Consider the following 134627-nt stretch of genomic DNA (forward strand, 5'->3'; position numbering starts at 1 on the left):
AATAGTTATTCAGCATTTTGTTAAGAAACATGTTTTTACTGGGTATTTTTATACTCTTTTTTTTTTTTTTTTCCTTTTTATCAGTACCGGGCATTGAACTCATGACCACCACCTGCTTGCAAGACAGGCGCTTATGCCGCTGAGCTAAATCCCCAGCCCCTTACTGGGTATTTTTAAAGAGCATCACCAGGCTGGGCTACAAAGTGAACTCAAAGCCAACCTGAACTGCATAGCAAGACCACATCCCAAACAGACAAAAGGGTCAGGGATTTGGCCCAGCAGCATAAGCACCTGCCTGGTAAATTTGAGGTCATGTTTGATCCCCAGTACCAAAAAATAAATAAATAACATAAATTTTTAAAAAAATGTTCAACATTGAATTTTTTTTTTTGTCTTTCTGAGACAGGGTCTCACTGCGCAGTTCAGGCTGGGCTTGAGCTCACTGTGTAGCCCCAGGCTGGTCTGGAACTCACAGTGATCCTCCTGCTTCAGCCTCCTGAGTGCTGGGATTATTGATGTGCACCACTGTGCTCCGCTCTTATCTGTGATGTTTTGTGCTTGACATTTTCTATGTAAACTGTCAAACTATTTATGCCACATATATTTAGAATGAAGTAAAATCCAACCTCTGGCCAGTGCTTTGGATCTCAAGTGTTGCCACATAAGTGACTATTTCCATTTTGCCTTTGGTGTGTTGGCAGGCTTCCATCTCAGGCTTCCATTTTCTCGAGGTTTCCCTAACAATATTTCCATCATGGTGAAATGTTGACATCAGCCAGCGGTACCCACCTGCTTTTCTTTGCCATCTATGAGACCAGCGGTATAGCTTTCTGAAATCCTAAGATTGCACTGAACAATTCGCTGTTCAGAAGTTACAACATTTTATCTGGAATTTCTGCTCTGTTCCCACACTGTCAACTTGTACTCTGTTAGCATCAGTTGGAAGCTGGTAAAACCAACTGTCAAATGTCACACACCACCTCAGGATTCCTTAAAAACAGTTTTCTAGTAGTAGTAGTAAAAAAAAGTTTTCTTTTTGATTTTTCTAGCAGTTTTCTAGTAGAAGTATCTCAGTTCAGTACAACAGCACATGAAAAACCAGATTTGCAAGTTTTGGAAGAGGTCAAAAGTGAATCATCAGAGGACTCATGTGTGGATGATGCAGATGCTCCAAGATGATAAAATACTTTCATAGAAGAGCGATGTGGGTGGATGTGGTGACGATCTTGAGGACGAATTTGACATTGGCCACGCGAGCCGACTTTCTGTGACAGTGAAATGAAGCACGAATCAACAAATACAGACACAAGAAATGCAGGGCTCCTTCCTTCAGATGACGAGGAAAGTGGAAATGTGAGTGTATATTTGACTAAACAGTAACAGAACAGATGAATTGGTCCAAGATGCCATGAAATACACAAAGGATGACATGCAGGTAAAGTATTCTGTGTGCCCCTGGAGCCTTATTTAAAAATGTCTGTATTGTGACCCCTCACCATCTGAAGCAAAAGCATTCTCAGGTCTTCTGTGTTCAGCAGGGATTTCTCATGGTGATTGCAGGAATGCAAGAGATGTTTAAAACAAACAAACAAAAACACAATGGGTCAAAATATGGCATTAAAAGCCCAGTGTGGTGGCACACATCTGTCATCCCAGCACTCAGGAGGCTGAGGCAGGAGGATCATTGCAAATTTGTGACCAGCTTGGGCTACAAAGTTAGCCCAAGGCCAGCTGAACTGCACAGCAAGACCCTGTCTCCAAAAGACACACACACACACACACAAATATAGCTCTAAAAAACTATGCCCTTGTAAATGCAAACATTTATTATGCTTTCAACTTAGAAATTTATCCTGGAACTCAGCCATCAGACCCTTATTCATATAGTAATAGACTGATGAGGCTCCAAACAGATTTGCTGCTCCCGTCTCCCAAAATAATCGGAGTGTGACATTTGACAATCAGTTTTAGCAGCTTCTAATTGGTTACTGGTTACGTTTGCTACCGGAGCATGAGCTGACCAGTGCAGGAACTGTACGCAGGGACAAAACAGAAATTCCCAATGAAACGTTGCAATTTCAAAACAGAGACCCAAAAGTGCAATCTTTGGATTTCAGGAAGATACGATGTCATCCTCACAGATGGCAAAGCAAAGCAAACGGGTACTGCCAGTGTCAAGATATTGAGTGGGAAACCTGGAGAGAAAGGAAACCTGAGATGGGGGCATCTTACAACCAAACCACAGGTGGAGTGGATGTTGTCATGAGCTAAGTGGCAACTGTGGTGTCACTCGAGTCGCAGAGCGGTGGCTGATGGCTGGATTTTACTTGGTCCTAAACATGCATGGCAGAAACAGTTTGGTAGATTCCAAAGAAAACATCAGATGCAAAATAGCACAGAGAGAGTTCCTCAGAGGACTGGGACTGGAGTTCCTAAGAGATCATTTACAGCAGAGGACAAATAAAATGTTTCTGCTCAGGGAACTGTGAGAAAAAAACTGTAGAGCCCGCTGGCGAGCGGACAGGAGAACAAGAAGGCACAGCCTCACAAGGACCACCGCGATCACAGGAAGGCAAAGCTTAAATCTGCCTTCCGTGTGCTGGCCGTGTACTCAAATAGGGGACACACAGTGGTCACGTGTGCAGACTGCCTTGGGCGTGACAGTGGAAGCAAATATTACTTCTGTGGTACGTTTCTATTGGTATTTTCATGATTTTGTTTTGTTTGTTTGAGAGAAGTTCTCTCTAGGCAGCTCAGCCAGCCTTGAGCTCACTTTGTAGCCCAGGCTGGTCTGGAATTTGCAAAGATCCTCCTGCCTCAGCCTCCTGAGTGCTGGGATGACGGGCAAGAGCCACCATGCCCAGCCTACCACTGTTGTTTTCATTGTAGTTCATATGGAAACCTATTTCTGATGTTCAGTTTTTATATACACCAAACACCAGTAGGTGCTGAAAATTCTGATGCTTTTTAAAATGCTAAGCAAATATTACAAATTGAACATTTTTGTGATTTTTTGTTGAGTAGTCATCATTTAATATAAAGCTCATAAAATTAAAATTAATAATTCATCAATAGAAATATTCTAAGGGATAAACGTGAGTCTGACCAACCTATGCTTCTTTGGCTTGATGACAAAATTAGTCTTAAAAACATTAGTCACGGGGCTGGGGACTTAGCTCAGCGGCATAAGCGCCTGCCTTGCAAGTGCGCAGTCCTGAGTTCAATCCCTGGTACCGATTAAAAAAAAAAGTAGCAAAAACATTAGCCATGCTCTAAATAAAAGTGTGATTTGTGGGCCAGTGTCACGGCACCTGGTTGGCAAGTGAGAGGTTGTGAGTTTGATTCCTGGTACCAGGATGAAAAAAGAGGCCAGGAGTTGTGGTGCACACCTGTCATCCCAGCACTCAGGAGGCTGAGGCAGGAGGATCTTTGCAAATTCCAGAGCAGCCTGGGCTACACAGTGAACTCAAGGCCGGCCTGAGCTGCATAGCTAGATGCTGTCTCAAAAAGATAGAAAAAGAAAAAGGAAAAAGAAAGAAAAAAAACTGTGGTTGGTGAGCTGGGTGTGGTGGCACATGCCTGTAATTCCATTTGGGGTGCAGAGCCAAGAGGATCACCGCGAACTCACGGCCAGCCTGGGCTACACACTGAGACCCTGTCCCAAGGGGGAAAAATTCAGTAAACAATAAACAAACAAAACCCACGGCTCTCGGAGATGCCGGCTGTACGCCGTCAGCACCACGGACAGCTCCCAGCTGCCCAGGCCGGGCGCCCAGAGCCTGCTGGACTCTCAGGAGGCGTTTTTCGCCTGCTTCGCTTGGTGGATCCCACCGCCGGCCTACTGAGACCTCCGTATGTTGCTTGGAAAGCGTGGCCACTTCTTCCCTTTCCAGGTAAACTGAGAGACACCACTGAGGCTCCTCAGAACCCTGGGCCGTAAGTCTTCATGCTGTCTTTGTTACTTAAAAAATTTCCACTGCCAGCCAGGCATGGTGGCCCATGCCTGTAATCTCACCACGTAGGAGACTGAGGCAGGAGGGTCTCCTGACTTCGACAGCCTTTTATTTCTCCCTGTTGCTTTTGCTATATTGCACATGGAATGCAGGGATTATTTTACCACTGAATTGGAACCCTGGGCATTTTTATGCTTCAACTACTTTATGCTTTAACTGTTATTTTTACTGATTTTATTTCATTTATTTATTTATTTATTTGGCGCGTTGGTGTCACCCGACACCCCTTTGCCTAGCAACCTGCCTGTCTGGTTTGTCAGGACTGGGTGTTTTCTGGACAGGAGCAGTTGCTCACGTGGCTCAGTCGCGCTTTGGTCTCAGGACCAGCCTCGCTCCGGCCTCATGTGTATGTATGTGTGATCTGTCTACAGCTTCAGCCACTCTCCAGAGATCCTCCTGCCTCAGCCTCCCCACTGCTGGGATCACAGGCCTGTACCTAATCGCACTCTGTTCCCGAAATACACTCTCCGCCTCTTGCTGCTCTAGCGGCCTCTTGCTGGCTAAGCGCCCGGAGCTAAGGTCTCTGGGAACAAAGATGATGGATGGCCTGAGGATTGCCAGCCGCGATGAACCCCCTAATTGTTCCCATCCCCACGCACCACGCCAGGCACTGCGGCAGGACTCCTCTCCCATCCAAGCTACCGACCCGTGAACTCAGGAGCCTATGAAATGGTCTTTTAAACCACTAAACGTTCAGAAAATTAAATAAAAATGTTTGGGCCATTTGTTACACAGCAATGGATGAGCCGCACATGCCATTAGGCCTGGCTTCCACAGGGACCGATGTGTATTTTGCCGTCTTCCCTGGCTTCCGTGGAACGATCACGAAGGGAAGACTGTGGATATGTCCTGTTGCAGGGAGGGGCGTGAATTTCAGGAAGCCGCCACCCCTCTCCTCCAGCTGGAACTGCTCTTCTGACTTTTTGGTCTCACAGAAAGTGCCTGGTCCGTCACACAGCAGCGTGTTCATGTGTATGTGCTGCGTATTTCTCTGTCTTCATCTCTCTGAGACAGTGTTTCACGATGCAGTTCAAGCTGGCCTTGAACTTACTTCGTAGTCCGAGACGTCCTCCAACTTGCAGTGATCTTCCTGCATCTGCATTCAGTGTGCGGATAGTACAGGCATGCGTCACCACGCCTGGCTTTGGTATATGCATATTTAGAGAAAAATATCACCGAATACACTGAATACAGTGGCATCTGCCTGTCATCTCAGCACCCGGGAGGCTGAGGCGGGAGGATCATCACAATTTCAAGGCCGACCTGGGCTACATAGCGAGTTCAAGGGCAGCCTGAACTATGTAGTGTATGCTGTCTCAAAACACCAAAAAAAGACAAAAAGCTAGAAACATCAGCAACTTCTCCATCGCCATCTCCCCTTTCTTATCCTCTCTTTCTCTCCCCCCATGTTGGGGATTGGATGCAGGGCTCTTGCAGTGAGCTACATCCTCAGGACTTTCTTATTATTATGTTTTGATTTTGAGACAGGCTCTAGCTAAGTCACGAAGTTGTGCCAATTCTTAAGTTTCCTGCTTCAGCCTCGTGAGTCACTGAGGTGGCAGGCATGTACCCTGTCACCCAGCTTTTCCTTTATGGATACACGCACGCATGTATTTATTTATTACTTTGTTGAGACAAAGCGACCCTCCTGCCTCAGCTTCCTGAGTGCTAAGAAGGCCCTTGTTGTGAGCTACAGGTGCATGCTGCCACACCTGGGTTCACTTGTCCTTCCTACTGATTTATTTTTGTTTTTTTGAGACAGTGTTTCACTGTGCAGTTCAGGCTGGCCGTGAACTCACTTCCCAGTCAATTTGTCTCTGGTGGTGAAACTCACATAGCATAAAAATTATCATCCATTTGAGGAACTATTTTCAAGAAGATAGTGTGTAATCTACTAGCAGGTGATTTCTTACTGTTATGTTTTTTTGTTTTGTTTTGTTTTGTTTTGTTTTGTTTTGTTTTGTAGTTCTGTATTGCGTGTACCCTTACGCCGCTTTGGTTTGTTTTGTGTTTTTCTCTTTTTCCTCTTAAATAAAAAAAAAATTATCATCCGATTCACCCTTTTTGTTGTGTGGTACTGGGCATCAGATCCAGTGGCTCAACCATGCTAGAAAATCTCTATTCTACTGTGCACCACTGCTAGCCTTTTCTGTGTGATGTTTGCCTCTGATCCCTGCATTCAGGAGGCTGAGGCAGGAGGACTGCTATGAGTTTGAGGCCCACCTGAGCTATATACTGAGCTCAAGTTCAGGCTCAATTACAGAATGAGATCCCATCTCTAGGAGAGAGGAGGAGGAGGAGGAGGAGGAGGAGAAAGAGAGAGAGAAATTTTGCTAAGTTGTTCCAATTTGAGATCCTCCTGCCTCAGCTTCCCAGAGTGCCAGAATAAATTTTGTTTTGGTTTGGTTTTTGTTATTCTTGTTTTGAGACAGAACCTTCCTATGCAGTTTAGACTGGCCTTCAACTCATAGAAAGCCTCCCGCCTCAGCCTCCTGAGTGGTGCAAATACAGGTGTGTGCCACCATAGCTGTTTTTTTTTTTTTTTTTTTTTTGTCTTTTTCCTTTTTATCAGTACCAGGGATCGAACTCACGACTGCCTGCTTGCAAGGCAGGAGCTTATGCCGCTGAGCTAAATACCCAGCCCCTCACCATACCTGTTTTAACCTTTACTTTGTCCCAGTGTCTGTCTGGCATACTTTTCCAAAAACCTGGCCTGATCAGGACTTGTCCTTCATCTCTGAAGGACACCTATCACTGAAATTGGCACACAGGGAATACTCAGTATACTGATATGGAATGGATGGATAGATGGCTGGGGTGGGGGTGGGGCAGATGAGGGGACTGATTCAGGGCGGGAGGTGGGATTGGCACCAGATGGCCAAAGTCCAGGCTGGTGCTGCAGCTCTTGGCTGAAGGTCAGGCTCCTTTCTGAGGCTGCTCCTTTATCCCAGCCTGCCTACCACTGCTCTCTGCTGGTCACTTCGGGAGTTGCAGGAAGCCCCCCTGCTCTCAGGGGGTGTGAAAAGGGCTCAGACAAGGTTGGTCAAAACAATTGTTCAGTCTTCATTAACTCAAACTTTAAAATAAAAGAAAGACACAAGTTTATTTGGTTTAGTTTAAATATTTCTTCCAGGCGTGGTGGTACACACCTGTAATCCTTAGCACCCAGGAGGAGGCTGAGGCAGGAGGATCACTGCAAATTCGAGGCCAGCCTGGGCACACAGTGAATTCAAGGCCAGGCTGAGCTGTATGTGGAGACCCTGTCTAAAAAAAGAAAAGAAATTGAGAATATAGTTAGTATGAAGGTTCTGGGTTAAATCTCCAGTAATGAAAAAAAAAAAAAAAAAAACAAATCACAAAACCAAACCAACACATGCACACACCAAACACAAACTCTAAGTATTTTATTTTTTATTTCACTTTTTGTCCTTTTGAGACAGGGTCTTGCTATACGGCTCAGGCTGGCCTTGAGCTCACTTTGTAGCCCAGGCTGGTCTCCAGCTCGCAATGATCCTCCTGCCTCAGCCTCCCGAGTGCTGGGATGACAGGGACCCCCACACCCAGTCCCCAGAAGCTAATGAGAATTATTTGACTGGATGTATATGGTCCTGGGATGGAACTGAGAGCCAGAGTACTGAGCTACATCCCAACTGTTTTGCAGCTGCAGGGTCTTGCTAATTTGAGACAGGGTCTTGCTAATTTGCCTAAGCAAGCTTTAATGTGCAGTCCTTCTGCCTCAGACCCCCGACTGGATGAGATGCCAGGCCTGCACCACCTTGTCTGGGTCAATACAGTCCCACCCACCTTGTCTCACCATAAATTAGTTTGCATTTTTTTAAAAAGATTGGCTCTCAGTGTGTGTCCCAGGCCAGCCTTGAACTCACAGTAATCCTCCTGCCTCTGCCTCCCCAGTACTCGGGATTATAAGCATGCACCATCAAATCTGACCGCTTTTCTAATCTCTCCAGGAGGGCGGATGCCTGGAGTATCTTATTCACATCTCCATGCCCTAGTGCCTTCTTTTGCTTGCCAAATAATAGTCTCGAAGTAAAGATTTACATATTTATTTATGTTTGAGGCAGGGTCTCCCTATGTAGTTCCAACCGGCCTTGAACTCACTGTGTAGCCCTACTTGGCCTCGAACTCGCTGGATCCTCCTGCCTGAGCTTTCCCAGTGCTGGGATGACAGGCGTGCGCCACCACGACCGGCGGGCAAGTCGCTTCTTATCCTGTCACATCACACGGTTTTGTGTGACTGCAGCGTTGGCGTAGCCTGCGATTTGGAGGTTCTCAAGCAGCGTCACCTTTTAGATTTGCAAAAGGCGGAGCTGGACTCTTCCTCGGGAACTGCAGGGAGAGTTCCACGTGGGCGCCCCGCCTACCTCGGACCCCGCCCACAAAGGGCACGCCCATATCTGTCATTTAGCCGAGGGGCGTTGTTAGAATGCGAAGGAGGAAGTGGGCGGAGTCTCTGAGGTTTCTGACCAAAGAGACCGCAGAGCCTTGAGGCGGAAGGGGCGGGACGGAACGACCGAAAAGGGCGGTGTTCGCGTCGCCATTGGGTTGCCGGTGGTCGTCAGGGAAACGGAGGCAGCGGGGCGTGGTTTCCAGGGGGCGGGGCTTCCGGGAGCCGAGTATCTGGAGCCCGGCGGCCGCCGTCAGCTGACCTGCGGCCATCTTGTCCGCCATTTGCCAGCGGCGGGGCGCGGGAGCGCGGGCGCTTGTCTGGCGGATCGCCGCCGCCTTCGCCGCCGTTTTGGGCTCCTGCCGCCGCCCTGGCCTGGACGCCCTCCCCGCCGAGGCGGCCGGCAGCGCAGCGCTCTGAGGCCGGCAGGTGCGGCCCCGAGGGTCCCCATACGGCGCCCGGCCGCGGTCCTCCGGGGACCCGAGCCCGTGGGCCGCCGCGATGGCCCTCAAGATGGTCAAGGGCAGCATAGACCGCATGTTCGACAAGAACCTGCAGGACCTGGTGCGCGGCATCCGCAATCACAAGGAGGACGAGGTGAGGCGGCGTGGAGCGGGGCTGCCCCGCCCGTTCACCGTCCGGGGCGTCCGCCCTGCCTGGCGGGCCCGCTCGGCCTCCTGCCCGCCCGGGGGTCGCCCCCGGCCCTGCCCCTCGCTCCGACTCCACCGATCCCGGGGCGCCCACCTCGCACATTCTCTGTGTCCCCCTGCCTCAGTTTACCCTCATCAGCTGTTCTCCGTTCGCCCCAGGGAAAGCGCTGTCAAAAATGCCACGCCCGGGACCGTGCTGCTTCCGGGGCGGCCTCCTTCCCCGAGCCTCAGTTTACCGCCTCCTCCCTCCCCGCGCGTGTCCGTGCCCGACTGTGGCTGTGCCACCTGAGCGGGTTTCTGGATCACCGGCTGAAGGTGCAGGATCTTTGTCCCAGCGCTCTGAACCCCTTAGGAGCTTTCTGGGGGAGACCTAGACAGGCGGGTCTCCCCCCGCCCCCCGGGAGAAAAATGGGGAAACCTGAGGCCCTAGCTGAACTGTGTGGTCTGAGGCGGTGGCCTCTGCGCCCTAACTGGAGCAGCCTGTGCTCCTTAAGGGAAGGGCCAGGGGTCCTGGAATGGGGAAGCGCGTTGCAAGCAGGAACCTGAAAGCCAGCGTGTGGAAACGGTTTTCCAGAAGTAAAATTGTAACTGTGGGCATCGTTTCCTTCCCTTCCCTTCCCTTCCCCCAAGCAGTGACCTAGATTAATAAAGAACGGAGACAGTTAGTGGCTACCAAGTGCCCAGCTTCTTCCAAGGGTGCCCGAGCTGGAGACGGGCCGTGGAAGCCTCACAAGGTCTCCCCGCTGGAGGGCCACCCTGAAGGAGGACAGCTGTGCCAGGTGCCAAGCAGTGCAGCGCTCAGTGAGGGCACTAGAGGGGCAGGGAGTCAGGAATTTGCCCCTTGGCTGGGAAGCTGAGTCCTTGCATGGTTCTCTCCCTTCCTTCTGACAGACCTGGCACTGCCATGTTACAATCGCCTTGTTGCCTTTTGAGTTGGAAGAGTGGGCTTGCGACTTTGAAATGTGTTTGCACCCTAGCCCATAGGGTCTCTTGGCTGCCCTCCACCACATGCAGTGGGAGCCCCTGAGTACCCGCCACACACATTCTTCTTAGGGTGCCCGGTTTTGAGGGCCCTGTGCTGTGCCCACTTTTGCCCAGCGATGGAGGCTAGGACCTTGCAGAGGCAAAGCTCCCAGTCTCCTGCTGAGCCGCATCCTAAACCTAGCACCCTGGGGCTCTTCCAATTCCTATGGAATTGCTGTCGATTATAACACAGTCTCAGTGTGCAGTCTAGTCTGGTCTTGAACTCACTGTGTTGCCCAGGCTGGTGTCAAAACTCAAAGTGATCCTCCTGCCTCAGCCTCCTGAGTGTGGGGGTCACAGCCCCAGATTTCTGTGTGACTCTGGCCATCCATCAGTTGGCAGCTCTTAGCAGGCCACGTCAAGACCACAGGTGCTGGTCTCTCTCAGCAGCTGGTCTGTGTGGTCTTCGGCTTTGGTGAGCTTCTTGCCTCCAATGCCAGGCTCCTGTCTGGCTGCTGTTGGGGTCTTGAGCTATGCAGTGACCACTCTGTCTCCACCTATATATTTATTTTGGTGGCACTGGGGCTTGAACCTGGGCCTTTGCACTGAACTATATCCCAGCACCTCCCTCCTCCTCTTTTTTTTTTTTTGACAAGGTCTCCCTCTAGCCCAGGCTGACCTAGAACTCAGGGTGATCCTCCTGTCTCAGCCTCCTGAGTGGTGGAATTACCGGTGTGTGCCATCACGCCTGGATTTCCCACCTTTTTAAAAAGCAGCTTCCTTGTCAACTCTGGCCTGTGTTTCCTCCCACCCCAACACCTGAAGGAAGACTTCCCACAGTGGGCTTTTCCTGTAAGCTGAAGTTTTCCAAAGAATGCTTCCTTTCCATTGTGGGTTTTGTTTAAACTCTGCCCAGCATCTCCTGGAGGAGGCTGAGTGGGGGTTCCGTGTGTGGTGCGTGATCTTCTTGTCCCCACTTAGCTGGGCAGCCTTGGGGGTGCCCCAGTCTGCTGCTCTGTGTGGACAGCGGGGGAGATGCGCGTGGTCCCCTCCTGTTGCTAAGTGGTTTTGAGGCAGCACCAGTACCAGGCTTCTGCTGGGTGCCCTGAGGAAGGTACATGTCCCAGTGGTGTTCGATCATTTTGTTTTTTTGAGAAAGGGTCCCGCAGTGTAACCCAGGCTGGCCTGAGTAGAAGGATTAGAGGTGGGTGCCACCACACCTGCCTCCTGTTTTCTGTCACTCTTCGACTTCTCAGGTGCTATGTGTAGTTCATTTTAAAGTCACATTAAGAAGAAAGGGAAAAAAAGGAAAAAGGCCAGGTGTGGTGGCTTAGCCTTGTAATCCCAGCACTCGGGAGGCTGAGGCAGGAGAATTGCCACACATCGAGGCCAGTCTGGACTGCGTAGCGAGACCGTCTCACCAAAAAAGAAAAGGAAAAAAACCAGAAAAGACTGGCGTGTGGGCATCGTGCAGAGGTCTTTTTCTGGACCATCTAGCTCTCTGTGTAATGGCTGCGTGTGTATTGCGTTACCATGCATAATGCATAAGTAAAACATATGTATTTGGTTTTGCAGTGCCGAAGATGGGTCCTTGGGCATTGGGGATATGAGGCAAATTCTCAGCACTGAGCCATGGCCCCAGCCCCTAGTGACTTTAGTGAGGTTCCCTCGCCCCACCCTGGGCACTTTCCATAATTTGGAGAAAACTTACCTGTGGTGGGGGTGGGAATTTTCTTTCTTCTTTTTTTTTTTTTTGATTTGGGGGCAAGTTTCTTCATGTGTGGTCCAGGCTGGTCTTCTGCGCACCATGTAACCCAGGTTGGCTCCAGGCTCTAGGGCTCCTACTGCCTCCGGCTTCTGAGTACTGGGATCATACATCTGTGTCATTCCTAATGTTTGTTTATTTATTTACTTTTTGAGACGGGGTCTTGCTATGCAGTTTAGGGTGTCCTCAAACTCAGAGACCCTCCTGCTTCAGCCTCCTGAGTGTTAGGATTACAGGGGTACACTACCATCACCTGGCTTTCTTTTGGTGTTTTCACACAGGGTCTTGCGGTATAGCCCATCCTGGTTCCCAGCATGCTGTGTAGCCCAGGCTGGTCTCAGACCTGAGGGAGGAGTCCTCCTGCCTCAGCCTTGGAGGGCTGGAATATAGTTGTGCACCATCCTTGCTGTTTGTGTTTTTGAGACTGTGTCTCACTGAGTAGCCCAGGCTGGCCTCGAGCTCAGTGTGATGCTCCTGCCTCAGCGTCCGCAGTGTTAGGGTGCAGGTGTGCATCATCACACCCCGTGTTTGCGTCTCTATTTATAAAATACCTTTTTTCACCCTTGCTCCAGTACTGGGGTGGAAGCCAGGGATTGGCTCATGCTTGGTCACTGAAAACACCACAACACTTACGCTTTTTTAAAAAAGACATTTAGTGTTATTAATGTTGTTACACAAGTAGTGAAAATGTCTCTCTTTAAGCATATTGTCACTGCTGCTGTGGCCCAGGCGTGTCATCCCACAGTCTGGGAGGCCCAGGCTGAGGGTCCCTAAGTTTGAATTCAGCCATGGCGACTTAGTGACTAGTGAAAGCTTGTCTCAAAATAAGAAAGAAAACTCGCTGGGGTGTCGGTACTTAAGGTGGGGTTCCATCTTAAGTACTGGCAGGAAAAAAAACCAACCCAGGCCCCCACCCCACCCCCTCAGCTCCGTTGCAAGCGGTCACCCCAAGTGTGCCGGGGCGGTCAGAGTCCTGCCTCCAATCTTGTGCCCTGCACCGTGCGCTTGGGGAGGCCCAGCCACCTCCTCGCTGAGCCTCCCTGAGGGGCCTTGTCTCTTTGATGGGTACCCAGGGCTGCATTTGGTCTGTGTGACATTGGCAGATCTGGGGGTCAGGGTCCTCAGGCAGCCTTGCTGCCTGGCAAGCACCCCTCTTTCTGTTGGTCTTTTTTGAGGCCGGGTCCCACTCTGTAGCCCAGGCTGGCCTTGAGCTTGCTGTGTGGCCCGGGCTGCTCTCGAACTCGTGGCAATCTTTCTGGCTCTGCCTCCCAAGTGCTGGGTTGCAGGGGTGTGCTACTCTGCCATGCTGCATGTCCCCTGGAAGCAGTGTCCCAGGAGGGGCGTGGTGTCCCCACAGGGACCTCCCTGTGCCCTGTGGTGGCTCTGAGCCTGGCCCATTGGAAGCCTCTCCACAAACCTGAGCCTCGCTGCCCAGTGACTGAGCACAGGGAGACCGAGGTGCCCGTGTCACCTTTGCCTCGCTGGCCCTCAGCAGCGGTCCCAGGGGATGTGCTCATCCAATCCCCCTGGTGCCATCTGGACAGTCCGCCATGCTCAGCCTGCTGGGGGTCAGTGCCACTCGGGGCCTTGGAGTGAGTGAGTGCTTGCTACCTTTGGTGGCTCTGCTCCCCAGTCCACTGGCAGTGACTGTCGCCCAGGGCTGGGGCTGCACAGCTGCTCCTGCAGTGGGGGCCTTTGGGTCGGCCTGGGCCCCCTGGTGACCTGTGCCAGCGCTGTCTGCATGCTGGGCCCTTCCCTGCCCCCCTCACCGTCATCACGAAGCCCTCCTCTGGTGACATCACTCTGTCCGTCTTACCCCAGCCCTCCAGCCAGGGCTTCCCTCTCCAGCCACGCTCCAGGTGTCGCATTGTCGCTCCATCCGGGATGGCACCGCCTCTCCTGGCTTTTCTGCCTCCTGGGCTCAGGGCTCCTCTAGGCCCCAGGTAACTTGGGTGCCTCCCAGGTGGGTACCTGGGTACCTGTCCTGAGCGCACAGCTGAATGTTGACCTCCAGCAATGCCAGTGTTAATCCTGGGACCTGTGGGCATGGTACGTTGTATGGCTGAAGAAACCCTAGGGGCGCTCGCGCAGGACCACTTGAGGCCGAGTGCCCCCCAGAGTCCCCCTGAGCAGGGACAGCAGAGAGAGCAGAGAGAGAGGCTGAGACAGGCTGAGATGTGGCGCCGCCTGTTCTGCCGATGGAGGAGGAACGGGGCTGCGAGCCGAGGGCTGCGGGCGCCTCTGGGAGCCGGGACAGGAAATAGCGCAGTGAGCCTGGGCTCTCTGGTGCTGCTGGCTACTGCATTTCTGGTGGTTGTCGTATACTGACTAGCCCCTGCTCTCATGGCCTCCCCTTGTCTCCTCGCAGTCCCCACATGGCCTTCCCATGACCTGCTTCCTGTCACCTTTCCCCTGCCCCAGCCAAGGCCCCCACTGCTCAAGAGCCCGAGCCATGCTCCCTGTGCCCACTCTGCTGGGCTGCGTTCCTCTGTGACATCGTCCCCAGGCCTCCAGTCCGGGCCAGGAAATGCAGGGTGGCACGTCACCTGCCCTGAGGAGGGTGTCCCAGCGCCACTGTGTACCCTGTGCCAGAGTCCCTCACAGGAGGGACAGCAGAGGATGGGAGCTGGCAGGAGAGGGGACATTCTGTCACCTGCATTGTTCTTTATGGGTGCCCTGTCCCCAGGAGAGGAGCTCATGGGGAGCTCCCGGAGTGGGGCTGTGGGGCAGGACTTGGGGAGTGCTGGCACTACCAGCCTGGGGGGTGTCGGTCGGGTGTTCAGTGCTGCACCAGCTGCCCGCAGATGGCCGCTCCATCCACTGGCAGTATAAAACTTTCCTGGAGTCACTCGATGTTTTGGGGTGCTGGGGATGGACCCAGGGCCTCCATCCCGAGCCACAGCCCCCATATTTTTATTCTGTGTTTTGTGGCAGGGTGTCAGGAAATCATGAAGGGGCCAGGCCAGGCTGGAACTTGGTGATCTTCCCGAGCGGCTTCCCTGAGCGCTAGGGTGGCCGGCATGCGCTGGGGCGCCTGGCTGCTGGTCTTTCCTGTTCCCCTTGTGTCCCTGCAGTAGCGTTTGGTCAGGGGAGCTCTCCGGCAGGTCCTGACTGTGGCTGGCCCGGTTCTCCTTCCTAGCCCCTGCTCGGTCCTGGCTGCCCTCAGCCTGGGCTCTGGTGACCCTTCTTCCTGCCACGTGTTGCAGTGTGGTTCTGACCTGGGCCTTTGCACACCTCACTTTCGTGCTCTCGTGCCCAGCAGGGCGCCTGGTGACGGAATGCTGCGAGATCAGTGGTGGGAGTCTCCCTACTCGCCTGCACCATGTCACCTGTCCCCCGGGATGGCCACAGGGGCAGGGCTGAGTGCCACAGGCACGGGAATGAGCAAACACACCAAGGACCTTTGGGCCTTGGCGACCTGGCAAAGGGATCACGTCCCCGGAGCTTTCCAGCCCTAACCGAGTGGCCAGGAATTTCTGCTTAGGTACAAGGCTTCCCAGCCTGTCAGCCCGGTGCTCCAGGACATTTGTCTGCTCTGCTGTTGTTTATTTCTGCGCTGGGAACAGAGCCCCGGGCCTCGAACCTGCTCGGCGAGCACTCAACTGCTGAGCTCAGGCAGAACAGCATTTTGAGGCTGGCACGAGCCGTGATTAGGATGGACACCGAGACGGTGCTGGGACTCCAGCCTCCGGCCTCAAGTGCGGCGCCTTCGGCTGGGCCTCGTGGCACGAGCCTGCCTGAAGCAGCGCTCTGCGAGGCTGAGGCAGGAGGGTGGCAAGTTGGAGCCCAGCCTGGACAGGTTAGGGGTTGCGAGAGACCCTGTCTTAAAATAAAAAGGGCTGGAAGTGTGGCTTGGTACAGAGGGCTCAGTGCGCCCAGGGCAGCCCTTTCCGTGGCCTTGGTGTTCAGGGTGCCGGCGCAGAAACCCTGCCGGAAGCTTCAGCTGGTCCCGCATGGGAGCAGGCAGTGCTCACTGGCTCGCATCCGTGTGAGATTTCACAACTCCTTCAGTGTTTTGAAACAGTCTCAGTATTCAGAACAGGGTGGCTTTGCACTCCACTGTACAGTACAGGATGGGCACAGTCTAATAATCCTCCTACCTCAGCCTCCTGAGGTGCACCCCGCACCCAGCTAAGATTTCACAGTTTGCGTCCGAGCTGAGTGTTCATCCATTCATATTTTTGGTACTGGAATTGCACCAAGGGCCTTTGCACAGCGAGATAGTGTCTTTTTTTTTTATTGTACCAGGATTTAAACTCAGGACCTTGCACCTGCCAGGCAGGCCCTAGCCCTGAGATAGTGTCTTGCTAAGTTGTTAAATTGCCTGGGCTGGACTTGCATTTGTGACCCTCCTGCCTTAGCGTCCCCAAGTGCTGGGATGATAGTGTGCACTCCCACGACTACGATGCCATCTTCTTTCTTTTTTTTTTGTGCCAGGAATCGAACTTGTGACCTCGCGCTTGCCAGGCAGGCGCTTATGCCACTGAGCTAAATCCCGGCCTCTTTTTTTTCGGTACCATCACTCGTTGCCCTGAGGGTCCCCGTCACTGCAGCCTGGGGCCAGAGTGTTCCCTGGGTGGGCGTCCTGGGCACTATAGGGGGCCGAGCAGCATCCTTGGCCTCTATCTGCCCCGTGCCAGGGACACCTCCATCCTGACAGCCTCCAGTGGGCCCCGGCATTGCTCAGTGTCCCCTGTGGTTGGGGTCACCCCTTGCAGAGCCATTGCTTAACCAGGCTGGCTGGGGTCCTGGTTGGCAGGTTGGGGGCAGGCAGTGGAAGGTCGGGGTCCTGGGGTTGCTGTCTTGCTCACCCATCATGTGGCTGCTCTGCTCAGTTGTTCTTGAGGCTTGTTTATGTCTCCTCTTGTCCCCACTTATTCTTTTGTTTGTCCCAAGACAGTCTCCCTGTGTAGTCCAAGCTGGCCTTGGATTCATGGTGTAGCTGGCCTTAAACACCAGTGGATCCTCCTGCCTCAGCCTCCTTAGTGCTGGAGTATGGGAATGCACCAGCATGCCCTGCTTCTGCCTGGTCCCGGACAGGGAGCTGAGGACCCTGTGCTTTGCCTGGGCCTACAGCAGATATAGACAGGACCATTTCCTTCCAGGCTTGGCACCATGCAGTCCCTTCCTCGTCTTTGGTCCCAGAACCAGCTGAGAGTGGCCTGTCGGGTGGCCTGTGTTGGGAGGCCTGGGTACAGAGGGCCAGCCCTGCCTGCCTCTCAGGGAAGGAGTTGAAGGCCACAAGATGCATCCCTACCTGTGTGCAGAAAAGACCCAAAGTCCCTGTGCTTGGTAATGGGGCAGTTTTAGAATTGCTGACTGTACACCTGTCATCCAAGCACTCAAGAGGCTGAGGCAGGAGAGTGGTGAGTTTGAGGCTGCCTAAGCCACGTAGTAAGACCCTTGTCCCCTCACAAAATTTATTAAAAAAAAAAAAAAAACCTGGCTGGATTCATGTAATTTGGGAGGCACCCTGAGAATGTGGATATGTATTTAATTATTCAGTTAGTTTTTGAGGCAGGGTCTCACCACACAGTTCATGCTGACCTTGGATTCACCATACAGTCCAGGCTGGCCTCGAACTCGCAGCAGTCCTCCTGCCTCAGCCTCCTGAGTGTTGGGATTACAGATAGGCACTATCACACCGACCACGATCTGAATTTTTATTTTGTTGTTGTTGTTGTTGTTGGTACCGGAGATCAAACTCATGACCTTGCGCTTTCCAGGCGAGTGCTTGAGCCGCTCAGCTGAGCCCCGGCCCCCAGATCTGGGGTTTTAGGAAGGAGCACACCGGGGAATTCTGGTGTGCAGCCCAGGTTTTAATGGCCCGTTTTCCTGTCCCCTGAGATTTTCCGTAAAGGAAGTGTGTCTCGGGCTGCAGCTGGAGTCACCGTCACCGGAGAGAAGTTGATTCCACATGGAGCCGTCGGCTCAGCGCCCGGGAACTCTCCTGAGGTCACACCTCTGGTTTTTTAGAAGCGCCACGTCTACGTCACGCCTCAGGGTGTCTCTAGTTTGGGGTCTCAGTGTGCGGCCGTCCCTCGAGGTCCCTGGGGCCCCCACGGGTGCTGGAATCTGCAGATGTTCAAGTCCTTTCAGTACAATAGGTAGAGCTGGCGGCATGGTGGCCCAGGGCTATAATCCCAGAACTTGGAGAGGCTGAGGCAGGAGAATTACAAGTTCAAATCTGACTTAGCAAGACCTAATGTCAGAATATGAAAAATACGTAAAAGAGGGCTGGGGGGTGTAGTTCAGTATTGGGACCTTAGGTTCAGTCCCTAGTACCATCCATCAGTCAGTCAACGAATCAAGCAATCAGTGGCTAGTTTTTGCACTACAGCCATTGGCGTCCTCCCCAGATGGCTTGTGAGACCTGATGCAGTGTGAACGTTGTGACAGTTGTGCCAGTGTGTCATTTAGGGGATGGTGACACACAGGCTGCTATGTGTTCAGGATGCGCAAAACTGCAGTTTTTTCTCTTCAGCAGTACAGGAAGTGGAACGCGCCCTGTTGGTTTAACCTGGGCACACAGACTCATTTTTCATTGTTTTTTTTGTTTTTGTTGTGTTTCTGAGGCAGCATCTCACTATGCCATCCAGGCTGGCCCTGACTTCAGTTCATAGCCCCGGCTGGCCTTGAACTCCAGGTGGTCCTCCTGCCTCGGCCTCCTGGGCTGCCGGCACTGTTGGTGTGCCCGATCATACCTGGCCGGGCTTGGCTCTTCTTTGGAGTAATTTTGGGCTGCATTCTCTTTTTTTTTTCTTTAGACAGGAGCTCACTGTGTAGCCCAGGCTGCCCTTGAACACACAGCGATCTTCCTGCCTCAACCTCCTGAGTGCTGGGATGACAGGCGTGCGCCACCACGCGGCTTCCGGGAGCTTTCCCAAGGAGGTCATGCACCGGGAGCTGAGTTGCCCGTTAGGTGCCAGCATTCTCCTTACAGCGGCCATTGCCCCATCCACCCCCACCCGCCAAACGTTGGGTCCAGCTCCGCAACTCCCATGACCGCACCTCCGTTCTTTCCCTTTTAAATCGAAAGCAGTTGATGCCATGGGGGTGACACGCTTCTGTCATCCCAGCACTCGGGAGCTGAAGCAGGAGGATCTTTGTGACTTTGAGACCAGCTGGGCTACAAAGGGAGTTCAGGGCCAGCTGAGCTGTGTGGCAAGCAGGCTGGACTCAGGGCAGGCACCAAGGACCCCAGAGCAGGACTTCGTAACTTGAAGCGTGTTGACCAGATACATGATGCTCATTCCATTCTCCTGAGTTGTCATAAAATATTTACCACCATGCGTCCTACGGAACAGTGGCCTCTCCCAGGTCCCTGTGCAGTTGGCAGGCTTGGGGTGACAGGAGGGGCACAGGGGCACAGGTTCTGTCTCTGGGGGATGAGGTCAGCTGCTTGGGGACAGGGATGGGCCTGCAGTGCAGTGCTGAGCTGGCCCCGGGAGATGCCTGGGCTGTGCACCACCCACAGCACCGGGCCCGTTGTCGGGGACAGGCCGGGGCCCACAGTGTGGCTCTTGGCCCTGTGGTGAGAGGGCAGCAGTGAGGGTGAGCAGCACCCCTGCGTCAGCCCAGCAGGTGGCCCTGATCCTGAGGCAGCCACAGCCGCCCTGGTGGGCAGTCAGAGCTCCCCTGGGACTGATAGCAGTTGCACAGGCCGCCGGGTCTGTGCAAAATAGCCATGGCCCAGGATACGCCATCGTCTCCACGAGCAGTCCCCTGCGCCCTCTTTGGCCTCAGAAACCCATGAGTCCATTCCCTGTCTCATAGTCCGCCTGTCCATGGGGCTGGCCTGGAGCTCCCTTTCTAGCCCAGGCTGGCCTCAAATGTGCATCGATCCTTCTGCCTCGGCCTCCTGAGTGCTGGGATGTTGGGATGACAGGCGTGCGCCACCACGCTGGGTGGCTGGCTGCGGCATTCTGGGGCAGCAGTCTGCACCGTGCCAGCTGGATGTCTGTGGCTCATGCCGGCGCTGCTGTGCTCTTCCGTCCCAGGCGAAGTACATCTCTCAGTGCATCGATGAAATCAAGCAGGAGCTGAAGCAGGACAACATCGCTGTGAAGGCCAATGCGGTCTGCAAGCTGACGTATGTAAGTGGCCCTCGCCGCTCTGGGGCGGTGCCCACCACAGCCAGCCGCCCTTCCCGTCTCCAAGTCCACTCCACCACCTGGTGTCTGTCCATCAGCCCCTCCACAACCATCCCTGCCACCCGCCATGCAGGGCTGATCAGAGTGGCACCCTGAGGACCACGGGCACGGCCAGCCTGGAGGGAGCACCCGCCCTTCAGCTCCTCAGCCTCGGGCAGCAAAGGGGCTGTTCCCGTGGGTCCCTGCTGCAGGCCTGTGTCACCCCAGACTGTGACGAGGAGCCTCTTTGCCAGTTCCTGGTGGGGAACGTTAGCCTGCGGAAGCAGGGCCCAGCCTTCCGATGGCAGGAGCTGAGCGTTTGTCTTTTTCTCCCTTTCGTGGTACTGGGGTGACTGAGGGTCTTCCTGCTGAGCTGAGTTCTCAGCCCTTTTTTGTTTTGAGATGGTCCTGGTAAGTTACTGACTTAAGCTGGACTTGAACTTTCTTTTCATAGTAGAAATCAAGCTCAGGTCCATGTGCTTTCCTGGCAGGCACTGTGCCACTGAGCTATGTCCCTGCCCCCGCCTTTTTCTCCCAAAAGAAAACAACATGGTCTGGCTACATTGTTCAGGCTGGCCTTGAACTCACTTTGTAGCTACACTGGCCTCAGACTCAGTGATTCTCCTGCCTCAGCCTCCTGAGCTTGGGGATTACAGGTGTGCGTCACCACATCCAGCCTAAACTTTTTTGTGTGTGTGTGGTGGAAACAGGGTCTTGCTGTGAGTTCAGTCTGGCCTTAAACTCACTAGGTGACCTCAAACTCGCAGGGATCTTCCTGCCTCAGCTTTCCAGAGCGTTGAGGTGATGGATCCATGTCCCCAGACCTGGTTCTGAGGACTTTCTGTGTTTGTTGTTAGTCGACCCGTGAGACTGCAAATGTAGGGTCCTTTGTCAGGAGAAGGGAGGGGACACGTTGGGCAGGTCGGGCTGTGAGCGGGGCGTTTCTCCGTCTGCGTGGAGTGAGCGCCCAGCCTCAGCCTGGGCTTCGGGTAACCTTCTGTGCCTTCACAGTTACAGATGCTGGGCTATGACATCAGCTGGGCAGCCTTCAACATCATCGAGGTGATGAGCGCCTCCAAGTTCACGTTCAAGGCGAGTGGTGGGCTGGGGCAGGGCGGGCAGGAGCTGTCTGGGGGCGAGGCCCTTCCCACACACCTGCAGGTCCACCTGTGGCCGCCCTGCCCGGCAGCTGTGAGGCCAGTGGTGTGCTATCTCCCAGCTCCTGCGAGTTCTCCCGCAGCGCACTTGTGGCCTTTTCCGGGTGGTGAGCTCAGGTCCAGGAGGAGACAGGGTTTTTGCTATGCAGTTCAGGCTGGCCTTGAACTCACTTGGTAACCCAGGTTGGCCCCAACTCATAGCAATCTTCCTGCCTCGGCCTCCTGAGTGCTGGGATTACAGGTGTGCACCACCATTTCCAGCTTGTTTTAAAGAAATTCTCTGAGCTGGGGCTTGTTTAGTGGTGAGTGCTTGGCTAGCATGCATGAGCCCCTAACTTGTATTACCAACACTTTTGGGGAAAAACAAAAAGACAAACATGGTAGCACATAGCTGGTGTTCCAGTAATCTTGAAGGCTGAGGCAGGAGGATCTCAAATTCAAGGCCAGAGTTTTTCTCAAAATAAGAAGGGGCTGGGTATAACAGCTCAGTGCCAAGGCCCTCAGTTCAATCCCCAGTACAAAGGTAAACAAATCAATCCTTTTATATGTCAGTATTCATTCAAGAAAGCTTGAGTTATAAATAAAAGCAACGCCGGCATGACACAGGAACTTAGGAGCCTCCTGGCACGTGCACTGGCAATGCCTGTAATTTGGTCACCTAGGAGGCTGAGGCAGGGGAGTCACCCGGAGTGCATGGCCACTCTGAGCTGCATAGGGAGACCGTGTCTCAACCAAACCTAATACTGTCTCCAAATTAAAAAAAAATGTAAAAAGGGTGGGATGTAGGTTAGCAGAAAGGCCTGCGCTCCATCCCTCGCACCTCAAAACAAAACAACAAACAGAAAAAACCAAACGCTAGTGGACCGGAAGCACAAACCTGCTCATGAGCTCACGCTGTCCCGGGCTGTCCCCCGCTGCGCAGCTCAGCGGGTCTTGCCCGCTTACTTATCATGGTAGTTATCACTGTAGTCATGCTACTGTCGGTACTGGGGACTGGACCCCGGGCGCTTGCACTCAGCCACATCCCAGTTGCCTTTTTTGTGGTTTTGTGATCTCAGTTTTCCATTTTGAGACAGGGTCTCCTTATGTTGCTGCTGCTAAGAGGTCCAAACTAGGGTGAGACTTGCCACCCTCCTGCTTCAGCCTCTGGTAGGTAGGCTCAGAGGTGCAGACCACCACCCTCGGCACTGATGACCTTGTACAGAGGTCCCCTTGTTTCCTGCCCCTTTACCCCCTGCACATTTCTGCCTCAGCCTCCCAGCATGCCAGGATCACAGGCTTGCCTTACCCTGCCTGGCTAGTGGTCTCTTGGAAAGGTTTTATTTCCCTTGGTACCAGGGATCAAACTCACCACCACACGCTTGCCAGGCAAGCCTTGCGCCACTGCACTGCGCTGTACCCCTGGCCCCCAGCGGGCTGGAAGGTTAAAAGCAGCCTGTGCATTTGGGGGTGCAGACCCAGGTGTCCCCTGCAGCCTGGCCTAGGGAGCCCACCCGACGGATGCAGTGCCTCCCGGGCCACGCGCGCCCAGCCTTGAGGGCTCGTCCCCCCAAGGGTTTCGGGGACTGGCGAGGCTGGTGGCCTCTGGGGTGTCCGCTCTGACCCCGTCTGCTGTCGGCTCCACAGCGCATCGGCTACCTCGCTGCCTCCCAGTGCTTCCACGAGGGCACCGACGTCATCATGCTGACCACCAATCAGATCCGCAAGGTAGGCCCCGCCCACAGGCCTGGGTGGCGCTGCAGCCCGCGGGTCCCACCTACCGCTGCAGCTGTTCCCACGTGGCCGTGGCCTTAGTCGTGGCCGTGGTTTCACCTCTGTCTCAGAGGGTGTGAGGCCGAGCGCCCCCTTCTCTTGTGCTCGGGTGGTCCCTCTGCTGTCGACCCCTCCTCGAGGAGCTGCACCTGCCCTGCTGGGTCCTGCACCCTTCCCTGCCCCGGCACCCTCTGTTGTTGGACCTTGGGGTAACATGACATATTTTTTGCGTGTATGTAGGTTTTCTTTAAACTTCATTTTTCGTTGTACTGGGGATTGAACCCAGGATCCTGGGTTTTCAAACAGAGCTATGTTGTCAGTATTTTTTATTTTACTTTATTTTATTTTGTCTTTTTGAGGCAGGGTCTCCCTATGCAGTTCAGGCTGGCCTCGAGCTCACTGTGTAGCCCAGGCTGATTGTGAGCTTGCAACGATCCTCTTGCCTCAGCTTCCCGAGTGCTGGGATGACAGGCATGCGCCACCACGCCCGGCTCTGATTTTTCATTTTGAGTTAGTCACTGATTCTGTCCAGGCTGGACTGAAATTTGTTGTTTTCCTGGTTGGACCCTGAGGGCACTGGGTTACAGATGTGCACAGCCCGACCAGCTCAGGTCTGTCTGCCTTTGAGGTGGCCTTTGAGGCCGTACAGAGGCCCCAGCCCCTCGAGCATCTTTCCTGTGATGGCGTTGTCCTCGGTGTTGGGGTGTTGGTGGTTACCCCTCAGTGGGTGGCTGGCCCTTCTCCAGCCCCAGATTGTGTGCCAGAGGCCCCAGCCCTGGGAGCGGTCACCACCCCTGCAGGTGACCATGGCACGTGGGGAGTGGTGCTCGGCTCAGGAGGCCTGAACCCTGTGTGGCTGCAGGGCGAGGCCCCTGGCTGGGGGGTGGCTTCCTGAGAAGGAGGGTGAGTGGCGGGAAGGGAGGTGGGCTGTGGCCGTGTCTGGCAGCACCTCACTGGGGACCGGACACAGGCCTGTCCCTCTGTCCGAGGTGTGCAGAGGCACAGGTTGGCCCAGGGGATGGGGTGCCTCCTGCCTTCCTTCCCAGTGGAGCACATGAGACCCCAGCCCGTCAGGCATGCTGGGGCTGTCAGTTTTGCAGGTGCCCCCTGGGCTGGGCCCAGACCCGTTGTGTGTGCAGCCCTAGCCTGGCTTCTGATAAACATTCTCTCTGTCGTGGGAGGCCACCACAGATGCACATTTGTGGTCCCTGTGCCTGTGTGTACGAGCCGGGACTCGGGAGACCCAGCTCCCGGGTATGGGGGGGAGGGAAGCCGAGGCAGGGGAAGGGCTGTCCTGGGCTCATGCAGCCTGGTTAGTCTCGAGTGTCCTTGGGCCTGCCCTTGTAGAATGCCACGTCAGAGGCTTCAGGCTGGCCTTGAACTTGTTGTATAGCCCAGGCTGGCCTCTAATTCACAGCAGTCTCCTGCCTCAGCCTCCTGAGTGCTGGGACTGCAGACCTACGCCACTGTGCCTGGCACTGTGCCAGGCTCCTGAGACCTTTCAGCCCTGGGCTGATGGCAGAGGGAGCCCCACCCATGTCTCTTACCACGGAAGTGGCCCTCCTTGGCGCTTAGCTGAGTCCTCAGCTTTTCTTGTCTTACTTGAAGTCAGCCCACGCTGAGTTGCTGACTACAGCTCCAGCTTGTGCCATTCCTGCCCCTGAGTGCTGGCCTGAGAAGTGTACCCACGGGGCCGGGTGGGACTGGCACGGGTGGTGCAGCCCCGTGGCTACGGTCTGCGACTGGAGGCCCCTCCCCTCTGGTCCCTGGAGCAAGCCCATGGGGCTGCACTGCACCAAGCCTAGGGTCGGGAGTGGCCTGTAGCACCTGTGTTCAGGAGCAGATGCCAAGGAGGCTTCTCCTGGGCTCGGGCCTCACTCTCCCCCGCCACCGCTGTGGGAGGGACACATACCTGCCAGGGTAGGTGCAAGGGTCCTGTTACATGGGCAGGGCTCCTGCCCTCCTGGGCTGCAGGGGTTCCTTGCTCTGGTCGCCTCGTGGGCTGCAGGGCAATGCTGGGGCCCAGTAATCCTTACCCAGGCCTTCCCATGACCGCCGAGCCCCTGTCCCCTGGAGCCCACAGAGCTGGTGCTCCAGCCCGAGCTTTGCACTGGTGGCCCCCGTCCTGGCTCCTCTCCTGGTGGCACCGTGGAAACAGCGCTGATTTTCTCCCTCTTACCAAGCCCCAGGCCAGGCCCTGCAGCAGGGGCAGGGGATGGGGCACATCTGTTGCGGTGGACACCTGACCTGGGGCTTCCTGTCACCCTGACCTCTTCCCCACAGGACCTGAGCAGCCCCAGCCAGTACGACACAGGAGTGGCACTGACTGGTCTGTCCTGTTTTGTCACCCCAGATCTTGCCAGAGACCTGGCAAATGACATCATGACACTGGTGAGTTTATGAGCGCCCTGGCCGCCCCCGAGTGGGTTCCAGGCACTGCCCTGAGGAAGCTCAGAAGAGCTGGGGCCCCCGGTACTCTGGGCAGCCTATGTCCCTGCGCTGCCGAGGTGGCCCTTAAAGGCCTTCTGCTGGCAGAGAGAGGGGCACGTCCTCAGCCCATCAGGCCAGCGGAGTGTGTGTTCTTCTTCTGAAGCCATCCTCAGTGCCTGCCGGTTTTGTGGTGGCCCTGTACCCCCTCCCCCCATCCCTCAGGCCCCTGGGCTTGCGCTGTCCGTGGTCTGGCTTCTCGTGGCCGCTCTTCTCCAGAGGGGCCCACTGGTGCTCCCAGGCCCTGGGGTGGGCTGGATACTGCTTAGCCCATGGTGGCAGTGTGGCCTTGTCACAGTGGTAGGGTGGAGGGCAGGCAGCTGTGGGGAGCCTGGTAGGGACGCTGGGTGTCCCACATGTCACTGGGTGAAAGCAGGGTCTGCCTCCTTCCTGTCCCTCTTGGCTACAGTGCTGTCCTAGGGGAAGGAGTGAGGGTCCAGCAAGTGGGGGAGGGACGGCTGGGGCTGGGGGGAGGAGGTGACTGGGGGAGGGGCGTGGAGCCCGCGCACACCCCACCACTGTCCCGCAGATGTCGCACACCAAGCCTTACATCAGGAAGAAGGCCGTGCTCATCATGTACAAGGTGTTCCTCAAGTACCCCGAGTCACTGCGCCCCGCCTTCCCCCGCCTGAAGGAGAAACTAGAGGACCCTGACCCTGGTCAGTGGGTTGCAGGATGCCCCACCCATGCCCTGGGCAGGTGGGAGGACTTGTGGGGAGTAGGGTACTGGGCACCCACTGGACGTCCCTTGTGGAGTGCACAGTGACCACTGGCTGTGGCCTCCCCCATCTGAGTGGCTTTGGGCTCCTCCCTAGCCTGGGTGAACCTGAGGTCCAGTGTTGCCAGCCTTGAGGGACTCTGGGGAGTTGGGATGAGACCCTGGTGCCCTCCCACAGCACAGAGGACATGCACACACAGTGTGAGGACAGAGGTGTAGCTGTGACGAGGAGATGAAAGGGACAGGGGTCCAGACACAGATTCTGGGATGCCCACCACCCAGCACTGCACCCCCAGGTCAGAGAGCCTGGGGCTGGGCCAGGGGTGAGGGATGTGCAGATCTGAGCCTTGTCTGGATAGGGTCTTCCAAGCACCAGTCTCTGGGCTCCAGGGCACGGGCTCAGCGGTCATCTGGCTAGATCATCTGGCCTCGAGTGCACTGTACAGCCCGGCTGGCTCCACCTCCCAGGTACTGGACCACGGGCTGTAGTGCGAGTGGCATGAATGCCCCAGGTCCCCTGAGACTAGAGGGCTCAGCCTGCAGGTCTGCACGGGGCAGGAGGCGGTGGGTGGTCAGTGTCCTACGGGGGGACCCCCAGGAGCAGCTGCAGCCCCGACTGGGCCATGGAGGAGCAGGGGAGTGTGAGCTGGAACCTGGCTGCGTGACTGGTCCCTGCTGCTGAGAAAGTGTCACTGTGTTCCCTGGGGCTGGCAACCCAGGACTAGAGGGCCAGGGCTGTCCTGAGCGTGCACTTGTACCACTGCCATCGCAGGGGGCTGGCCTGCAGTGGCCTGGCCGGCACCAGGCTCCGGGTCCCCTCCAGCATGGTGGAAGCAGGCAGCCTGGTCCCATCATCACGCACTAGCACCCCAGTGCTACCTGCGGTCATGTCATGGCTTTGTGTTCTCATTGGGGTGCCACGGGAGGTCGCTGTGTCCTTACCTTCTGCTGCTGGCACTAGCCGCGGTCACTGTTTCCGGTGGCCCCACCAGGATACTCAGTGTCCAGTTGCTCTTCTGGCCTTGAGCACAGGTGGCCCTCCCTGTTCGGTCCACCCTTGTGGATTCAGCCTTGTATCCGAAACACTTGGAGAAACTGCATTGCTGCTGGCCGTGTGCAGACTTTTGCTGGTCCCCTCCTCCCTCCCTTGTTGAGACAAGGACTTGCTATGGTGCCCAGGCTGGCCTTGAACTTCAGCAGGCCTGCCTCAGCGCCCAGGTGCTGGGATGACAGGCTTGTGCCACTACACCCGGGTTCTCGTCGCTTCTTTGAACACCCAGTGTAAATGTACATGGCACCTCCAGTGTGTTTGGTGTCACAGGTCACTCAGAAATCTGCAGGCTGTGGGGGACCCACATGCACGCTATAGCCTTAGCCAAGGATCTCGGGCAGCCTTCGGGCCTGGGGCCTGGGGCCTGCAGTCCTGGAAGCCACTCCTGTGGGTGCGCGAGCGCGTTCTCAGGCCTCCGGGGCTCGTCCTGTGCCCGGGGTGCTTACCCACCCAGATGGCCCTGCTGATGTTCCCATCCTTGGTCCTCAGGGGTCCAGTCGGCGGCCGTCAATGTCATCTGCGAGCTGGCCCGGCGCAACCCCAAGAACTACCTGTCCCTGGCCCCGCTGTTCTTCAAGCTCATGACGTCCTCTACGAACAACTGGGTCCTTATCAAGATCATCAAACTGGCAAGTGCCGCCCTGGGCCGGGGGCTGCGCTCTGGGCCTGTCTGGTGGGCACCACTGCCGCGGGGGAGAGGCGTGGTCTTGCCTACGTGGCTGCTCCTGTCACCCACCATGATCAAGATCCTCTGTCCCTGCAGTTTGGAGCCCTGACCCCACTGGAGCCCAGGCTGGGCAAGAAGCTGATTGAGCCCCTCACCAACCTCATCCATAGGTAGGGTCTCCTGGGCAGCACCCGGGCTCTCAGGGGGGCCCCACAGGGTTGCCAGCTGGGGTACACCCAACGAAGCAGTGTGGACCCCTTTGATTTTGCTGCAGGCACCAAGCAGCTCTTCTGTGCAGTCCTTACCCCTCCGCGGCCCAGCACAGGGCTTATTTATCCGTGGAAACCCACTTTGTTTTCCCCATACTGGAGGCTGAGCCCAGGGCTTTTGCTCTGAGCTGTGCCTTTTTTTCCGTGTGCGTGTGCATGTGTACGTGTCTGTGTATATGTATTTTTTGGTACTGGGGATCAAACTCATAAACTCACACTCACCATGCAGGCACTTGAGCCACAGAGCTAAATCCCTGGCCTTCCCTTTTATATTTTGAGACAGGCTCTCACTAAGTTCCCCAGGCTGGGCTCTGACTTCTGATCCCCCTTCCTGAGCTTCCCGGAGTGCTGGGATGAGGGTCCACTGCCACACCCCAGTCCCCGGAATTCGCTTTTAAGGCAGCAGCTGCAGAGCCGGGCACGCAGCTCAGTGGAGCAGCACCTGTCTGGCAAATGCAAGGTCTTGAATTCAATTCCTAGTGCCAAAAAGACCCCCAGCACCCACAGGCTGCAGACGGTGGGCGTCGGTGTAAAGGCATTGGCTGCTTAGAGAAGGGGCCTGACGCCTGGCCAGGCCCGGCCCTCGCGGGTTTCACCGTCACTGCTCCCCACGAGCGCTCTCTGTGTGCGGTGTCACGTAGCCCCAGGGCCTTGCTCCTCTCAGGGTTTGGTGTTGAGATGATGGAGGTGGAGCTGCCCCCTGCTGCCCTCTTCCCCTCCCCTGTGTCCAGGACCCGCACCCACTCCCTTTCGTGGCTGCGGGCCTAGCTGTGCCCACGGTCCCCTGGGCAGATACAGGCCTGGGCTCTCTCTGCCCTCTTGCAGAGGTGAAGGCTCACAGGGTCTGGAGTCCTCGGGCCCCGGGGCAGCTTTGCTCCCGGAAGGGGGTGCTCTGTGCACACAGAGACTGCATGGGCCCTAGGGATGGGAGAGGTCAGGTAGGGGACAAGTGACAGAGCAGGAGTGCAGAAGGCACAGCAGGTGACTCAGAGGCAGAACCTGGGCTGACCCAGGTAGGCCCTGTCACACTGCCTTCCCGAGAAGGTGAGAGACAGTGACTGTCCCCCGTAGCCGAGCTCCGGGGGCAGCCGTGTCACTGTCGCAGGGCCTCACACCGCTTCCCTCCCCACAGCACATCTGCCATGTCCCTGCTCTACGAGTGCGTGAACACTGTGATCGCAGGTGAGGCCTGACTGTGACCATGACCGCCTGGGCAGGGGCTGCGGGACTGGGGAGGGCGCCAGGCCCCGCCTGTGGGGAGCTCTGCACCTTGTTCCCACCACCCCTTGATGAGGGTGTCCCCAGGGCTGTCATGGAGCTCACGGCGCAGCCCTGTCCTGGGCCTTTTGCAAAGGTGAGGGTCGCAGCCCCTCTGGGAACCCAGCTGCTCAGTACCCACCTTCCCAGTGGTCACATGGGACCCAATGAGCTGTGGTGCCATGAACGTCACCCAGCAGCTCACAGAGAGCCGGCGTCTGGGCTGTTTCTTTACCCTTTGGCTTTTGTTTTCATGTGTTTTGGTTTTTTGAGACAGGGCCAGGCTACTCAAACTGACCTTCAATTTGCCATCTTCCTGCCTGGGTCTCCTGAGTATTGGGATCCGAGGCGAGCACCACTGTGCAGCTGGGGCCTGGGGCTTTTGTGAGGGATGCATGGCCCCACCGCCCAGTGTACGCCAACATCCTGGACCCTGGAGGCCAGCAGGGTCTGAACCTGTTGGCCTCATAGTTTAGGCCCAGAGCCCTCCTGTCAGGCCAAGGTGCCCGGATACTGCTGGGCAGCCACCTTCAGAATGCACAGCTGAGGCCTGGGGCGGCTGTGGACAGAACAGGTCAAGGGCGGAGGCCCTGCCTCCCAAGTCCCCTGCCTGGGCGGGAGTGCAGGATGGTGGGCTGCTGGCCGCCTGGCGCCGAGGCCTGACTGGACCCTCTGTTTCAGTGCTCATCTCCCTGTCCTCCGGGATGCCCAACCACAGTGCCAGCATCCAGGTGGGTCCCGGTCGGCCTCGGCCCTGCTGTGGGGTACACATGGGGCCACTGAGGGAGTGGGTGCCCTGTGCAGGCTGCGGCCCTGATGCTCCTCTGTGTCCGCTGCCCTGGAATCAGCTCAGCAGCTGAGGCCTGGGGACACCCCGGTCTCGTCATTGAGGACAGCTGTCCCGTGTCCCTGTGCCTCTGACTTCAGGCATAGCCTCATCCTCTGGGTCTCTTGGCTCCCTAGTGACCCAAGGACAATGGGGCAGTCAGCTCCAGGCTTGGTCTTGTCACACAACAAATGTGAGCCTGCATCCCAGGCCTGCCTGGAGCACCACACAGCCTGTCTACCACAGGTGTCCCTGTCACCGCAGCGTCACTAACTCATCCCTCCTGCACAGTTCTGCCAAGCAGATCCACAGGAGCAGGCCGAGGCCACCCCCACCCTTGCCTGCAGCTCCGAGACCCTGGGCCCTAGCCAGGCCCAGCAGCAGCGGAGGTCACACACTGGCTCCTGGGTGTTGTAACCCAGTGGGTTTTCTATTTTCCAGCTCTGCGTTCAGAAATTAAGGATACTGATAGAAGACTCAGATCAGAACCGTGAGTTGTCCTGGTGACCCGGAACCCCTCGCTTCGCGCCTTCCATAGCTGTGCAGTCAGGAGGATGGGAGGGGAGCAGTGGGGTCCTGGCCTGGGTTTTCTTCGGGGCTTTGAGGGCAGAGGCCGTGCATCCTCCTATCTGAGGACACAGGCTACGTGGAGCTTAGGAGGACACTGCGGAGATGGGCAGAGCCACCTGAGATCCCGTAGGTCTCTTGTCCCTGTCAGGCAGGACGAGTGCACGGGGCAGTCCTAGGCAGCCCTCAGGGGCTGCGTCTTCTCTGGGCTGAGCCTGTACAGCCACTTTGAGTCCCTTTTGTGCTAGAGATGAGGTCACAGACTTTTGTCTTGGGGGCCAGGAAGTACCTGTTCCCTGCCTCAGGGGCCCAACGTCTTTGTAACAACCACTGGCCTCCTTGTGGGGGCCCCACAGGTGGGTGCATTAGTCCCCAGTATGGGACCTCATCAGAGGAGCCCAGGCTGTGGCTTGAGGCTCCTGATCCCTGCAGGATGCCTCCTGGTCTGCTCGATGCCTCAGGCTTAGCCACGTTGTCCTGAAGGTACCAGCCGAGGGCAGCTCAGGGTGGACACCGAGATGGTACAGGGCCTGCAGCAAGCACTGGCCAGGGGACACCCCCAGCCGCACCATGCTTCTTGAGGCCAGGCAGCGGCCAGTCATGGCTCTGGAACCTCCTTTGTGGCCCACGCCACCTGTGGCACTGGCATCCCGCTGTGTCCCAAGGCCCACAGCCTCTCGGTCTCCCTGCAGTAAAGTACCTGGGGCTCCTGGCCATGTCAAAGATCCTGCGGACACACCCCAAGTCTGTGCAGTCTCACAAGGACCTCATCCTGCAATGCCTGGACGACAAGGATGAGTCCATCCGCCTGCGAGCCCTCGACCTGCTCTACGGGATGGTGCGCCTGGCCCCGCTCCTCTCTCCTTAGGTCTCGGTCTCCCGAGTCCCCACCTGGGTGGGTGGTCAGCAAGGGGTCACCTGCCCCAGGCCAGGCATGGCCCTCGGGGGCCAATCCCTTGTGGCTGAGTGGCTCATGCATCCTCAATCCCTCGGTGCCAGCCCCCACCCCACTGTGCCCCCAGGTGTCCAAGAAGAACCTGATGGAGATCGTCAAGAGGCTGATGACACACGTGGACAAGGCCGAGGGCACCACCTACCGTGATGAGCTGCTCACCAAGATCATCGACATCTGCAGCCAGTCCAACTACCAGCACATCACCAACTTCGAGTGGTCCGTGCCCACGCGCCGCGCTGCTCCCCGGGGCGGGCGGCGTCCCCGCGCCCCTCACAGGCCCCTCTGCTTGCAGGTACATCAGCATTCTGGTGGAGCTGACCAGGCTGGAGGGCACCCGCCACGGTCACCTCATTGCCGCACAGATGCTGGATGTGGCCATCCGCGTGAAGGCAATCCGCAAGTTCGCCGTGTCCCAGATGTCAGCGCTGCTTGACAGCGCCCACCTGGTGACCAGCAGCACCCAGCGCAACGGCATCTGCGAGGTGCTCTACGCCGCCGCCTGGATCTGTGGGGAGTTCTCAGAGTGAGTGGGCTCAGGGTCCCAGGAAGGGACGTGATGTCTGTCTGTCTGTCTTGTCTGTCTGTCTGCACCTTGCCCAGGGTTTGACCAAGCAGGCAGCACGGAGTCCCTGTCCCCTTCTGACCCTGCCACCTCTGGCCACTACCCGGCTGGTTCTCACTGCCGTGTCTGCCAGGACAGGACCTGGTAAATACAGAGTGGACGCTTCAGCTCTAGAGCCCGCAGGCGTGCTCCTGCCATTGCTTTTTTTTTTTTGGTCTTTTTCCTTTTTATCGGTACCGGGGATCAAACTCACAACTGCCTGCTTGCAAGGCAGGTGCTTATGCCGCTGAGCTAAATCCCCAGCCCCAGTCCTGCCATTTCCTAAGGGAAAGTTTAAAGAGAAACAGTTTCGCCAGGCGTGATAGCACAGGCCTGTAATTGAAGTTGGTGATGTGCTGGTAGTTGGACTGGCTGCAGATGTCGATGATCTTGGTGAGCAGCTCGTCACAGTAGGTGGTGCCCTCGGCCTTGTCCACGTGCGTCATCAGCCTCTTGACAATCTCCATCAGGGCACCCTGAGAGCCTGAGATAGGAAAGGGATTGCAAGTTCAAAATCGACCTGGGCTACACAGTGAACTCAAGGCCAGCCTGAGCTGCACAGCAAGACCCTGTCTCAAAAGAAAAAAGTAGGGGCTGGGGATTTTGCTCAGCGGCATAAGCACCTACCTTGCAAGCAGGTGTCAAGAGTTCGATCCCTGATACCAACAGAAAAAAAAAAAAAAAGAAAAAAGAGAAAAGTAAAGTTTGTGGTTACAAAGGAACAAAAACCAAAAGTCAGCAAGCTAGGCCACATAAAATTTGTTGCCTATAGTCAGTGGGCATTTCCTGTTGGCTTTTTGTTTTGTTTTTTTAAGACAGGGTCTTGCTGTATAGTTCAGGCTGGCCTTGAGCTCTGTGTAAGCTGACCTGGAACTTGCAGTGATCCCCCTGCCTCAGCCTCCCCAGTGCTGGGATGACAGGTGTGCGGCACCCCGTCTGGCCCCCGAGTCCGGTCCTCGGCTCCTGCCCTTGCCTACCCAGCAGGCTCAGCTCAGCATGCTTTGCCTGCTCCTCAGTCTTGTCTGCTCTGTAGGTCATTTGTTCTTCCCAGCTCTCCCAAGTGCTGTCCGGCCCCTGCATCTGCGCAGGGAACGGAACTTTCAGGGTGGCACTTCAGTGGGGACCCCAGATTCCTGTCCCAGCGCTCTACTGGGGAGGTCTCACTGTGGCCCCTGTCCTCCAGGCACCTGCAGGAGCCCCACCAGACCCTGGAGGCCATGCTTCGGCCCAAGGTGACCACGCTGCCTGGCCACATCCAGGCGGTGTATGTGCAGAACGTGGTGAAGCTGTACGCGTCCATCCTGCAGCGGCAGGAGCAGGCCGGGGAGGCCGAGGCAGCACAGGAGGTGACGCAGCTCCTGGTGGAGCGGCTGCCGCAGTTCGTGCAGAGCGCCGACCTGGAGGTGCAGGAGCGGGTGAGTGCTGTCCGCAGCTCTTGCTTGGCCCGTTGTCCTGCTGCGCACTGTGTCGTGGCTCTGCCCCTCTGGGCTGCAGGTGTCTTAGTGGGGTCTGGGGTGCATTGGCCTGGACGGCAGCCTCACTCCCCACCTGGGGCTTGTGGGGGTGGGACGGGCCCTGTTCCTTGTCCCGGGAGAGCTGGGCTATGAGACAGCAGGCAGGTGACAGCCTGTGAGGCAGGCTGCTGGCCCTGTCCTATCTGGGGAAGAGGGCAGATGTGGCACTTGCCTATGTGACAGCAAGGAGACCCAGCCCATCGTGCTCACCTGCAGCTTGTGGTCACTGCATTCTGAGGCCATGGCACGATCTAGCTGGGTCCTGTCCCATCCTGAGTGAGCCCTGCACAGTGGCTGAGTAGCCAGAGCCAGCAGGCGGCAGCATGGACACCATGGCTTGGTTGGGGTGTTTTCACCCGAGTGAGTGTTCTCGCCACAGCCCTTCTGTGTAAAGACAGCAGTCTGCGTCACGGTACACACCTGTCAGCCCAGCACTTTTTGGGAGGCTGAGGCAGGAGTTCAAGCTGAGCCAGGGCAACTTAGCAAGACCCAGTCTCAAAATAAGAGGTCAGGCTCTGTTCTGTTATGTCACACTTGGTTTTACTCTCTTCAAAAAAAAGTAGTAAGAACCGTGGGAGTAATAAAACCCAACATGTGTAATTGTCATTGTGCAAAAGAAAGGAAAAGAAAGTGCTCTAAAGAATATAACTGCATGTATATTTAAGTGTATAAGATAGATAACCATATTACTGAGGTTTGTTGGATCATTGAGCAAAACTTTTTCCAGTCTCACTGTTTTTTTTATTATACATTTTTTTTCACCTTTTTTTTTTTTTTTTTTTTTTTTGTCTTTTTTCCTTTTTATCGGTACCGGGGATCGAACTCATGACTGCCTGGTTACAAGGCAGACGCTAAGCCACTGAGCTAAATCCCCAGCCCCCCAGTCTCACTGTTTGAAATTCCACTTTATATGCTTTAATTTTGTAACTTGAACAACTTATTTCTAAGATAACAATATGTAATCTATTAACTAGTGATTTCTTACTGTTTATTTTTTCTGAAATTCTGTATAACTTGTACCCTTTTTCTGTTTTTTTTTTTTTCTCCTTAAATTAAAAAAAAAAAAATCTCCCCCCCAAAAAACAAGAGGTCAGGGTATAGCTCAGCAGAAAGGCCTTGGGGTCGACCCCCAGAACACAAAGGGAAGCAAAAGAAAAAGCGCGCCGGAGGTCGGCTGAGTCTCTGTGGGCCTCGCCGTCCCTGGGGCCCCGGCCAGCCCAGTGACCCCCATCTCCCCACAGGCGTCCTGCATCTTGCAGCTGGTCAAGCATGTGCAGAAGCTGCAGGCCAAGGGCGTGCCCGTGGCAGAGGAAGTGAGCGCTCTCTTTGCCGGGGAGCTGAACCCAGTGGCCCCCAAAGCCCAGAAGAAAGTCCCTGTCCCTGAAGGGTGAGGACCGAGTGAGCTAGAGCGGGGGCAGGCGGCTGCCGCTTGCCACACACACCCTTGTGCCGGGGGTGGCAGTGGGATGGAGGGACTGGCCGGGCCAGGGCTGCAGGGTGAGTGCCTGACCCCATGCTCGCTGGGCCCTGGGACTGGGCTCTCTGTGGCCCTCTTGTGACCTCACAGGCTACTAGCTCGGTCTGCTCTGAGAGGCAATAATGTCCCTGCCTTGCGTTGCCACATGGCTGGTGGATACTGGTGTCCAGGACGTCAGCCATCCAGGCACATGGTGGCCACCACTTAGGGCAGAAACTTCCAGAAACGCCTGTGCAGCAGTGCTCTGTTGCCAAGTGGCTCTGTGACTGCCCGTGACCTCCCTGTGTGGCACAGGCTAGACCTCGATGCATGGATCAATGAGCCGCCCTCGGATAGCGAGTCCGAGGATGAGAAGCCCAAGGCCATCTTCCACGATGAGGAGCAGCGACAGGCGCGGCACCGCCACCCTGAGGTGGACGAGGAGGAGCTGGCCCGGGTGAGTGGCTGCTGTAGCTTCGCCGCCTCCCAGGGCCCACACTGGGGCTGTGCTGTCGGGTTTGTGTCCTGCTGTCCTCCCAGGAGTCATTGCCACATGGGCAGCCTGGCACCCAGCCCCCTCCGTACCCTGCTGCTGTGGCCCCATGCCAACACATGCGGAGCTGTCACAGGTTCACGTGGTTCTTGTCCCCAACAGCGACGAGAGGCCCGGAAGCAGGAACAAGCCAACAACCCCTTCTACATCAAGAGCTCCCCGTCCCCGCAGAAGGTGAGCTGCCCCATGTGCTGGGGACAGTACCGCAAGCCACCCCAACCCGGGCCACCTGTCAGGTCTTGACAGTGCCCGCTGTCCTCAGGGGATGCTGCCTGGCCAGCCTGTGTCCCGGGTGGGCACTGCAGGCCATGCCAGGCCCTCCCTGCTCCGTCCCAGGTCAGGCCTGGGTCACCGCCCCACCTTAAAAAGCAGGGTTCAGGTGCTGAGGCTGGTGAGCGCTTTGCTCCTCGCTGCCACACCTGGCACTCCAGTATGTCACCCCAGCTCGAGGGTCCATGTCCTTGAGGAAGGGCACAGAGGAGGGTGAGCCGTGCCCACACCCCGGTGATGCCATGTTGCCCTCACAGCGGTACCAGGATGCGCCAGGCGTGGAGCATATCCCCGTGGTGCAGATCGACCTCTCCGTGCCCCTGAAGGTCCCAGGCAAGTGTCCCCTGGTTCCCAGTTCCTCCCGGGTCCTGGGAGCGTCCCCATCCCCAGGTGACCTGTAGCCCCTGCCCCCACAGGCATGCCCATGTCCGAGCAGTACGTGAAGCTGGAGGAGGAGCGCAGGCACCAGCAGCGGCTGGAGAAGGGCAGGAAGCAGCGCAGGAGGAAGGGGAAGGAGACCGAGAAGGAGAAGCGGGGCGGTAGGGCCCGGCGCCATGGCTCGCTGCCCACCGAGAGCGACGAGGACATTGCCCCTGCCCAGCAGGTGGACATCATCACCGAGGAGATGCCCGAGGTCAGTCCCGGCCAGATGTGGCCACGTCGCCCTCATGTCACATCTAGGGGGACCCGGGAGCTGTGTATTGCCCGCCCTTGGGGACACGGAGCTGACCACTCCAGGCAGCCATGCCTGGGACAGGAGATGGGAAGGGGACGCTGCCAGGACCCTCAGCACTGCTAACTGGATGCTGGTTTGTGCCTGTCCTCTCAGAATGCTCTTCCCAGTGATGAAGATGACAAAGACCCCAACGACCCATACAGGGCCCTGGACATCGACCTAGACAAGTACGCAAGGGCTGGGTGGTCCTGCTGTTGCCCGCAGTGGCCCCGACAGGCTGTGCTCTGGGCCAGGGGCTGAGCTCAGGGACACTGTGCAGGGTGGTGACCGTCCACGCTGGGATGCTGGCAAGGACTGAGGCCCCCATTCCCAGATCAGGAAAGTCCCCAGGCCTTGGGTGACAAAAGAGGGCAGAGGCCGAGGTCAGCTTGGCCAAGCGGGGGAACTTTGCCAGGGTCCTCCCGTGGCTGCTCATGTCCACCCAGTGACCCGGCCCTTTCCGGTCCCAAGGCCTCTGGCAGATAGCGAGAAGCTGCCCATCCAGAAACACAGAAACACCGAGACCTCCAAGTCCCCTGAAAAAGAAGACATCCCCGCCGTAGAAAAGAAGAGCAAGAAACCCAAGAAGAAAGAAAAAAAGCACAAAGAGAAAGAGAGAGAGAAAGAGAGGAAGAAGGAGAAGGAGAAGAAGGTACACGGGGCCGGGCTGGGCAGCCCGCAGGTCCCAGGCGTTCCCTAAGCGTCCCGGCTGCTTGTGTCTGCAGGCCCTGGGGTTTCAGGAGCCACAACGGGGCCACGTGTCTCCCCATGGTGCTGTCCGCACATTGGCGTCCCCAGTCAGTGACCCGTGTCCTCGGGGGCCCATGTGTAGGCTGTCACAGACATTCTGGCCTCCATGTGTAGGCTGTCACACATGCGGGGCAGAGCAGCCAGCCGGGGTCCAGGGCTAGCCAGGGACAAGCGGGGCAGCGCTGTGAGGCCAGAGCTCTACGGTGCCGCCCTTCCCTTCAGGGCTGTCCTCCTCCTGTGGTTTTAGGCCGAGGACCTGGATTTCTGGCTGTCTACCACCCCGCCGCTTGTCACTGCCCCTGCACCCGCCCCGTCCACGGTAAGAGCTGGTGGACATTTCAACTGGCTGCCGGGCGCAGGGCTGGACGCTGGGCGGGTGCTGCCTTGTGGGTCCCAGGTACAGGCCCAGAGGGCTCCCCCACTCCTGGCCTCCTGACACTGCGTGGGACCCAGAAGTCCCCCGAGGCCCAGCGAGGCAGGAGGGGCAGCCAGCCGGGCCACCGTGCCCAGCTAGCTCCTGTGGGCCTGCTGGGGTGGTGTTCAAGGCCCCCTTTCTTCCATCGAGCCGTGAGCCCCGACCCTCTCGGCTCCCCGCAGGAAGAGCTCGGTGTGAATGCAGCCGCCGCCCCTGAGGACACTTGCGAGGGACCAAAGGCAGAGGAGGCAGAGGACGGGGACACTGGCGCTGAGCCGGACCTGGGGAGGGTGAGGAGCCAGGCTGGGCAAGGGGCAGGGGGCGGGCAGGCCGGGCGTGTGGCAGTGACCCCAATGTCTACATCCTGGGGACCAGCAGCCACCATGCATCAGGCGCAGCCAGGGCTCTTCCCAGGGCTGTGTGCCACTGTTATTTGCATGTTTATTTTTTCAGTAACGGGTTTATATATTTACTGTTTTGGGAGGTTTGTTTGTTTTGTTTTTGGTGGCACCAGTGGTGAACTAGGCCTCTGCATGCTAGGCTCACGTGTGCTGTGTGTGGTGCAGGCTGGCCTTGAACTGACGCCTCAGACTCCCCATGCCGGGATCATAGGTGCACACCCCACACCCAGCAGACTCCAGTCTTTTAACACCTGTGGTTGGGTGGGCCAGGCGTGGTGATACACCTGGGACCCAGCACTTGGGAGGCTGAGGCAGGAGGGTCGGCCACGAGTTTGAGGCCAGGCTGGGCTCCATGGTGAGTTAAAGGGCAGCCTGGACGACATAGCAAGACCGTGTTTCAAAGCAAACAAAAAAAAAAAGTGTTCAGTTTGGTGAGGCAGGATAAACAAGTTTGCCTAGCGTGTCAAAAAAAAAAAAAAACGCCACCAGGAAACTTAGGGTTAGAGCTGTGGCTCCGAGGAATTTGGTATAGTGGCCGTACAGCAGCACTTACTGTGTCAGCAGCGTGGGAACCATCGTCTCCATCTCATCCTCATTCCAAAACACGCTGCTAACCCCAAAGGAAGCCCTGTGAAGCCCTGTCCGTACCCCTGAGCAGTCTCCCGTCCCCTCCCAGCCCTGGCACCTGAGTCCACTTTCTGTCCCTGGAGTCACTCATCCCTGCCGCAGCCCTATCCCATGACACGAGGGAGAGAGTGAACATGGGGTGCTGCTCCCCGAGGAGGAGTCTGGGGCTTGAGTGCACCCCTGTGTCCTGGTGCAGAAATCCTCCAGGCACAAGAAGAAGCACAAGAAGGAGAAGGAGGAGAGGACCAAAGACAAGAAGAGGGGCAGGAAGAAGCAGCCGGTGCCCGAGGAGGCCGTGGTGGGGCCGGTGGAGAACGGCGCGGAGGAGGAGGAGGAGGAGCCCGTCCCGGTGAGCGCCTGCCGGCCCAGCCTGCAGAGGCTGCCGCCTCAGCCCTGCGCTCCGCAGCGCTGGCAGGGCCTTGGCACCATGCTGACACCTTTCTCCCTCCACAGCCCATGTCCAGCTACTGCCTGCTCGCTGAGAATTCCTACATCAAAATGGTGAGTGACACCGCTCTGCAGCGGCCTCGAGGGACACAGCCACTGCACAGGTCCTGGTGTCCGTGATGGCAGTTCTGGGCGCTGTCACCCTGGCCCCACCCTGGGCTGCTCCCTCCTTCCTGCCGCCAGCACAGCAGGTCCCTGTTGCAGCCGGGTCCCTGGCAGTGAGTCTCCACCCCGCCCTGTTAACCCCACGCCTCGCACACACAGACGTACGACGTCCAAGCCAGCCTGCAGAAGGACAGCCAGGTCACCGTGTCCGTCATCCTGGAGAACCAGAGCAGCAGCTTCCTTAAGAACATGGAGCTCAATGTGCTGGACTCGCTCAACGCCAAGATGGCCCGGCCGGAGGGCTCCTCCGTGCACGACGGCGTCCCCGTGCCTTTCCAGCTGCCCCCCGGTGAGCTCCCTCATCCCTCTGTCCTGGGGCGACTAGGACATACACCTTGGGTCCCCTTGCTGCTCTCATGGAGGCGTGGCTTATCTGGAATAGCCTTACCCAGTGGACAGGGTCTGGACTAGGTCCAGGCCGACCTGGGGACACCAGGACCCCTGTGGCCCTGCCCAAGCCCCTGGCACCACCTGGGCCTGGCCCGCTGCGTCTCAGGCCGCCCCTTGCCCGCCCCCAGGCGTCTCCAACGAAGCGAAGTTTGTGTTCACCATCCAGAGCATCGTCATGGCCCAGAAGCTCAAGGGCACCCTGTCCTTCATCGCCAAGGTACCTGTCCTGTCACTCCCCGGGATGGGCGCCACGGCCCAGGGTCCGTGCACTCACCGCGAGCCTCTCCCCGCAGGACGCCGACGGGGCCACGCACGAGAAGCTGGACTTCCGGCTGCACTTCAGCTGCAGCTCCTACCTGGTCACCACGCCCTGCTACAGGTGCGGAGGGCATCGCAGCCAGCCGGCGCCCTCCCGGCCCAGCCCTGGAGGTGCAGTCCGGGACTCATGTCCAGGGGACCCCAGGCCTTTGGCTTGCGGGGGCTGGCTTCTTCCTGGGCCTCAGCGCCCCAGGTTTTTCTAGTACAAGGGAGTGGACCTGGGGCGCTGCCCAAGCTGCCTTCCAGCCCTTTTTATTTCGTTTGAAGCAGAGTCTCGCCAATCACTGTAGGTGCCCTTGCTGGGCTCAGCACTTTCAGTCCTCCTGCCTCACCCCCCCAATTGCTGGGATAGCGGGTGTGTGACAAGCGCCCGGCCCCTCGGTGACCTCAGCAGAGGCCCTGACCCCAAATGCAGTTCCGTTCCGAGGCCTGGGGTGGCGGCTTGGCGCAGGGATTTTCTCAAAGATGACAGTTTAGTCCCCACCTGTCAAGTCTCTCAGGCCCTCCGGGCCGCCGCCCCGCCCCGCCCCGCCCCGCCGGGTGCCCCGTCTCGCCCCTTCAGTCTCTGTCCTTCCCGCAGCGATGCCTTTGCCAAGCTGCTGGAGTCCGGAGACCTGAGCATGAGCTCCGTCAGAGTGGACGGGATCAGTATGTCCTTTCAGAACCTGCTGGCCAAGATCTCCTTCCACCACCACTTCTCCGGTAAGCACAGTGGTGCAGTGCCGCCCTGGGCACCTCGGCGGCCTGCCCCCGGGCCCTGCCTGGCTCAGTGTTGGTCCCTTGCAGTGGTGGAGCGAGTGGACTCCTGCGCCTCCATGTATAGCCGCTCGGTCCAGGGCCACCACGTCTGCCTGCTGGTGAAGAAGGTGAGGCCCCGTGTCCGCGCCGAGGGAGAGCGCGCGGTGCCCCGCTCCGCTCACTGTCGCCTCTCAGGTCACTCGGGTCACCTCTCGGGTCACCAGGCGGTAGTGCCCCGAACGTGTCTCAAAATGGCCCCAGAGCGGGCTGGGACCGGCTCAGCCTCCCCTCCCAGGGCAGCAGCAAGGGCTGAGCGCGCAGGTGGGTGGGGCTGGGGACGCAGGGACCTCGCGTGGCGGGAGGCAGGGCGGCCATGTCCCGCTTCCCCACCAGGGCGAGCGCTCGGTGTCCGTGGATGGGAAGTGCAGCGATGCAACGCTGCTGGGCAACCTGCTGGAGGAGATGAAGGCAACACTGGCCCAGTGCTGAGGCCCCGAGCCCTCAGAGGACGCCCGGGATGGATGTGGACGCGCGGGTGGACACTGCGGCCTCTCCTCCTGTCGTGTGTACTGTCCCACGCCACAGCATTAATCCAGCTCCACCGTCCTGTGCAGACACCCGAGGTCCGTGTTGCTCCGACGTAGGTTGGTTGTCCGGCATCTTCCGGAGGCCCCAGCTGGCATGCAGCAGGGGACCCCCAGGGAGCAGTGGAACCCCGGGCCGGGACCTGGTGGGCGCCAGGGTGCTCGGCAGACAGGGCAGGGCTCGTGGAGCCCCTGCCGGCTGCTTTCGCCCCAGCTGTCCTGACCGGTGGCATCTGCGGGAAGGTGACTGAGCTGCTGTCCCCAGGCTTGTGATGGCATTACCCTACACACCTAGAGGCTGGGGGCCAAGACCAGGGCCCCAGCCACAGGCGTAGCCACGCACAGGGTCGCTGATGAGGGTGCAGGAACTGTGGTTCACCCTCCCGCTGGGCAGCGGTCAGCTGGCGTGGGCTGGCAGGGTGTGACGGCCACACTGTACGGCTCCTACCCCTGGCTCATCCCCAGTACACCCAGCCTTGTCCCTGTGGCGTCCCTGTGGGGCTGGGCATGCCACAGAGGGGACACAGCCACCTGTGTCCCCAGCAGACCCCAAAATACCGTCTCCAGCACAGCAGCTGCTGACGGGGTGATGCCCTCTCCAGTCACTCCAGCCCTCCCTCAGAGATGATGCTGTCCACAGCGTCCTCCCTGTTCCTTTGGATGACAGTTGTCACTTTAGCATGTAGAGTAATCTATGCAGAATCCCGTGCCGTGATTCTAGAACTCGGAGAGTGTACAATGTGCTCCCCAACGATGATTTGCTCTCGACATCCCCATATACAGGAGAGAGACGCATCACGCTGCTGTAATGATTTTTGTGTCAAGATGATCCAATAAAGTTGCAAAACACACGTTTCGAGTGTCGTGCCCCTGCCTGTCCCTGTCTCTGTGCGTGCCCTCAGCCAGGGTCAGCACCCAGTGTCCCAAGGTGCTGAGACACTGTGGCTCATGGTTCCTTGGGAGGTGACTGAGGTCCTCACACCGTCCAGCTCCTGCCCCACCCTGGGGGCGCTGTCTCCTGCACTGCCTCTCCCGGAGAGCCCTTGGCTCCGCCTGTGAGGGGGCGGGGTGCAAAGGGCCATGGGAGAGCAACTGACCAGGACGGTTGAACCAAGTCTGCTTGGTTACCCCAAGACAGGCCCACAAGCTGGGCATAATGATCCATGTACTCAGGACGCCAAGACTGGAGGGTCAGAGTTCAAGGCCAGTCTGGACCATGTAGTGACATTTTGTCTCAAAAGAAACAAAATAGGGTGGGGAATTTAGCTAAGCAGTGTAAGAGCCTGCCTTGCAAGCATGAGGTCGTGAGTTCAATCCCTGGTACCAAAAAAACACCCAGAAGACAGGCCCAGGAACCAGGAGCCAGCCAGACTCAGGTGGCCCACCACATGCCACCACCCCTTCTGGAAAAACGACATTGGCTGAAAACCACCCAGGGCCTCTCCGTCCATGCTGGACCCTCAGAGCTCAGCTCTGGTTGTTAGCAGCGTGGTGTGGTGGGGTCAGCAGTCCAGCTTAGCCGGGGCCCTGAGGGCAGAGCAGGGCCTGGCCGGCCCAGCATGTGAGCTGTTGGCTGCAGGCTGTGTGGCAGGCAGGGTGGCCCTGGAAGCTGCTGCTTGCTGGTCCTCAGTGCCTCCCAGGAATGCCAAGGGCAGGAGAGGCCTGGCAGAGTCCCCCCGGGATGGGCACCGAAGCACTGCCAGGAAACCACCCAGCTCAGGTCACACAATCCAGACCAGGCGGGGCACTGAGTGAGGCCTGTCTCCAAGAAGGACCGGGGCGTGGCTCAGTGTGACCCCTCGCCCGACGCCCACAAGGATGGTCTGTCGGTGAGAAATGCCAGGCACTTTAATCATCACAAAGGACCTAGTGGCCCTGCCTGTACGCAAAGCTGGCCCCAGCCCCACCCCTGCTGCAGCCCAGCCCAGGGGCTCTGTGGCCGGAGGGAACCCAGGGCAGAGGGACAAGCTGGTCCAGGCCAGCTGAGTCCTGGTCCCCACGGCTGCAGCGCTGTCAGTAAAGGGTCAGACACTCCGAGGCGTTCTCCAAGGTCAGGTTCGCCAGGCGCTGGGGCTCCAGACACGAGATGCTCGGTGCTATCAGGCTGGGGGGGACACAGCACCCTCAGGTGTGCCTCCCCTCCCCAGCTGGTCACCCCGAGGGCCCCTCGGCCTCCTCCCCGCTGGGGTGTGTGTCCTGTGCACAGCTGGATTTGCGCACTCCAACCCGGGGCCGCCTGCTTGTGTGTGACTTCCCGCTCTGGTCACTCACAAGGCTGGGGTGGTTCTGCGTGTCCCAGCGGAGGAGATGCAGGAGGAAGAGGGTGCGGTTTGCTCACGAGATGACCACTCCAATGTCACTCGGGTGTTGCAGAAGGGGTGGCCAGCAGTCCCAGGTCCACAGTGCCCGCCCGGCCCAACGCCTCCAGCCTTCTGTCCCCATTGGCCTAGAGGACCCCGTAGCACCCTTCCCAAACCCCCACAGTCCCCCTGTTCTCTGGAAGTCCTGGCCTCACCTCATCCTGGTGTCCTGTCTGAAAGACACGTGGGGTTCAGGTCAGAGCCCTGGCTCTGGGGCCCGGGCTGTGTCCCTGGCCCTCATGCTTTTCCTCTGGGGTGTTGACCACAGCTCCCCCAGCAACTCAGGAAAAACTAGACACATGCTTTTTTTTCTTTTTAAAGGCAGATTGTCACTAAGTTGCTGAGTTGCTCAGACTGGGCTTGCCAGTGTGAGTCTCCTGCCTCAGCCTCCCAGAGGGCTGCAATGACAGACATGTGCCACTGCAGCCTGCTAGGGTAGAGCAAACCCTGGGACACTCTAGCCAGCCGATCTGCCCCCGTCAGCTGGGCTCAGAGTCGCTGAAGGGAAGGGACCAGGGCTGTCTCCGTACGGGGGGAGGGGGAGAACAGGAGGAGCTCCTGCCTCCCCGCTGCCCCCACCCCTACAGCCCCCGAGGTACTCACAGGCGCGTGCACACTGCCCCCGACAGAACGGGTTGGACTGGAGGGTAGGGGACTTACTTGTGCCAGTTAGATCTGCAACGGCAGCAGGCTTGGGGTCATGACAGGCCTCAGTCAGTGTCCCCTCTGTGGCTGCCCAGAGACCCCAACTCACATGTAAAGTAGAAGGCCCCGCACAGCGCGCTCCCACTGAGCCGAGGACCTGCCAGGACGGGGTTTGGAGGCGGTGAGGCCCTCTGCTCCGGGCCCCACCCACCCTGCCCAGCACTGAGCCCAGAGGCGCTGGTGCCTGAGCCCTACTCGCAGTTGTAGCCAAAGCAGACAACGTGTGAATCAGAACAGTTGTGACAGGAGATGGTCTGGTACTGGTAGATGCCTGCAACACATCAGGGGCAGCAGCAGGCTCCTCTGGACCTCCTGGCCAGGCCACCACTGCCTGCTCTGCCCCTCAGCCTGGACCAGGTCTCACTCACCACAGTGACGCTGACAGTCGATGTGGCCTGTGGGGGCACACAGGAGAAGGATTTTTGGTTTATTTCTGCACAGTGCAGGTGGAACCTAGGACCTCTGCCCTCAGCTATATCCCCAAGATACAGTTTTTACTTTGAGTCAAGAAACTGCTGAGAGCCGGGCATGGTGGTGCATGCCTGTAATCCCAGCACCCGGGAGGCTGAGGCAGTTGAGCCCAAGGCCAGCCTGTACTGCACAGAGAAACTATCTCAAAAAGAAAAAAAAAAAAAAAAAAAAAGTTGCTAAGTCACTAATTTGCCCGGGCTGGGCTCAAAAAGTGATCCTCCTGCCTCAGCCTCCCACAATGTTGAAATGACAGGCGTCCACCATCCCCAGCTAAGGATGGTGCCTTTTTACCAAACCCAGACTAACCTCTGGCTTTGCCCAGAGGCTCAGGACCTGTCCTCAGCTTCATGGGACATGGGCACAGTTGGGTTTCACGATCGAGAAGGAAAGGGACCCCAAAGGGGCCTCCAGGGTGGAGGAGGAGGATTGTAACACCCCCAGGTCTTCAGAGATTAATTTGGCGGGTACCAAGGAAGGTGCTAGCAGCTGTCCTTTCAGGACGCTATTCCCTTCCCCCTCTGCCCGGGGGTGGCTGCTGGCTCTGAGTCCCGGTGGCTGTGAGCCCCGGCCCGGTCCCCAGCACCGCCCTGCCCTGGGGTTCCTGACACCCTCCTCTGGCGCTGGACAGCACCCTCCGCCCCAGCTCACTTTTAATGACGGCGTTCTGGATGAGGTGCACCTGCTCGCGGAAGATGGCTCGCAGTTCATTGGGGAAATACCCTGATGCCAGGGGCAGAAGAGAGGTCAGAGAGGTCAGGCTCGGGCGACATGGGTGGGAGCTAGGTAGGAGGTCCCTGGCTCGGCCTCACGCGCCTTACCAGGGAAGTACATCTTCCCCTGATACAGCTGATCCATCTTTCGGAACACGGTCCTCGCCACCTGCTCCAGATTCTCCCGGGCTGCGGGTGGGAGGAGAGAGGCCGGTGAGCCGCTCTGCCGCGCCCGGGGATCCCGCTGGACCCCGAGGCTTCCCCACTTTGGGCTCCACGCTCACTGATCTCCGCCGGGACGGCCAAGTGTAGCTCCCTCATCGTGTCCTGGCGCCAGTCGGTGAGCAGAGCTCCCGACACGGGGATGTCACCCACCCACCAAGACTTGAGGTTCACGTGATGGCGGTAGAAGGAGAACTTCTCCGAGAAGTTATTATGGCAATGAAGGCAGCCGCGGGCCAGCGCAGCAGTCATTCCCAAGCACAGTAGTAGGGCCATGGCCCGCCCCCGCGTGCTGTCGGCCAACCAACGGTGACCGCCCGCGCCACGCCCCTCCAGCGCGCACCAACCAACGGCGTCCGCTCGGGCCCAGGGCCGCGCCCCTGTCATGCCCGCCAAACCTAGCGGGATAGCGGTCTCAACGGGCAACTGACAACGCCGCTTCAGTTCTCAGGTCCCGCCCACGAGATGGCTCCACCCCTATTTTGGCGCCACTTCCGAGAACACCTCACGCATGCGCCAATCACGAGCGCCAGCTCCGCCTTCCGGATTGACCCCGCCCAGCTACTCAATAGAGAACAAGCTCCGCCCACAAATCTCTACCAACAAATAGAGAGTCAGCAAATTCTGTGGTTGCTAGGCTACGAGAGTACGGCCCAGCGCCTCCATCCGGGGCTTTCACGGAAGCCTCGCCTCCAGTCGGACAGGGACACGGGTCCTTTAAGGGAAGTAGGTCCGGCCCGCGGGCGCGGCAGGGGTGTGGCCTCCCAGAGTTCCTCCGCGGGCGGCGGCAGGCACGGGCTGCCCGGGACCCAGGCGAAGGCGGCCGGCGGCGTGAGGCGATCAGGTGGGTGGCGGGAGGACCGAGGCGGGTGGCGGGTGTGGCTGGGCCCCACGCAGGTCGGGTCCTCATCAGCGACCCTCGGTGCTGGGGCCACGGAGCCACGGGGCGGCTGCCAGGCGCCCCTCGTACCCCTCCTGCGGACCTCGGGACTTGAGTTTGCGTTATAGTTCATTGAAAAGAGAAGTGGCGGGGGAGATCGCAAAGTGGAGACACAAAACGGAACAGATCCCGGAGCGAGCCCGTGTGGATTTTTCTTTTTCCGTGTTTTGAGACAGGGGCCCGCGTATGCAGTTCAGGCTGGCCTCGAACTCACCGTGTAGCCCAGCATGGACTCGAACTCGCGACAATCCTCCTGCCTCAGCCTCCCGAGGGCGCCACCACGCCCGGCCTTTTTTTTTTTTTTGAGGCGACGCGTCTCCCTAGGTTGCAGAGTTGCCCTGGATGGATCGGAACTTGTGATCCTCCTGCCTCAGCCTCCCAGAGTGCTGGGACTGCCTGAGTCTGCCCTGTAGACCTGCTGACGCTTGCCTGTTTGAAAGGGGGTCCGTGTCCTGCCCAGCAGATGGCCTAGCAGCCGCGCTCTGCGTTCGAGCAGTTGAATGAGACCCCCCAGGGCTGGCGCCCCCATCTTCTCTACCCTCCACATGTTCAGCACGTGTGTCCTTCGCGTCCCGGTTTTGGGGTGTTTTGATTTCAGGTACCGGGACTCGAACTCGGAACCTCGTGCTTGTCAGGCAGGTGCTGCGCCGCTGAGCTTTATCCCAGCACCCGCCACGGTTTGACCTGTGAGCCGCCTCGCTTTCCCCTTCTGCTCCCTGAGATTAGCTTCCTTCTCAGGCCGGCTTGTTTTCTTCTCACCGCGGTGCTTGAGTTTAGGGGTTGTTTCCAAAGCAGCGCGACCGCGATAGCGGGGAGGGGGAAGGCGGGAGACCTGGGCAAGTGAGGCGCCGGGGACCGGGGAGCCAGGCTCGGCCTGTTACTAAAACTCACTGACTCCGGGCCGTGCACGCCTGGCATCCTACACTGGGGAGGCTGAGGCAGAAGGGTCGCCATGAGTTCGAGGCCAGCCTGGGAGGGACTAGGGAAAGTCCAGTGAGTCTCTGTTCCTGTTCCCTGCTCTCCAGTGTCCTTCCCTTCCCTGGAGCCAAATCACACTCACCTCAGCAACACCAGAACTGGGCAGCGGCTTTCCCCCTCTCTCTCCTGCCTCAGCCTCCCAGAGGGCTGAATTCTAAACTTTCCCCTTTCACCAAAAGCAGGAGCTGGATTTTTTTTTTTTTTTCATTCTGTTATTTGGTGCTAGAAATCTAACCCAGGGAAGAGCGTTATGCCCGTCTCTTAGGAGGTTTTCAAAACCACAGTTCCTGAGCTCGGTCAAGTTTTCCTGTTTTAATGAGTGCACTGGCCCATGTCATGTGTAGAAAGTCCCGGGCCCCAGGGCCTCTGAGAAGTTCTGTGTGGTGAGGTTGGTTCCTTGCAGAATTCCCCGAGGATGGCCCCGAGCGGGGGCTTGGAAGTTCTGGGCATTTCCCACTGAAGGGCGCGGTTCCAGTTTTCCTGGAATTCAGGGGTTCAGATGCTTTAACCAGAAAAGGCAAACCCCACTTGAGAAATCTGATGCCGGCCGGCGGAGGGCTTCACTCCAAGCCTCGGAGAGGATGTGCTTCCCTTTTCGCGGGAGCCGCCACACCCTACTGCCATGCCTCCTCCTCCTCTGCCCTCTCTTTTTCTCCTGCAGCCCCAAGATCAGGCCCGGGCTCCCCATGAGCTGCACCCCAGCCCCCATTCTCCTTTGCATTTCCTGGGAATGGCTTTTTTTCTTAGGTGCTCAGACCGGGAAACTAAATATCTGTTTATCCATGAAGATTCCCTGACCAGCAGGGCCGGGAGGCCCATGGTACCTGTAATCACAGCAGCACCTTGGAGGCTGAGACAGGAGGATTACAAATTCTAGGCCAGGCTGGACAAGAAACCAAGACCCTGGCTCAAACTAAACACTGAAAAGGGCTGGGTTTGTGGCTCCCTACAAAGGCCCTGGGCTCATCCCCCGTAACCTCCACCTAAAAAACCCTCCTAATGCCCACACTGTTGAGCGACTTATTTTTTAGGGAATGTACCCTGCCTGTCTGTCCATCCACACCAGGGCCTGCTGTTGCTTTTTTTCTGTTGGTTTTTGACACAGGAACTTGCTATGCAGTTCAGACTGTTCCCAAACTCACTGTGTAGCCAAAGCTGGCCTTAATCACCTGATCCTCACCATGATCCTCCTGCCTCAGCCTCCCAAGTGCTAGGATTACAGATGTGCCCCACCATGCTAACATGTTTTAGAGGTTGCACTGTCCTGGGTCACTCAAACGTCTACAGGTCTTCTCTAGCTGACAGGTTTCAGCTGTGATTGTCACTGTCCCCTAGGCTGTGACAGGGAGGGAGAGACAGGAGAAGCAGCCCTTCCCTTGACCAATTTGGGCCAGCCTAGGTCGAATTGGATTTCTGTTTGATTGATTGTTTTCTCTTTTTGCACTGGGAATTGATCTTAGGACCTTAAGCTCACCAGGCAGGTGCTTAGGCCCGCTGAACTCCATCCCCAGCCTGGAGCTGGGTTTCTGACACACAGGGTTAATCTCATCTCCCACAGGTGGTGCTGATCTAATTCTAAAATTCTCCAGTTTGATCTCGATGGAGCGGGTATTTGTGTTTTGTTTGTTTTTTTTGTGGGGCTGCGGATGGAACTCACAGCCTTCCCTCTGAGCTACCCTAGCCATTTTTTCATTTTCATTTTGAGTCAGAGTCTAGGCTGGAGTCGCACTTTTGATCCTCCTGCCTTAGCCTTAGTGTGTTGGGATGGCTGGCGTGCACCGCCCTTGCAGACGCATTGCCTGGTTTCACGTCCTGTTCTTCCATGGAGGGAGGGTAGTCCGGAGAAGTCAGCTACTTCTGGGGTTGGGACGCTGGGACTGAGTCCTTTTCTGGTGAGCAGTGCCCCTGGCCAGGAGCTCCCCCAGCAGTGACAGCCAAGGAGTCCGGGACATGGGCCACAGTCCCCGGCTGGGGGCGGGGCAAGTCAGGGAGGCGCTGGAGAGGGGTCAGCAGGGATTCGGGGTTGTCCAGGCCACTCATTTGGAGCTTGGAAGAAAAGGAAGTGACTAGGGGAGTAAGTCAAGGCAGGGTCACCCCCCCATGGGGACATAGAGCGCTGAGCTGGGCCCCAGGAACCCTCAGAAATCAGGACAGAGCCCTGGGGCCCAGGCGTGGCAGCACACATCTGTCATCCCAGGGCTCTGGGAGGCTGAGTCGGGGATCTGAACTCAGAGCCCAGCCTCAGCAGCTTAGTAAGACCCTGTCTCCAAATAAAGAGCTGGGTTTAGAGCTCGGTGCGATGGCCCTGGGTTCACCTGCAGTACGGCAAAACCCCAGCGTCTGTGCCCAGGCTGTGGGTGTGGGCTCTGGAAACCCCCAGGAAGCAAGGACCCTGGGCCTAATCCTCAGGGATGTGGCCCAGGTCGGGGGAGCCCCTGGGACCCCCTTGGCGAGTCCCCGGTACAGAGAGAGAGGGGGAACTGTTGGGCAAACCCTGAGGTGCTAACCCAAATCAAATTTGCCTTTGGGGTCTGGGGACACTGTGGCCACCACTTTGGGGAACTCCCTACGGCACTGCTCAGCTCCTGTAGCGCTGCAGAAGCCTCACAGAGAAAGCCCAGGCCCTGTGTGTGTACAGCGCTCGGAGGACCCTGGTCTAGTGAGAAATGTGCCAGACTTGGAATCGAAGGGTTGAGGCTCCCCCTCACACACCTGGGCTCAAGAGAGGCTGCTGACCTCAGTTTTCTGATCTGCAGGCTGGGTCAGTGCCTGACCAGAAGTGGTCAGTCTCCTGAAAGTTTCCCTTCTGGCTCCCAGCGACATCGCTGAGCTCATTATTAATAGCAAAAGCTCTCGGAAGCAGCTGTCAGTCCTGGAGTGTCAGGAACTGGCTGGGTATGGTCACACTCGCATGTCAGCCCAGCACTCGGGAGGCTGAGGCAGGAGGGTCGCTGTGGGTTCCAGGCCAGCCTGGGCGACGTAGTGAGACCCTGTCTCAGAACAAACAGAGAAATGAAAACCGTCCAAGCTGATCTGTGCACCCAGGCTGCCGCCCTGCAGCCGGATGTGGAAAGTTCCGGAAGGAAGTGGGCGCCGGGCCCCGCAGGGGTCGGACAGCTCTGTTTGGAGGAACCACTCATGCTGTGTTTTGCTTTCAGAAGAAAAAAAAAGGAAAAAAGGGGTGTGCTGGGAGAGGAGTTTGCCATCTTACCTTTTGACCTTCTAGAAGCTTCCAGCCTCTCCAGAGTCGCAGTGAGCGAGTGCAGAGGGCCACGAGCTGTCATCTCCCATTCTGATTGGCTGTCAGAGATCAGAGAGGACCCCAGAGACAGTGACCGGGACTCGGGGGACAGCGGTGAGAAGCTGTGGCCCAGGGCCTGTGCGTGGGGAGGGTAGATGGTGCATTTGTGTCAGAGGCACGGTGGCCTCTAACAGGGACTCTGCCTGTCTAAGACATTTCTAGAAAATAGGGGATAGGGATTTGGCTCAGCGGCATAGTGCCTGGTGTGAGGTCGTGAGTCCAATCCCTGGTACCAAACAAAGGTTATTGTCACAAAGGGTAGACAATTATCCACCCTTCTTGTTTTGGGGACGGGGCTCAAACCTGTGCCCTGTGCACTGGGCCGCGCCTCAGCCCTCGTTTAATTTTGTGTTTGAGGCGTCTCTTGCCAGGTGACATTGCAGTGACATTTGCAGTGACATTGCCCAGGCTGGACTCCAGCTCGAGACCTTCCTGCCTCAGCCTCCTAATGTCCTGGATGACAGGTGTCCACTGCCATGCCCAGCTCTGCTACTTTCTGAGAGGAGACAGAAGTGTGGACAGACCCTGCCAGGCTCTCTGCCACCCTGTTGTCTACAACAGTCTGGGTGGGAATCCATAGCCGGGTGTGAAGGATTAGAGACAGACAGACCCCAGCGAGGCGAGCTGGCCTGGTGGAGCCCGGGTCCCTGGGTTGCTGCTGGGGTGGGGCTGAGGGGCCCCACTCCTGCCTGCCCTGCTCAAGTGGTCTCACTGGAGGGAACCCCAGAACTGTCTGGAAAGGCCCTGAAAGAGTCAGAGCCCCTGGGGCGAAGGGCGGGGTCGAATGTTCTTGGTGCTGCGGTTGCTGTGAGCACTGGAAAGTTTGTGTCTGATAAATGAGGAACCCGAGGTGGAGCCGGAAGGACAGCGGGGTGTGGTGGCCCAGGCTTGCCATCCCGGCACTGAGGCCACAGGGTTGCAAGTTGGAGCCCAACCTGTGCCCCTTAGCATGACCCCATTTCAAATAAACATTCAAAGAGGGCTGGGGATGCTCAGTGCAGAGGCCCTGGTTCAATCCCCGGCACTGCAGACAAGGACATAGGCCGGGCCAAGTAGTGGCTGCCACTGGGTGGCTAAGGGACCTGGTGGCAGCTCACATGGTCCCCCAACCCTGTACAGAGAGCCCATGGCTTGGACTCTGTATGGGATACACAGGCCCCTCGAGGGGGACATAGGACTCGCCTCTCTGCTCCCCTGTAGATGGCGGTGCGTGGCTGAAGGCCACGGGCAGTGGTCTGTCACAGGTGTAGGAGGCCCGGTGTCCCCGGCTGCCAGCCCCCGGTCTGCCTCAGACCAGGAGTGGTGTTCAGGGCCGGCCCCTCTGAGGTGCACAGGCTGGCAGGGACCTGGTGAAGGGACACCAGCTGCAGGGCGGGATGGTGGACATTGCAACCTCAGGGTTGGGGTGTTTGGGGGCGCAGTGCCTGCACCCGAATGGTCTGGTACCTCTGTCTCCCAGGTCTCTCCATCCAGCCCCAGGGGCTTTGCACATAGATGCTGCCCCTTGGGATGCCGCGCCATGGCTGGGAGACCTGGAGGCCTGAGACATTTCTCGGGACCTGCAGTACCCTGGCTGCCCCATACCTGCCAGGGTCTCTAGTGCCTGGGTAGCAGCCCGGCCTCCCTCGGGGCAGCCAGCCACAAAGTAGAGGTGGAGCCCCCCAGTCCACTCCCTCAAAGGTGGGATGAGCTTGTCAGAGCCGGGCGGCAGGAGATGCAGGTGTGGGGAGGCCCTGGGTGACAGGCCCCAGCGCTGGGCTCCATGACCCCTGGGTGTAGCAGTGCTGGGACCTTTCAGAGACGGCTGCCTTTCCCTGGGGGCTGCGCCTCGTCCCGTATCTGCCCACCATTGGTGAGGTCTCCCTGTGCACCCAGGCTGGCCTTAAACTCATGGCAACCCTCCTGCCTCAGCCTCCCGAATGCTGGGATGGCAGCATGCACATCCACGCTGCCAGCAGGGCTGGCAAACCCCTGCCCTGCTGCTGTAAAGCTGCTCCTCCCGCTCCCTAGCCCCAGGCTCTGCGGCCACCCTGCCTCCTCGTTCTGCTGTCCCAAGTGTGTGTCCTCGTACCCAAGGCCCGAGGCCACCCGGGTTACACAGTGCAGGGACAGGCCCCATTGCAGACGCATCATGAATGTCACCAGCGCTGGTGCTCCGCCCCCCTCGGGGTTTTCCTGATGATGCTGGGGCCGAGCCTCACGGACTCAGTCCCAGGGCAGGAGGCTGATTTGGGGTCTCGGGGGTGGGGCGGGGCAGGGCTGCTTCTCCCGAGGTCTGCGGAGAACCCACCTCCCCACATCTGCCTCTCACCCTCCCAGGCCCACCCCACTTCCGCAGTGCTGGGGCGGAATCCGGGGCTCTGCACTGAGCTGCGTCACCAGCTCTTCTTTGGTTTTTATTTTGAAACAGGGACTTGTTTTGTCCCAGGGGACAGACCTAAGCTCAGGCCGTGGGCCACTCGTGAAAGACTGCAGAGATCAGGCGCAAAGCAAAGTGTCAGTCAGCGCCTCGTATTTGCTGGGCTCTTCTCAGCGGCCGTGTGTCCGGGACCCAGCACTGTGGTCCCCAGGGCCCCAGTCCTGCCCGGGGCCTCTCACCACCTGCTGTGCCACTTCCTGTTTCAGCCACTTCCCCTCCGCATCCCTGGGGAGGAGTCTGACCCAAGTCCCTAACCCTCCACGAGGCCCCGGGGTGCAGCCAGGTCCACGCTGCCAGGCGCCATCCTCAGCAGTGACAGAGAGGACAGTGGTGACCCGGGGCCGTCCTCTGTAGCAGAGGCACCACGGAGCTCGACTGGGAAGGAACCAGCCCTGCTGGGCCAGGGGGGCTGTGGGCAGAGAGAGGCAGGCAGGGGACAAGCACAGGCCGGGGGCAGCGGCCAAGCCACATCAGATGTGACTGGCTTCCTCCTCTTGTCTTCTTCTTTTTTTTTGCCTTGTTGGTTTTTTAAGTTTTTAAGTTTTGCATGTAGTTGGCCGGTTGGAACTCATGGAGACCCTCCTGCCTCAGTCTCCGGGGTGCCGGATGACAGGCGTGTGCCCTGCTGGAAGCGTGGCCCTTGGCAGCGTGATTCAGTTAGGGTGAGGCCACACACGGTCCAGCCGGCCTTGGCCAGGGACTGGGGATCAGACACAGTCACGCAGCGCACGCCCCAGGAAGGACAGGATGTTTCATCTGTGGATTCCAAAAGCCGGAGATCACGATGTGGGCGGGGCCGGCTCCTCCCCAGGCCATGGGAAGGGTCTGACACAGGCTGCGATCCTGACTGTCCCGTGGCTTCTGGCTGCCTCGTTCCAGTCTGTTCTAGGTTACTTTGAACTCACCGTGTAGCCCAGATTGGCCTCCAACTCCAAATGATCCCCCTGCCTCAGCCTCCTGAGTGCTGGGATGACAGGCGTGCACGACCTTGCCCGGCTTCTGCCCCTTCCGGGGACACTGGCATTGGTTTAGCGCCACCCGGGGAGCCCAGGATGGCCTTGCCACCACATCCTTAACTTACTCACCACTTTTCCCACATGAGGGCCGCCCCAGAGCGCGTGAGTCAGGACACGGGCAGGTCCTTGTGGAGGCCACCGTCGGGGCTGGAGCTCAGCAGGGGGAGGCGGGGGAAAGGCGAAGGGTCCCCAGCCTTGAGAGGCCCTGAGTGCTGTCCCTCTCTCTCGCTGACCCTCAGGGCGCAGGGAAGGGCCGGGACTTGGCCGACGTCCCCCGGCAAGCGGCCGAGTGCAGCCCCTGGGTCGCCGCCATGTCCAGCCCGTTCCTGAAGCAGGTCTTCAACAAGGACAAGACCTTCCGGCCCAAGCGCAAGTTTGAGCCGGGCACGCAGCGCTTCGAGCTGCACAAGCGGGCGCAGGCCTCGCTGCACGCGGGGCTGGACCTGCGCCAGGCCGTGCAGCTGCCGCCGGGCGAGGAGCTCAATGACTGGGTGGCCGTGCACGTGGTGGACTTCTTCAACCGCCTCAACCTCATCTACGGCACCGTGAGCGACGGCTGCACGGAACGCTCCTGCCCCATCATGTCCGGGGGCCCCAAGTACGAGTACCGCTGGCAGGACGACCACCGCTTCCGCAAGCCCACGGCGCTGTCCGCCCCGCGCTACATGGACCTGCTCATGGACTGGGTGGAGGTGCAGATTAACAACGAGGAGATCTTCCCCACCAACGTCGGTGAGCGGGGCGGGGCGGGGCGGGGCGGGGCGAGGGCTTCCCCTACCGCTCCCCACGCTTGCTCACAGGCTGAGGCAGGAGATCCGCTGGAGTGCTGCAGGGCCGGCTCGGGCTGCAGAGCCAGGCCCGCTCCTAAAATACCAAAAAGAAGCAGCCGGCCATGGGGGTGCACGCCTGTCATCCCAGCACTCGGCAGGCTGAGGCAGGAGGATCGCTGTGAGTTGGAGGCCAGCCCGGGCTGCAGAGTGAGACCCTGTCTGGAAAAAAAAAAAAGACAGTAACAGCAAAACAGGAGCCCAGGGCCGGGGATGTAGGTCAGTGGCACAGCGCCTGCCCGGCAAGCACGAGGTCATGAATTCCATCCCTGGTACCAAAAAAAAAAGAGAGAGAGAAAGAAAGAACGGCCCGGAGAGTTTAGCTGTGCTGTCTGTCTTCCCAGTTAACTGTTTTGCTGAGCTGTGATTCCTTTGTTGTGTCCTTCACACACACGCACCCTGTATTTCTTGGGGTACCAAGGATTGAGCCCAAAACCTTGCACTGAGCTTGCATTTCTTTCCGTTTTCTACTTTGAGCCCCGGGCCTTGGTGAGTTGCCAGGGTGGGCTGGATCTCCAGGCCCTCCTGCCTCAGCCTCCAGGAACACTGCCGCTAGAGCGCGTGCTGCCGCCTCCCCGGCTTCCTTCACCCTTTTTCAAAGTGTGTACTTCGGCCACGTGTGGTGGGACATGCCTGTAATACCGGCGCTTGGGAGGCTGAGGCAGGAAAGTCTTAAGACGGAGCCCGGCATGGGCTACACGCCAAGGCCACACACACTCCAAGGGGAAAGATGGGCTGCAGGCTGGGCGCATCCCACCCTGGGTTCAGGGTGCATCCAGGACCCTCAGAGGTGGGCGCCGAGTGCACGCGTCACAGGAGACCCCACGTGAGGCTCCTCGGGCCTCGGGTTCCAAGCTGGCGCCTCTGAGCTGCACAACTCTGTCGTCCCGTTGTCCTGGGGTCTGAGGGCAACTCAGGCCTCCCTGGGCGCCGTCCTCCCTCCCAGGACGCCAGGGAGAACCGGGGCCCCCATCTCAGCTCCTGGTGGCGTCCACAGCCTTGGCTCTGGTCCTCACAGGCCATGGGGCAGCCTGGCAACACTGGCTGGGTTGAGCGACCCCTGCGTCTCAGGGAGAGATATGTGAACTCTTAGGGTAACAGCGGTGGTCAGTGCCCTGGACGTCTGGACAGAGAGCCCTGGGGGGCAGGAAAAGAAGTGTGGCCAGGAGGTGGCAGCTGGGGCTCCTGAGGGTGCTGTAGGAGGGCGCACTGCTCAGGAGGACCAGGATGGGTCCCCCGAGGAGTCTTCAGTGCTGGTGACAAGGGCGTGGGCGCTGTGACCTTGGCCAGGTCTTTTTGTTGTTGTTTTTTGCTTTGTTTTGTTTTGCTTTTTCTGAGGCAGGGTCTCACCTTGTAGCCCAGGCTGGCCCAGCTCGCGGCAACCCTCGTGCCTCAGGCTCCCCAGGGCTGAGGTGCCGGTGTGTGGGCAGCTGTCTTAACCTCGCTGAGCCTCTTCAGCAGACGTGTCTGCAGTCCAGAGGTGTGGCCCGGCTCCGGGGAACCTAACCTGTGAGGTCCTTCACCCTCTGTCCCCTGCAGGCACCCCGTTCCCCAAGAACTTCCTGCAGGCCGTGCGGAAGATCATGTCACGTCTCTTCCGCGTCTTCGTGCACGTGTACATCCACCACTTCGACCGCATCGCGCAGATGGGCTCCGAGGCGCACGTCAACACCTGCTACAAGCACTTCTACTACTTTGTCACTGAGTTCGGGCTCATCGACACCAAGGAGCTGGAGCCGCTGGTGAGCGGGGGGTGGGCGGTGACGAGGCACACGCACCCGTCGTCCGGCAACCTGGGGCTGAGGCAGGAGGGTCGCAAGTTTGAGCCCAGCCTGGGTAACTTGGTGACTTGGGGGACCCTGCCTCACAAGCCCAGAGGGCCGAGGGGCAGCTCAGGGCAGTGGCCCTGCAGTCAGCCCTCAGGACGGCGTAAAGAGAGAAAGAACTTCCAGGAGCAGCCGGCCTGCTGCCCAAGGGCTCTGTGCTCCCCCTCCTGTGGGCGCCCCGGGGTGCACAGGGTCCCTGAGCAGGGGCGGCACCCCAATGGCCATTCTGCCCTGTTGCCCCACCAGACGGCGGACACCCCAAATCCTGGGCCACCAAAGCAGCCCCGCCCCCCGCCTGCTTTCCCAGACCCCAGGGTCCAGGCCTGGGCGTCCCGTTGCCCAGCAGCCTCCCCACTGGACTGTGAGGAGCCGCTTTTCTGTTCGTTGTGGTTGTGGTTGTTTTTGAGGCAGGGTCTGGCTGTGTAGCCCGGGCTGGCCTCAAACTCACAGCGATCCCCCTGCCTCAGCCTCCCCAGGGCTGCTGACGGGCCACATACCGGGCTTCCCGTGCGCGTTAACCGCGTGGCCTCCCGTGTGTCTGTTCCTGCAGAAAGAAATGACCGCCCGGATGTGTCACTAAGGCCCAGCCAGCCCCAGAGACTCATGCCGGGCATCTCAGACTCGGACAGCTTCAGTCCCTCCGCTGAGTGTCACGGGGACTTTCTGCCCTCACCAGCTGGCTGCACCGAGTCCTCAGAAGCCTGGGACCACGGATTCCTCCCTCCACGGCCACAAGTCGCCTGCCTGAGCCTCAGCCTCCCATCTGTGGAGGCGGAGGCAGGACTTGAACTCGGGGCCAAGCGTCCTCAGCGACCAGGAAGCTGCGTCTACAGGAGGACGCCCTGCCCCGTCCCTCATCCCAGCCCCCACTGCCCTTTCCAAAGAGGTACTGCTGGGCCCCTTGGGACCTTGGTCACCCAGGGGTCCCTCTCTGGCCACCTCAGTTCCTGCAGCAGCCCCTGGTCTGTAGATTCAGGCCCTGGGCCTAATGTGACCCTCCTGCCTCAGCCTCATCTTAAAGCTGTCATCACCAGGGAGTAGGAGACTGAATTTGTGGACCACCTCACACTCAGGCATCTTGACAGCCTCCTAAAGCTGTTTTAAAACTGATCACAGGGGCTCACACTTGGGAGGCTGAGGCAGGAGGACTGCCGAGAGTTCAAGGTCAGCCTAGGCCGCCTTCCCAGACCCTGTCTCCCCACAAACAAAATTTTTTTAAACCAGTTCACCTCAAGCCTGCTCTCCGGAGCTGTCATCCAAGAATGAATTCGCTTGGGGCCAGTTCCCTCATCCATTGCTGCCCAGGCATCGGCCTACCCTGGGTTCTGAGAACCTTCCGGTGAAAACCACTTTGTAAGCTGGCATGGCAGCACCCTCCCATCACCCCAGCCCTCTGGGAGGCTGAGGCAGGAGGATCCAGAGTTCAAGCCCAGCCTGGGCAATGTAGCAACTTGAAATAAAAAACTAAGAAAGAAGTGGAGGGCAGAGCTGGGGCAGAGGCGCAGGGATGCATCCCCGGTACCACGGAAACAAACCAAAGAAGATCATTGCTGTCTGCGCCCTGCTGGGCCAGGAGACCGCACTCCAGGCCTCCCTTTGAGACCATCTCGGCCACACCTGCCCCGGCTGCATCTTTGACCCCAGCAGCCCGCTCACAGCTGAACCAGTGCAATTACCACAGTGCTGGGGACCCAGCCTTGGTCCCAGAGGCCACCAGGCGGCACTCAGAGCCCCGGGACTCTGCCCGACAGGTGGCCTGGCTGTGTCTCCTGGCCGCAGCAAACTCCAGACCCGGGCGCCCTGCCCCTGAGGACGCCATCCCCCACCCCCGCCACCAGCCTGCAAATAAAATTTCGGTACCAGGGCTGCGGACTGTCATTGGCATTCACCACGGGGGCACCCCGAAGTACAAGGGTGCCACTTCAAGTTCAAGGGGTGCTTAGAACAAAGGCATCTGGGGAAAGGGCTGCCAGTAGAGTGGCGCACACCAGTAACCCCAACGCTGTGGGAGGCTGAGGCAGGAGGGTTTGCAATTCTAGTCACTGGACTGATGAATGAGAGAGTGAGACCCTGTCTCAAAATAAAGACAGGGTGTCACCCAGCAAAGGTCCGGTTTCTTCCCCAGCTGGGATAGGGATCACCTGGATTTCTTTCTCTGTGTATGGGCCAGTTGGTTTTTGGAGACGGGCTCTCACTATGTAATCTAGGCTGGCCTTGAACTCACAGCAATCCTCCTGCCTCAACCTCCTGAGTACTGGGATGACAGGCGGACGCCACCACCATGCCCAGCGGGGCCACCTGGGTTTCTAATTTCTGTTTCACCTTAAGCTCTCACCAGTGTGACTTTCACTCTGGACAATGTTTGGTTTCTAAAAGAAAAGGAAGCAGAAAATTTAACTAGGTGCAAAGAACACTTTACAAACTGAATGTGGTGGCCCACACCTGCCGTCCCAGCACTGGGAGGCTGAGGCAGGAGGATCACTGAGTTCAGGCCCAGCCTGGGCTACAAAGTGAGCTCAAGGCCAGGCTGACCTGAACAGCAAGACCCTGTCTCAAAAAGAAATATATATAAATAAAGCACTTTACAGGCATAAGACTCTTAAAACAAAATTGAGGGGAGGCAGACTGTGCCCCGCCATAACCCTGCCCTGCTCTGGTGTCTTAATCTTAGGTCACCACATTTGTCACAGGGGCTGTAACTTGCAACCTTCCTGCCTCAGCCTCCCAGAGTGCTGGGATGACAGACCTGGGCCACCTTGCCTGCATCTTTTTTCCTTTATTTTACTTTTGTGACACATGAAAAATACGAGGATACAGTAACAATCTCGGGGTCCCTTTTTGTATACAGTGCCAAAGCTTTGGGCTGACTCTGACTAGTTTCGAAGGCAACTGCTCCTTTGTGATGCTGCTACAGCCCGTGCTGTGGACCCTGTGAGTTGAGCCAAGGCCACCAGTGCCCCTTGGGTCCGGTGCTGCAGCTCCCTGTCCCTAGAGGGCGCAAGGCCCCAGGAGGTGAGCAAGGGTCTCACTGCTTGGTGCTTGCCGGCCTCAAATTCACGGTGACCCTCCTGCCTCAGCCTCCTGAGTGCTGGGTTACCCGCCTGCACCTGTCTACTCACCTCTATCTTGCAGCAATGGCGGTGGGTCCCAGGGCTCCATGTGTGCAGACAGGCGCCCAGCCTGAGGTACAGCCCTGTACCATCTAACTTTGGGAATCTTGCTAACAGCCTTTCCATCTAACTTCGGGAATCTTGCTAACTTGCCCAGGCTGGACTTGAACTTGAGATCTTCCTGCCTCAGCATCATGACAACATGAGAATGTTTCCTCCTACAGGGACCCTTCTTACCCCTCCTGGGCACTGTGGGCACCGGGGCTGGGTTCAGCCCCCAGCACTGAAAAAAGACACGAAAAACAAACCCTCGGGCCGGGGTTTAGCTCAGTGGCATAAACCGCCTGGCAAGTGCAAGGTCACGAGTTCAATCCCCGGCACCAGAAAATAGAACCCTCTTGCTCCGGCCTGCACTTTGTCTCTGGAGCCGTCACCATCACCGCCATCACACACAGAGACACTGTTGCCCACCAGACACTGCCAGCTGAATGGGTCACCTGGGCACCATCCTGTGCCACTGCAGAGCTGGCTTTGTTGCTGGAAGGTCTTTGCTGAGGTCCAGTTTGCACACATTCCATCCACCCACACACCTATCACCCGTCTGCCTGTCTGTCCGTCTATGTATCTATCCATCTGTCTGAGACACAGGCAGCCCTTCCCGCATTCACAATGGTCCTCAACAGCCACCTCTGTCCATTTTCAGAACATTGCAGTAACCAGGTGGGGCAGCACAGCCCTGTCATTCCAGCACGCAGGAGGATTGAGGCAGGAAGGTTGCTTTTGAGTACAAGGCCAGCCTGCGTTGCATAGCAAGACCCTCGCTCAAAAAAAAAAAAAAAAAGAAAAAGAAAAAGAAAAACAACATTCGTCTCCCCAAAAGGAATCCCCAGGGACCCCCTTATGCAGTCCCCCATCTTTTCTCCAGCCCCCTGCACCCACGAGTCCACTTCCTGCTTCTGGAGTCACCTTTCCTGGGTGTTTCCTGTCCCTGGAGCCCACACTCTTTTTCTGTGGCTGGCGTCTCTCACAAGGCATGATGTCCCTGAGGTCCATCTGCGCCTGAGTGTCGCAGCCTGGCTTCCCAGAGTGGGCACCTTCCCCTGGGGGGCTGGGCCAACCAGGATCTGGCCACCCTCGGGGCGCTGGGCCGTGTGCAGCGGCCCCATGTGCCTTGTACCCAGCCTGACCTTCCGCCGCCTCCCAGGGCAGCTGCCCCAGGGGCGTGGCCGCGTTCCTAGATATTTCTGGGGCGCTGCTCTGCTTTCCAAGCCGGAGTCAGTGGGTGGAAAACAAAGGCAGCTGACAGAGTCGCCACGCCTGACCACCCTGGGGACGCTCCTCCCCCCGGGGACGCAGGACAGGGCTGGCCCTGCCCAGTGGACCGCAGGGTCCTGTCCACCCGTGGCTGGGCCTCGGGAGGCTTCTGTCGTTGGTCTGTGTGTGGAGCACCGTCCTGGACACAGTCAGGCTGGGTCTCTCTCGGGGCCCCTCCGCAGGCCCCGTGCTGATTCACCAAGTTGCTGGAAACTTCTGCTTTGGGCCAGGCACTGGCAGCTGCCCCTGCTGACCTCGGTGTGTGACAGGCACAAGCCAGGCTAAGGCCCCACGCAGGGTCCCAGGAGGGTCACGGCACAGGGAGGTGACCCAGGGGCCCGCAGACGTTCCATAACTCCCAGGGACAAAGGCTTTATCCTGTGTGGCCAGTCAGGCCAGGCAGCCTGGTCTCCCGGGACTGTGTCATAGAAGGCTCATGGGAACCTGGGTGTCATCTGACGCTTCCAAAAGACCAGTCTGGCTGGGTGTAGGTGTGCACACCTGTCATTTTGGCCACTAGGGAGGCAGAGGCAGGAGGGTCTCCAGGGCTTTCTGGAGAGGGGACCCTGCAGGGCCTGTCCTTCTGTGTTGGGCTTGGGTCCCTGACCAGTGCAGCCTTAAAACCTGTCTTCACTGTCGCGGTGTCAGGAGTTTCCTTCCTTTTAACCATGTTCCATCGTATGAATTGCCACATTTAAAGTACTAATTAATTAATGGATGGTTAGGCTGCTGGCACTTTGGGACTTTGCAAAATCCCTGGTCCTGTTTTTTGTTCTTTTGAGACAAGGTCTCACAATGCAGTTCACGCTGGCCTCGAGCTCACTGTGTAGCCCAGGCTGGTCTCAAACTCACAACGATCCAATCCTCCTGCCTCAGCCTCCTGAGTGCTGGGATGACAGGCATGTGCCACCACGCCCAGCTACTGCTGCTATGAACATGGGAACAGCCTTCCTAGTTTTCAAGATAGTATCATCCAGTCACCGTGGTGCAGGTCTGTCACCCCAGCACTGAAGGAGGCTGAGGCAAGAAGATCACTAATTCAGGTCCAGTCTAGGCAAATCAGACCCTGTTTCAAAATAAAAAATAAGAGGCTGGGGATGTAGCTCAGTGCAAAGGCCCTGGGTTCCACCCACAGTAGCGAGCATGCGTGGGTGCGTGCGCACACACAGGTACCAACAAAAACAGGAAGGAAGGACGGACTGGAGGGAGGAGGAGGTAAGGAAATGAGAATTCACCCACTTAGCTGGGGCAGGACATGGTTCAAAGGGAAGGCGGGAGGGGGGAGACCCGTGCCACTCAGAGACCCGCACCGTCCAGATGGCGGGCCTGGTACCTGGGTTTCCCTGCCATCTGGTCAGTGGTGAAGGGCAGGGCGGGTACAGGCTGCCCAGGTGACTTGGGCCCATCAGCTCAGCACCAAGACATTGAGATGCTGGCCTGGCAATCTGTCACGGCAGCAATAGGACCCGCTGCCCCCGCCAGGCTACCCGGGGACATGCTGGGAGGGTGTCAGATGTGCCGGTCTAACTCGGGGCCTTTCAGACTCTGCCACAATTCCGGCTCAGAGAGAGGAGATGGGGGTCTGATGCCGGGGCTCTCATGTAGGGGCTGGGGAGAGGGGGCTGGCTTTGACAGGGGTAGATGGAGACTCTAAAACATGCACATCTTGTTCTGTTTTTTTTTTTTTTTTTTTTTTTTTTGGTCTTTTTTGAGATGGGGGTCTCACTATGCAGTTCAGGCTGGCCTCGAGCTCACTTTGTAGCCCAGGCTAGTCTCCAACTCACAAGGATCCTCCCACCTCAGCCTCCAAGTGCTGTGACGACAGGTGTGAGCCACCACGCCCAGCTTCGGTTTGTTTTTTGAGATGGGGCAGGGGGTCTCCCTAAGTCACTAAATTGCCCAGGTTGGGATTCAACTTGCAATCCTCCTGCCTCAGCCTCCCAGACCCTGGCAGGACAGAAGTGCATGCATAGCTTTTCTGGCACCTGTGGGGCCACAGGGACCCGGGTAGAGGTGGCATGTTAGCTGTTTCTGTGCTATTCGTTGCCCCTTATAAGTGGGAACCAGTTCTTTCACCGTTCGGTCCGCACCTCGAGTAAAGGGCAGGTAACCCTCGGTTACAGCTCTGCGCATGCGCATGTTCCTCTCGGTTTGGAATTTGCCCTTATTGCTCGGTAAAGTTCCCAGTTGTGTTTAGGGCGGGACAGACTACTCCCCCTGCTTAAGTGGGTTTGCTCTTAATGATCTTGTTTTTCTTGGCGCTGGCTTCTTGCTATCTCTGCTAAGCGTATAGTCTTTGAAGACTGACCTGACTTCCCATCCCCCATCTCTTCTCCCTGCTCCTTATCTTAATTCTATGGCCTTCAAGACTGGTCCAATTTCTACCTCTGCATTCTCTGCTGGCATGTCTGGTAAGCCTAGCCGTCTTATTTCTTTCTCAAGCACACACACACACACACACACACACTGTATGACTGCTAGCTCGAACCTCGAATCTCAGCACTCTGGGAGGCTGAAGCAGGAGGGTTACAAGATTGACCCTGGGCACTTTAGTGACTTAACAAGACCCTGTCTCAAAATAAAAAAGACCTTGGGATGTAGCTCAAAAAATTAAAAAACAAAAAATATTTTTTAAATTTAAAAACAGACCTAGAGGTGGTTTTAGTGTAGTTGGGGGTTCAGGGTTGTAGGAACCCCGGGGGGAGGCTGCCAGTCAGATCGGGTGTGGGGCCCCTTGAGAAGGCAGAGTGCATGCAGGGAAGACAGGCTGAGAGGTGGGTACAGGGGGTGCAGATGTATTCCCAGAAAATGGGATGGTTACAGACAAGAGCCAGAGGGACCCAGGGAAAGAGGCGAGGATGGGAAGGGGGTTCCTCATTGGGCCAATGCCCCCAGAGAAAAATCTGGTGGGACAGGTGGCATCTAAACAAGGCAGGGCCTGCCAGAGGAGGAAGGGTATGACAGGATATTACAGGACACGAGGTGGACAGGAGAGGGGGTCTCCTGGCCGACAGGGGCTGGTGTGGCTTCCCTAAGGAAAAAAACATGTCAGAGAAAAAAAAATCAAAGTCAGGCAGAAAAGGAAGGCCAGTACAGAGGTGCAAGCCTGTAATCCTAGCTGCTCGGGAGGCTGAGGCAGAAGGATCCAAAATTCATGACCAGCTTCAGCAACTTATCAAGACAGTGTCTCAAAATAAAATTTAAGTGCCAGGCATGGTGGCCCATGCCTGTCATCTCAGCACTTGGGAGGCTGAGGCAGGAGGATCATTGCAAGTTCAAGACCAGCCTGGGCTACAGAGTGAACTCAAGGCCAGCCTGAACTGCATAGCAAGATGCTGTCTCAAAAGGACAAAAATAAATAACAATAATAAATTTTAAAAGGTTAGGGTGTGGCTCAGTGCTTCCTGGATTCAATTCCCAACATTAGAAAGAAAAAAAAAGGGTGTAGACCTTTGCTTATTTATTTTTTTGTGGATACTAGGAATCAAACTCAAGACCTCATGCTTGCCAGGCTGGCGTTGTGCCACTGAGCTACATCCCCACCCCCTGGCCTAGACCTCTGAGAAGGTTGCACTGGCAGAAAACTGGGGATCTGGGGCTGGAAGCAGGGAACAGGAGACCCCAGGTCTTGCAGTTCACTGAATAACAGGCCCCCTCCCCAAATGTCCCTGTCATCACTCTGGATCCTGTACATTGGTCATCTTTCCTCAGGTACATCCTCCGATGGCCACCTTAGGGGACACTCCAGGGGGGCCACGCCTGGGAGCCCTTGGCACTGTCCCTGTGTGACCCGTAGATGGCCCGATGGGGTGCAGAGGAGCCCCGCGGATGTTGGGACACTGGCTACAGCCCCCACAGACAGCAGTCACCGCCTCCCCTCTGCAGCAGTGGGGCGCTTGGAAGGTAGTCTGCCCGGGCCACCGGTGAAGAACTGCCAGTGCAGAACCCCGGAGGAAAACAGGCACACAGTTGGCAGAGGAAGAGCTGATCAGCCCCCAGCTGGGCCGGCTCACTTCACCCCAACGCCGGACCACGGGAGTCTCAGAGGCCAGCGAGACGCCTAGTGATGTGGGTGGTCCCTTTAAGAGGGACCGTCCATCCCCGCGAGGCCTCGACAACAATGTTCTCATTGGCTGGAGCGCGAGCCGTGGCCACGCCCCTCACACTCGTTTTGTAGAATATTATTGGTTCATCAGCTGTGCTCTGCCTCCCACCGCTCGGAGCCCTGCGGTCTAGCCGGTTGGATGACGCAAACGCGTCGCCCTGGCAACCGCCTTTGCCCGGGGCAGAGAGGCCCGGGGCCCGGGAGTCCGGACGCGCGCGTGCGCGGCCGCCCCCGCGTTCCCGAAGCGCGCGGCGTGCAGCGCGCACCCCTTGGTTCGGTATGTGCTCGCGGCCATCCCCGTGCTTGCCACCCCCGGGTGGAGAGTGATGAGCGATCGCGAAGCCTGGCCGCCCGGAAGAGGAGTCGTTGTCCCGAGGACCACAGGCGCGCGCGACAGAGCTCACGCATGGGAAAACGCGTGGCGCCTGCGGGGACATCGCTGTAGGAGGAGCCAGGCCGCTGCTGCGCCCGGTTCCCACGCGGTTTCTCTGTGCCCGGCTCCTCCAAAGGCCTGTGACCCAGAGGACAAACCCAGTCCTCGTCCTAACACGTGGCTGAATTTCCTTATCTGCAAACTGGAAATGCCGCAACCCCTGTATGAGCGCTTAGGTGTCATCCTAGCACTCTGGGAAGCTGAGGCTGGTGGATCGCTGGTTCAAGTCCAGCCCAAGCAATTTAGCTACTTAAGGAGCCTCTGTCTTAAAAAGTAAAGGTCAGGGGCTGTAGTTCAGTGTAAGGCCCAGCGTTATGTCCCCAGTACCGAGGAGGGGGAAAAAAGGAACTAGGATGCTTCCGGAGGGCAACCCCTTGGGAAAGTCTCCTCTGCAGCTCGTCCTGGCTCCTAGAGGCACCCACAGACCTTGGCTCTCGGCCCTTTTCTACATCTGCATAACCAGCAGTGCAGCCTCTCTCTCCCTCCCACCTCTGCTCTGGGGGACAGTGGGGCCCAATAGTCAAAATGACCCCCTCTCAGGGTCCTCCACATGATCCCTTCTTCCATGAGAGAAGACATGGCCAGACTCCTCCCAGGGTCTGCCTCTGTGTCCGGTGTCTGATCTCTGTCTAGAAGCAGGTCAGCTGGACCAGGTAATCAGGGTCCCTGTTCCCTGAGAGCCACTCATGTGCCCTCAGAGACTCATTGGAGCACAAGGCAGGGAGGAAGCCAGATGACAAAGCAGGTCCCTCAGCATGGTCACTAGGGCAGGACCGTGGCCTCTGGCCATCTGCTGGGCCAGCTCAGCCAGGCATATGCCCCGCCCCCGGCCTTGTAAACTGCACAATGCTGTACCCATAGGGAGGCAGGAAACAAACTTACCGCTTCCACAGCTCCAGGGGACAGGCTGCCCACACCCTCGCAACCACCTCAGGCTCCGCCCAGCCTGGGCCCGCCCCCAGCACAGGACAGCGGGGCCCTGGCTCTGTCCCCGCCCTGCTGAGCCACTGAGATGGAGCGCCTGAGTCAGCCGGCAGGAAGGGTCACTTACAGCCACTTGCATCAGATAGGCCCAAAGCCAAGGAGCCAGCCCCCGCAGGGGCCTGCAGCACCACGGCTGCACCCCTCACGTAGCTGGGGACCCTCCTGGCTGTGGTTCCCATCGCTGAGTGCCCTGGGGTGGGGTTGTGTACCAGGCTGGGTGCCAGTACTGGGGACCTAGACTGCACTCCCCCAAGAATCCAAGTACCTCTTAGCTTCAGGGGCTGATTCTGAGTGACACCAAGTGTATATGGGCGCATACCCCACGTCTTCCCTCCCGTGAGGCACATAATCTGTCCTACTTGGCCATGGGCTTGATGACCGACACCCCCAATGTCTCTCACCCATGCACCTCAAATTTTTGTGGAGGGGGAGGAGAAAGGTCTTTACTCTCATGCTCCAAGAGATTAGCAGATAAAATACAGGATTGACCAGGTGCCATGGTGCATGTCAGTAACTGCCATCTGTTCGCTATTTGGGAGGCTGAGGCAGGAGGATTTCCTGCTCGAGATCGACCTGGACAAGCTGGCGACACACTGTCTTTAAATTAAAAAAAGAGAGAGAGAGAGAGAGAAAAGGGAGGAGGAAGCATAGAAAATGGACCAAAAACTGAAAAATAAAAACAAAAACAAAAAAAGCCTGAGGATGTAAGCTCGGTGTAAAGGTCCTGGCTTTAATTCCTGATACCAAAAAATAAAAATAAAACAATGGGTCATAGCTCAGTGGAAAGAAACCCTTGTGTTTGGTCCTCAGTACCACTAAATAAAGAAAACACAGGTTGGCCAGTGAATTTGAATTTCAGATTCATAAGTAGTAATTGTTCTGGATTTGCTTACCCTTGGGATACACAGTGCTTACCCAGGGCACGTGCTTATGCTTAGCTTTTCTACTGGAACTTTATTATCTGCCATGCAGATTTAGCTGGACACCTTTCCTGGCTATGAACCCTGGTGCAGTAGCCCTGATGGTAGCTCCTACTGTGGTGCCTGGAATTAGGGAACTCTTGACCAGGGGACCCTTGAGGCCACCTGGAACAGGGACCAGGCCAGGCTGGCTGTTGTTCTCTCATGGGAGAAGGGACAGGGGTTGGGTAGGCATGGCCTAGGAGGCTGGCCAGGGTGACTAGAAGAAAGGCAGCGTTGCCATGGAGGGCCAATGGGTGTCACTAAGGGGGGCAAAGTAGCGTCCACCCACAGAGTCACCTCGTGGGCGGCCACCCTGGCCCCCTGCTGGACCCTGCCTCCCTAGGCCTCATCTGTTCCAGGATTGTTCCAAAGTGCAGCAATAAAGTTCCAGGATAGTGCACCCTTACTAGGTCACCTGTCCCACGTGAACTAGGCGGGGAGGGACGGGGCTGCCCAGGGGTCAAGTGAGGGGGGCAGGAGGAGCTGGGTATTGTGCAGACCACAGCAGGACGCTGGCACCCGGGCCGGGGCCCCACCTTGCTTCCTGTTTGTCCTCTTTCTGGCCGACGCCTTCTCTTGCTCTGGTGGCCTCAGGCTGGCCAGTCCCTCGGAACAGTCCCCCCTCCCAGGCTGGCCTCTACCTGTGGGATATGGGGGGGCTCTTCCCTGACCCCGCATTCCCAGCCTGCCCGCCCTGTGCCTGTCTGTCCTTTGCCCCAGTCACCTTCACCATGCAGCCCGGACACACTCCCGAAGGAGGGAGGAAACCAGAACATGGGCCAGGGCCCAGGTTCCCTTCGAGCTGCCCTGCCCGGTGCTTTTTCCCTGGGGAAGGTAGGGCCTCCCTCCCAGAGCCCCACAGTGAAGACACAGTGGGCAGGAGAAGCCAGGATGGGGTGCCCTTGGGTGCCCAGCACCTCCGGGGGCGATTTGTGAACAGAGCATTTGCAGGGAAGAGATGGCAGCGCTGGGACAGGGCAGAGCTGTGTCACACAGCCCTGCCCTGCAGGAGGCCACCCACTTGCCAGTCTCCCTGGCTGCCCCACCTAGGTGCAGGCCAGTTCTGGGCCTTGCTGCCTGCAGAGGGGACACCTCTCTCTGGCCGGGCCTCCGTCCCAGGCTGAGAGTTGCTCTCTCAATGAGTCTTTTCTCAAAGGAGCTGCACTCATGGAACTCACCTTCCTGTGTGCTTCAGCCAAGGGGCTGACGGGTGGACCTACACCCAGGGCCAAACACGCATGCGTGTGCCAGTAATCCCGGAACTCAGGAAGCTGCGGCTGAAGGCTGAGACAGGAGCTTCAGGCCAGCCCTGCCTCTTTAAGCACAGAGGGATAGGACGAGTCCCCCAGAGGGTACAACCAGGGCGACTCACCAGTGACCTGCCTCCCTAGAGACCCTGAGCCGTGTCCAGAAGGCTGAGGCAGCAAGATCAGATTTAGTGACTTATCGAGATGGTCTCAAAACCTACGGAGAGCTGGGATACAGCTTAGTGTGAAGGGCCTAGGGTCCATTTCCCAGTACTGAAACCAAAGGAAAGGGAGAGAGAGAAATTTGGATTCTGAGACACAAAGACCAGCCTTGTGACAATGGAGATGGACTGGAGGGATGTGGCCAGAAGCCAAGGGTCACCTGGAACCACCAGAAGCTGGAAGAGGCCGAAAGAACCCTCCCTGGGGCCCCGGAGGAAGCACATCCTTCTGTAGCCTGGACCTCACTCCCATCTCCAGGGCTAGGGGAGCACATTATTTTCACTGACGCTACTCTGCTCACAGTCTTTTGTCACTGAAGCCCTAGGAAGCCATCTGCTTACTGAACACACACACGTGCACACACATATTCATACACATCTTCCTTTTGGTCAGGACTCTGCTTGGATCCTGGACCTCCAGATTGATGCTGTCATGGAGGTGACACTGGTGGCAGGCGGTGACCCACTGGTGGGTGTCCTAGGTGTCTTTAACATACACAGGCACAAGTAAGCCTGTGAGAGCAACTCCTGACCCTGCTTGGGGTGACCCTGCACTCACAGAGCAGGGCCCGGCCTGCAGGCAGAGGAGGGAGGGGAGAGCAAGGCAGGAGGCTGCAGGGAGAGCAGGCCGGGCCTTTCCCGGCCAAGCAGGTCTGACAGCCTCACCCTGGCACCTGGGGCCAACGTGTGAGGCTCTGCACAAACACACGCATGCACACTTGCACACACGGTAGGCAGGGCCGGGCCAGAACTCCTGGTTCTCCATCTATGGGCAAGACTCACAGACCCGCAACAGCCCAAGGCTGCTTGGGAAGATCCCCAAAAGGCCCCTTCAAATGCCAGGGAGGTGGCCTTTGAGGACAGCAGGTGGGCAGCCTGCAGTCTGCAGCCTAGAGCGGGGCTCTAGCCCCTCTGAGCTCAGGAGACACCTGTTAGGTGCCTTAAGGGTGAGCTGTGGAATGCAGGCCAGGTGGGACGCAGGCTGGAGACGCAGCCCCACGTGTGCCTTTCCTCCTGCCTGGGGCCACCCCCGGCCAGGAGCTCCTTCCCAGACAACCTGGAGGCCCAGTTCCCCGTTAAACGGTACTGATCTAGGTCCTCATAGATCCTACCCCACAACCAGGCAAACTCCTGGTTGGGGGGAATCCCTTGGGAGAGGGCGGCTGCTTCCCGAGCAAGGCTGCGCCGGCGGGATAGGATGTAGGTGGTTGCGGCCAGTCCTCCAGCGCTAGAAGAAAGGATGGCTTCGAAGTGTGCTGTGGAGGTACCTTAGGGGGCTAGAAGGCAAGAGCATCCGGGAATTGCTCTATAACGCGGGCTGGTTATGGAGCAAGGATATCGCCCAAGAATATGTGTCCTTGGCTTGGCCAGGGATGTTGCCCTGCACGGGACCAGAAGGCAGGACCCAGCTTGACACCAGAATCCCGCCCCCTACGAGTTTCCAACAGCCTAAAACCGTCCCACCGAGATAGGGTCCGCGGAGGCTTCTGTGCGAAGCCCAGTGTGCCTTACTGCGCAAGCGCATGCAAAGCAGCGCAGACAGGCACCCCATTCGAAGCGCGCAGTCGCACTCAGCAGAACTTTAAGCTCCGCCCCCGCCGCGCGCAGGGGGCGTTCCTGGAGAGGCGGGGACTATGTGGGGGCGGGGCCGCAAGGCGGAGGCAGGGACTATAAAAGTGGCGGTAGCGGCAGCGCGCCTGGCTCCTCTCAGCGGCGGTGGCCCAGGCGGAGGAGTCCGCGGTGGCGGCGGTGGCGGCGCTGTTCCCCGCGCGGTCCGCGGAGCGGGGTCCGGGCTGTGCGACGTCGGGCGGCGGCGGCACTGAGGCCACGGCCCGACCCCGACCCCGGTGAGCTCCCCCAGCCACCAGGGACCCCCGACTCGGGCGCGGGGAACCGGCCCCGCGGAGCCCTCGCCGCCGCCGCCGCTCACCACCCTCCCTTTGTCTGCTCCGCCCGCAGGGTCCCCTCCTCGGCCGCCCCCCGCCCACGGGCTGCCCCCTGGGCCCTGCGTCCTTTCCCCCGCTGGCGGGGCCCGGACAGAAGATGGTGCAGAAGAAAACAGCCGAACTTCAGGGCTTCCACCGATCATTCAAGGTAAGGGCCCTGTCGGTTTGGGGCGCTGCAAGCTGGACCGCCGGAGTGGCCTCTGGGATAGGCAGAGCTCGTCCCAGAGGCTCCTGAAGGAGGCGGGGTACCCCACGGTCTGCTCCCGGGGCTGCCCCAGTTCGGAGTGCGCTAGAGTTGGGGTGGGGAGGGGCGATCCGCAGGCCGCAGCGTCGGCTGTGGCTGTGGTCCGCGAGGGCTCCCCAGGTTCCTGTCGTGTGGGTGTGTGTGCCCTGCAAGCCCTAACTAGATGTATGGTTGAGGGGGGGGTGGAGGACAGCAGGCCGCAGTCGTGTCCCCCAGCGCCGCGTGTGTGGTCCTTCCTCCCGGACTCGCGGGACGGCTGGGGTCCCCTGCTAGCCTCAGCTGTTTGTGCACGGCTCTGGAGGAGTCAGGCCCGTCCCCCCCTTTGTGTGGTCCTTGGGGACTTTGGTTCTGGAGCCCTTGGCTCGGTGGGCGGCCGTGTGAAGTGGGAGAGTGCAGAGAGGACGCCCCTCCCAGGCACCCCAGGCCCAAAGTGCTATTTCCTGTCGGAGCGGGAAGTTTTCTGCAGCGATCTGGTGGCGGCTGCGACCACAGAGGCGGCGCAGTGGCTGGCGGCTGCCGAGTCCCGGTCTCAGATGAGCGAATCTGGAGGTGGCTAGGAGGCCAGGTGCTGGGCAGAGGCCCCCACGGGGCCTGGCCCAGGGGACGCAGTGATGTCAGCCTGCCCGCTCCGCTCCGCAGGCTGGGTTATGTAATGGCTTGGCTTCCCTGGGCTTCCTTGGGCAGGGGACCTGTTGCCCGTTGGAGGAGGCAAGACTTGCTATGGTGTGTGTCAGTGTGTGAATGTGAGTGTGTGAGTGTGTTGTACACACGGGCGCGCACCGCTGTGGGAGGAGCATGGTGAGTCTGGGAAGAATTCCCAGGCCAGTCCAGCCAGTGTGCCTGGCCAGCCGCCCCACCCCTGTCCCACATGCCTGTCATCCTTGTTTTCCCCTAGGGTGGCTGAGGCCTCAGCCTGCAGTGTCTGGACTGGGTGTGAAGAGTGGCTTTGAGATGTCACTCATGGTGGTCCTTCTCCTCCTGGGGGGCGGTCAGTGCATGGGCCAGAGAGGCAGCAGCCTAACAAACCCGAGCTTTCTGGATGGTTCCAGCCGCCTCCTGCCAAGGCTTGCTGACAGCCCGAGCCAGGGTGAGCCAGGCCAGCCTGGGCTGGGCCGCCCACAGGGCTTGGGATGAGGCAGGCCTGTGCAGGGTGACTAGAGAGCTGGCACTGTGGTATCCCTGGGGGAGGAGGCCCTGCAGCAGGCTGGGGCCCTCAATCCGGAGGGGTCTCCACTCACCCAGGCTGCTACTCCCGGGTTGTGGCCTCTCTCCTGGAACCCCTCCCCCGGCCAGGTCTGCAGCAGGTGCTGCGTCTGTTAGATTTGTTGGCTTGGTTTTTGGGGGGTGGGGGAGGGGACCAAGGGCTTGGTATGCGCTGAAGTGCTTGACCCTGATCCACACTCCCGCCCCCCACCTGGACCCTGGGCTTCAGCAGTGAGGGTTAAACTGGGCTCCTCGAACTGAGCTGCATGCCTGCGCCACCCTCTGTGTTTCTGAGAGAAGGCCTTGCTGTGTAGCTCAGGCTGGCCTTGAGCTCACTGTGTAGCCCAGGCTGGACTTTCTCTGTGACCTTCCTGCTTCAGCCTCTCAAGTACTGGGACTGAAGCACATGCCACCAGGCTTGGCCCCGTTTTTGATTTTGAGACAGGTTAGCTTATGATCGCCTGCCCCAGCCCCCAGAGAGCTGTGGTTACTGGTGTGCACTGCTGCACCTGGCTTCTTTTCTTCGTTATAAGGTGGATAAACAACACCTCCTTGCAGCAGTAGGTTCCTGTACACATGGGAGACCCTGCCCAGCACCCCAGCCCCCACAGGTCTGTCCTTCACTGTGGTGGCTTTGTCTCAGCCATCTGTCTCAGCCTTTTTTCGTGGGGACTATGACCGAATAGGGTCAGAGGCTCAGCTGGGGGCAACTGTCCTGTTGGCCTGAAGGTCCAGCCCAGGAGTAGGGCCTAGGCAAGCTCAGGGTGCCGTCACTGCTGCTCCGGTGGGGAGCCTTATCAGCTTGCACCTGCCTGTCCCCCCACCCCAGGCTGGCTGTGTGTCCCTCCCTACACTGGCCTCCTAGCAACTATCTGCCAGGCAGGGTGGGTGGGGAGACACGGAGAGCGACGCCACCTCCCTGTGTACTGCAAGCCTTGCCGGCCTCGGTCTGCAGGTACCTGGCTGCGTCTGCTGAGTGGAGCCCTCTGGGAACTCCCTGGGGTCCCCCAGAGTGGTTTCTCTGCTGGATGATGGACCCTCCTGTCAGCCCTGCCCACTGGCTAGGAGGTTAGGGGAGGAGCACAGGTTTGGCCAGGGTCACCTGTCATCTGCACTAGTGTCACCTGCCTCTTACCGTGTTTCTAGCCCCCAGGGCCGGAGTCTGCCATCTGACTCTGAGAACGGGGGAGGCTAAGTGAGACCTGTCTGGGCCTCAGTTTCCCAGCTGGGAAGGCCCTGCCTCTCATGCAGGAGACCTCAGGTCAGGACTGGACCATCTTTCTGCAAAAAACAGATCTGTTCCAGCAGTTTTGCTTGGGGACCAGGGAAAGGTTTCTCTGACCTGCAGCACCCTTTTGCCTGGTTCAGGTCTTAAACCCTCCCAGCCACCCTGGCCTGTCACTTGACCCTTCTCGGAGCTCCAGGCCTGAACTGGAGTCCTGGGCACCGAAGACCCTTCCCCTCCCCAGGCATCTCAGCCAGGCCTGGAGCCCAGAGCTGTCCCCTACTGTGTGTCAGGCTGCCCAGGACAATGCAGGCTGAGCAGGGCTGGGCATAGTTGTGCTTCAGGTGTCAGGAGTAACCCAGCTAGATCCTGGTCACCACTCCAGTAGGGCAGCACTGTTTCCCACACCAGTGTCCTCAGTGGGGATCAGTGATCATCAGAGGGTGAGAACGGGTGGTGACGCCTCCAGAAACTCAGGACATCGCTGGGTTGGTGGACTCCCCATCCCCAATGCAGGAGCAGCAGCCAGCAGCCAAAGAGGAGAACCAGTGATGCCCCGCTTCGCTTAGGGAGTCTGAGGCCTGGAAGGCTGATGGCCTTGCCTGCAGCCACCAGCTGTGGCTCAGCTGCCCGAGTCGGCCTAAGGCTACGGCCCAGCAGGCTGGTAGCGCTTTTGCTGTCCTGCTGCCAGGGGCCTCTAAGGTCCACAGCTGGCCCCAAGGTGAACCTGAGGTCAGCTGGCTGGGGCTGCATCTCCATTTTGTACAAGAGCAGACTGAGGGCCAGACATGATTTGGGGACCCTCTGTGATGCAGGCCTGGGCTGGAGGCAGAAATCAGGCAAAGACCTCCCTATCCCGGGCCCTGCAGGCTGCTGATCAGTGTCCCTGACCGCCACCCATTCTGTGCCAGCAATGCCCCCGCCCCTGGTTTTTTTTTTTTTTTGTTTTGTTTTTTTGTACCAAGGACCGAATTCAGGACCACTCCTCTGCTAGGATCCCCGGTATCCCATGACCACCTGCCCGCTGAGGTCCTAGAACATGGCTTAGAGAAGCATTCACACTGAGCTGCGCAGGAGTGAGGAGCTGGGCTCGGAAGCTGGGTCCCCCATCACCCCATCACCTGCCTGCCCCAGCAGGAGCTTGTCCAGCTGTCCTTTGTGTGCAAGAAGCATGTTTGATTTTTTTTCCATGCTGGACACTGTAGGGGCTGCTTGTCATGGGCACCACTGGGCCTGAGCTGCTGTCCTCTCTGGTCCTCTGCAGGGCCCGAATCCTTTCGAGCTGGCCTTCTCTTTAGACCCGGGCCACCACGGGGACTCGGACTTCAGCCCACCGTGCGAGGCCCGCCCTGGTGAGGATCCCGGGGAGAGTGGGTGAGGGCTGGGGCCCTTGAGGCAGGGAGGGGAGGCGGCACCTCGGCCCTCCTCACCCTGCAGCATGCCCGGTATAGACATGCCCGCCAGCCAGCCCATCGACATCCCAGACGCCAAGAAGAGAGGCAAGAAGAAGAAACGGTGCCGCGCTACTGACAGCTTCTCGGGCAGGTTTGAAGGTGCGCGGGGCGGCATCAGGGCCGGCAAGGAGGCAAAGGTGTGGTGGCAGCCATGGCCCTCACCCCTCCTGTGCTCCCCAGATGTGTACCAGCTGCAGGAGGATGTGCTCGGGGAAGGGGCTCACGCCCGCGTGCAGACCTGCGTCAACCTCATCACCAACCAGGAGTACGCTGTCAAGGTGAGCCCTGCCCTCAGCCGAGCAGCCCTGACTGACCCCTGGCACCCACCCGTTGGGTGGGCTGGAAGTCCTGGAGCTTCCGGTCAACAGCTGGGGGAAAAACAGTATCTAAAAATGGCCCTGGGACCTGGTGACTCAGGCCACCCCTGGGAATCCAGGTCAGCCCCACTGATCCCCCCCAGTCACTAGAGGTAACAGCCAGGGCTGGCCTCGGCCCACCCCAAGGTCTGGTAGCCAAGGACCTGGTGCCAGGGCAGCTGCTGAGTGCTGCGGGCTCGGGTCAGCGGCCAGTCCTGCAGCTCTGATCTCCAGTGAGGACACCTGCCGGGAGGATTGGTCACAAGGACACAAAGACAGCAGCATCATACCTGGGGCCCAGAGTGGGGACGGGGGGCTATGCATTTGGGGGAACCCCACACAGGTCCATGGGAACTTCCCATGAGTCCTCTCCCCAGACATGTGACCTCCGAACCCTGGGTGTGTCCATACACTGAAACCCAAACCCTAGTGTGGCCTCGAGACCTTGCAGGGCCAGCTGGTCAGCCTGTGTTCTGAGAAACTGTCCAGCTCCTGGCTGGGCAGGTTGGCAGAAGGGCCAGCTGCCCAGGAAGGTAGCCAGGTGCTCCCTGGCAAGCAGGGACCAGGTGACAGCCAGCAGCTGCTGTGTGTGAGGGGAACAGAAAAGGTGGCCGTCCTGTTTGCGTAGGAAGCCTTGGCTGGCAAAGCTGAGTGGGACCCCAGCTGTAGCCGTGGTCCTCAGGTAGGGCGGGCACAGGGCAGATGGCCTGGGCACAAGTGGTCCTCCAGCCTCAGCCACTCAGCATAGGCCCCAAATGTCCAGCTGGGGGAAGAGGAGCCCAGGATGCCAGGAGAGCCGGCAGGCTCCTCCGACCTCCAGGGCCCTGCAACCGACCTGGCTTGTGGGTGGGGGAGGGGGACACAGGTTGGCATGGAGCCAGAGAGGCAGAGTCTGTGTCGCAGGCTCAGGACACGTGGGAACCAGCTGGGCTGGCAGCCAGGTGCCAGGAGGCCTGTGTCGCTCTCTGGGTCATGTGGGAGGCAGCCGCACTCCCAGAGCAGCTGGGGTGCCCGTCCCAGGGTCCCCACACCTGTAGGCAGCTCTGGAGGCCTGTCCAGCAGGTCGTAGGGCCGCCCTGACCTGTTCTCCTGCCTTTCCCATCCCCCCAAAGCTGCCAGTGGGGAGTTCATTGCCCCACCCCACCCCAGCCTGTGCTGACACCAGGCTTCTGGCTTCCAGAATTCTAGGGCCACTCAGGACAGCTCCACTTCTCAAAGCTTAGCTTAATGGTGGGATTTCAGGAGGGGTCCAGGGCAGGTTTCTGTGGGGATCCCACATGTCCCTCATGCAGTGGGTGGCACATGCTTCCCCCCCCCCCTTCCCCCCCGTTTCAGATCATCGAGAAGCAGCCAGGACACATACGCAGCCGGGTGTTCCGGGAGGTGGAGATGCTATACCAGTGCCAGGGACACAGGTGAGGTGGCCGCCTCTGCCAGAGGCCCTAAGGCCTCTCCAGGATACCAGTCTCATAGCAGGGTGTACCAGGCCCTTGGCTGGGCAGTGTGGGTGACCCAGGGGCAGGCAGCTGGGACAGTGAGGGGCCAGGTCCCAATTCCCAGCTTCCCTGTGGCCAAGTGGGCACTGGAGGGCAGCTCAGGAAGCTTCAGCCCCTCTTCTGTCTCCACGTCTCCCCCAGGAACGTTCTAGAGTTGATCGAGTTTTTCGAGGAGGAGGACCGCTTCTACCTGGTGTTTGAGAAGATGCGGGGTGGTAGGTGGAGGAGACCCCTAGTTTGGGGGGTACAGGTGCACACCTCAGCTCAGGGTCAAGGACTGCGTTGGGCCCACGAAGGCCAGGGTAGGGGGGTTGGCGACCTCGGAGATGACCTGTGTCCTCCTTGGTTGTGGCTTCATCCCAGGCTCCATCCTGAGCCACATCCACAAGCGGCGACACTTTAATGAACTGGAGGCCAGCGTGGTGGTGCAGGACGTGGCCAGCGCCTTGGACTTCCTGCACAACAAAGGTGGGCCTGGGGCCAGCAGGGCTCCCGGGGGCCGGGCCAGGCAGGGCCAGCCTCACCCATTGGAACCCCATATGGCTTCCCCCCAGGCATTGCCCACAGAGACCTAAAGCCCGAGAACATCCTCTGTGAACACCCCAACCAGGTGAGGCCGTAAATCCCATGGTTCCCTCCTTACACCCCACACCAGACCTGTAACAGCCCCCTGTTCCCCTCCCAGGTCTCCCCCGTGAAGATCTGCGACTTCGACCTGGGCAGTGGCATCAAACTGAACGGGGACTGCTCCCCTATCTCCACCCCGGAGCTCCTCACTCCGGTGAGGGCGTCGGGGATCTGGGGTCGCAGAGGCTTTTGCAAGCCTGGGCTTGCGGAACCTCGAGGTGTCTGTGCTTGCTCTGCCGCCCGGACCCGCCAACCTCCAGCTTCCGCTTAGCAACAGCTGTTGATTGGCTGGGTGAGGGCGGCGGGGGTGGTGCGGGTTCCCGGCAGCAGCTACTGGTTGGCCGGGGGTGGGGAGTAAGGTGGGCGGGGCCAGAGTCCGTCGGGGGTGGGACAAGGTGAGTTTTGGGCTTGCTAATTGGATGGGGCGGGCTCAGCAGCGGCCTTTGAGGATCCTGGCCTGCCATAGGGTTGTATCCCGCGGGTAGTGGGGTGGCCGCGGTCGCACGGGGAAACCCGGGCTGACAGCCGCTCCTGGCCCTCAGTGTGGCTCGGCCGAGTACATGGCTCCCGAGGTGGTGGAGGCCTTCAGCGAGGAGGCCAGCATCTATGACAAGCGCTGCGACCTGTGGAGCCTGGGCGTCATCCTCTACATCCTGCTCAGCGGCTACCCACCTTTCGTGGGCCACTGCGGCAGTGACTGCGGCTGGGACCGTGGCGAGGCCTGCCCCGCCTGCCAGGTGACTCCCCGCCCGGCTGTCTCCTCCCTGCGCACCCTAGTGCCAGCTCCGGCTGTGTCAAGTCACTTTCCTGGGCCCTCAAGCTCACAGGAGAAAGCGGACCTGTGAGCTGATGTTGTGAGCTGGGTGTCTTGGACTTTTGTCCTCTGGCGCCAAGCCCCGTTAGCTGGGTGTGGTGATGCAACACCCAGGGAGGCTGAGGCAGGATCACATGTTCAAGCTTAGCCTGGGCTACTATGGCCTGAATGAGATCTTGTCTCAAAAGATAGAAAAAGGGGCAGGGGGTGGAGCTCAGTGTGGAGGACCGGGTTCAGGCCCTGGTATTGGGGGGAGGGGGAACCTGGCCCGGATGTTGTCTGCTTCTTTTGCTCTGCAGAGCCCAGCCCTGCCAGCTGGCCTCGGGACCTGGGCTGTCTCTAGCCCTCTGTCCACCCTGAGTTTGGTGACAGATCCCTCCTCCTTGCTATCTGTAGTATCCAGATCTGCCCCCTGGGGTGAACGGGCCATGGCCCTGAGCTCCTGGGCTGCTCTTGATCCACTGCACCCCACCCCACCCCACCCCAGAACATGCTGTTTGAGAGCATCCAGGAGGGCAAATATGAGTTCCCCGACAAGGACTGGGCCCACATCTCCTTCGCCGCCAAAGACCTCATCTCCAAACTGCTCGTCCGCGACGCCAAGCAGCGGCTGAGCGCTGCCCAAGTCCTGCAGCACCCCTGGGTGCAGGGGGTGAGCCTGGGGCTCTGGGGGAGCTGCAGGGTACAGGTGGAAGCCCCAGGGTTGGAGGCTCATGGGAGTAGCTTCTCAGAGAAGTTGATCTGGCCCTGGCTGGCCCTGGCAGTGAGCCTTGGCAGAGCAGGGCCTGGTCAGGGCAGCCTCTGGCCTGTCGCCCTCTTCCAGGGCCCACCCTGGCCTTTTCACTGGCTCAACCTCCACTGCAATAGGGGCTGGGCTTTCCCCAGGGCCTGAGGCATGGAGCTCCGCTAAACAGCTGGGCTTCCCAGGGTTCCGTCGCCTGAGGGCCACCCAGAGACCTGTGGGTCAGGTGGAGAGGAGGCTGGTGCTGTCCGGAGAATTGTGCATGTAGTGCCTCTGTGCCCCATTGCCCCAATGCTGCTGGGTTTCTGCATCTTTGCCACCCTGCCGGGCCTGGCTCAGGCACCACAGTGTCCCCGGGCTGGTCTGTAGGCACCTTGGGGCTGGGTTGGGGCCCGTACCCTGGTAACCAATCACATTCTTGGTCCTGGAGGGTGAACTTGGAGCCTCCTCTGACCAGATTCCTGTTAGTCTTTGGGGACACAAGAGCCAGCAGGGGGTCCAGGGGTGGCCTGGACAGTCCAGTGCTTCTCGTCACTGACTCTTGTTCCCCCACAGTGTGCCCCGGAGAACACCCTGCCCACGCCCATGGTCCTGCAGAGGTGAGGCCTGTGCTGGCTCAGGGTCTAAACATTCAAGTGTTTAGACTGGAAGACGTGGGATGTGGGGGTGCTCGCCTGGAATCCCAGCACTCTGGGAGGCTGAGGCAGGAGAATCACAGGTTCAAGCCCAGCCTGGGAAACTTAGTAAGATCCTGGCTCAAAAGCTATGAAAGGGCTTGGGTTCGATCACCAATACTGGAAAGAAAGGACTGAAAGGGGCCTTTCAGTGAGCAGGGCTACTTCAGGGCTTGGCTGTCCTTGTCCCAGGTGACCTGGTGCAGCTCCCAAGTGGGTCTTAGTCCCCAGAAGCACCCTAGGGTGGGGGACAGATGCTGTGGCCACCAGGGTCCCTAGAGGAAGCAGTAAAGAATGAGGCTGTCTTTGGTGACATCCCCTGCCCTGTGCCCTAGGAACAGCTGTGCCAAAGACCTCACGTCCTTCGCCGCGGAGGCCATCGCCATGAACCGGCAGCTGGCCCAGCGTGACGAGGACGCGGCCGAGGAGGCGGCCGCAGGGCAGGGCCCCCCTGTCGTCATCCGCGCTACCTCACGCTGCCTGCAGCTGTCCCCGCCCTCTGAGTCTAAGCTGGCACAGCGGCGGCAGAGGGCCAGCCTGTCCGCCGCCCCTGTGGTCCTGGTGGGGGACCGCGCGTGACCCCCTGCTGGCCGGCCATGTACATAGGTCGCCCCCGCCCTGTCTGACCTGAAAGGTTTTTAAGCTAAGGTCAGCGGGGGCCGGGGCTGCTCCCCATCCCGCTGGCTGCTTCCCCAGGCTGAGCTCAGCCCGGGGTGGATTTTTTTATAGAAGGTTTTTGCTGTTCGGTTTTTCTCCCGTCCTCCTTTTCCCCAAGCCCCTCCCATCTTTTGTTTTTCCGTGTTTTGTTTGTTCCTTTTCACAATGTTCAAAGCAAGTGCCCGGGGAGGACCCTCCGCTGCCCCGCCATGTACACCTGTACTGTGAAGGTCTCCCCGCCGCCCGCCGCCTGCACCCCGCCACCTCCCACGGCTCCCGCCTCCAGCCACTTTGCTGTCTTCCAGCGCCGGAGGGGCGCTCAGGGGCCCAGCCCCTCTTCCCAGTCCTTGGTGGTTTTAGGAATGGTCCCCTCTGCGGTCCTGTTGGCTTGGGTAGGGTAGGGGGCGCCCCATCTCCGCAGGCAGGGTGGACGGCCACCCACCCTATTCCTGCCCCCAGCCCTGAGCTCCCTCCCACCTTCCTGTCCCTGAGAGCTGACAATCGGGGTTCTTCCCAGGCCTGTCTGAGCAGGCCCCTGCCAGCTGGACTTGGCCTCTGACTTCGCCCTTACATCACAGCTGATGGGGGTCACACCCTCTCCCCCCCTCCTTCCCCAGGATTGAAGCCGGAGCCAGGCGTGTGCCAGACCCTAACCCTGCATCTGGCCGGCCTCAGCATGATGGAACGGGGGCAGGCAGGCACCCATCTGCCAACACGGGGTCCCAAAGTGTCCCCACCCCCTTGGGCACCCAAGTGCCCCTTCTCAGGGCTCAGTCTGGCCACAGCCACGTTCTGCCCCACACTGCCCCTGGGTCTGGTCTTCGGCAGCTCTTCTGGCCCCGCCCCCACCCTTGGGGTTGGAGCTGGACTCGAGGGTCCCCCTGAGAACCCCCACCCTGCTCCCCCCAGGGCGGCGATTCAGCTGTACCCTCTTTCAGGAAAGCAGCTGCAGCACCCAGAACTGATCAGGGAGGGTCCCCTGGGTGCACCCCATGTTTCCCCCAGCTCCAACCAGGCCCCTGGTCAGCCCGCCTGGGGACATGGGAGCCTGGGCCGCTCCTGTGCTGGCCAGCCTCGAACTACTATGCAATACAAGGCCCTGTTTTCTACGTGCACGTGTGGCCCTGCAGGTCGGGGGCGCCTGGGCCCCAGGACCCCTGCCTAGCCCGGCCCAGGGTCTGCTCAGGTGTCCGGGCCAGGCAGGGCCGCTCCCTTGGCCTCCAAATCCGTGGTCGGGATTGTTTGTTGTGTTTAGTTTTTTTTTTTTTTTAAGAAAACAAAAAAAAAACAAGATATCATCTGACTTTGCTTCTGTTCTTGAAGAATACTTGAATGTCGAGGGGCCTTGTGGGTAGGGGCTCGGACACTGCCCAGGATTCCCTCGCCTTCCCCCCAAGTCTCATCTAGTTGTCACAGTCCGGTGGTCGGCGGGGTGACACTGCGCCCTCTCCAGTCCTCTGCCCACCCACCGCTGTGGACTGGCCTTTCCAAAGACCTGGGGGCCAGGGGAGCTGCCCACCCCCACCCCCATATCTTGCCCATCCATGGCCCCGCCTACCTGGGGTCGCTCAGCTTTCTTGAGTGGAAGAACAAATGGGCCTCTGTCCGCCGCAGGTGTCCCGGCCACTGGCTCCCAGAAACTGGGCAGTGAGCAGCTTTCCATTTTTGTTTTCTTCCCCCAAGAGGCAAAACTGTCTCTTCGTGTCCCCCCTGTCGCCTCCGCGCTGCGACAGAGAGGACTCGTCAGAACCGTTACTGTGAATGAGTGGATGACCCTGCAGCAGCAGCAGCGCTGGCTGGGGAAGGGGACAGCCACCAGCGACGATGTTGACACGTTTGAGAGGACACACACTTTGGGACAAGGACATCCAAGCACTTTAAACAGCACTGTATCAGGTGAACAGACAGCGCAGAAGTTTTCCTTGACACCAACTGTCAATGCCAGAATTTTGTATTCTGTTTTGTAAGGATTTAATAAAAGTAAAAAACACGGCTTTCTGTCACTGGTGCCCAGGGTGGCAGAGCAGGCTTGAGTCCCAGTCACAGCGTGCGGTGTGAATTGGATCTGGAGGGCACCGAGGCAAGTTTTTGTTCCCCCCAGAGTGTCTGGGACAGCTGACAAAAGTGCACGATTTTTTTTTTTTTTTTTTGTCTTTTTTTCCTTTTTATCGGTACCAGGGATTGAACTCACAACTGCCTGCTTGCAGGGCAGGCGCTTATGCCGCTGAGCTAAATCCCCAGCTCCATTTTTGGTCTTTTTTTTGAGATGAGGTCTTGCTATACAGTTCAGGCTGGCCTAGAGCTCACTTTGTAGCTCAGGCTGGTCTCGAACTCACAACAATCCTCCCACCTCAGCCTCCCGAGTGCTGGGATTACAGGTGTGAGCCACCATGCCTGGCATAGAAACGATTCTTAATGGCCATGATGGCACACTCCTGTCATTCTGGTATTCTGGGAGGCTGAGGCAGGAGAATTGCGGCCCAGTTTGGGCAACTTAGCATAAAGACCTATCTCAAAAAGTAACGAGAGGGCTGAGGATGGAGCTCAGTGTCAGAGTGAAGGCCCTGAGTTTAACCCCCAGCATGAGGCGGGGGCTCTTCCTGTCCCCCTTGCCCCGAGCAGGCTGAGCCGTTCAGCAGCATGGCGATGCCTGGCTGCAGTGTGGTTTGGGCTTCCTCCCAGCATGGCAGGCAGTGTGGAACCTCCCTTGGGACTCAGAGCAGGTCCACTCTCTGCAGGAGACACCCCCAGATCCCAGGGGAGGGTATGGTACAAGGTGTCCTCCTGGGCCACCAGTGGATAATGAATCTGATCAGCATTCGGGTTCAGATCTTACCGCAGTGCCAGCTGTCTCCTCCTGTCAGCCATAATTAGGCTCCTGTTGTATGCAGGCCTCCTAGCAGAGATGGGGGCGGGGCAGGAGGTGCGCTGGACAGCCAAGGAGTGGCGACTTCGGATCCAGGGGACAAGGTCGGATCAAGGAGGGCGTCCTGGAGGCAGATGCTGCTGGGACCATGTGGGTCAGCAGTTACAGGCAGCAACCTACGTGAAGGTCCATACCCCTGCGTGGCTCCATTTGGGGGCCCAGACTGGATTCTGAGAGCCACCCGGTGAAGGGCTGGGCCACTTGAGAACAGATAATGCCACACCCTAGAGGGGGTGGGCAAGAGCCTGTGTCCCTTGGGGTCCTGGCTTGAAGTCTCCATAGACCGGGCCTGTTGGAGGGCGGGGCCTGAAACATGGGGGTGTGGCTTGGCTCGTGGGCGGGGCTTAGTGAGTAGTGGGCATGGTTCATGGTAAAGGTCGTGCCCTGATCCTGGAAGGGCAGGATTTGTTGTTGTGTGGTTTGGTTTGGTTTGGTTTGATTTCTGGCAGGGTACCAGGAATCTAACTCAGGACCTTTCGCTGGCAGGCTCTGCGGCTGAGCTCTCTCCCTGGCCTCACTGTTGCTGTTTGAAGGAGCAGCGGTTTGTTGGGCAGGGTTTGGTGTCTGGGCCTGTGGGATTTGGTGACTAAAGAGGTGTAGCCTGGACCCTAGATGGATGTGGCTCGGAGCCTGGAGCATAGGGGCTTGGTGTCTGGCTGGTGTCCAGAGTTGCAGTTTGCTTCCTTTTTTCGTTTTGTTTTGTTTTGAACCCAGGGCCCTGTGCATGCTTGCTTCCTGAAGGGGCGTGGCAAGAGAGCCGGCAGGGATCCAAGGAACCCAAGGGGTCCAGGCTTCCACCAACAACCTGGGTAGGAAAGGGGGTGAAAGGGAAGGAAAAGTGAGGTGTGATGGACATGCCAGTCGTGCTGGGGTGGCTAGGCCTCCAAAACGGGAAGTGCCTGCAGCTATTTACTTTTGGTGAAAGTGGAGATGAACCCAGGACCTTCACGCTAAGCTGTTAAATTCCCAGCCCTTTCATTTTATGTACTTATTTGTCTTTTTGAGACAGGGTTTCACTATGCAGTTCAGGCTGGCTTTGAGCTTACTTTGTAGCCCACGCTGACTTCGAACTCTCAGCGATCCTCCTGCCTCAGCCTCCCCGAGTGCTGGGATGACAGGGATGTGCAACCACGCCTGGCTGTGGCTGTCAGCCCTTTTTTTTTTTTTTTTTTTTTTTTTGTCTTTTTCCTTTTTATTGGTACCAGGGATCGAACTCACGACTGCCTGCTTGCAGGGCAGGCGCTTATGCCGCTGAGCTAAATCCCCAGACCCCAGCCCTTTTTAAAAATAAAACTTAGTGACAGTCTTTCACCAAGTCACTAAATTGCCCGAGCTGGGCTTGACCCTGGATCCTCATGGCTCAGCCTCTCGGAATCTGCGATGCCTGGAGCGTGGCTGTGTGGCCTGCCCGGTCTCCTGTTCCTAGCCTCATACATTGGTGCGTCCTGCCACGAGGCTACCCAATCGCATGTGATTTGGATGTGACAGGCTCCGGCCACTTGCAGGCACCTCTTTTGCAGCTGGAACGCCCAGCACTGCGCCCCAGCTGCTGTGCACTGGGCCACCCCTGGGTGGCTCTGGTCACGCGGCCTGAGAAAGCCTCCCGGTTCCTCCGGTTCCGGGATTTTCCTGCCACTGCACAGGAGACAGATGCGGAGGAGGGCGGCCTCAGTCGGCTGAGAGGAAACCACAAAAATAAAATCTAGAGCAGTGGCTCCCAGGACAAGCTGTCCCTGGCAGGCAGTAGGGGGCAGGGAGCGGTCAGCGGGGAGGCCTGGCAGCGGCTGGCTGGGCGTGGTGCCACCTGGGAGGCAGAGACCGGACATGTGGCGCTCCGGCGTCTTCCCTGTGCGCATGCGTACACAGACGCACACACGCACGCACGCACACACGCACACCTAAGCCAGCACAGGGGAGGGCCAGCGAAATGGGCCAGGGAGCCCTGGGGATGGCAGGAGTGTAAGGGCTAGCGCTTAGCATCTGCTGAGGTTTCTTTTTTTGGTACTGAGACTCGAACTCAGGACCTTGCATTTGCCATGTGGGCGCTTATGCAGCTGATGTATCTGTTGAGAAAACACTCAGAGTCAGAAACCAGGCAAAGAAGACAGACAGCTGTCACAGCTGGGAATTGTGGCACACAGCTGTAACTCTGGCACTGTGGGAGGCCGAGGCAGGAGGATCACAAATTTGAGTCCAACCTAGGCAATTTAGCAACTTTACCAGAATTGGTCTTAAAAATAAAAGAATTAAAAAAAAAATAGTTCCAGCAAGAAGGTGCTAGGTTCCATCCTGAGGGCCAAAAAAATAAAGAATAAAAGCGTTATTTGTTGTCAGACCCTTGCAGCTGAATACACGTGTGGGGCTGCGGTGTGGCGCGGGCACAGCAGGACTGAGAACAGGAGACACCTCAGTGGCAAGACAGGCCACAGCTGAGGCCGCCTGCAGACTTTCTGGGTAGTTTTCGTTCATCAGCATCGTCGGTGGCTCGGAGGGGTCCTGACCGCCTCCCAAGGTTTCCTCCATTGCCCACTGGGCTCCTTGCTTGTTCTGATTAAACCCGGGCGCCCAGGGCCGGGGGCCTGCGGCTGGCAGGGTTACGCGCTCTGCTGAGGGTTTCACTCCTACAGCCCTAAAGACCGAGCTGCGTGTCTCATTCCTCTGAGCTTTCACTGTACACCAGTTTGGGGGTTTAGGGGTCTAGGCACAGACCCCCACAATTTGTGGCTGAGGGTGTGAGTGGGCGCTAGCCTTGCTTGTGGGAGCTGCTGGGTTCCACCCCCAGAACCTGGGAAGGGGGGGTGTCATGTGGTGGGAATGTCCCCAACCAGCATCGAAGCACCAACAGCACAAAGCCTGCAGGCAGTAAGTGCTCAATAAATCCACCGAGGGGTACCTCATCAGTTGGTGCAGCGGAGGCCACCATAACCTGCTCCCTCCTCCTCACGGTGGACTCATACACTTCATTCTCCTCTTTCACTGTCCCTGTCACCAAAGGAACCCACATGGGTTGCAGGGGTACAGGGCTCACCCTGGAGGAGGAAAACTGCTTTAAGGTGAACCGTGCAGGAATCAAGTCAGACAAGAAGTGGGACTTACTGTGTCAGTCAGTGCCAGGATGGGTGAATTTGGGTGCACTGGAAAGGTTGGATTCCATGGTCTGGGTGCCCAAGAGAAGTTGGGGTCGGCTCCACCCACCCAGCTCACAGCTGGGATTTGGATGAATAAGCGGTGCTTGGCAGCCCTTTGGAGTTCATGTGGATTTGTGGTGTGATGCTGGTCCCTGTCCGCCTTCTCCCAGTGGTGTGTCTTACTTCTTTTTTTTTTTTTTTTTTTTTTTTTGTCTTTTTCGTTTTTATCAGTACCAGGGATCGAACTCACGACTACCTGCTTGCAAGGCAGGCGCTTATGCCGCTGAGCTAAATCCCCAGCCCCTGGTGTGTCTTACTTCTACTGCACGGATCTTTCTTTTTCCTTTGCAGTGCCAGGAACAGAACCCAGGGCCTCACGCATGCCAGGTAAGCACTTACCGCTGAGCTATAGCCAAGTCCTTTTGGACTGTGTGTGTGTCTCGTATCAGGAATCTAACTCAGGACCTAGCACTTGCCAGGCAGGCACTTTTTCTGCTGAGCTATGTCCCTGACCCTTTTTTGTTTTGTTTTGAGACGGTCTCATTAAGTTACTAAGTTGTCCAGGCTGGCCTTGAACTCCTGCCTCAACCTCCTGACTAGCTGGAGTTGTAGGCCCATGGTGATGAGATGGATCTTCTGCTCCTAGCTATAGGGGGGTTTGGGTTTGGTGAACAGCCTCGGGAGGGTGCTGGATGATTCTGCTTTACCCATTCCCCTGGCCCTCTATCACGGAGACTCAGTGGACACCATAATAAGGTACTTGTCTACCCCAGCACCCTCAGTGCCCATGGAGGGCTGGGAATCCCTAAGTCCCTCAGGGAGAGTCAAGGACCAGAGAGAGGGACCCAAGAATCCCAAGGCCTGAGGCAGACACAAAACCTCTTGTACTTTTTTTTTTTTTTTTTTTTATCAGTACCGGGGATCGAACTCATGACCGCCTGCTTGCAAAGCAGGTGCTTATGCCGCTGAGCTAGGTCCCCAGCCCCCAACACAAAACCTCTTTGATCGCACCTGTGGAATATGGCTGTTATTTATTTTGTTGCTAGAGGCAGAATCTAGTGTTTTGTTCATGGTTTTTTTTTTTTTTTTTTTTTTTTCTTTTTGAGACAGGGTCTCACCGTGCAGTCCAGGCTGGCCTTGAGCTCACTTTGTAGCCCAGGCTGGTCTCAGACTCACAGCGATCCTCCTGCCTCAGCCTCCCGAGTGCTGCTCTGTTCATGTTAAGCGTGCTCTAGCCACTGAGAAATACCCCTAGTAGCCAATGCCCCCATTTTACAGAAATGAGGCCTCTGTGTTAGTCCTGGCCCGGAAGTGATCTCAAACCTCTCCTGTCATCCTTCGGAGGCCTGACTTCAAGAACTGCGCACTCAGCCAGGCACAGTGGCACAGGCCTGTGGATTCTGGGATGCTGACCCAGGTGGATTCCAGGTTTTAGCTCACCCTAGGCAACTTGGAGAGACACTGTATCAAAACAAACAAGAAAAAGGGATGGACATGTAGCTCAGCACAGAGGCCCTGGGTTTCACTTCTAGCTCAGAAAGAAAAACAAGAAGGAAAACCATCACCACTTGCTTTACTGAGAAGGAGCCTGAGAACGACATGATCCTCTTGATCAATGCCTGAAGAATTTTCCAGAAGAACCTGGAACCTTCCAGAATATTCCTAGGTGTTAAAATTTTGTTTTTCCCTGACTCCTGGAATGGAATGGTCAACCTCAAAGGCTGAGAGAATTAGGCTGGTTGATCCATATACAGAGCAAAATTGCCTCAATTGAGTTGAAAAACAAACAAAAAAAAGGGAATAAATGAACCAAACAGACTCCTGTTCCGGGAAATCTCACAGGTTGTTCCATTTGAACAACTTTAGGTCTTGCAACTCTAGTTCTTCCCCCATGCTAGTTTTTTGTTTGTTTGTTTGTTTGTTTTGGGAGGGGGAAGTTATTTTTCTTGCTGTTTTTCCCTCTTTTCTCCCCCCACCTGTCTCTCTCTCTACCCCCTTCTCCACTTTTGGTTTTGTTTTTTGAGATAGGGTGTTCCTGTGTAGTTCAAGCCATCCTTGAACTCACTATGTAGCCCATCTTGCCCTGAACTCTGCAGTCCTCCTGCCTCAGCCTACCAAACGCTGGGGTTACAGGTATGAGCCACCTCACTCAGTGTCTTTCTCTTCCTGGCCTTGGGAATTGAACCCAGAGAACATTGAGTTACAGTTCAGTCCTTATTGTAGAAGTTCTGAGGGCCACGCATGGTGAGGTAATCCTGTATTTCCAGCACTTAGGAAGCTGAGGCAGGAGGATCACTAGGAGTTCAAGGCCTGTTTGGTCTGCATAACCAGACCCTGTCTCAAAAAACCAAAATAGGGGGCTGGGGATTTAGCTCAGCGGCATAAACGCCTGCCTTGCAAGCAGGCAGTCATGAGTTTGATCCTTGATATCGATAAAAAGGAAAAAGACAAAATAATAATAATAATAATAATAATAATAATAATAGTAAATTTTTTTGGTTATTTGAGATAAGTTCTTGCTATGTAATTTAGGCTGGCCTTGAACTCAGAGTATCCTCCTGCTTCTGCCTCTTACATGCAGGCTTTATAGGCACGTGCTGGTTTTCGTTTGTTTGTTTTTTAAGACAGGGTCCTGTTATATAGTACAGTCTGGCCTTGAGGTACTGTTATGTACCTCAGGCTGGCATTGGACTTGGGACATCCTCCTGCCTCAGCCTCCTGAGCAGCGATTACAAGTCTGAGCCACACATCCAGCTCCCCTAAATATTTTGATGCCCCTCCGATTTTTTTCCTTCAATGTTAGGCATATCTAGTGTGAATGATATTCCTATGTGACTGTCTAGGGTCCCCGAGTCAGAGGCAGGGGAGGTGGGAGGAGACGGAAATGACGTCTTAATCTGGGGGCCAAGGCTAATTAGGTAGGTATAAACTGAAAAATCTTGTCAGAATGAATTGCAAAGCCAGGGAGCAGCTTGGAAAGGGCGCCCTCTAGAGGACACTGCTGCGCACTAAGGGACGAGGTGGTTATTGCAAGAGCCCCCAGGGGAGGGCCTGTAAAGGCCCCTTTAAGAAATCTACAAAACTGGCCTGAAGGCCCATGCCTGTCATTCCAGCACTGGGGAGGCTGAGGCAGGAAGATCTTTGTGAGTTCCAGACCAGTCTGTTCTAGAAACTGAGTTCAAGGCCAGCCTGAACTGCATAGCGAGACCCTGTCTCAAAAAAAGACAAAAAAAAAAAAACCCAAAAAACAAAAAACAAAAAACGGTAGGTAACATAGCTGTGAACCACATTTTCATGTTTGAGAGTAAAATCAATGGTGGTCTGCACACATATTCAGCATCAATCTGCCCACTGTACAACTGAAATCTCTGTGGTTTCCAGAACATTCTATCCATTCTGTAGCGGGTGGGAAAACAGTCCCCACAGATGTCTCTGTCTGAGTTCCAAAACCCAGGAATGTTCCTTGACATAGCAAAGTTCACTTTTTCTTTGTTGTTTTTTGTCTTCTTGATACAGAGCCTCACTGTACAGTCCAGGATGGCCTTGAACTCACAGGAATCCTCCTGCCTCAGCCTCCTGGAAAAAAAAAAGCCAGGAAACTCATACATTAGTACAGAGAGTTCCTTTCCTTTCCTTTCCTTTCCTTTCCTTTCCTTTCCTTTCCAGTTCCCAGTTCCCAGTTCCCAGTGAATTCCTGGCTCCTGTCTGTCGCACCCTGGTGTATTCCCTCCTAACAGGTCACAGAATGACCTTATCAAGCTCCCCTTACAGAAATACCCACACAGCATCAGGCATTATAGGAGGATTATTATAACAGCTGCAAGAATAAAGTCACCGATGGAAGGTGCTTCCAGGTTGTCACCAGGGCAGGCCTCCGTGACGACACTTTTGGCAAAGAAAGCCTGAGTCAGCTCGCTCGGCACATTCATGACACCTGTAGCTTCCCAAGCCAGAAGCACAGAATGTAGAGCGGGGTGACTGCAGCACTCAGCTCCCACCTTGGGGCATGTGAGGGTCCTGCGCCCTCCCATGCTCTCTGCCCATGTGTAATCTCAGATAGGTCATCATCTTGTCCCTGGACCCGCCAGCTGTGTTTCAGATATATATATATATATATATATTTTTTTTTTTTTGTACTGGTACCAGGGATCGAACTCACAACCACAAGATTGCAAGGCAGTCCAATGTGACTTGGCAGAAAAGAAAAAAAAAAAAAAAGATTGCAAGGCAGGTGCTTATGCCGCTGAGCTAAATCCGCAGCCTCAGATATATTTTCTAACTCGAAGTTATTGGAGACACCAGAGATGCTGCCAGTATGATCTGCACCTATTTTATTTTTGCAGTAGTGGGCACTGAATCCAGGACCCTTGCACTATACTCCATCCCGTCTTTTTTTTTTTGTTTTTTATTTTGAGACACCCACTAAAGTGCTCAGGCAGTGCTGGAACTTGCGATGCTCCTGCCTCAGCCTCCAAGGTTGCTCATCAGGCCATCTTTTGAGTCTTTTTTTTTTTTTTTTTGTCTTTTTCCTTTTTATCAGTACCGGAGATCGAACTCAGGACTGCCTGCTTGTAAGGCAGGCGCTTATGCTGCTGGGCTAAATCCCCAGCCCCCTATCTTTTGAGTCTTGAATGCACAGGAGCTCTCCCTGCTCCCAATTTTCAGCAGCAACTTAGCCCAGCCTGTTTCCCACCCTGCACTGGGAGGTCAAATAGGCCTGGGGTCAGGGGTCAGGAGTCAGGGGTCAGGCATCAAGACATGGGGAGCAATGGCCTGGGATTTAGTCTGGCATCCAGGAAGTGGGATCTCGAATCTGAAGTTCCGTGTCTGAATATCTGAGATTCAGAAACAACTCTGAGGCCCAGCATTTAGATTTTTCTTATATCTTTTCTCTCTCTCTTTTTTTTAAATCGGTACCAGGGATCGAACTCACGACTGCCTACTTGCAAGGCAGGTGCTTATGAGGCCCAGCATTTAGGATCCCTACTCACTTCCAAGGTGCAAGATTGGTCGGGGTGGGGGACGGGACTGGAGACTGGGGTGAAGGTTTAGGACCTGTGAGGTCTGGGGTTCAGAATCTGATGTGCAAGCTCTAGCTAGCGAGCAGCAACTGCGGTGTGGTTCTGGGTCCGGGGCCTGAGCGCCTGAGCCAGGGTCGGCAACCAGGGTTCGGGCTTCAGCACCCAGAGTCAGGGTGAGGTCGGGGTCTGGGCTCCTAGCTAGCGCCTTCCTCAACCTCTCCCCCGCCCCTCGTAGCCCCTCCACTCCCCTTTGGCCCCGCCCATGTCTCCCCTGCGGCTTTTCCTCCGGCTTTCCCCTTCTCCCTCCTCTCCGTCTCTTTCCTCCAATCCCCACCCATATCCTCCCTCGCCGTCCTTCCTTTCCCATCCATCTTCTTTCCTGCTCCCTTAAGCCCCGCCCACAATCCCCGCCCACCTCCCTCCGCGTCAAGGCCCTCCCCTTCCTCCCGCCATTCCTCTTCCTTCTAAGCCCCTCCCCTCCCCGCCCTCCAGCGTCAAGCCCCTGCCCTTCCTCCCCGCGATTCCTCCTTCCAAGTCCCGTCCTTTGCCCCGCCCCCTCCCCGGCCCCGCCCCTCTTCGCCCGCCCCGCCCCCGCGCCGCAGCGACAAGATGGCGGCGGGTGGCAGCGGCGGGCGCGCGTCGTGCCCGCCGGGGGTCGGCCCGGGCGCGGGGGGCGGCCCGGGCCCCAGCGCCAACGCTGCCGCCCCGGCCCCCGTGAACGCCGCTGCGGCGCCCGCGCCCGGGCCGCCCCCCAACTCTCCACCGAGCCCCGGGGCGGACGCGCAGGCCGCGGGCGCCGAGCGCGAGGAGGTGGCGGGCGCGGGGGCCGCGCTGCTGCGCGAGCCCGTGTACAACTGGCAGGCCACCAAGCCCACGGTGCAGGAGCGCTTCGCCTTCCTCTTCAACAACGAGGTGCTCTGCGACGTGCACTTCCTGGTGGGCAAGGGGCTCGGCTCGCAGCGCGTCCCGGCGCACAGGTGGGCCGCGGCGGGCCTGCGCGGGACCCCCAATCCCCAGATCCTGCACCACAGACCCGGGCGCCCCACGACCTTGCACCTGGGTCCCATCCAACCCCCAGCTCCGGCCCTGCAGCTGAGATCCCCTGGAACCTACCATCCCCAGGCCCTGCTCCTGGGAACCTCATCCTGGCCCTGCTACCCCCTCCACCTTGTGCGTCACCCCCAGATCGCTCCAGCTCAGGGCCGCGGGGCGACCCCTTTCCCCCAGACAGTCCTGGTACTCTCTGCCTCCCCATTTCCCATCAGAGACTCTAGTGCTTCCACCGCACCTAGACCGGAGGCCCCAGATCTCTGCCAGAGCCCCCTGCTTGCCACCCCATGTTCTGCTTGCGACTTCCTGCATGTGCGGAGACCCCAGAACTGACCCTCAATCTCTCCCACAGGGAAAACCTTGCACCCTCCCCAGCTCTGGACCCCTCTTGTCCCCCTCTCCGCACCCTCTGTAGCCTCAGGTCCTGCAGCCAGCACACGGGGCCCCGCCCGTTTTACAGAGTTGGGATCTCAGCAGTGCCGGTTATTGCTGAGTGGTCCCGGGAAACCCTCTGACCTGTGACTTGTGCCGACCCCAGTGCTGGGGACCTCCTTTGCTGGTGACATGTATCCCGGCTTTCTGTGCCTGAGGCTCTTACCCATGTGGGGGCCCAGGGCCTCCCCATAGGGGTGTGGCCTCTGCCCTTCCCCCAGGCCCCAAGCAGGCAGCTAGTGGGTTTGTAGGCAGCAGCCTGTGCACCCCTTCTGTGCTGGCCTCTCAACACCTACTTATGCTGCTGGACTTGGAGCAGGCATCTGGAAGGAGCTCCCCCCTCCCATCTGGCCCTGGGGTGCAGCAGGGACCCCATCCAGCTGCAAAAAGAATGGGAGCTGATGGCTCCCCAGTGGACTTTGGCTGACCTTGGCACGTGTACTTGGGGCAAAGCGGGATCAAAGCGGTGGGTGTGAGGATGGGAGGTGGGTACAGAGTCCCAGGGCGGAGGAGCTGAGCTCCTGGAGCCACTGCAGGACCAGGGCAGGAGTGGGGCCCTGGATTGGCTTTGCGGTATGGGATGAGCTGCCAGAGGCCCCACGGCCACACTGGGACTCAGCCTCTTTGGGGCTTGGCGGAGATGGCCGAATCGGGAAGCTGATTCAGCTGCGGGTTGGCAGGTGACGGTGCCTGGGGGCCCGTGACAGGCATCTCCAGGGTTCTGGAGTGAGCATCACAGATGTGGAGAGACTGGGAAGGCACTAGTTTTGGCTTGGATGGTTGCATAGCAGTGGCCAAACAGTGGTATCTTGGCTTTTCCGTGCCTCAGTTTCCACATCTGTCCAATGGGATCTGTCAGAGCTGTTCTTTGCAAGATTGCTGCAATGCTCCACCTGGCTCAGTCCTTGTCACAGTGGCCCAGGGCTGTTTCCCAGAGGATGGGATGAACTTGAAAGTGGACAGAGCCTAAGGCAAAGCAGATGTCCCCGCCCTGGTGCTGGCTGCAGCAAGGACTGAAGTGTCTCTGCAGGGAGGGCGGCTTGGGGGAAAGTGGAGAAGCCTTCCACTGACCGTCAGATGCTGGCTGGCCAAAGACTTAATAGAGCAGAAGTACTGGGTGTGGAACACACCTGTCATCCCAGCACTCAGGAGGCTGAGGCAGGAGGGTTGTCATGAGTTCGAGTTCAGTCTGGGCTATGTAGTAAATTCAAGGCCAGCGTGGACTACTTGGCTACACCTTGTCTCAAAAAAAAATCTATCATCCCAACCATCCAGGAGGCTGAGGCAGGAGGATCATGCGTTCTAAACTATCCTGGGTAACTTAGCAACTTGGCGAGACTTGGGGTCCAAAATTTAAAGGCCTAGCAATGTAGTTTAGTCGAAGATCCTGGAGTCAAACCCCAGCACCCCCCCTCCCATAAGAAGAACAGAAAATAGGAAGGCTGGAGATGGATTCTGGGAAACCTGGGACTCTTCTGCACCAGGGGGTCAAGGCCAGCATCACTGGTGACATCCTGTGGGTGCAAGGTACCCCCGAGAAGCCCTGCCTTCCTGGAGGAGGGGCTCTGAGTCCCCGTCCAGACCTGCGTGTTGGGTAATGGGCTTCCAAAGCATTAGATAATTTTTTTTTCCTTTTTGTCCTTTTTGTGGTGCTGGGGCTCACCCATGTTAGGTAGCCAATCACCCCAGAGCCCTATTTCCAACCTTTATTGTATTTATTTTAGTTTGAGACAAGTTGCCCAGGGTAGCCTCGAATTTGTGACCTTCCTGCCTTAGCCTCTTGAATAACTGGGCTGAGAGGCGTGCGCCATTGTGGCCAGCGGTTGTTTGGCTTTAGGCCACCCTGTGTGGGTGATTTCTACTATACTGGGAGAAATCTGCACCCAGTGGAAGTGAGGAATGCCACAAAGGACTCCTGGCCAGGTCAGCACACTGGGGGGTCACCAAAGTCAGGGAGTGTTTGGGAGTTCCTCACAGTGCAGAGGGGCCCAAGCAGGCACGGTCACCAAATGCCCCTGGATCTTAGGTGTGGCTGGGGGCAGCAAGTGTATTAAAGGAAGAGCCAGTGGCATCAAAATAAAGTCTGGAGTTTCGTTTGTCTTTTGAGACAGGATCTTGGTATGGAGCCCAGGCTGGTGTTGAACTCCCAGCAGTCCTCCTGCCTCAGCCTCCGAGGTGCTGGGATTGCAGGCATGTGCCTCCACGCCTAGCTGGGGTTACTTAGAAAATTAGAAAAAAAGAGTCAAACCAAAAAGATAAGACGGCTGGAGGTGTAGCTCCTGGCGAGTGCTTGCTAGTATGTGCAAAGGCCCTGGGTTCCATCCGCAGCACAAGGGAAAAGGAAAGAAAAGCTGGGGCCACATCAGATTTCCAAGCGTAGGGGTCTGCATCATTTTCCCAGAGTGGTGACAGCCGGGGGCTCAGTGTGCACAAGAACCCAGGGTACCGGGGGACCTGACATGACAGAGAGAAGTGAGGCGTCCTGTCTAGCCAGTCTCCAGGGCAAAGCCTCCCTCCCAGGCCTGGCAGGGGCCTCTGGGGTCCTTGCTGGGGTTCAGTGTCTTGGGGGCACGGAGTGCAGAATATCCTCAGGGCACTGTGTGGGTGCTTGCGGCAGCCTGCAGCGGGTCTCTGAAGTCCTCCGCATGTCACAGCCCCGGGCGACACAGCTGGCAGAGTGGGCTGTAGGCTCCCGGAGCCGCCTCTGCCTGATGCTCCGCATGGCTGGGTGGGTTTCTGGGCTGGGGCTGCACAAGGGACGGGACTGACTTCATGGTGTTTGAGAAGTTCCAAAGAAATTCTTGCCCGATTTATTTTGTAGTTTTGGTTTCTGGATAGAACCCAGGGACTGCAAACTGGGCTGCATCTCCAGCCGATTTTGTTGTTCTGAGGGAAGGCCTCATTAAATCACTAAGTTGCGCAGACTTCTTTGGAACTTCCAAGCTTCCTGCCTCAGCCTCCCGCAGCACTGAGATGACAGGCGTGTACCGGCTGATGTGTAGCTTGTGGACCCGGCCCTGCCTGCGCTCTGCCCCGAGGGCGCCGCGGTGGGATCAGAGGACTAGTTCTGTGTCACGTCTCTGGTCAGCTTGGGGTCTGCATTGCTCAGCTCGCCCGTCCCGGGCGATTGGCCAGCTGCCTGGCTCCCCTGCAGACTGAGCGTGGGGTCTGAGACTGCCCACTCGGCGTTGAAATGCTCCAGTTCCCCAGGCTGGGCTCAGAATTTTGGTCATCTTGCTTCAGCCTCCCAGAGGGCGGGCCACAGGCAGCCAGTGGCTGTGGGGTTTCCGTGGCGGTCCTGTCACAGAGGATGAAGTCGTGAAACAGACCGTGTACCATGTGTGTACTGCAGAGTACTTCTGGTCTTTGACTCTATTACCCAAGGTGCTTAGGTGCTTCTCTTCTCTGCCTGTTCCTGGCTGATGGCTTGTCCTTTCTCCTGCTGTGTGTGTGTGTGTGTGTGTGTGTGTCTTTCTGAGACAGCATCTCACTGTGCAGCTCAGGCTGGCCCTGAGCTCACTTTGTAGCCCAGGCTGGTCTCGAACTCATAACGATCCTCCTGCCTCAGCCTTCCTGATCGCTGGCATTAAAAGGCATGTACTACCGAGCCTGGCATGTCTGACTTTTCATAAAGAATGTTTAGTTTGTTTCTTTTTGTTTTGCTTTTGTGAGACAGGGTCTTGTAGTGTGGCCCGCCTCAAGCTCTCGGCTGTCTCCCCTCAGCCTCCCAGGGGGTTGAGATTGTAGATGTGTGCCGCCAAGCCTGCCAAAAAAGGTGTAACTTTGAAATTGTAGTAAGACAGTCTGGTTTCTCTCCAGATCCTATAAATCTTTCACCTTTTAAATTATGGTAAAAGCTGGGCACCGTGGCTCACGCCTGTCATCCCAGCTGAGGCAGGAGGACGAGTTTGAGGCCAGCCTGTGCTGCACAGTGAGAACTCTCTCAGAAAACAGAAAAACTAAATTATGATACATTAGAGCTGAGCCTGGTGTGCCCGCCTGTCACACACTCAGGAGGCTGAGGCAGGAGGGGCGCTGTGCATCAAGGTCACATAGTGCGACCCAGTGCCGTCCCCCAGCACTCAGCTCGGGGTGCCAGCACCACACACAGGACTTTCTCCGCCTCCTCACCTGAGCCCCTCCAGCCCCGGAGCCCCAAGTCCACTTCCTGTCTCTGAGTCCCCTGGCTGTTTCCTGGCCATGGAGCCCATGTCGTGTATCCTTCTGTGCCTGGCATCCAACCCTGAGTGTGGTGTCCTCGAGGTCTGAGCGTCACAGCCGTGCTCCTGTCCTGGCTGAGTGATGGCCCAGCTGTGGCTGCCGTGGGCCAGGCTGCCATGGACCCCTGTGGCCATCCAGGGTCAGTCGTTCTAGGGGCAGCAGGCAGCTGGGGAGGCGCTGGAGCCTTGGGGGTGGAAGCAGAGGTGCTGGGGGTGCATGCACGTGAAGTTTCCTGGGTGGTGGGGAGGCTATCGGGACCACGACCTGCAGCTGGGGCCTGGGAGGGGCTGCCAGCCCTGTGCACCCTGCCCTTGACCTGCTGCCTCTGGTGGCTCGAGGCCATGGGCCCGGCAGCAGCCCCACTGAGGCTTCTGCTTTCCGCGCTTGGCTGTGTGTGGCCCTCAGAGGGTTCCCTGCAGGGACTAAGCCACTGTTTAAACACAGGCGCTGGCTCGATGGGTGAGCTTTGATTTCTGAAAGGCGTGGGCTGTAGCCAGCTGTGCAGGAGCCTGCGGCCAGGAGCGCAGAAGGGGACAGGACAGGGAACCACACTGGGCTTAGCTGGGTCCATGGTAGGGAGGACAGGGACTGGACAGGACACCAATGGAAGGGCAGATGCAGGGTCACTGGGGTGCATTGCTGCCAGTCGATCAGCACTGCTCCCACCCTGGCCCGCTGTGCCCAAGGCGTCCTGGTGGCTGAGGTCCAGGCTGACCACAGCCCTGTCCCTTCCCCAGGTTCGTGCTGGCTGTGGGCAGTGCCGTCTTCGACGCCATGTTCAACGGTGGCATGGCCACTACCTCCACGGAGATCGAGCTGCCCGACGTGGAGCCCGCCGCCTTCCTGGCACTGCTCAAGTGAGCTGCTGGGCGGGCAGGGTGGGGCGCAGCCCTGTGCCTGCTCCAGGGCGCTGTGGGGGGGACCAGCTCCAGCCTCCACCCCAAAGCCAGTTCCAGGTGTCACCTCTTATTTCTCCAGTTTTTGAGATGGGATCTCGCTATAGTGTCCAGCCTGGCCTCAAATGCCCACCCTTCTGCCGCAGCCTCCCAAGAGGGCTGGGGTGGCCAGCAGGCACCACTGCTCCTGGCTTGCTGTTTGCTTTTTTAATCCACTCCAGGTGTGGGGCTCGGGGAGGAGGTGACAGGGAGGAGCCCCCTGGTCCCCACCCTCAGCCCACTCCCCTGCACTTGGGCTGCAGCCCCTCGGGGCCTGGCTTTAACCTCCCTGTGGCGGCATCCCAGGCTGTGTCCCCTCTCCCCAGCTCAGGGAGCACCATTGGTCGGTTCCTCCAGGACTCTGGGCGCAGCTGGAGGTTGATGGGGTGACTGGGTCCAGGGTCCCCCTCACAGCCCCCACCCGCCCCAGGTTCCTGTACTCAGATGAGGTGCAGATTGGGCCCGAGACCGTCATGACTACGCTATACACTGCCAAGAAGTACGCGGTACCAGCACTTGAGGCCCATTGCGTGGAGTTCCTCAAGAAGAACCTGCGGGCCGACAACGCCTTCATGCTGCTCACACAGGTGGCCGGCTGCTGGGGACAGGTCGAGTTGCTTGGGGCCTGCCCTGAGTCAGAGCCCAGCCTGTTCCCTGGGGCCGGGTCGTGGGGCCGGAACCAGGCCCTTTCCCCTCTATAGTCAGGGACAGGGTCTGGCTGAGATGTGCATGGGGGCACTGGTGCTCAGGGGGGCCCGGAGTGTGGCTAGAGGGGTGGGCTGCATGGGGCCCCTGCCCGGGGTGCGGGGCAGCATCCTGAGCCCGCATCCCCGCCAGGCGCGCCTGTTCGATGAGCCGCAGCTGGCCAGCCTGTGCCTAGAGAGCATCGACAAGAACACGGCCGACGCCATCACCGCAGAGGGCTTCACCGACATTGACTTGGGTGAGGTGCTGAGGTCCCCCAGGACCCACCAACTGCCTCACCCGGGGAGGCTCTCCTGTCCTGGGGTCACCCCAACCCAGCCTGTGGGGGCTGCTGGGCCGCCTAAAAGAGGCTCAGCAGAATTTGGCTTGCGGTCTGCATACCTGGCTTGGTTGGTTGCAGCACCTTCTGCTAAGATATTGTAACTCTGCCCTTGGGGGGAAGCAGCTGTGTGCACCAGTAAAACTTCACAGCTGGGCATGGTGGTGCACGCCTGTCATCCTAGCACTCGGGAGGCTGAGACAGGAGGATCTCTGTGAGTTGAAGACCAGCCTGGGTCAGAAAGTGAGCTTAAGGCCAACCTGGACTGCACATCGAGACCCTGTCTCAAACACACACACACCCACACACACACCCATGAGCCAAAGGCTGGGGTTGCTAGTTGGTGCTCCAGTGAGGCTTGCAGGCACAGCCCGGTCATGGTCTCCCTTGCAGACACCCTGGTGGCCGTCCTGGAGCGGGACACCCTGGGCATCCGGGAGGTGCGGCTCTTCAACGCAGTCGTGCGCTGGGCTGAGGCCGAGTGCCAGCGCCAGCAGTTGCAGGTGACGCCGGAGAACAAGCGGAAGGTGCTGGGCAAGGCCCTTGGGCTCATCCGATTCCCGCTGATGACCATCGAGGAGTTTGCCGCAGGTAACAATGCGGCTCCTGCCCTGGCCAGAGCCTGGGGGCTCAGCGCAGTCCCACAAGTTCCTGGTGACAGATGTGGAAATGCATAAGGATCCGAGGGAGGCCATGTGTGGCAGCGCAGGCCTGTCATCACAGCACTCTGGGAGGCTGAGACAGGAGGATCACAGGGTGGCGGGCCTGCACGGGTTAGCAGGTTAACCAGATCGGGTCTCACAGTTAAAAATAAAGAGTCAAGTTGTAACTCAGTGCAGAGGCCCTGGACTCAGTCCCAGGTGTGTGACCTCATCTTCCAGGAAACAGAAATTTGGGGAAGGAGTGTGTTTTAGTGTAGAGACAGGTGATGTAGTTCATGCTGGCATCAAAGACCTGATGAGCCCCCGGGTGCTGGGATGACAGGCGTGTGCGGCCTTGCTCAGCAGGTGGAAGGGACGCTGCCTTCAGGGCTGTGTCCAGCTGGGTTGTGGGGGGCTCTTCCTGAGTCATGGCCTCTGCCTGGAGGTGCCTGCCCGAACCTGTGGCCCAGTGGGTGTCCTGGAGTGGCTGCACCCGTGCATGTCACATCCGGCACCAGCTGGGCCACCGAGCTGCTGAGACTGGCCCCTTGGGGCTCGCTTTCCCAGGTACCTGTAGAAGCCAGGGCTGGGGCCCAGGACCCACTGGCCTCAGCAGCTGGTATGACTCCCGGGTGTGTGGACAGGCGGGGTCCTGGAGTGGGCGCCTTTTTTTCCAGACTGGGCCAGCTGTGTAGTGCAGGTCAGTCTCATACTCACTGTAGCCCAGGCTGGCCTGGAATTCACGGCGGTCCTCCCGCCTCAGCCCCCCGGAGTGCCGGATGACTGGCGTGTGGCACCAGGCCCTTAGGGCGCCCCAGCCGGAGGTAGCAGGGCAGGGTGCGGGGCTTACTCCCGAGGGGTCACCCCAAATGAGCGGCTGTGCCCCTACACCGGTGCCAGGGCAACCCGCTGCCCAGCTGAGCCCTTTGCCCGCCGCAGGCCCTGCGCAGTCCGGCATCCTGGTGGACCGGGAGGTGGTCAGCCTCTTCCTGCACTTCACCGTGAACCCCAAGCCGCGCGTGGAGTTCATCGACCGCCCGCGCTGCTGCCTGCGCGGCAAGGAGTGCAGCATCAGCCGCTTCCAGCAGGTGGAGAGCCGCTGGGGCTACAGCGGGACCAGCGACCGCATCAGGTGCGCCCGCCGCCTTGGCACCGCCTTGCTGCCCCGCACCCGGCTCTTTGCCCAGGGCCTGACAACCCTCTTCTGCAGGTTCTCAGTCAACAAGCGCATCTTCGTGGTGGGCTTTGGGCTCTACGGCTCCATCCACGGCCCCACAGACTACCAGGTGAACATCCAGGTGAGCACCCCCCCCAACTGCCAGGCCCCGCCCAACAGGACCAGGCCCCGCCCCGCTGCAAGCCCTGCCCCACTGCCAGGCCCCGCCCCAAGCCCCACCCCACCCCGCCCTGCTGGACCAGGCCCTGAGCCCTCCCCTGTCCCCAGATCATCCACACGGACAGCAACACTGTGCTGGGCCAGAACGACACGGGCTTCAGCTGCGACGGCTCGGCCAGCACCTTCCGCGTCATGTTCAAGGAGCCGGTGGAGGTGTTACCCAACGTGAACTACACAGCCTGCGCCACGCTCAAGGTCTGCACCCCCCACCCCCGCACAGAGCAGGGGAGCGGGGGGTCCCTGGCCAGGGCCCACCACACCTAACACACACCCCACCCCCCACAGGGCCCCGACTCCCACTACGGCACCAAAGGCCTGCGCAAGGTGACACACGAGTCGCCCACGACGGGGGCCAAGACCTGCTTCACCTTCTGCTACGCGGCCGGGAACAACAATGGGACGTCGGTGGAGGACGGGCAGATTCCCGAGGTCATCTTCTATACCTAGGCCGCCCTGCCGCCCTTGGGTCCCGTGTCCGTGGGACGGCGCGGCCAGGGGGCAGAGCCCAGGGGCCATGAGACAATCCCTCAGACACCGTGGCCGGCCAGGGCCGCGCCTCGATGTGGGGCCATCCTGGGCCAAGGGAGGCGGCCCTCGGGGTGCCCGTCCCCTGTCCCCGCAGCCCCGGGCCAGCAGCCGCTCACCCAGGCAGGGAGCGGGGACGCATCTGTCACGCTATGCCTCGGGGCCCTTTTGGAGCTCAGAGTCCGGCCAAAGGTCCCCAGGGCGCTGACTAATGGGGTCTTTTGCAGCCGCTCACCCAGGCAGGGAGCGGGGACGCATCTGTCACGCTATGCCTCGGGGCCCTTTTGGAGCTCAGAGTCCGGCCAAAGGTCCCCAGGGCGCTGGGGACTCGGGCTTGGCCAGCCATGCACCCGAGCCACCCCTGGCCTGCGGGGCGTCCCCCTCCAAGACACTGGAGATGAGTGTGGGACTGGTGGGACTCGGGCTGCAGTGCTGTCCCCACAGGGAGGCCCACCCCTAGGGAGCCCTGGTCCAGTAGTGGGTGGTTTGCTGTTGCTGCGCTGGGCCCCATGTGGGCCAGCGGAGCTGTCACTGTCCTCTGGACAGCCACCTCGCGCCCAGTCCCTGAGGCTAAGCAGGGCCCAACCCCGTGTGCCTGGAGGGACAAAACTGGGGGTCACCCCGCGATGGGGGGGCCCCAGCTGGCCTCGTGCGAGTTCCAGAGGCGCTGCCGCCCCCTGTACATATTGTCACCCCAGCTCGCCATCCCTGGCACCTGTGTCCACCCCGTGACGCCCCTGGAACCTGCGTTGTCCTGAAGCCATGGAAGGTGTGGTGTCACACCACGTCATTTTTTAAATAAAAGAAAGAAACGCACCGGCCCTGAGCTGCTGTGCCTGCACCTGCCTGGCACAGCTGAGTTCAGGCGGTACCCATGGTGCAGAGGCCGGGAAGCTGCCTCAGGCCTAGTGCATGGTGCAGAGGCCGGGAAGCTGCCTCAGGCCTAGTGCAAGGTGCCAGTTTCTGGCAGGGCGGCACCTGGGGTGGGGCTGAGAGAGGCTTGGGGCGGTCGAGGGGGAGCTGCAGGAGCCCAGTCCTGTGTGCAAGTAACAGCATGTGATAGGCACTGCGGTCAACACAGACCTGCTGGCCCTGTAACCCACAGCCCCTGTGCAACCAGAAGCTGTGACGAGTTCTGGTCAGCAGGGCGCTGGGCTAGGGCGAGCGTGAACGTGGAGCCGGTGCACGCTGAACACTGGTCCTCCAGCTGCCCAGGATGCTGAGGCAGAACCGCATTCTGAAGTCCAGGGCAACTTAGTGAAAACCTGGCTCCCAGCAGCTCCATGGTGAGCGTGTAAGGCCCTGGCCTCTATTCTCACCACCGCAAGAGTGAGTCTGCAGGCCGCCTCAGAAATTGAACTTCTGAGCCAGGAGTGGTTTTGCATGCCTGTAAGCCCAGAACTTGGAGTGAGCAGGCCAGCCTGAACTGCACTGAGACCGTCCCAAGACCAAAACAATAAATTGAACTTCCACGCTGAAGACAGCTGGAGCTCTGGGCATGGGAGCACCCAGCAGCCAGCACTCTAGGAGGCTGAGGTAGGAAGGCTGCACATTTGGGGACAGCACGGGTGATTCAGCGAGAGCCTGGATGGCAGGGCTGGGGCGGTACTGCAGGACAGAGCCTCTTGCTGCCCGTGGGGTCTGTGGACTGACGTGAGCTAAGGTCACATGGGCCAGTTGCTAGCCCAGGTTCTGACAGGCAGAGGTCAGGCCCTGCCTGCACACGTGCAGCCCCGGAGCCCTCTGCATGGGCACGGGGAACCCCACAGTCTAACTCCACAGTCGGTTAGCCCACAGCAGCAGCCAGGACCCACGTGGTCAGCGCTGTCAGCGCCTCAGCGGCCCGGGTTCCCCACAGCCAGTGTCTTGCATGGCACTGCCCGCTCCGGGCCATGCTGTGCAGCACAAGGTGCGAGACCGAGTTACACAGCCAGCTCCTTCCTTCCCGTCAGGGCAGCTAGGTCTCAGTAGTGGTCTTAACAACTGTGCACAGCATCTGGCTCCCCTGTCGCTGTCAGCCAGGTGGGTGAGCCGCGGCCACTTGTGTTTGTCTGACTAAGAGCTGCTTTCCATGAGAGCTCGGGAGGTTTTTCTCCCGTGACTCCTCAGGCATGTACATCAAGGGTCACTTTCCCCGTGGTCTCATCATCATCGTCAGAAGGCCAGGGGCTCCCTGAGGACCTATGGATGATGTAAGCAGAGGTCTTGTGTGTCCTGGGTCCCTACTGACCTTGAAGGGCTGGGACCCAAATACCAGCCACCCTCAGCCCACCCAGAGGCATGAGCATCAGAGGAAAAGACCTGAAACGGTGCAGAGTCTGACAAGCAGGGCTCTTGACGTGACTGTACCTAAGCAGGCACTGGGGGCGTGGGCGGGAACTGCTTCCCAGCATCCACGGATGGCTGTGTTAACATCTGAATACTCGTCACATAGTTTACGCCATAAATCGGAACCCTACATTCAATCATATGACAATCCTGACATTCATACAATACTCTGAACTTCCGTTTTGGCATAAGACGTCCCTTGGAGTCACCCTTAACTGATACACAAGAAACTCCAGCTGATTTGCTGCCCTTCAGTGGACTGTGAATCTCACAAGCCTTTGGAACCAGCAGAGAGAGGTCTGAACAGGAGACAAGTCTATTACCCTAAGTGAGCCCCGTTTTACCACCTGGGGGACCCATATAACCGGAGCCATGAATATCCCCAGTGCATCAGGAGTCGACAGCAGTCAGCTGTCACTGCTGTGGGAAACTTTACGCAGGCATCTCCAAACCAAACACTTCCTGTGTTCTTTTTTTTGCTCATGACCAGTGGGAACACGTGAGCTTTGAGCATTTTGAGCTTTAGCTGGGCCGTCTCCCATAGGCTACGGAGATCAGAGGCCTCCAATCAGACTGAGAACTGATTTAAAAACTGTTACCAGGCGGCTGCTTATTCATCCACTGCAGTCCTGTCCAATAACCCCAACCCCAAAGGCCCTCGTTTACTCATCTCAGTATTATTTTTTTCTAAATAACCAGACTCTCAAGTCCATGAGAAGTAACCTACTACAGGCATATACCCAGTCTGTGTGTCAGCTGGACCAGCCGGGAACCCTAAGAAGTCTTGGATTGAAAGATGACCCCAAAATGCAAAAGGAAAAGGGAGAAAGAAAAACTGTTGAGCTCAAAGTAAAAGCTGTTCACAGAGTGGACAGGCGGACAGACAGACAGATGATTTTACAGATTCAAACAGACACAGAAACAGGCACACAGCCCAGCAGGATCCCTGAGACCTGCCCACATTTCCCAGGGGCCTCTTATGTGCTCATGCTGCGCCCCCAGCTCCCAGGGCCAGACACCTGCCCCCTCCGCACCCAGGCCAGGTGCCGTGTGACCCCGGGCAGGTGTTTTTGCTTTCTGCTGTATTCACGTGAATGAGCACCGGTTCAGCAACTCCTGGCAACTGCCCACAAACAGACTGGACAGACAGACACCACCACACGGGCAGACTGACAAACACCTTACAAAATCAGAGTATACTCAAACACATCCTTAACCAAACCAAATTCCAGACTTCTCACCAATTATTATTTTGTTTGTTTGGTCTTTTTCGTTTTTATCGGTACCGGGGACCAAACTCACGACTGCCTGCTTGCAAGGCAGGCACTTATGCCGCTGAGCTAAATCCCCAGCCCCTATTATTAGTTTTTTGTCTTTTTGAGACAGGGTCTTTCTGTGCAATTCAGGCTAGCCTTGAGCTCAATTTGCAGCCCAGGCTGGTCTCGAACTTGCAGCAAGCCTCCTGCCTCAGCCTCCCGAGTGCGGACGACAGGCGTGAGCCACCTGGCCTGGCTGCAAAATGTACTTCAAAGACTGCAGGGTGGATTCGATGCTGGGAAACTGTGTGCTTGTGAGATGCAGGAATACAAATAACAGGAAGAAAGGGAGAAGACAGTACAGATGACGGGGCTGGGAATTCAGCTCAGCAGCCTAGTGCCTGCCTTGTAAGCAGGCAGTCGTGAGTTCAATCCCTGGTACCGATTGAAAGAAAAAAAAAACAGAGATGACCAGTACGCCAGCGTGTGCACACGCATGCGCACAGTCCCAGGCCAGCCGTGCCTGCGTTGCCAGTTCAGGGGGCAGCCTGCCTGGGGGCGACTGGGGGGCTCAGCCGTAGCCCTCCTTCCCCATGGTCTCTGTGGCATCCGAGTGACCTCTCACTCCATGCTGTGTCCAGCACACCCCCAGTAGCTCACCTGTCTCTTTTTTTTGAAACAGGGCCAGGCTGCCCTTGAACCCCTGCTGATCCTCTTGCCTCAGCCTCCAGAGCGCTGAGACTGCCCAGGATGGGCTGGAACCAGCGATTCTCCCACTGCCCTGGGCAGCAGGACTGACCAATGCAGACAGCGTCCTGGTTCACTGGCCTGGCCGCAAGGGTTGCTTTGCTCCAGTGGCTCGAGGCCCATCCCTGTCTCTCCACCCTGCCTGTCCCCCAGGGAGGCTTCTCCACACCGGTCATGAGGTGACCCGGGGACTTGGCGGGGCCAGGATGCCCGCCCTGGCCCTTTGGCCCTTTGGCCCTCCCTAGTTTGCTTCTCTCTGCGCTCGCCCACCTGTCCTCCCTGAGGAACCCGCAGGGGCTTGCTTTTCCTGGTCCCTGACTGTTCTAGGCTGCCGCCCTTGAGGAAAACCAGATGCCACCACTCAGGCGTCATTTTTTTTTTATTTTCTTAAAAAAGCCCTAAGTTCTATGGCTTCAAGGAAGCGTCAGAGAAACGTAAATGCCATTTCTGTACACGTTGTAAAGCAAGAGCTACGCCTGACTGACCACCGCCCCAGGGGCACCCTGGCCCCGGGGTGCCCGGCTGGACCGCAGGGGTCGCCACTGCTCTGCGGCCACCCCACCGGCAACGCCCGTGGGGCGCGGGGCTTTAAGGCTGTGCAGTGGAGACCAGAAGCCCCAGCCTGGGGGCCCAGGCCGCCCACCCGGGCCGGTCCCCGGGAGCAGCTGCACCTTGGGGCGCAGGCCGCACTCGACGGGCTTTGGTGCAGCATGTGGGTGGGGGCTGGCTCCGGTCGCCGCCCGCCTTCCCCTTTGGTCTGGGGCCGCGGAGCCCCTGGGCAGCCAGCTCAGCAGACGCGGCCGGGGCTGCCCCGCGAGGAAACGCCTTTGGATCAAGGGAGCCAAGCAGCCGTCATGAGGCTGAGCGCTCACTGGCGCCTCGGCCCGGCTCCTGGGTCCCCGCTCCTGCTCCTGGGTCCCCGCTCCGGGGTCCGCTCCTCCGTGAATAGTTAACGCTCTGGAGCGCAGGAGGGACCCAGGCGGAGAAACGCTGCCGAAGTCTCTTACGTTAAGGGAGGGACCCGCGTCTATCCAGCCCGAGGCCCTGCAGTCTGATGGGGCCGCGGCGGGACACCCCGGCCGGTGTGGCCTCGGGGTCAAGCTGGCCTGAGGCGGCATGGAGGACAGTCACGCGCAGGAGCGCCAGGTCACTTGTGCCGCTGCAGCGATTTTCTCTTCCTTCTCTTGAAGAAACAGCAGCACCTGCAGGGTGGCGGGCGGTGGGTGGTGGCCCAGGCCACGCCGCCCCCCGCCGACAGCCCAGCTCACCCCGGCCCTCCCCGTCCGCCCTGCCGCCCCTTACTTGGTGTCGTCGACCACCTCCACCTCCGCCGGGGCCGTGATGGGGGCGTTGGAGTGCCCGGCCGTGGGGTCGTCGGCGTTCAGCTCCCCGTTGGTGGAGTTCAGCGCCTGCAGCCGCCGCGGAGGAGTCAGCGGGGATGGGGGGGGCACCCCGCGCCCGGACGCGGTCCCCCCACTCACCTGGTTCTTGCTGTGGGCCTGGACCTTGTCCCGGTGAGCGGGCTGGGAGGGCACGTCGGAGTGCACGGTGCCGATGGGCGTGGGCTGCGGGGCAGCAGGGTCAGCAGGGCTCCGGGCTCAGCGCCCCCCTCGCCCCGGCCCCCCGGCCCCGCCTGGCGCCTACCAGGGCTTTGCCGGCCCAGTCGTACTCATAGTCGAACACGAAGCCGCTGCGGTCGAAGAGGTCGGTGAAAAGCTTGCGCAGGTAATCGTAGTCCGGCTTCTCGAAGAAGTCCAGGCGCCGCACATAGCGCAGATAGGTGGCCATCTCCTCTGCGGGGGCGGCGCAGGTGTGGGGCGGGGCTGGGCACCGCGGGCGGGGGCCACGGGTGGGGGCCCGGGGGTGGACACACCAGCGGGGTCTCACCTGGGAAGCTCTCGCACAGCACCTCGATGGGCGTGGCACGCTTGGTGTCCCCGATCTTCTGGTACCGCTCCTTGAGCGTGTCGGCCTGCCGGAGTGGGCACTAGTCAGCGGTCAGCCGCGCCCCGGGGGCCGGGCCCTGTGCCCCGAGGCCGCACCCACCTTGAGCCCCTGCCAGGGGAGGCTGCCGCGCAGGAAGTACATGAACATGTGGCCCAGGGCCTCCAGGTCGTCCCGGCGGCTCTGCTCTGCGGGGCGTGAGCGCGGGTCAGCGTGAACCAGCCACCCCCACCCCCACCCGGGTCCCGCCCGCCGCTGACCCTTGCCCAGGTGTGTGTTGATGCTCATGTAGCGCGCCGTGCCCGTGAGGCTCTTGTGCTCGCGGTACGGGATGTGCTTCTTGGTCTCGGGGTCGATGTACTCCTTGGCCAGCCCGAAGTCGATGATGTGGATGGCGTGCTGCCGCTTGCTGCCCGGGCGCCCCACCAGGAAGTTCTCGGGCTTCACGTCGCGGTAGATGAGGCTCTTGGTGTGCACGTACTCCATGCGCGTGATCTGGGGGTGAGCGATGAGGCCTCAGCAGGGCGGGGCACAGGCTCCCGTACCCCCCCCCGCCCCTCCCTCCTGCGCCTGCGCACCAGCTGGATGGCGATCATGAGCACAGTCTTCAGCGTGAAGGTGCGGTCACACAGGTCAAACAAGTCCTCCAGGCTGGGCCCCAGCAGCTCCAGCACCATGGCGTTGTACTTCCCGCACGGACCGAAGTAATAGACCTGAGGGATGCCCTCTGCGGGCCGGCCAGGCTATTGCTGGGCGCGCCCCTTCCGTTCCCCTCCCCTCCCGTGTCCCCTGTCCCCCTCCCCTCCCCTCCCGTGTCCCCGTACCTGCAGCGCTGAGCTGCTTGTAGTAGCGGTACTCCAGGTGCAGCTGCGGGGCCCGGGACTTGATGGGCTCCTGCGGACAGGCCGACGCTTACCCAGGGCCCCCGCGCCCGCCCCGGACCCCGCGGGAGGAGGGGGCGCCCCACTCACCAGTTTGATAGCCACATACTCGTTTGTGTAGAGGTTCTTTCCTGCGGGGACAGAGGGGCCATCAGGAGTGCATGCCCCGGCTTCCCACTCACAGCACCTCTGCCCTCCCACATCTGTACCCCTAAGCCGTGTCCACCCAGGCGCCCCCACATGACGAGGAGAGGCTCTTCTGTCCCCTCGGGTTCGTCCCGTGTATGTGGTGCGCGCTGTCCATGGACCCGTCTGCCTGTCTAGGACGTGCCATGGGCAGGCCACCTCTGGCTCCCCTGCAGTGACCAAGTCCTGCCCGACTCCCACGCGCCCCCTACTGGTGCTCCAGAAGTCTCGGATGTCTGCCCAGGACAGAGGCCCCAGCCTGTCCCGGCCCCCAGACCACAGTATAGCAGCAGCGCCGGGACGGTGTGGCCAGCCCTCTGCCTCCGTCACAGGCCTTTCCTCAACTTGCGACGTTCAAGGCCTGTTTGGTCCTCGGACATCTGTCCAGCCCCACCCCACGTCTTTCTGGGCGGCCCCCAAAGCCTGAGGTTGGGTCCTGGGTCCTTTGTGTGCCATCTCACGGTGGCCTACTTGCCACCTCCACTGGGAGACACCGAGGCTGTCTAGTGTGGGACGCCAGGAATCCGGCAGCGAAGCCTCCTGGGGAGGCTGGGACCACTCCCTCCCCGTGTCTTCTGAGATGAGTCTGTTCAGGTCTTCCTGCCGCCGCTGGTCTGCTGTCCAGTGCAGCTTCAGAGGCCGGAGCTTCTCTAGTCAGGTGCCCTGGGGTCCCTGCTGCCATGGCTGTACTTTCCTCCAGGGACATCCACTGTGCTCTGTGGTCCAGTGCTGGCGTGGACTGCGGTGGGGATGTGTGAGCGCGAGGTCCCTGGTGACATCTGCAGCCATGGGGCCGTGTGCAGGGGTCTGAGCTGTCCCCGCTCAGTGCTCTGGCTCTGGGGCCACATGAGGGCCCCTGCAGTGGTCCTGGGGGCCACACCCTAGTCAGGAGACTGTAGGGCTGGACAGAGATGCACCTACAGCAAGATTCGGACCACACAGGCCAGAGGAGTATGGCGCAGGTCTCACAGCAGGGACGCCCCAAACTCCCAAGACCCATCCAGGGCCCCAGAGCCCATGGCTCACGAAGGGGGCCGTCCAACCCTGCAGGGACAGCAGAGCTGAGCAACGAGCATGACCCTCAGTCCACTCTGGACACACGGCACCCCCAGGCCGGCACAATGAAACCTCACCAGGCCCAGGGGAAAGGACGCACACACAGCAGGTCGTGGGGGCGGGGGGCAGGGGCTGGGGCTCAGTGACACAAGCTCCTGCCTGGTAAGAGCAAGATCATGAGTTCAATCCCCGATACCAAAAAAAAAAAAAAAAAAAAGAACGGGACCTGAATACGCCATCGGACACTGGCATTTAAGTCCTGATTCTTTGGCAGTGCTTGGGATGGAGCCCAGGGCTTTTCCTCCACACTGGTCAATGGCTGGCTGCGCACAGCCCCACTGAAGGGGACCCTCACATACCCCGCTAACAGGCAGGGAGCGGCAGCCAGGCCATGGCCGTGCCCTGGGCCTCCTTCGTCCCTGTCTGACAAGCCGATGTGGGGGGCTGTAGGTCTGCCTGGGGTGCCCAGAGAGCAGAGCACACCTGACAGCTCGTGCTGATTGCCCAGGCCAGGGCTGGCAGCACCCGAGCTCCAGTGACAGCCTGGGCATCCGAGGTACCAGCTGTTGAGTCTGGGGAACCACCGTGCCGCGCTCCCTCCACTGACCACTGAGCCTCACCAATCCACAGTGGGCCCCTGGGAGGGGACCAGGCTTGCCCATCCTCAGAGCTTCTCAGAGTGGAGAGCAGCACCACACTCCTGGCACCCCGCACGCTGGGAGGCCAAGGCAGGAGGAGCACAAACTGCAGCCCAGCCTGGGCCACTCAGCCAGACCCCGACTCAGAAAAAGGGCTGGGGATGTGGCTCAGTGTAGAGTGCCATCCCCAGCGCCACAAAACACACACACACACACACACCCTCCTCCAGCAGGAGGGGCCAGGTGGCCTAGCTGATCCCCGGCAATCCGCAGGGCGGCCACCAGCACCAGCATGGCAGACTGGAAACCCGGCTCCCACGTGCGGTCGGGCTGGGGCTCACCTAGGCGCAGCTCCCCGAAGTTGCCGCAGCCTATCTTCTTGCCGACGCGGAAGTTGGGGCCCACCATGAGCACCCCCGAGCTGGTCCCTGAGCTCCGCACGCTGTGGCCGCTGCGGCCCCCGCCGGTCTTGGACATCCTCCGGCCCTCCTCCAGCTCCCCTCTCCCCCCTTTCCTGTCAAAATCCATCAGTTTGTGATACCCCGGCCTCTCCACGATGGCTCTGCCCCTGCAGGTTCGCGTCTGGAAGCCGAGTCTGCCGCCACCTAGCACAAGTCTGCCATTGCCGCCGCCCCAGCTAGTGCGTCGGGTTCGCCCGTGGGGGCCTGGCGGGGACGTGCGTCTTGATGGCCTGAGGCTTGTGCGCTGGGAGAGGGGACATTCTGCTGACGGGTTCCACGACCTCAAATCTCAGAGCAGCCAGCTGTGGACAGACAGAGGCACAGGTCAGGATAACGCATACCTCAGGGCCCAGGGCTCAGGTCCGGCGCAGGGCAGGGGACATTCCAGAAAGCCTCAGGCAGTCCCAGCACGGACCCCTCTACAAGCTCTGCCCAGGAAGGCAGAAGTACTTTCTGTGCAAAGCCACGGCTTGGGCCCTGCAGGGACCCGTGGGTGATGCCTGGATGGCTGAGGCCAGAAGGGTGACCCTGAAGCCAGTCTGCTGCCCCGAGTCTATGCAGGATCTGCACAAGAGCACGGGGACCATGGAGCAGCTGGTGCTGGGACAGGAATCTCCCTATGACTAAGCCAAGAGTAGAAGGCAGGCTGGGGGTTCACGGACCCACAAGACAGTGACCCAGGTTCCCACCTCGATCTCCAGCAGCCACACAGGAAGGCAGAGCCCAGGGAGCAGAAGTGGGGTGCAGACCCCGAGATGGAGTGGGGTTCAGGCTCCCATAGTGGGCTTCGCCCAGACCTGCCCTGCATGCTCTGCCTAAAACCTGTAGCCAGGCAGGGTGTAGTGACAGACAGTTGACCCCCAATGCTAGGAGGCTGGAGCAGGGGATTGGAAGTTTGCAACGCAATGAGACACTGTATCCAGATAAATGGAGTAAGGAAGGGTGGAGGGTGGGCTGGTTCAATCCCCAGCGTCACCAACACACAGAGCCACAGCCCAGACAGGCCAGGGTCTGGGCCCGGGCACAGTACTATTCGCTGCACTGTGACCCTCTGCCCACAGTGCTACCCAGAAGACCCAGCCCCACTGCAGCGCCCCGCTGCCTTGGGCCTGTCCCCTGCTTCCCAAGCCGACGCAGAAGAGACCGCTTTACAGGGCCCGGGCTCCAGCACCAGCACCAAAACCACAAGAAACAGCCAGCCACTGTTCCGGCCCTGCAAGCCCCCACCCCCGGTGCTGTCCCTGCCCTGCCTGGAGAGACCAAGCCACACCAAGCAGCAAGGGGAGGCAGAGCCCCAGAGCCCCGGCTGGATGGTGACCACGGCACCGGCAGAGAGCACAGGTGCCCACATCCCTGCCGAGACCCCTCCTGCGGGCCATTGCTCCTGGGGTGTGAGCCCTGCGGCATCCACATGGGAGGCCTGGTTGGCAGCAAGTGAACGGAAAGGCTGGCACTCCTCCTGGATCCCAGATGAGGTCCGGATCCCACCCCTCAAGGTCACCCAGCCATGGGAGGAGGGGCTGGGACCAGGGCTGGGGCTAGAGGCCACAGTGTAGGGTCCACTGAGACCAGGAGGAAGACAGTGTCCTTCCATGGGCTGGACCTTGGGAACCCGGCTTAGAGGTCAGGTCTGCGGACAGGAGATAGGACACATGTAGACTACTCCCTCGGGCTACCTGCCCTGAAGACACAGAGCCACAGGCAGCAGGAGCTGGCAGGTGGACGTCCAGATTTCATGCACAACCCCAGGCGCTCAGGTGTCTGCCGGCTCACGTGCAGCTCGGGCCGCTCCAGGCCGCTGACTCCGGTGATCCTGCTGCCCATCGTGAGGGAGCACACAGCAGCCGAAAGCAGCACCAGTCCATTAGGACACGGCTGATGGCCCTCCAAGCTACCAGTGTCTGCCCAGCACCTGGCTGACGTCTGCCTGAGACACTGCCTGTCAGGGACAATACATGAGTGACGAGCTTGTCCCTGGGCCTTCATGGGGGGACATCACAGCTGAAGGGACAGGGTGGAGGTCTCTCCAGGGTAAGAGGGCCATCAGGGTCTGGGGTGACTTCACAAGCCAGGACGGTCATGACGAAGGAGCCCAGGTGGCACAGCTCAGGGTGGCCATAGATATTCCCACCCCACACTGTGGCTTTGAGGGCCGACCCAGTGTGGGCACCCACTCGAGCACACTATCTCCATGGGAGAGCAGTAGCCTCTCCATCATGGCCCCAGGCCGTGGGGGACACAGCCCTCCTGTCACCCATCCGTCTCTAAGAAGTCACAGCAGAGGCGAGGGGGGCGGTGTTGGCTCCTGGTGTGTGACTTCCTGGCTGCGACCCACTGTCACTCAGGTCCTTGGGGTCGTGTTCTCTGTAATCCTGGGGATGGAGCCATGCCATGCTCTGCCCTGCCACACTCGGGGACACCCGTAAGCAGCCGAGGCAGAGAAGCCACAGCTCGGAAACAGCAACCACGCCAGCCGGGCCTGCCACTCCAGACCTTGCCAGTGTGGGGACAGAGTGATGCAGTCACAGGCCAGCCTGGGTAGCACCTGCGTGGCTCTGGGCTCTCACCCGTGACGCAAAGAAGCAAAACACCCATGAGTGACCACTGTTCCACGAAGAGCAGGGAACACGGCGACACATGCTCACCAAGCAGTGTCCGCCGGGGCGCAGGGGCCCTGGTGACAGCGCTGACTGGTAGCCGTGCCAGGACCTTGGCAGCCAGAGGCCCCCGTGGGAGCTGACAGCTGTCCGTCCCTCGTGGACCCTAGACTCTGGCTCCCCAACATGGCTTTCCCTGAGAGGCCAGAGCACCGCTGCAGACACTGACCGGGCCAGGTAGGTGACAGCGCTTCCGACCACCTCGCCTGAGCATGCTGTCCTTACAACATGCTGACAGGAAGTGGGCGGGCAGCTGTCCCCAAACCATCGGGCTGGCAAACCTCTTCATGCAAACGCTGTCTCCGCAGGGGACTGGGGAGGCCATGAGGACCCCGCTGCACAGGGAAGCGACCGGTCCAGGCCTCCACCGCACTGTGTGGGCTCCCAGGCAGGCCCACGGCCCTGCTGGCCCTGAGGAAATGCCCCTGGGACCCGCTGCCTCGGTCACACCGCCTACCCGGCCGCCAGGAGCCTGAGTGGCATCTGGGGCTGCCACTGTCAGTCAGAAGTGGCGTCTCTCTGCCTGCCCTTCTGCTGTGGGCGCCCTGCTGAGAGCAGCACAGAGTGCAGGTGGCGGTGACTTGGGCGTGCGGTGTTGAACCGGGCTCTGTGCAGGCCTGGCACAGGACAGGACACTAAAGCCAGGTGACCACAGAGCTGCGCCTCTGCTCTGCTCTCTCTGGGCCGAGAAGCCCACCCACCTGGACACATCTGGTCACATCTGGACAATGCACCACCAGGCCCATCCCCCTTCCTTGGCGAATGAGGATGGGGTCACCAAGGGACACATCCGTCACTGACGCCCAGGGCACATTGCTCCGTGTCCACTCGCAGGGCACAGCTCTGCCCTTCCTGGGAGGTCACCACATCAATGCCAAACTTAGTGTGGACACCTGATCGGCACAGTGGACAGCAGGCCAGAACGCCTGGACTCCTGTGACCCTCCTGCCTCAGCCTCCTGCGAGAATGCCAGCGACCACAGATGTGCACCGCCATGCCCAGATGTTTTGGCGTTGAGATAGTCGCACATAAAGTCACTAAATTCCTAGTGCCTCAGCCTCCCAGAGTGACAGGCGTGTGCCACAGTGCTTCCTCTGCTTGTGTTTCCTCTATGTTTTTAAGACTCTTCTAAGATAAATGAGACACATGTGTAAATACCGCATTGTTTCTCTGGTGTGAAAAACAAAAGCATAGGGCCGGGGATACAGCTCAGGGGCACCGCGCCTGCCTGGTGAGCGCCAGGCTCTGAGTTTGGTACCAGGAAGGGAGGAAGGAGGGAGGAAGAAGTGTAAATGAGGATCACAGTGCAGAGGAGGTACGGTGAAACAGTCAGAAAATGTTCGCAGGGGGAGCGGAATACGTGGGGGGAAGGCGTGCAGGACCGAGCGGGGCCACACACAGGCGCACACTCTGCGACGAGTGTGACCGCTGGGGTATGGACAGTGCACCAGTAAGACCTGATCAACAAGGCGGTGGAGCAAAGCGGGCTGAGACCGAAGTCTGGGACCCAGAACAAAGCGGCTGGCACCCGGGGCTTCCGGGCTCCCTCCTCCTCTCGGCAGGCGGCTCTCCGTGCCCACTATCGCCTGCTGCAGTGACCGGGAGGCCGCCCACACCTGCGAGCATGTGGCTGTGGAGCCCACTGTGTCCGTCACCTCTGGGCACAGCTGCCAGTCTCCCGCTCCCGGCCACCTGCACCCTCCCAAGCGCACCAGGCCTGTCACCACCAAGGGCCAAAACCTCCTGGGGGCAACGCATGGGGGCTGAGGCCGCAGGGACACACAGTGCCTTCTGGGCCTGCACCTGCTCGCCCACTGGCTGGGGACACGAGGCAGCGTGCTGGTGCCTGGGGCTGCACCCTGTGTGACCCACTCTTGTGTTCAAGATAGTGTCACGGACCACAGGGGAACTTCTGGGCCGACTGCGCTATTCGTGTTGCCATGGGGTCAGCTTTAAGTAGCTCAGCATGTCCCTCCAGGGTGGCAGAAGAAACCCAGGGAGCCCTGAAACGCATCCCTGGGCGTGTGAGACAGGCCCCACTTTTTCCTTCAGGCTGACCTTGAACTCATTACAAGGCTGGGCTGCCCGTGACCTCACTGTGATCCTCTTACCTCGGCCTCCTGCCTGCTGGGTTACAGGGGTCTGCCACCATGCCGAGCTCCTCTCTAAGACGCAGGCTGGCCTCACACCTGCCATTCCCCGCCTCCGCTAGAGGAGCTGGGGAACAGGCCCGCACCCACCGAGACTGTAGCTGCGGCCCTGGTGCCCGTGTGCGCCCGTGCTCACAGCCTGTTCTCCAGACAGCCGGAGCCAGCTTAGCACGGCAGGCTGGGCAGGACACCCCCACCCCGAGCCTCACTCTCCCCCCACCAAGGCCTAGGGCGAGGCACAGGAAATTCGCCCTACCTGGAAATGAGTCCTGGTGTGGTTTTCAGGGTGCTCATAATATACAGCCGACCCCCAGACAAGCCCCAGTTAAGACTGCCAGATGGACAGACTGGCTTGGTCTGTCCACTGCCATAGGTGACAGGCAGATTGAATGATAAGACTGATACAGAATTAAACCTAAGTGCGTGACCCTGATGTTAACCCGAGTGTTGACACAGATGATACTTGAGCCTCTGAGCTCCCAGGCTGGGGCATCTGGACAAAGGCGAACCCGAGGCTGGCGGGTTACCGCTGAGTGACCAGGGTGCAGCCCACCCGTGCCCACCCATGCCAATGTGATGCCCACATCATGTGCTGGCGCTGCAGGAACACTGGTGCCGGCACTGGGAATGGAGCCGTGAGGGATGAGGCGGGAACCTGGGCCCTGGAGGGTCACTGGGAAGGACCGAGCAATGTCCGCCCAGCAGTAAGGGCAGGATGTTGTACGCGACACAAGACGACCCTGAATATCAGCCCCGCTGTGTATTTTGGAGCAGGAATTAATGTAAACCTGGTTTTAACCCAACAGGAGCCTCCTCTGGCCAGGCTCAGTAGCACACACCTACAGTCCAGCACTCAGGAGGCCGAGGCAGGAGGAGTCCAGGCATGCGAGGGCAGCCTGGGCTGCGGAGCCAGACCCTGTCCCAAGTCCCAGTGCAGCCTATGGGACAGAGCCAGCAAACCCCCGCAGCACCCCCGCCTGCCAAGGGTATGCTGCCTCCATGGTTCCAGGCCCCAGGGGCAGGTGCAGCCACCTTCAAGGTGAGGCGCCAGGGGCCCAGCAGGGGCAGCAGAGGCACAGACAGGCCGCCCCGAGGGCTTGGTCGCCACCCCACTGCCCACCTTGCTCTCTGGCCAGCAAGGCAGATGCTGGGGTCCACCCAACGGGCCTCAGCTGGTCAGGGTCAGCTGTGCTGTGCCATCTCCCCCTGCTGTAACACCCCAGCACTAGGCCTGTGGGGCTGCCAGGACAACCCACACACCTGTGACCACGTTAGCACCTCGGCCCGTGCTTGGTTCCGACGAACCTGGACACGGTCACCCTTTTTGGCCTCCAGCGAAAGACCCCACAACATGCTCACAGCAAGGCTGACGCCCACAACAACCAGCACCCTTGGGGTCAGATGCCCAGAGACAACCACTCAGGAAGCGCACTCTGCAGCACCTGGGAACGGAGGCCAGCAGAGCAGGAGAGGCCTGCCCACCACTGTCCCTGCATGGCGCTTCAGCTCACACGCCCTGGTGTCCACTGCTGCCTCTCCCGGCACCATGGAAGGGCAGGCCGGCAGGTGCAGGAGGCCCATCTGCCCCCGGCAGCAGGCAGGGATGTGGTCAGAGAACAGGAACCACCTGGCGACAGCAGGCTTGGTCTAGGCACATCACAGCTTCCCCAGACAACCCCGCCAGAGCATGGGTACTGCCAGCCCCACACACCAGCTTCCAAAGAGGTGGGCCACAGCCCAGACTGGACAGTCGGCCACACAGAGCTGTGACCAGTGACAGAGGACCTGGCCCACCATGGCTGTCCAAGTGAGCCAGACCTGGTGCATGGGGACACAGCAGGAGAGGCAGAGTGGAGACCACAGCCCAGTAGATGCGCCCTCAGCCAACAGTCGCACTCAGGCCTGGTGAGTGGGTTCCAGCCAAGGCCAGGCAGGAGGCAATGTCACCCCGGGACCCCCATGGCCGCCGTCTCCCACCTGGTTTGGGCAGGTGACCCCTCACCCTACCCCCAACCCTCCAGAGCTCGCAGTCCTGCCGGCCAGGGAACCTCAAACAGGAAGTCACCTCACAGCGGCCCACATGGTACTGCCTTCTGGGGAGACCACTGGGCCAAGTTACCTGCCCCCTTCTCCTTGGGATTCGCATCTCCCCAGGGCCCTGGCGGCTCCCTGCTAAGGCCTGGGGAGCCCCTGCTCTGCACTCAGTGATGTCACAGTCCCTGGCTGACATCAGCGGCACAGCTCACAGCCAGGCCATGTGAAGCCACTGAACCCCTTCTCGCTGCCCACTGAAGTATGTGCCATCACCTTGGGCAGTGTCTGAAGACCCCTACAGGCAGGTGACCAGGAGATACTGTCCCGTGGGGTCAGTGGAATCCCTTGACCTAGGGGATTTCCCCAGGGTGATCCTGCCCCCAGGGGGACTGTGGAGCTCCTGGCAAGGCCAGGTAGAGGCCCTGGACCCTGCCCAGCACCCCAAGACAGGGCTGCCCCCACAGAGAACAACGCAATTTGAGTGCGCACGCAGTTTGAGTACGCGTGGAGCTAGGGAGACCCCGGCTAAGGAGACAGGGTCCCCAAACTCATGCAGTGGCTCGAGATGTCCTGGAGACGCGAGGGCAGGCAGGAGGTGCCTTATCGCGCGCAGGAACACGCAGCTGGCGCAGACAGATATGCTGCAGGTTGCGGGGTGCCGTGCTGGGGGAGACAGAAGCAGCCAGGGCCTTGGGCATGGCCCATTTTATTTTCTTTCTGCTATTTTTCTTATTTCCCAAAACACCCACAAAGACCCCAGCACCTCTCCTCGAGGGTCTGCACTGAAAGCCCCTTTTGTGGTGATGGGAGAGGTACATACATACATACCTCCTGGAGCAGCTGGCCACAGGCACTCCCTGCTGACCCCTCAGCACCCCCAGCGCAGGGGCAGGGGCAGGGCCCAGCCCGGGGGAGGGCTCCCAAAGGGAGGAAGCAGGTGGGTCCCAGCGCCCTTCGGGAAGTGCAGTCGAGGTAAGCAGCCACACAGCTCAGCTGTGGCCCCCACCTCCTCAGCGCAGGGGACCGGACCGCCAGCCTACAGTTTGTGACACCCCCAGACCACGGGGCTTCTGTAACAGTCCAGGTGAGGACAGAAAAATTAAAGATCATTTTTATAAAAGCCAAAGTGAATGTCAAAGTTAATTTTCAGGGGGCATCCGCCCCAGCAGGTACCCCAAAAAGCCCAGAGCACAGAGGAGGTTGTGCCCAGGCCCAGGACCTTGCCAGGGCTCACACAGGCCAGATCCACAGGCCTGGCCTCTGTCTGGCAGGACCTCAAGATCAGCATGGCCACTGGGGAGCTAGGGACTACAGCAGGTCACACTAGCATCCTGGGGTCACCTCGGAAGCAAGGTGTGAGGAAGACAGACTCCATCTGCACCTCAAAGTCGGGGGTCCGGCCCACAAGCCAGGCCAGGTGTGGCACGGCCGTGTCCTGGGGAGCATGCATCTGTGTAACCTGGGGTCCTTCAACATGTTTCAGCTTGAACCCCACCGGTGGTACATGCATGCCTGTCCCCTAGGTGGCTGGGACCATTGGTGGTACAAACAGATCTAATCGGTTATCTGGCTTTTTACTAATAAAATTAATGAAAAGTCTACAGATGGGCTAAACCTACTTAGTTGCTTGAATTTGAATAATTATTGCCCAAATATTAATAGTAATATGATCATACTAGTTAAAATTACAGTGAACAGCTGGGGATTTAGCTCAGTGGCACAAGTGCCTGCCTTGCAAATGTGCAGTTATGAGTTCAATCCCCGGCAGCAAACAAACAAACAAATTATAGTGAACGACAGATCTACCCATTTCATTACATTAGAAGAAATGTATTTACATTCCTGAATTGTTCAGCACCATTCTCTAACTTGTAATCTTTTCTTTAAGGAACTGTAGTACACAACATGGTGCACACCTGTAATGCCAGCACTGTGGGAGGCTGAGGCAGGAGGACTGCAAGCCTGAGCTCAGCCTGGTAAACACAGCAAGACCCCGTCTCAAAATGAAAAATTAAGAGAGCTAGGGATGGACCTCAGTGTGAAGGCCCGGCTTCCAGCCAGTCTCACTGAAGAGAGAATCACCTTCTGTGACCTTTCCCACTGTTTAGACAGCCAGATGCCCAGGGAGCCCCTTTGACAGCATCCTCAGATCTCTCTAGAACCTCGAGGGACATGGCTGAGGGCCCACAGGCAGGGGACGCCTGCTTTCACAGAGGATCCAGAGGGTCTCAGCTCCAGGGGTGTCCAGCAGTTGTCACACCCCGGGGGTCATGCACAGCTCAACCAGAACCTCTTGCTCTCCCTGGAGGCTCCAGGCCACTTTCGCCATCTCCCCCTGGGGCAGTGTCCCTGGGGTCACTGGTCGGCCTGGCACCTCTGCTCCTCCCCACAGCAGAGTCCACCCGGCCCTCCATGGCCATTCACTCACATCTCTCCTCCAACACACCCTTGAACTTGAGTCCATGACCTCAAAGGGCAGGCGACAGCACAGGGCTGGCCCAGGCACACGTGGGGAGGCGCTGGGAAGAACCTGACTGTTATTTAACAGGGTGCGACCTCAAACTGTCTCTGGTCCCAGTGCTCAGCCATCCCGTGAGGTGCAGGCAGGGGAGGCGGGGAAGGGGACCGCAGCGGGGCTGCGCCTGGCTGGGCCCACGGAGTCATTTATTCCTGAGGAGCAGTCCCAGTGGGAAAGGTGGGCCGCGCTACACCTGCCTGGGAGCCCCGGGAGGACACCCTGAGCCAGACCCGGCTCCCTGGGGCTGTGTGAGCAACTGTCAGGGGACAGGCAGGCCTGGGGAGGAGAGAGGCTCCCGTCTGGGCCCGTGCCACCTGGGGCTCTACAGACACCCAGGGCTCACTCAGACCTGGGCCAGAGGAAGTGGTGCTGGTGACACCTGGGTTCCCAGGACACTGGCTGTGGACGGGGTCCACAGGGCACAGCTGACGGCGGTGAGCTCTGAGCTCCAGGCTCAGGCCTGATACTCTACGGTGTCCCGCCTTCTACAGTGTCCTGTGCCCTCCCTTTTCCCCGGGACACCAGCCTGGGACATGGGCAGCTGAGGGAAACAGATATAAAAGCCACACCAAGCTGCTCAGAAATCAGCTGGGCAGCGACATACCAGGCAGGTCCACACAGGTGAGCAGTGGTCCCTGCCACCTGCAGCCCTGGGGTCACCCAAACGCTCCAGGCTTCCACACTCCAGGAGCCAGAGGGGACCTACTGGGCTCACAAAACGGTCAGCACCAGCCTCAGGCCAATGACAGCGCCCCAGCTGGGGCACTGGGATGGGTCCCCAGCCCGGGAAAGCCTACCCATGTGTGAATGCCGGTGAGGCTGGGTAGACACCACTACAGGAAGAGCAGCAGAGGTGAGGGGGACAGATGGACAGACAGACATCATGAGGATGGGAGTGCATCCTTGTGAACCCAGGTGGCCACCAGATCATCAACCAGCTTCCTCAGGACACAGCCTTTCCTGCCCTTCCCACCAGCACCAGAGGTCACTAACACCCTGAGGCATCTGGCTCACCCCAGCCCACAGGGTGGTGAGCCCCCCTTGTAACTGGGGAGCTGCCCCCGCACAGCACAGGCCTTGTGGAAGCCCTAGTAAGCTGCAGACTTGGGGAGCCTCCCAGATCGACCCATGAGGACTGCCCACTGAGCAGAGGTACTGTCCGCTGGGTTTGCCATTTGAGTCTCCAGCCCAGAAAGAAGTGGACACAGGCCTAGTGCCTAGCACAGGCCTCGATGGAACACGAGTGCAGCCACTTAGCCCAGCTGGGCACTTCAAGTGAGGCTGAACCTAGGACAAAGCCACAACTGCAGTCCCCTCCAGCCCCCACACACTGTCCCTGATTCCTGGTCCCTCAGCTACCGTTTAAGGGTCCAAGCCCCCCTGCCTACTGCCACCTGAACCCCTCAGGACCCCCCATGTCCAACAGGGCCCCCAGCCAGGCATCTCCCACCTCTTCCTGGTCCCTTGCCATGGCACAGCCTCAGCCAGGATCTCAATGGACCAAGGCCGGGCTGCTGGTTGGGGTAACTCTATGGGGACCTAGAAGGGACAGCAGAGTCACACACAGGTTACCCCATGGGAATTCCCAGGAAAATGCCCATTATCTTAAGTGGCTGCATGGACACGTGTCCAGTGACAGGCCAAGGCCAGCATAGGTACCAACACACCAGGAAGTTCCCACAGATCCAAGGGGTACCACATCTGTCTAGCATGCCACCTGGGGTGTCCTGGCTCCCAAGTTAATGTCTGAGGGGCTGGCTTCCCCAAAGCCTGGTTTGAGCAGACAGGCTTTCAATTAAAAAAGCCTCCCCTACTTCCTCTGGCAACCCAGAAGTAATTACTGTATAATTACACAGGATAAGAAGAAAAGGCAGGAGACCCTTCAGCTGGTAAACCCAAGAGATCTGTCCGCACAGAGTTCCATATGGCCATCGACAAGACCGAGCTGGCCTCTGTTCCTCACTCCCTCCGGAGGAACGAGGGGCACCGACCGACCGAATCAGACAGCGGCTGCTCCTACCAGCTGGAACTGGGGCACGTTCAAACGATCCCTGCCACAATGACCACTGCAATCCCACCGCCGCCTCGCCTCCGCCGGCATGGGGGCGGGGCGGGGCAGCGCGTTCTACACCTCACCCCACCACTGGCCACCCCCAGCTGGGGACTTAAGAGTGTCTCTGGGCCCAGGACCTGGCCCTCCCCACAGACCCAGCTCGCAGGCCTGCGGCAGCCCTTTCCCTCCCTACTGGGAGCAGCTCTGAAGCAGTCCGCCTGAGGTCAGCACAGGGGGGACGAAGGGAGCCCATTCAGGCCCTGGAGACCCAGGGCAGGCGTGAGCATGCCCGCACGCACTCCGGGCGCTGCCTGGGAAATCCATCAGGCAGCGACGCCCAGCTCTGGTGGAGACACAAGGCAGAAACAAAAACAAAACGGCTGGTGCGGCTGCAAACTTCCCCCTTTCCAGCCTGTGGGCCCACAGTCTGCTCTCTTCGACGGTTCCCAGGGCACACTGGGTGGCCTCCATCCCCAGGGGCCACCCCCACACCACCTACGGATCTCCGGAGTAGGGCTGGGTTTTCCCCTAGACTGGCAAGGGCTTTGTACCTTCCCTCTGCTCTCACACCCAGCAGCTACCGGAGCCTCGGGGCCAGGCACGCAGAGAATCCTTCGAGGATCCTACAGTATCTCGGGGGTGGAATCGGAAGAGCCAGGTGCCAGAGTCCCAGCAGACAGCCATGCGGACAGAGGCTGGGCCTAGGCTTCACAGCGAAGGGAGAAAACGCTGGCCTCCACCTACACACAACCCTCGGGGCAGCTTCCTGCAAACAATGCCATCCGGAGGCCGAGAGAATCAGAACCAGCTGCCCTTAAAGCCGGCCTCACCCAGGACACATGGATCCTCGTTTGGCCTCTTCGTCCACGGCCTCTCCGTCCCCCAGCCTCCCCTTAAGAGAAAGTCACCCCCCTAGAAAGTTAGGGCAGAAGGGCCAAGCGGGGCCCCAAGGGCTGGCTTAGAGGTCTCAGCCTTCCCTCAACGATGTGTGTTTCCGGAAAACAAAGCCGGTGGCCAGAGGAAAGGGGGAGGGTGCAACCTAGCTGGGAGTTCCCAAGGCGGTGGCAGCAACAGGTGCCCTCGACGGGACCCCCTGCGCCGGCCCAAGTGCTGGGGTCTGACCCGCAAATGCCTGGGACCCTAGGATAGGACCCGGGGTGGGAATCACGGTGGGAAAGGGCTGGGAGTAAGGACAGGGAAGCCAGGAGTGTGATCCAACAGGCCAGGAGACCAGGTGGGCAGAAGCCTCAGAAAAGAGAGGAAAATGGGGGGTGGGGGCACGTGGGCGGGCGGTTGGCTCGAGAACTAGAGCGGAAACGCGACAGGTGGGCTGGGTACTGCGGGGTCAGGGGAAGGCGGCAGCGTCAGACAGTGGGGGCTCAATGGGGGTCAGAAGGGGTCTAGAGCGTAGGGAACTCCACAGAGGACGAGGGGCTCCAAAGCAAAGTGTCGATGGGGATGCAGTGCAGCGGGATCCAGAGTGCGAGGTCGGAGAGGTGGAAGAGCTGGTGGGGTCCCCAGCGTAGGTGTGAGGATCAGTGAGGGACGCCGGAGATCGGTGGGGTTCCCGGTAAGGGAGTGCGCGACTCCAGGGTTCGAAGCTCGGCGTTGGCAGGGCTTAAGAGGTGGAGGGTCCCTAGCGTTGGGCTGAGGGTCACTGGGTAACTCCGAGGTCCCAGTTTCGGGGTCCGCGGGATGTAGAGGGCGGCGGGGCGGGGCCAAGGGCCCTGGGTGGGGTAGGGTGGGGGTGGGGACCCAGGTCGACGGACGAGCGGGCGCGCGCGTCGTTACCTGCGCTCCGCCTGGGGCCCGCGGGCGGCGACGGCCGGCCTCAGCAGCGCGGCGTCCCCCGCTCCGGGCCCCGTGCGCGCTCGCGCTCCGGCTCTGGCTCCGGCGCCTGCTGGGGTCCCCGCTCCGGATCCCGCGCCGCCGGGGCCGGCCTCGACATGTTCGGCGGGAGGGCCGGGCTCGCCGCTCCGCCGCGCCCGCTCTGGGGCCCGCGCGCCTTACGCCGCCACCGTCGGCCAGCGGGGGGCGGCGGCCAGCGCACTGTAATGCGCAGGCGCGACGAGGGCGCGGGCGCGCGCGCCGTACACGTCACAACGCGAGGCGGAGCCGAAACTCGGCCTGGCGACTGGCGCGCCGATTTGCGACAGCAGGGGGCGCCGCACGACGGCTGCTGCGCTTTGCGGCCTCTCCAATGCTGTCCCCCGGGAACACCGAAGACGCGCGGCCGCGGGGTCGCGCGCGAGCAGGGAAGGGGCCAACCAGCTCCTACACCCTTGTAGGAATGGGCTTCCGCCTCCTTTTCGACCCCCGCCCCACGCTGCCGTCGCCATGGTGACGCGTGGCGGGTCGCCCTGGCGCCATCCAGCCGCCGCACGCGTGACGTCACGGTCTCGCCACCTGATGTCATGATGGGCGGTGCCTAGGGGGCGTGGTCTGAGTGGGCGGTGGTGAGTGCTGGTTAGGTTGCTGGGTTCGAAATTGTTCGGGAGGGGAAGGGGTACTGGAATAGTGGTCAGTAAACGCCAAAAAGCATAGTAACAGATGCAGATAGCCAGGCACAATGTAGCAAGCATATAATGTCAGAGGTGGGAGAACTGCAAGTCTGAACCTAAACTAGGTTTAGCCAGTCCCCATCTCAAAACAAGATGTGTCGTTGCCTGTTGACAGAGGAGATGCATCTTCTTCTTGGTACCTTAATTCATGGAGACTTAAAAGACAAAGGAGAGAACCTCGGCCTGGAACCTAAGGTCCAAGGACGACCAGCCTGCAGCAGGTCACCTGGGGCAGCTGGTCACGTGGGCTGCATATGCGAAGCTTCCCATAGCCAGCTGGGGCCCTGCATCCAGCTGGCACTTAATGTATGTAAGTCTGAAAGCCGAAAGGAAGCTGCAGAAATGGTTCCTGGCCTCCCCACGGACTCCACTCTCTCCAAGTAGGGACAGTTTTTAAATCTAGAGGGCACACATCCATTCAGAGGTGTACGAAGTGCCCGCCAAGGGCTCTGAGGACCGAACAGTGAGGTGGCTCCTGGCATCTTCTGCCCAGGGAGCCTTCAGCTCTGGGGGGATGGGGAGGCCTGACAGGAAATAGGTGTACAGGATGGTGTCCGATGGTGCGATATGGCCGTGTGGCAGGGTGCCCAGAAGACGGCACCTTCTTTAGCCAAATGGCCAACGAAAGCCGGACCTCTTCCAGGCTAGAAGCGAAGACTGGGAGGAGGATTCCATGCACAGAGAGCTGTAAAGAACTAGGGAAGAATTCAGCCCGGGAGCGGAGGCTACAAGACAGGTTTCCAGGGGCCAGAGCTAACCCTGCGAGGGGCCAGGATGCGGTGTCTTGCAGCATCGTAAGAGGCAAAGGGTGCCAGTCTTGAGCCTTGTCCTCCTGTCCCATGTGAAATGTCCTCCCCTCTTGAGGAAGCCCAAGCCACAGCCAGTTACTGTGTCTTCCTGTTCACGGTCTCGCCTTCCGGGAGAGCTGGTCTGCACAGGGGAGTGTGTTCTGAATGTCAGTTTCTGCGAGCTCTGCTCGTCGGAGCCACTTCGAGGAACCACACACAGTAGGGCTTGCGATGAGCAGCAGCTGCACACGGCAAATGGGAGGATGAAAGAAAGCTCCTCCAGAATCTGCAACCGCTTGTTTTCTCAGACTTCCTAGCCCCGTCTCTCCTCTACCATTCTCAGCAAATCTGCTCTTCGGAGCTCAGTCCCAGAGCATGGGGTGGACACTGTGGTCACTCTTCTGGGGCTATCTTCACGTTAAAGCTGACCACAGGCTCCTGCAAACGAGTGCCTGAGTGTCTGGTGCAACTGAAAGAATGCAAGTCCAGGGGCTGGGGATTTAGCTCAGTGGCATAAGCGCCTGCCTTGCAAGCAGGCAGTCTTGAGTTCGATCCCTGGTACCGATAAAAAAGAAAAAGACAAAAAAATAAAAAAAAAATAAAAAAGAATGCAAGTCCAGCCCTGGAGCTATGCCGGCCAGAGTGTGGCCATGGGCCACTCACTTACCCTCTCGGGGCCTCAGTATCACTATCTGTGAAATGGGGCTAGTGCTAGCTGGGTGTATCGTGGGACTGCATGAATTAATCCATGAAAACCACTAGCGGAAGATTTTTAGTTTTCAACAAACGTTTCTATTATATGGAATCTTTGAAAAGGCAGATGGCCCTTGATGCTTCCTGTTTTTTTATTTTGGGTTTTTTTTTTTTAATCTTTTGTCTTTTGAGACATGGTCTCTCTATACAGTTCAGGCTGACCTTGAGCTTACTTTGTAGCCCAGGCTGGCCTTGAACTCATGACAATCCTCCTGCCTCAGCCTCCCCATGCTGGGATTACAGGTGTGTGCCACCATACCCAGTTTGCTTCCTCATTTTTAACCAGATCCTCCACATGCTTTGGCTCTGGTCACAAGGATGCGATCTGGGGAAACCTGGCAAGTAAATGGAAAAGAGCCCATTTAAGGGTCTCCATAAGGGGCTGGGGATATAGCTCAGTGGCACAGCATCTACCTTGCAAGCTCAAGGTCCTGAGTTAGATTTAGAAAAAAGTAAAGAAAGAAAGAAACAGCATTGTAAAAATGATGAGAACCAGGCAAGGCGACCATGCTTGTAATCTCAGCACTCAGGAGGCTGAGGCAGGAGGACGACCATGAGTTCAAGGCCAGCATGGGCTACGTAGTGAATTCAAGGCCAGCCTCAACTATATAGCAAGACCCTGTTTCAAAAGAAAAAAATTTTTTTGAAATTCCGTTTCAGTGTTTTTTCTCCTTGAAATAAAATGGATTTGAGGGGGAAAAACCAAAACCCACGTGCTCATCTCTGCCCCAATCTCCAGAAATGAAAACAGGGCCAGAACCTCCTGGTAAATCCCCGTGGGTCTGTGAGCACAGTAAAGCAGAAAGCACCCCTTAGCCTCCATTTCTATAGCTGTAGAGACATTCACCTACCCATCAGCCACCTTGGAGACAGGCTCCCAACCCCCAGGTCAGGTCTCAGGGCTACATCCGGGGGTCCTGGACCAGTCCAGGTATGAAAAAGCACCCGGGTTCTGGTTTATCAAATTAGGTTAAATTACCACTGACTACAGCCAGACACCTCCCATGGGGTGCAGCCTCGTGGGGGGAGGGAGGGGGCTTGAGGTCACTTCCTGTCTGTGAGCCCCTCTGTTCCACTCTGCAGCTGTGGAAAACAAGGTTTAGAGACACCAAGTGAATTAAACCCCCACCTCCTCCTGCGCTGGAACCTCCAGCGCTGCTGGCAGCAGCACAACCTTCAGTGTCATATACAGTGTCACTCAGTGTCCTTACCCGACTCCAGTCCCAGTGGCTTTGGTGAAGGAGGGGGCTGAACACAGGGCAAGGGACAAATCTGTGTCCTCTTTTAAGATACTGAGCTCCAGAGGGGACACTGAGGCTGGAAGACATACCAGAGAGGCTGTCGGACAGGGTGACAGCAGGCACCAGATGGAAAGTGTGCGGGGTACAGAAGCACATGGCTGAATCACCCACCTCACGTGACCCCACTTCCTGAACCACCAGATGTGTGCCATGTGACCTCTAAAATGCCTCTGATTGGTTCCAGATGAGCCAATCAGACCCTCTGCCATGCCCCTAAAGGAGCCTCCCGTGGCATCAGTCTAGCATTAGCCGTGAGGCCAATAGCAGATGGCTGCCACTGTCCAGCTTCTCAGCGTTCGTCCTCTAATTGTCTAGATACACAGTAGGGCAACGGGCAGTTTTTTTTTTTTTTTAATAAAATTTTTTTTTGAGACAGAGTCTTGCTGTGCAGCTCACAATGGCCTGGAGCTCACTTGTAGCCCAGGCTGGTCTCGAACTCGCAACGATCCTTTCTCTCACCTCAGCCTCTTGAGTGCTGGGATTACAGGCGTGAGCCACCACGCCTGGCCAATGGGCCATTCTTTTTTCTTTTTTGAGATTCCTGGAACATTGGGATTTCATTATTCAAACTGAGGAAGTCTTAGCCAACCACAGAGCTTTCATCACCCTGCGTGTAGGGCAAGGATCTCAGGAAGCCATAGGAGAAGCAGCCCCTTCATTTCAGGCTCCGGCACCGAGGTAGAGGGTTAAATAGTGTTCCCAGAAATTCATGCCTATCTGGAACCTCAGAATGTGGCCTTATTTGGAAATAGAAATAGATCTCATCGCAGGTGTAACTACCTAAATTAACGTGAATTCAAAGCTGGACATGAAAGAAATAAGCTGGGACCAGGGGCATCGCCATGAGTTGGGGGCCATCCAATGTTACATGGTGAAATCGAGGCCAGCCTCAATTACAGGGCAAAGCCCTGTCTCAGAAAACAAAAAAGCCAGGCATGGAGGCACACACCTGTCATCTCAGCACTCAGGAGGCTGAGGCAGGAGTATCTCTGCAAGTTTGAGACCAGCCTGGGCTACAAAGTGAGTTCATGACCAGCCTGAACTGCATAGAGAGACCCTGTCTCAAAAAATAAATAAATAAGGAACAACGACACACACACACAGAGACACAAAGGTGATTTCATAATCAGGTGTACTGGCACACATGTAAATCCCAGCCTTTTGGAAAGCTGAGGCAGGAGGATGGCAAGTCTGTCCAGCCTGGGTAACTTAGTGACCTAACGAGTCTCAAAAGGGTAAAGGGACACTGGACATGTAGGTTAGGGTGAAGGCCCAGCGTTCCATGCCCAGCACAGAGTGAGAAAGAGGAAGAGGCCGAAAGAAACAGAGAGGACCCATATGAAGACAGAGGAAAAGACTAGAGTAATATGACCACAGCTACAGGGTGCCTGGAGCTCCAGGGCCTGCAGGAGGCAGCAAGGGCCCTGCCTTGAGAGGAGGGGCCCTGACCCTGTGGACACTCCTGCTGCCCAGCTGCCACTGCCTGCTGGGCAGGGCAGGGGAGGCCACTGAACAAGCATATAACAGTCCCCACATCCTGGGCCATGGTATTTGGAGCGGCTCCAGTGACAAAGGGCTTTCCCACCTGAAGTGGCTGGGTGCCCGGTGTTGCCTGGCTAGCTCAGCAGCATCCCTTTGGTAGGAGAGGATGATCCCAGGCATCACTTCACAGTCAGCTGGGATCAGACAGAAAGCAGCCCCAGACAGCAGGGGTCAAATGACTCATGTCCAGAGCTGAAAAGACACGGGACCCTGCTGCTTTCCTGAATCTGCTCCAGGGACGGTGCCAAGCTGATTCCCAGGACAGGCAGGAGGAGGAGTGGATGTGTCTCTGCTGTGTTGCTGGGCTCATCTATAGGGCCAGGGATATAGCTCATCGGCACAGTGCCTGCCTAGCATGTGTGAGGTCTCGAGTTCAATCCCTAGTACAAAAAAAAAAAAAAAAAAAAATCTAAAAGAGGATGGAGGGCCAGGGATTTAGCTCAGTGTGGAAACACCTGCCTGGCAAGTGTCAGGTCCTGAGTTTGATCCCTGGTACCAAAAAATTATGGCTCCAAAAAATTATTGCCTAGCATATATAAGGCCCTGGGTTTATCCCCAGTACCACCAAAAGTACATAAATAAAAGGATAGCATTGGACATGACCCAAACCACCAACTAGGTTTCCTCCTAGTGCTATTTGATTGACTGTTAATGTCTGTCATATTCAGGTCATAATTGATTGGTTGATTGCTGATGTCTGTCCTATGTGTAGAAGACCATTGGTTGACTGATTGATTGACTGCTGATGTCTGCCATAAGCACAGAATGTAAGGGATCAGTCATTTGTTGTTGATCGACTACTGATGTCTTCCTTGGGCAGCATGTAGAAGAGATTCATTGATTATTGATACCCTGTGCAAAGAATGAAGGAAAGCTTCATCGATTGACTGATTGGTAATATCTGCCCTGTGCATGGGAGGAAAGAAGGCATTACTTGTCTCTGCTTTGTCCATGGAATGGCTAAGGGCATGATTAATTGGTTGCTGATGTCTGCCTTATGCATAGGATGCAGGAATGCATTCATTGATTACTGATTTTGCAGAATGGAAGAGAGAATCATTGATTGGTTGATTGATTGCTATGTCTGCCCTACGCACAGGAGGGTAGTACAGTTCATTTACCATCCTGAGACTGGGTAGAATGGGCTGGTGACCCTTCCAGGCCCAGATTCTTTTTTTTGGTTTCTTGAGCCCAGAGTCTCACTTTGTAGTTCAGGCTGGCCTCAAACTCAAGGTGATCCTCCCACCTCAGCCTCTCAAATGCTGAGATTACAGGCATATGCCACCATGCCTGACCTAGCCCCAAGACTGGGGCTGACATCAGTAATTCAAGTATCCTTTAGTTCTCAGTTTCATATCTTTTTTTTTTTTTAATAGAGTTTCACTTTGTAGTTTGGGCTGGCTTTGCAAGACTCAATGTGTAGCCCAGGCTGGCCTTGAAATTCCATTGATCCTCCTGCCTCAGCCTCCCAAGTACTGGGATTATAGACAGGCACCACCACACCCAGCTGATTTGCCCCCTTCAAATCGTTCTGAAGACTAGGGCAACAATTCTGGAGGGACAGAACATGACATCTTGGGAACAGTAGTCTGTGTTTGCATCCAGCAGTAGGACTCCTTTCTAGGACTCCAGCAGCCACCCAGCCAGCAGAACAAGGGGGACATCAGAAGCGGCCCTGGGCAGAGGGACCAGTAAGGAGCAGAGGTTGCCCAGTGTGAGGCCGGGCTGGGCAGAGCTCCCATGAGGATGGTGTGGGAGGAGCGGGTGGCCCCAGCAGGCACAGGGGGCCACTGGGGGGACCTGCTCCTTCACAGGCTGGGGCCAGGAGGATTCTGGGAAAAGACCCGGGAAAGGAGGCTTGTCACCCGGAGTCCTCTGGGGCGGGGTACAGGTGCCTGTCCTGTCCACTGTGTGCGCTGGGCTGTGTGTAGAGAGTGGTGATGGAAGGCCACCAGAGATGAGATGGGATAGGTGGCTAGTCCTGAGGCCACCGCAGGTCTCCCCAACCTTGTCCTCGCTGTTGGCTTCCTGTAAAGAGGTGACCACGGGCTGCACTGTGTACTCCGCCATGACGCTGTCCTCGAAAAGCCGGAGACGCACAGCGTAGCCTGACTGTGGCCTTGGACCTCCAGAGCCACGAGCCCAGTGCACCCCGTTCTACTGAAGCGGCCAGGGTGAGGGGCTGCATCACGGTGAGGTGAGCTTGACCTGTTTCTGTGCATGTGTGTGTGAGTTGTGCATGCCTGTGTAGGAGCAGGAGGTGGCACGGTGCTGTGGGTAGTACAGGTGTTTGTGCGTGTGTTTTGGGGGAATCAAATCCAGGAGCTCTCTCCCACAAAGCTACATCTCCTGCCCTTTTTAATTTTTACTTCATTTTGCTTTTTGAGACCGGATCATCTTGCTGGCCTTGAACTCACTATGGAACCTGGCTGGCTCAGACTAGCAGCGATCCTCCTGCCTCAGCCTCCTGAGTGCTGGGGTGACAGGCCTGGGCCACCACAGCTAATTACTTTTTACTTTGAAAACGGTCTCACTAAGCTGACACTTGAAGTTGCAAGCCTCCTGCCTCAGCTTCCCAGAGGGCTGGGAGGACGTGCACCCCACAGGACCGAGTTAGGATTTCACTTTATTTGGGGCTGTTTCATCTACGCTGGGCTTCCTGGCAGCCATTCTGGTCCCTTATCCCCAGCCTTGCATAGTGGGGAGAATTCCAGGAAGTGACAGAGATCTCTCCCATGTTCCCTGTCATGGAGGCCAGCTGTGGAGGGCAGTCCCCGGGGGGAAAGGTTGTATGGAACACAGGAAGGTGACCAAGGCTTTGCCGAGTGAGCCCTGTGAACTCAGCAGTGCCGCAGTCTGGCAGAGGTGGCATCTAGACCCCAGCGAGGGAAGGAGCCGTGTCACCAACTTCAAAACCCCGAGGAAAAGGCAGTCACTTCTAGACACAATTTCAGGCCAGGCATGGTGATACACATATTTGGAATTGCAGCACTCCGGAGGCCGAGGCAGGAGGGTTGAGCCCAAGGCCAGCCTGGACTGCAGTGAGCTTGAGGCCAGATGTGATTTCTAAGCAGGGGGTGCCACTCAGCGGCGAGCACACTGTCAGCATGTGAGAGGCCCTGGGTTCCGTCCCCGGCATCAAAAGAAGGGAAAAAAGAGGGAGGGCAGAAAGACACACGAACACATGGATGGTCTGTCTTTGTCTCTCTGTGTCTGTCTCTCTGTGTCTGTCTCTCTCACTTATAATCTAAGTGTCCTTTAAAAATCCTGGGGCCAGGGAATGTACTAAGCGGCACAAAGCCTGCCTGGCAAGTATAAAGTTGTGAATTCAATTCCTGGAACCAAAAAAAAAAAAAAAAAGATAAATAAAAATCCCACTTAGCTGTGTATAGGCCACATTACCTGGAATCCCAGAACGTGGGAGGCTGGGGCAGGAGGATCACACTGCAAATAAAAATATTAAGGCCGGGGCTGGGGATTTAGCTCAGCGGCATAAGCACCTGCCTTGCAAGCAGGCAGTGGTGAGTTCGATCCCTGGTACCGATAAAAACGAAAAAGACCAAAAAAAAAAAAAAAAAATTTAAGACCACCCTGAACTACGCAGCAAGAGCCTATCTCAGTCAGTCAGTCAATGAACCAGTCAATGAATTTATCTTTCTTTTTGGTAACAGGAATCAAACTCACGACCTCACGCTTGCCAGAAGGCTGGCACTGTACCATTGAGCTACATCCCCGGCCGCTGGGTATAAAAAACTTACTCAGACTGCGTGCTGAGCGTGTGTGTGTGCCTGTCACCTGCATTCTGGAAGGCCGAGCAGACAGAGTGTTTAAATCCAGCCCGGGTGATTCAGTGACTCAAAATAAAATTTCTAAAAAGGGCTGGGGACATACCTCAGTGCAAAGCAAGCGCCATCCTCAGGACCCTCAAACCTGCTCCAGCTGTAGCGGGAGGCAGAGGTAGCAAGATCCCAAATTCAGTACTAGCCTGGGCAGCTAAACAGATCTGTGAGGTTTCTTTTCTGGGCGGTGGCACTGAACCCAAGGGCATCACACATACTCCCTACCCCCATTAGTCTGTTTGCTGTTGCTCATCACTGAATCCCACAGCCTGGCGAAACTACGCTCCCCTCATTATGAGCATGGAATCCAGCCTTTTATTGTTGTTTCTTTTCAGATATTTATCTGATTTAATTTGATCTGAATTTTTATTTTCAGGGGCTCAGTAAGTCAGTCACCCAGGCTGGGCTTGAACTTGTGATCCTCCTGTCTCAGCTTCCCGGAGTGCTAGGATTACGGGGCATGGGACA

The 134627-nt window shown here is 58.4% G+C and overlaps 7 protein-coding genes and 1 long non-coding RNA gene across 14 annotated transcripts; 5 read left to right on the top strand and 3 right to left on the bottom strand.

The window, feature by feature from the left end:
* Positions 1 to 7090: 7090 nt before the first annotated feature.
* Positions 7091 to 8603, bottom strand: LOC134471081 (uncharacterized). The gene is made up of 2 exons (XR_010040435.1): positions 8133 to 8603; positions 7091 to 7277 (listed from the first exon to the last, which is right to left on the bottom strand). It is a non-coding gene; the product is annotated as an uncharacterized LOC134471081 (long non-coding RNA).
* A 71-nt stretch (positions 8604 to 8674) lies between these two features.
* On the top strand, positions 8675 to 42429 carry Ap3d1 (adaptor related protein complex 3 subunit delta 1). Of its 2 annotated transcripts, XM_063228938.1 has the most exons (32): positions 8675 to 9015; positions 19797 to 19892; positions 20940 to 21020; positions 22712 to 22792; positions 25121 to 25228; positions 25854 to 25983; positions 27583 to 27722; positions 27857 to 27930; positions 29162 to 29211; positions 29968 to 30017; positions 30554 to 30602; positions 31372 to 31517; positions 31702 to 31850; positions 31927 to 32157; positions 33419 to 33650; positions 34991 to 35136; positions 35521 to 35662; positions 35861 to 35932; positions 36286 to 36361; positions 36445 to 36662; positions 36858 to 36931; positions 37215 to 37395; positions 37741 to 37812; positions 38091 to 38198; positions 39133 to 39285; positions 39390 to 39437; positions 39648 to 39837; positions 40067 to 40155; positions 40232 to 40317; positions 40837 to 40958; positions 41043 to 41122; positions 41388 to 42429. In XM_063228938.1, exons 1-32 carry the CDS (start codon positions 8920 to 8922, stop codon positions 41481 to 41483), a joined length of 3666 nt encoding a protein of 1221 aa, XP_063085008.1. In that variant the 5' UTR covers positions 8675 to 8919; the 3' UTR covers positions 41484 to 42429. The 2 variants fall into 2 exon arrangements, with proteins under 2 accessions (XP_063085008.1, XP_063085009.1); XM_063228939.1 differs by lacking the exons at positions 8675 to 9015; positions 19797 to 19892; positions 20940 to 21020 and adding an exon at positions 22186 to 22234.
* Positions 42430 to 43408: 979 nt separating this feature from the next.
* On the bottom strand, positions 43409 to 46591 carry Izumo4 (IZUMO family member 4). Of its 2 annotated transcripts, none has more exons than XM_003460850.5 (10): positions 46109 to 46591; positions 45933 to 46013; positions 45763 to 45834; positions 45012 to 45038; positions 44839 to 44914; positions 44693 to 44740; positions 44599 to 44613; positions 44094 to 44111; positions 43850 to 43903; positions 43409 to 43682 (listed from the first exon to the last, which is right to left on the bottom strand). In XM_003460850.5, exons 1-10 carry the CDS (start codon positions 46431 to 46433, stop codon positions 43592 to 43594), a joined length of 807 nt encoding a protein of 268 aa, XP_003460898.2. In that variant the 5' UTR covers positions 46434 to 46591; the 3' UTR covers positions 43409 to 43591. The 2 variants fall into 2 exon arrangements, with proteins under 2 accessions (XP_003460898.2, XP_004999268.2); XM_004999211.4 differs by having other exon boundaries at positions 43850 to 43864; positions 46109 to 46587.
* A 142-nt stretch (positions 46592 to 46733) lies between these two features.
* On the top strand, positions 46734 to 59217 carry Mob3a (MOB kinase activator 3A). 3 transcript variants are annotated; one of them, XM_003460843.5, is made up of 5 exons: positions 46734 to 46890; positions 51191 to 51319; positions 54940 to 55432; positions 57067 to 57269; positions 57904 to 59217. In XM_003460843.5, the coding sequence occupies exons 3-5, from the start codon at positions 55012 to 55014 to the stop codon at positions 57931 to 57933; spliced, it is 654 nt and encodes a 217-aa protein (XP_003460891.1). In that variant the 5' UTR covers positions 46734 to 46890; positions 51191 to 51319; positions 54940 to 55011; the 3' UTR covers positions 57934 to 59217. The 3 variants fall into 3 exon arrangements, with proteins under 3 accessions (XP_003460891.1, XP_013000655.1, XP_063085010.1); XM_013145201.3 differs by lacking the exon at positions 51191 to 51319 and having other exon boundaries at positions 46740 to 46890; XM_063228940.1 differs by lacking the exon at positions 46734 to 46890 and having other exon boundaries at positions 51170 to 51319.
* A 12201-nt stretch (positions 59218 to 71418) lies between these two features.
* Mknk2 (MAPK interacting serine/threonine kinase 2) lies at positions 71419 to 83160 on the top strand. Of its 2 annotated transcripts, XM_003460842.5 has the most exons (14): positions 71419 to 71576; positions 71689 to 71823; positions 75612 to 75699; positions 75799 to 75900; positions 75982 to 76079; positions 77493 to 77572; positions 77795 to 77868; positions 78017 to 78121; positions 78208 to 78263; positions 78339 to 78434; positions 78823 to 79017; positions 79582 to 79746; positions 80392 to 80435; positions 80846 to 83160. In XM_003460842.5, the coding sequence occupies exons 2-14, from the start codon at positions 71773 to 71775 to the stop codon at positions 81087 to 81089; spliced, it is 1398 nt and encodes a 465-aa protein (XP_003460890.1). In that variant the 5' UTR covers positions 71419 to 71576; positions 71689 to 71772; the 3' UTR covers positions 81090 to 83160. The 2 variants fall into 2 exon arrangements, with proteins under 2 accessions (XP_003460890.1, XP_063085011.1); XM_063228941.1 differs by lacking the exons at positions 71419 to 71576; positions 71689 to 71823 and having other exon boundaries at positions 75785 to 75900.
* Positions 83161 to 92836: 9676 nt separating this feature from the next.
* Positions 92837 to 103282, top strand: Btbd2 (BTB domain containing 2). Its single transcript, XM_004999213.3, has 9 exons — positions 92837 to 93219; positions 98683 to 98802; positions 99311 to 99467; positions 99718 to 99823; positions 100298 to 100495; positions 101485 to 101677; positions 101756 to 101843; positions 101990 to 102136; positions 102227 to 103282. Exons 1-9 carry the CDS (start codon positions 92852 to 92854, stop codon positions 102386 to 102388), a joined length of 1539 nt encoding a protein of 512 aa, XP_004999270.2. The 5' UTR covers positions 92837 to 92851; the 3' UTR covers positions 102389 to 103282.
* A 3876-nt stretch (positions 103283 to 107158) lies between these two features.
* Csnk1g2 (casein kinase 1 gamma 2) lies at positions 107159 to 112030 on the bottom strand. 2 transcript variants are annotated; one of them, XM_003460841.4, is made up of 11 exons: positions 111844 to 112030; positions 109713 to 109753; positions 109566 to 109635; positions 109320 to 109468; positions 109002 to 109236; positions 108844 to 108929; positions 108685 to 108769; positions 108442 to 108590; positions 108279 to 108362; positions 108100 to 108206; positions 107159 to 107999 (listed from the first exon to the last, which is right to left on the bottom strand). In XM_003460841.4, the coding sequence occupies exons 1-11, from the start codon at positions 112028 to 112030 to the stop codon at positions 107945 to 107947; spliced, it is 1248 nt and encodes a 415-aa protein (XP_003460889.1). In that variant the 3' UTR covers positions 107159 to 107944. The 2 variants fall into 2 exon arrangements, with proteins under 2 accessions (XP_003460889.1, XP_004999266.1); XM_004999209.3 differs by having other exon boundaries at positions 108100 to 108362.
* Positions 112031 to 112058: 28 nt separating this feature from the next.
* Positions 112059 to 114551, top strand: LOC106026107 (uncharacterized). Its single transcript, XM_063228943.1, has 2 exons — positions 112059 to 112287; positions 113025 to 114551. The coding sequence occupies exons 1-2, from the start codon at positions 112059 to 112061 to the stop codon at positions 113399 to 113401; spliced, it is 606 nt and encodes a 201-aa protein (XP_063085013.1). The 3' UTR covers positions 113402 to 114551.
* Positions 114552 to 134627: the final 20076 nt, after the last annotated feature.

The sequence above is a fragment of the Cavia porcellus genome, unplaced genomic scaffold (genome assembly GCF_034190915.1).
Source record: "Cavia porcellus strain 051 isolate PalLab524CR breed Dunkin Hartley unplaced genomic scaffold, mCavPor4.1 scaffold_17, whole genome shotgun sequence".
Classification (NCBI taxonomy): Eukaryota; Metazoa; Chordata; class Mammalia; order Rodentia; family Caviidae; genus Cavia; species Cavia porcellus.

Excerpts from the sequence above, each read along its gene's own strand:
- Ap3d1 (XM_063228938.1), top strand. The coding sequence starts at position 8,920 with ATGGCCCTCAAGATGGTCAAGGGCAGCATAGACCGCATGTTCGACAAG. Across the intron at positions 36,932-37,214 it reads CTGGACATCGACCTAGACAA|GCCTCTGGCAGATAGCGAGA; the intron begins GTACGCAAGGGC and ends TCCGGTCCCAAG. Across the intron at positions 39,838-40,066 it reads GCCTTTCCAGCTGCCCCCCG|GCGTCTCCAACGAAGCGAAG; the intron begins GTGAGCTCCCTC and ends GCCCGCCCCCAG.
- Izumo4 (XM_003460850.5), bottom strand. The coding sequence starts at position 46,433 with ATGACAGGGGCGCGGCCCTGGGCCCGAGCGGACGCCGTTGGTTGGTGC. Across the intron at positions 45,039-45,762 it reads CCAGAACGCCGTCATTAAAA|GCCACATCGACTGTCAGCGT; the intron begins GTGAGCTGGGGC and ends GTGCCCCCACAG. Across the intron at positions 44,741-44,838 it reads TGCTTTGGCTACAACTGCGA|GTCCTCGGCTCAGTGGGAGC; the intron begins GTAGGGCTCAGG and ends CCGTCCTGGCAG.
- Mob3a (XM_003460843.5), top strand. The coding sequence starts at position 55,012 with ATGTCCAGCCCGTTCCTGAAGCAGGTCTTCAACAAGGACAAGACCTTC. Across the intron at positions 55,433-57,066 it reads GATCTTCCCCACCAACGTCG|GCACCCCGTTCCCCAAGAAC; the intron begins GTGAGCGGGGCG and ends TGTCCCCTGCAG. Across the intron at positions 57,270-57,903 it reads CCAAGGAGCTGGAGCCGCTG|AAAGAAATGACCGCCCGGAT; the intron begins GTGAGCGGGGGG and ends CTGTTCCTGCAG.
- Mknk2 (XM_003460842.5), top strand. The coding sequence starts at position 71,773 with ATGGTGCAGAAGAAAACAGCCGAACTTCAGGGCTTCCACCGATCATTC. Across the intron at positions 71,824-75,611 it reads GCTTCCACCGATCATTCAAG|GGCCCGAATCCTTTCGAGCT; the intron begins GTAAGGGCCCTG and ends GGTCCTCTGCAG. Across the intron at positions 79,747-80,391 it reads AGCACCCCTGGGTGCAGGGG|TGTGCCCCGGAGAACACCCT; the intron begins GTGAGCCTGGGG and ends GTTCCCCCACAG.
- Btbd2 (XM_004999213.3), top strand. The coding sequence starts at position 92,852 with ATGGCGGCGGGTGGCAGCGGCGGGCGCGCGTCGTGCCCGCCGGGGGTC. Across the intron at positions 93,220-98,682 it reads CAGCGCGTCCCGGCGCACAG|GTTCGTGCTGGCTGTGGGCA; the intron begins GTGGGCCGCGGC and ends TCCCTTCCCCAG. Across the intron at positions 101,844-101,989 it reads ACTACCAGGTGAACATCCAG|ATCATCCACACGGACAGCAA; the intron begins GTGAGCACCCCC and ends CCCTGTCCCCAG.
- Csnk1g2 (XM_004999209.3), bottom strand. The coding sequence starts at position 112,030 with ATGGATTTTGACAGGAAAGGGGGGAGAGGGGAGCTGGAGGAGGGCCGG. Across the intron at positions 108,591-108,684 it reads GCTGTGCGAGAGCTTCCCAG|AGGAGATGGCCACCTATCTG; the intron begins GTGAGACCCCGC and ends CCGCCCCCGCAG. Across the intron at positions 108,363-108,441 it reads ACTGGGCCGGCAAAGCCCTG|CCCACGCCCATCGGCACCGT; the intron begins GTAGGCGCCAGG and ends GCTGCCCCGCAG.
- LOC106026107 (XM_063228943.1), top strand. The coding sequence starts at position 112,059 with ATGGCTCTGCCCCTGCAGGTTCGCGTCTGGAAGCCGAGTCTGCCGCCA. Across the intron at positions 112,288-113,024 it reads GTGGACAGACAGAGGCACAG|TGCTACCCAGAAGACCCAGC; the intron begins GTCAGGATAACG and ends CTCTGCCCACAG.